This window comes from Lissotriton helveticus, chromosome 12 (assembly GCF_964261635.1).
Source record: "Lissotriton helveticus chromosome 12, aLisHel1.1, whole genome shotgun sequence".
NCBI classification, from domain to species: domain Eukaryota; kingdom Metazoa; phylum Chordata; class Amphibia; order Caudata; family Salamandridae; genus Lissotriton; species Lissotriton helveticus.
The window spans coordinates 880,384,228-880,528,406 of NC_136073.1; the positions used below are offsets into that span (position 1 = coordinate 880,384,228).

General features: G+C 44.7%; 1 protein-coding gene across 2 annotated transcripts; it reads left to right on the forward strand.

Annotated features, from left to right (window-relative positions):
- The first annotated feature begins 2,516 nt into the window (after nucleotides 1-2,516).
- Nucleotides 2,517-115,894, forward strand: LOC144797749 (phospholipid scramblase 1-like). 2 transcript variants are annotated; one of them, XM_078668498.1, is made up of 8 exons: nucleotides 2,517-2,613; nucleotides 49,835-49,919; nucleotides 52,410-52,600; nucleotides 64,083-64,110; nucleotides 74,740-74,924; nucleotides 75,319-75,480; nucleotides 88,580-88,708; nucleotides 112,808-115,894. In XM_078668498.1, exons 2-8 carry the CDS (start codon nucleotides 49,907-49,909, stop codon nucleotides 112,865-112,867), a joined length of 768 nt encoding a protein of 255 aa, XP_078524624.1. In that variant the 5' UTR covers nucleotides 2,517-2,613; nucleotides 49,835-49,906; the 3' UTR covers nucleotides 112,868-115,894. The 2 variants fall into 2 exon arrangements, with proteins under 2 accessions (XP_078524624.1, XP_078524625.1); XM_078668499.1 differs by lacking the exon at nucleotides 2,517-2,613 and adding an exon at nucleotides 22,651-22,784.
- The last annotated feature ends 28,285 nt before the right edge of the window (nucleotides 115,895-144,179 follow it).

Here is a 144,179-nt window from a genome sequence, read left to right on the forward strand (position 1 = left end):
AAGAAAGGGCACAACAACGAAAAGGAAGTATTGGTCCAATTGCTTTGGATAAGGAGAAACGGGGGAAACTGTGCATTCACAGGAGTTACTCCTACTATGAAAACGTTTATGTAGGACAAGTCAATTGCGAACATGCTTTTCAATTGGAGTACTACTCTAAGAACTTCATGAAAGGGATGCAAGCAATACCAAATGTATATTTTGTATGTGGAAGATATGCCTATGTGAAGTTACCAGATAATTGGTACGGATCATGCTATCTGGCTGTTGTCTTCCCTAAAATATACCATGTTGAGAATTTAGACACGCCTAAGAAAGAAATATCAACTAGATGGAAGCGAGGGCTGGGTGCAGCAGAAGTAGTTGGAGATGTAATAGGTGCTGCATTCCCTTTCTTAGGATTGATAATGAATGACATTAAGATCAGGAGGTTAGCTACAGTCGTAGATAGACTGTCTGCCAGTACTGCAAGATCCTTGATGCTGATAGAAGGGGAGATGCAATCGATTAGGGCAATGGTTCTTCAGAACCGACTTGCTTTAGATGTTCTGTTAGCAAAAGAGGGAGGAGTCTGTAGGGCCTTGAAGGTCCAGGAATGTTGTACTTACATTCCAGACAATTCAAAGCCTCTAGAGAAGTATATACAAAACATCACTGCCATACACTACGAAATTGAGGACCTGGCAAAGGTAAATGTGTGGGAAAAAGTAGGCCATGGAATGGGTAAAGTTGGAAGTTGGTTTGCCAACTTAGGAAAGGGTATCGTTTGGTACATATTGAAACCCATCATCATAGTAGTGATTTGTGTAATCACTTTGTGGGGATTGGTGCGTTTGTATCAATGGTATAGAGCAAATAGGTTACAGAGAGCTATGAAGAAACAGGAAGAAGAGTTGACAGCGATGCAGGACACTCAATATAAGAGTCTGAAAGCATTAGAGAGTATGAAAAGAAGTGGTACTGCCCTGTCTTCACTTTAAAGGTTCTACATTTTGGTGTCATGGTAATGATGACCCCTAAAGGTCATCAAAGGGGGGACTGAGAGAGCACAAGTTTGAAAAAAATGTATAAGTACGCCATATTTACAAGCACGTAGTTAGTTAACATGTACTTTGCACCAGAGTGTTTATATTTAGAAGTGAAATACACCGAGTGTCTTATATTCAGTGGTGAAATGCATAGAATGTTTAAGTAGAGTAACAATAATCATAACTGTGTGAGACTAATGTAGAAATGTTTGGGATGAATATGAAAACCTCACGTTCTCATGTTAAAGGAATAATGTAAGAGTTGAATGTAACTCTAAAACCCAGTATTTTGTGTAGGCCTCATGGCAATTCACAAGCAAATCTAAACGTGCTGCTAAAATAATGTGAGACAAGGTTGACATGGTTCTTTCAAAATGTACTATTGAACTTAGGGTTAAAAGTATATGCTTTATAGATGTGTTATTTTAGAAACGTATGCTAGTTAAGAATGTTTGCTGTTTAAATCAAGTTAACGTTTTAAGAGTGCAGGAACCTGCTGCATGTAAATCAAGTAGGCCAGAGCAGATAATGTCATGTAGTTTAAATCGTCATGTGCTCGTTAGAGGAGAGGTCGTGAGGTGTCCAGTATGGAGCTCTGAGAGTGTTTTATGGCCTAAGATATGGTGAAGTCTGGAATTTGAGGCCCACTGCAGGACGAGCTGTATGCAGGTGCGAGGGTCCTAATCAGCTCGAATGAAAGGGACTTTGTTCAGTGGCGCCTTGCGCAGGCCTGTAGGAGTTTCCAGGAATTTCAGGGGGTATCAGCGCACTGAAGAAGAAGCCTGGGAACCAAGGTCAACTTTAACGAGGGTCTTCAAGAGTACCATCATGGAGTTTGCCGCGGAAAGATGTACCACGTGAGGGGCGTCCCAAGGGGCGTTTCTATTGGAAATGTGATTTGGTATTAGGGAAAGTGACCCGGGAGGAGAGCAGAGCAGATGATTTTGGGAGCCTAAGGAAGCGGATGGGTAGGCAGATAGGCTGATCAGGAGAGACCCATTATCTGAGAAGAGACAAAGAGAAGTGCGTGATCTTCTTAGGAAATCACCACGGCTGACACCTAGAGGGTTAAGATCTTGCTAAGTAGGGATGTCATTTAGTGTAGTGTAGGGACAGACTAACCTTAATTTTCTTTTCTGTAATGACTTTGAGGTTGCAACTTGTATTCATTTTGGCAACGCTCATGTTATTAGAGCTTGTACTTATTATTTTGTTCTTCAGACTCAGACTATTCAAGAAGTTCATGTTCATAGTGATACCGATATACCTTTTGAATCTCATTTTGAGAAGTTTGTATCTTCAGTTATCTTTGACTTTATATTAAATCTTTAAAACTTAATTTTGGTCAGTGGTCATTTAGAGTGGTGTAAGTTCTTAAATTGATTTTTTATTGTGAGATTACCTTTTACTCAAGACAGGTACCAACGATTCAGTCGACAGGAAATGGGATTTGGTAAGATAATTAGTAACCAGTAATCCCGCGTTAGCAGGATAAAGGCACCGGCGCTGGCTCCGGTGAGAGCGCACCTGCTGTGGGCACCGAGCAGAACCGACCCGGGGGCCCGGTCGAGAACCCGACGAACAGGTACAGCGCGCGCCGCCTCACCTGAACTTCCAGGGTCCGAGAGGTTTGGAGGAGACGGGCGAGAGAACTCAAAGTCCTGATGCCAAGCGGCCCTTCTGGTTCCTGCCCGCCTCCACGGAGTTACCATTGCGGTGGGGGAAGGGGGTTGAAGGAGTGATGTGGCCGTGTGTGAGGGGAGTAGGAGGCGTAAAGTATCTGTGGGGAATAGGAGGCGTAAAGTGTGTGTGGGGAGTAGGAGGCGTAAAGTATCTGTGGGGAGTAGGAGGCGTACAGTGTGTGAGGGGAGTAGGAGGCGTAAAGTATCTGTGGGGAGTAGGAGGCGTAAAGTGTGTGTGGGGAATAGGAGGCGTACAGTGTGGGGGGTGGGAGGCGTAAGTGTGAGGGAGGCGCAGAAGGGATATTTAACCTCAGCCCAAACGGTTTTACGTACCGAGAATTAACGGGGCAGAGGCGTAGCTTGCGCAATGAATGTTGGGACCGAGGCTTTTCCTGAAATTCATAGGGCGCATTCACTTGAAACTAGCATTGGCAAAGCCAATTAGCCTCGCCTTTTTAGACCTTTTCGTTTGCCATTTGCCAATACTTATTTCCGCTATAGTGCCTCATCGGCGTAATGGTACCTGCGTAATTCCCTACGGACGGGAGACTCCGAGTTTTTTAAAGCAAAAAATGGTTTTATTTTAGCTATCTCCCTGCCTGTGCTTCAATATAGGTCAAAAAGGAAAATGCATTTATCTCACTTTTTTATTTTCTTAAAAATCTCCCACTTTTAAGGTTTAAACTGTTGGGGCCTCATTTATGAGAAATGACGCATCGCTGCGTGAAAGCAGCTTTCCGTCACTTCTCAGTGCGCACTCCTTGCGACATACTGGATGCGTCATATTTAATGTATGACGCATCATGTCGCAAGGAGTTACAAATACGTCAGTATTTCCGATGTATCTGGAAGCGCAAAAGTGACGCATTGCTGGAGTGTGTCACAAAAGTGACGCAACTCCAGCAATGTGTCCTGCGCCACTCTTACGCCTACTATGAGGCAGGCGCAAGATATTGACACAATGGCGTCCTAGAAGTGATCCAGTGAAATCTCATAGATTACACTGCGTCACTTCTACAAGGCTTTTGCGGGGGAACGCCCACCCTGCATACATTATACCTGACGCAGGTATAATGTAGCGTAGGGGTTTACCAAGTGACGCATCTGCTTACGTCACTTTGTGAATAATGTGCAACCGGAGGCATGTTTTACGCCGCCGATACGTCACAAAAAGGGACACATCGGAAGCGCAAAACAGACCCAAGGCCTCATAAATGAGCCCCTTGGTATGTATGTCCTAGGTGCGTGAGTACTTGATGACATATGCGTGTGCATATGTCACCAACCTTGCACACACCCTTTTTTTGTTTTTTTAACCAATCCTCTCTTACGGGCGCCACTTAATAAAATAAATGAAATGCGCTTGAGCCAAAGTGCTTCTAGGACAGCCCAATAGCAATAGCAGCTTCCTGAGGCCTCCCAAAAAAAACACAACAAAAGAAAATGATTGAAAGGGCTGTGAGTGGTGGGGAGCAATGTAGGAGCAGGAAGGGGGAAGCAATGGAAGAGGTGAGCGGCAAAGTACCAATGGGTGAGGGTGGGGAGCAATGTAGGAGCAGGGAGGGGAAGCAATGGAAGAGGTGAGCGGCAAGGGACCAATGGGTGAGGGTGGGGAGCAATGGAGGAGAAGGGAGGGGAAGCAATGGAAGAGGTGAGCGGCAAGGGACCAATGGGTGAGGGTGGGGAGCAATGGAGGAGCGGGGAGTGGGAAGCAATGGAAGAGGTGAGCGGCAAGGGACCAATGGGTGAGGGTGGGGAGCAATGTAGGAGAAGGGAGGGGAAGCAATGGAAGAGGTGAGCGGCAAGGGACCAATGGGTGAGGGTGGGGAGCAATGGAGGAGAAGGGAGGGGAAGCAATGGAAGAGGTGAGCGGCAAGGGACCAATGGGTGAGGGTGGGGAGCAATGGAGGAGCGGGGAGTGGGAAGCAATGGAAGAGGTGAGCGGCAAGGGACCAATGGGTGAGGGTGGGGAGCAATGGAGGAGCGGGGAGTGGGAAGCAATGGATGAGGTAAGTGGGAAGGGACCAATGGGTGAGGGTGGGGAGCAATGGAGGAGCGGGGAGTGGGAAGCAATGGATGAGGTAAGTGGGAAGGGACCAATGGGTGAGGGTGGGGAGCAATGGAGGAGCGGGGAGTGGGAAGCAATGGATGAGGTAAGTGGGAAGGGACCAATGGGTGAGGGTGGGGAGCAATGGAGGAGCGGGGAGTGGGAAGCAATGGATGAGGTAAGCAAGAAGGGCGGGTAATGTGAATATGTGAGAGATAAGTGATAAACTACGTGAATAAGGAAAGTGTAAAGTGGTGAGTTTAAAAATGTCTTTGTTGTATCAAAAATTGTTTTAATGGCTGATCAAAAAGACATATTAAAAATGTGTTGGAGAACTAGGCCAACTAAGTTGAATGGTCTGTTTCCAATACTCTTAAGTGATGGTCAACATGTTTCTGCCAATGTCAGTATAGTTAACCTGGCATTCGTCAGGACCTATGGTGAATTAAACCCAGGCGGTATGGACACGCTAAGGCCCACCCTACCATGGGACGTGAAAGTTAAAAGTCGTCTGAAAACATGCAAATAGAAAAGGGGGCCACACATATAAAAATTGTGTAATGGTAATATGTCTTTTTGATCAGCCATTAAAACAATTTTTGATACAACAAAGACATTTTTAAACTCACCACTTTACACTTTCCTTATTCACGTAGTTTATCACTTAGCTCTCACATCTTCACATTACCCGCTCCGCAGTAAATCTGGCGTTGAAGCACACTGGGGTGACATTCGGTCACTCCCAGTGGGGCCCAATGATGAAGCATGCCACCGACCAGGTCGGTGAGTGAGGGCTTTCTAGACACACCAAATAGGTGTTGTTCGTCTATGTGCTCGAATACCTCTGTGTTTTCAAAAAAAGACACTTTTCCCAAAAAAAGCACACTCTTTCATTGTTGTTCATATTGTCAAGTGGGTAATAAGAATGTTGCTCCCTCCCTACCTCTCTCTTTGTTTATATGTATGCAAGAAGGGACCAATGGGTGAGGGTGGGGAGAAATGGAGGAACAGGGTGGGTGAGCAATGCAAGAGGTGAGGGGCAAGATACCAACAGAGGTGCTTGAGGCTGGGCCTGGAGGGGGCGGGTTAAAATAAAATAAAAAATAAAAAAAAATATATATATATATATCCTGGACTTCTCTATTCCTACACCACAGGCATCGACACAACAGCAGCCTCCCCAAATCCATCTCCAACTTCAATAGTTGGATCACCGCCTGCGCGGATACCCTGGCTCCTCTCAAAGCCAACAACGCTTCAAGAACGAGACCGCAAACAAGCGGGTTCATAGAAGAGGTGAGGATCAGCAAACGCCACTGCAAGCATCGTGAACACAGATGGAGACAGTCAGAATGACAGCAACAAGCACACCTACAAATCTGCCATCAGACGGTGCCATCTGCAAATCGCAGCCACCAAACGCTTCATGCTCACTGACCGCATCGAAAGCAGTTCCAAGGAAATCTTTACCTAGTGAAAGACCACCTCTCTGGCAGCAAGGTCCACCAGTGGAGCTCCCACTCAGGACCTCCTCAGCCAGCTGTCCCTACTGCTCGGCAACAAGATCACCGGCATCTACAACAACTTTGAACCTCAAACGGACCCTTCCACTATCGCAGCCCTCTTGCCCATCTCTGCCAACACCCAGAGGAGCACCTTGACCACCCAGCCCACCGTCGGCACTCATGAAACTCCAACCACCATGCAGGCTATTCACTCTGGAGCACCTTCGGAACCTTATAGCCCAGTTCTTCATGGTCTTGGTCTGCCAGAGGTACAGGTGATCCCTCCCAGTAGCCGCAATGCCGCCGACACTGAAAGCGGCTAAACATATAGTGCCTCCCGGAAGGAGCACCAAGGGAGGAAATGGCCCAAAGGCAAAAAAAATAAACTACAACAATGTTAGTGTGGCTCCACAATAGCAAGGGGGTGATGAAGAGAATCCAGGAGACTGGAGAAGGCAATGAAGAACACTGCAGAAACCACAGGTCAAGGAACACGAGATTCCAGTAATGGATAGGAGCGAGGAAGCACACTAACTGAAGAGAAGAAGTTTTGTGACACAAGCAGGAAGAGGAATCTATATATACCTGAAAATAGGAAATTACGTCATCAACATGGTGTTGTTATAACAGTTTGGGAACATCTCCTAAGAAACAAATGGAAGAGCAGCCATATTGGATTGGGCTCAATTTATACCAATGAATCCTTCCCAGAGGATTTTGGTGCAGTTCTTCAAGGAAGAAGGAGACACTGATAGCAACCTGCAGCACGCCCCCAGGGAGAGGACCACAAGAGACCGCACCGGCAGGCCAGCCACCTTCCAGTGAGGCCGTATGAAGTGCGTAAACGCCTGCCAGCATGTCCGCTGCCCTGCTGACTGCTGTGTAGTGTACATAACTCTCCTGAGCTGGACGCAGCTGAAACTGCTGTCTTAGGCGCAGGCTGCAATGTGGCCTGTGGTACAACATGTGATAGGGTGGGGACAGTGAACAGTAAGGAGGAAAGGGGTAGAGGGTAGGGAAAGAAAAGGAAAACGAGAGAGGGATAAAGAGAAAACCCGGTGAGAGAGTAGGGGGTAGGCAAAGAAAAGCGAAATAAAGAGCGGAAAAGGGATATCTTGGTGAGTGAGACATGGTTGAGGAGTCACAAAGCTTCCATTCCTCTGGCGGAAAAGAGGGGGCAGGAGATAAAGAATGGGTTGGAGGGGGGCAGAGACACCAAAAGGGGTCATGAAAGGGAGAAGGACAAAAAGAGACCTCAGTGAAAGAAGAGATAGTGGGAGACATCTCAAGATGATGTCGTTGAAATGGCTGTCCATTTATCCATTCATTATTCAGAGGTAATTTATCGACCTACCAGCACAGTAGCCTCCCCCTCTCCCCCCTCCCTCCCCAGCTCTTACTGCACTCCTGGACAGACCATGGAGAGACGTCCAGGGAGAGCGACTTTTCAGATGGTTCTCCAAGCAGAGGAAGATACTTGGGCCTCCTCCAGACGCAGACTCACACCACATACGTGCTGTGTATGGTCAGTCAATGTTCAATTCCTTTATTTGAATATTAATAAATAATCAAAGAAGTACCTTAACAGGTACAAATATAAATGTCTATTAATAAATCTACTAGATGCAAAAATAGAAAAATGTTGAAATTAAAAAGTCACGACTTGCGGTAATGCACTTCAGACTTTAGAAAATATCCAACATAAAAAGCACATTGTAGGGGTGGTTAGTATTCTCATAAAGCAAACTGCAGGTTTACATTTATAAAAAAAATAATGAGATTTAAGAACCGAATTTAAAAAGCGACATGTAAAAGGTTTATAAAATTTGCAAAAGAATACGAAGTGCAAAAAAGTCTGCAAAGAGGATTCATCACATGAACAGGTCAGGGTGGTAGCAGCTTCGTACTGTCCCAGGAGAAAGCTGAGATTGTTGCAAACTTCATTTGTTAAATAGTTTTGGCCTATCCTATATGTACTAGAAGATCACAGATTCAGGCCCCCAAACCTTCAATGTGGCATTCTAATTACTGCGGACTGTGCTCTTGTAACCAATATGGATTCGCTAAGAGACTTTTTTGCTAGTAGACCATGGACCTTCATGCTCATCGACATGGACAGCGCAACTTATCGCCGTTCCATAGAACTTTCCTCTCTAAAGCGACACAAATCCTTTTGATCCATCCTAAGCTCCCCTTCGACCTCTATGCTCTAAGAGTCCTGATGATTAACCCATAATATACTACACGGTCGAAACGTCGTAGACTTAAAATTCAGACCCTACATTAAATTTTCCCATTGAAATCAAACGGGTTGTGTTATTGTTTGCTTGATGCACTCACTGACCACCTTATTCACACATGTGTATCGCACTAAAGAGAACACAAACCCCGTTTTTGTCACTGGCACCCGTCTTTCATTATCGTTTGTATTTTTTTTATTAAATAAGAAATTGACTACTATCTGTAATTTATGTATATAACCGGGACCACTGTTTTCAGAAATGTTCATGGTGGCTTTCAAAGCATATGTCATAGTGAATGACTATGGTTGCAAGCCCTCTCACACAAATATAGTTCTATCTACAGTGCAGTGCAAACCAATCTTCTTTGTTAAGGATTTCTCCCATGCTCGATACACAGTTGATTCTAGCCAACACGTTTCGTCTAGTTGCATAAGGTGTTGGCTTCTTCAGAGCTAGACGAGATCAACATAAGTAGCTATCACTCTGATTGACATAATGTAATTATGTGGCTCAGTGTGCACTAAATCATTCATTGTAAAGTATTCCACCATCAGCTAATGTCAGTGACACCCTTCAAGACTTCAAACAAATTGTATTGATGACGCCAAAATGTGTATAAAAGAGTGCCCAATGTTTAAGAAGAACACTTCCCCTACCTTAGATACGAAAGATGGTCACTGATCAGTCATTTGAAAGAAACCGGACCTACAAGGACCTTAAAACATTGGTCACCACCCGTGCCAATGCGAAGTAGACCCAATTAATAAAGCAAGGTGACTTATTCTTCAGTAATCCACAATGTTTAAAAAAAAAAAAAAAGGGTACATAAAATTCCTATGGCGATTTGTCTCCTAGATCTAATTGGGCTTGTAGAGAAAAGAAAAATGTAATTAATTCAGGGAATATTGCATTAAGCAGTCCCACCACTGAGCTACTAAAATGAACTGAAATATGTTAAACAGAAAGTATATTACTTCATGAGTCTGGGCACGCGTATGTGTATTAGCGTTATAATCAACGGTAACTCAAGAGCCTGGATAGTTGCAGTGTATCTGAGTATATGTGATTGTGAAGATTAAGGAGAGAACTCAGGTTAGCTAAGGAGACTCATCGTATTGATAGTATCCATTGATGTGGTGGTTTAGATTATCGCCCTATGTTGTAAGCGCTCTCTATCACCTGTACAGTTGGTAACACCGTCTCTTTAGTGGGTCTTGGTAAACATTGCAGTTAGTGATTGCTTACACGTGTGTCCACTTATCTATAAAGGAATATATTAGGAATAATGACCATAATATTGCATGAGGGGCTTCTCTATGTAGGACTTCATAACCCAGCACCCTCTCAACAGCCTGCCAAGGCAGAATCCCCCTCAAACATCTCTCCAACTCACCTTAGTGTCTAACAGGCGTGAAACAAATGACACTGTCCTTATTCTTACTGATCCACCATTGTGCTTCGGTCTGCTAGTACGCAATATCTAAAATCGATACATAACGAAGCCTGCTTTAGTACTCTGTGTCACTGGGAATACTTAATCAAGTTATTTATTAAGCAGGAAGCAAAAAACAGGTGCATATCATGGTGGCGTTCAAAGCATAGGTTTTATTAGCTCAAGTCATGTGATGTGTTGACAGTTGTCGAAGAACGACTTGTGAATTTTGCGCAAGCCTGCCTCTATTGCGACTTTGCAGCACTCTATCGGCTACATGCATCATTGTTGCCGTTTGCGATTTCTTAATTGCAAAAATTAAGAAATCGCAATTTTTTGTGTGATTCCTTAAGTTTCCTTAATTGCGATTCACAATTTGCGAATCGCAATTAAGGAATCCCTTCCCATTGATTCCTATGGGCCTAGAGACCCATAGGAATGAATGGGAAGTCATTCTCAACTTGCGATTAGCATTTTGCGAATCGCAAATTGAGAATGCAATTTCAAGGGTGCAGGGGGGGGTCCAAAGGACCCCAAGTGCATTTTTCACACACACATGCCCCAAGGGCATGTGTGTGTGTAAAATGAAACTTTCAAAAATGCACTTTTGTGCATTTTTGAAAGTTTTCGCAAATTACCATGAAGGTCAATTTCATGGTAATTTACCTCTCCCTAATTGCGAATTCGCAAATTTTAAATGTTCATGCATTGGATTTAAGAAATCTGAAATTGCGATTTCTTAAATGCAATCGCAATTTTAGAAATCGCAACATGATTGCGATTCCCAAAATTGCGAAAAACATGATGCATCCCATTTTTGTCAATTGCATTCGCAAACGGCCGAAAATTGCGATTCGCACAGTTTGCGAATGCAATAGACAATGATGCATGTGCCCATTAGCCTTTAGAATTGTTCCAACATATTGTACATTCAAACATAAAGTATTGCTGTCCCTTTCTCAGATATCTTCTTTCAACTAACCACTGCTCAATCTGAAAACCCGACTGTGTATGGAATGTATGTTGAATTGAGATAGATCATTGCAATGCTAACACAGGACACATTTCTCTTTTTGTGGATACGTGGGAAGGGGCACAGATGAGTGGTAGTTGACCAAGGTGCAGTTTTCAAGGGTTCCCTCACTTTACACAACTGGTGAACATATACAACCAATGTACTATCAGTAATTCGCATTTCCTTCGTCAGTGAAAAGCCAAGGCAGGAAAGAAGCCAGGTCTAGATGCTGCTTGGAGGATTATAGGGTCCAGGTCTAAAGTCTGAAGGAGTTAATCTAAGGGCAGAAATGCAGTCATTTATGGCCTTTCATCAACTTGGGATTTAGTGCCGCACCTCCTGAGGGCAGAGGCTGTACTACTGAAGCAGCTCTGAAACCAGAGCAGCAGATGTACACCTGCAGGGTACACATCAGATGGTACAGCCCAACACAGGGTGCTCCTTAAAGCCCACACAAACTCGCACACGGTAATGGAATTAGACTTCTCGTTCTTGGGCTTTCAGGCACAGATAGGGTTTATAGGGGTATTTTACTTTATGTTACGTGTATTTGTAAAGTGCACTATTGCCCGCGAGGGTATCCTGGTGCTGAGCAGGTGTGTGTACCTACCCCTACCTATGCTAGGTTGGTTAATCGAAAAGCCGGGTCATCAGCTTCTCACGGAATTCCAGAAGAAAGGGAGAGGCTCTGAAGTGGAGTGGGAGGCCGCTCCACGCTTTGGAGCGATGTGAGAGAGCGTCCGTCCTCCTGATCTGATTCTGTCTACTTGTGGGATGTGTGTGAGGAGGAGTCCTGCAGAGCGGCTGTGTGTGAGTGGCTGATGGAAGAAGATGTGACTCTCCAGGTAAGTGGGACCAAAGTCGTGCAGTGCCTTGAATATGTGCGCGTTTGAAATGAACAAGCTTGTGCTTTAGGAGCCGCTGGATCTCCCTGAGGTGTGTTGTGATGCGAGTTCTGTCCGTGAGACAGAGGATGGATCTGGCTGCCGGGTTCTGGGTGGTTTGTAGTCCTCTTGTGAGTTGCTTTGTAATCAGAGCGTAGAGGGTGCTCCCATAGTCCAACTTCATGGTGACTAGAGCGTGAGTGACAGTTTTTATAGTGTTGCTTGGGAGCCCTTTCGAGGTCTTGCTACGCATCTTCAGAGTGTGGAGACAGGATCCAGTGATTGTACGTGTTAGACCTGGCATCTTTGGCGTGGTTTCCCCTGTCTTTTTGGCCTCTACCTCCTGTATTTTTGATGCTGTGCTGGATTTCGTTTTTGCTGGTTTAGATGCTTTGGACCCTCTGCCACTGCTGATCAGTGCCAGAGTGTAAGTGCTCCCTGTGTAAAGTGTTATTCTGATTGGATATACCTGTTTGGCATATTTGTATCACCATGAAGTCCCTAGGAAAGTGCACTGGGTGTGCCAGGGCTGGTGATGACAAATGCTACTAGTGGGCCTGCAGCACTGATTGTGCCACCCACATGAGTAGCCCTAAAATGGTGTCTCAGGCCTGCCACCGCAGTGCCTGTGTGCAGTCTGTGAACTGCCATGTCCTCCTGGTCAGTGTCCCCACTGACCAGGCCTAACCCTTCCCTTTTTGTGCACATTGGTCACCCCTATGGAAGGCACAAGGTACCCCCATAGGCAGGGTGCAGTGTATGTGAAAGGTAGAGCATGTACTGGTGCATGTGACATGCTCTGGTACTGAATTACAGCCATTTTCGTTTTTCACTATTGTAAGGCTATCTTGCTCCATAGGTTAACATGGGGGATGCTGGCTACAGTGGCTACCAGCATTTCTTCCCATAGGAACAAGATAGGACATGAGTCTAGTATCCCTAAACTCAGAATTTAATAACACATCTTTTAGGAAAGGTTGTTTTTAAATCCTGTGTTTGAGAACAGTGCTTTTAGAAAGTTGCTGTTCTCTTGTCTGACCCTTCTGTTTGCCTTGGCCTGTTTGTGTATTGATTGCCTGGTTTGAGAGTGACAGGGGCTGGGGATTCCCCAGGAGGCTGGCTGAGTCAGCCCTAGGCTGAATGACTGCATTTGCTACTTGAGTGGTGGGAGGAGATTGCACCTGGGCCCGAATAGGGCTGTGCCTGCCTTCCACAATGCTGGCTCCACCTCCTGCTGGGCGGCTGACTACCCTGCCCCTCACTCTGAAAGGAAAGGAGAAGCCAGGAAAACAAAGTGCTCAAGAAACACCCAGAACTGGTTCAGACCGGGCTCAGGGCCCACTTGCACAAAGAGAACAAAGACTTTTAGGGGTATACATACAGGACCCCTGACAACAGAAAATTAGATCATCCTGGAATCAAGAAGGAACCTCTGCCAAGGAGAAAGCTGAAACTGAAGAAGGAAGATTGTCCAGCTGTTGCTCTGCTGGATTGCCCTGCTGTTGCTTTGCTGCCAAGGAGAGGGGAAGGACTTTGCTTTGTGCTGTGTCCCCTTGCTTGAAGGAATCTCCAAGAGCCTGAGAAGAGCTGGCTCCCTGTTCTGAAGTCCCAGGAACAAAAGGACTTCACCCCCAGCTTCCCCTGAGCTCTACTGGGAGAGTTCTGTCCTTCCTGGAGTGCGTGGCCCATGTGTGGTGCCTCTGGAAGTTGTACCTGTGCTGGGAAGCTGGAAACTAAGATTTGAGAGACTTTTCTACAGAAAAGTTATCGCATTGCTCGCTGCGGAGCGCATTCCCCAACAGTGCGAGGAAATTCCCGCCGCTACGAAGGCCGAGATCGTCGCAGCGCCTGTTGCCGCTGTCAGAGCCGTCGCACCCTTCGTTTGCGGGACTCACCCGATCGGTGTGGGAAGTCTAACATCGCTGCGAGTGTCGTTGCAGAGCCTTTCGTCGCTGGGTGAGATCGCCGCACCGCCTGCTTGCGGACCGCATTACGTCGCTGGGAGAGTCATCGCCGAAGCCATCGCATCGAGGAGCTGCGAGAGAGATCACCGCTGGTCCGCGCATCGTCTCCCCGGAGATCGTCGCAACTCCAAAGATCGTTGCATCGTGCCTTTGCAAGGACAAACTTCTTACGGAAACTACGCACCGGAATCCATACAAGTGGCCTTCCTCCCCATACAGACCGGATTAGTCGCAACACGCCCGCTGCTGCAGCGGGGCTGTCGCAAACGCCTCCCAGGGTCTCAGGAGCAACGCATCACTTGTTTTCCACCGCACCAGCTTCTGCTTTTGGAACTTTGTCACAACTAAAGGTACTGTGAGCTAACGTGAACCAACTGTGAACTTTTCACGCAACTGTGGATTATTTTATCGCAACCTAAAGAACTTTATCGCAACCTTAAGAACTCTTTTGAAACCATATTCTTGAACTGTGTATGTTGGATTTTTGTCGTTTTTGGTCTTGTGTAGTTTAGATTAAATACCTTTTATTTTTCTAAACTGTTGTGGAGTCAGTTTGTGGTGTTTTCACTGTTTTACTGTGAGTGTTGGTACAAATACTTTACACATTGCCTCCTGAATAGCCTTGACTGCTCGTGCCAAGCTACCTAGAGGGTGAGCAGGGGTTATCTCAGAGGGTTTCCTCCTTACCCTGACTAGAAGCAAGGGTCCCTATTTGGACAGTGGTACCTACCTCTGCCAACTAGAGACCCCCAGTTCTAACAGTACTGACCTGTGTGGTCACTCCCAGTTTGCAGTTGATGATTCCAATGTTCCTTGGTTTGGTGCTGGGTGTGGGTCCGGGTTCAGCTGGCCACCAGTTTCAGTCCCATGGTGAGTTGTTTTTTTCAGATCACTGCTTCAGTCTTTTCAATGTTGAGCTTGAGATTCTTTGTTTTCATCCAGTTAGCCTCTTTGGTCATGCAGGCAATGAGCGTGTTTCTTGTGTTGGGGGTCCTGTCCAAGAGGGAGAGTACGAATTACATCTCCTCGACATAGGAGAGGATGTTGATGTTGCGCGTGGATGACGTTGGCCAGAGGGATCATGTTTGCATTGCAGAGGATGCAGTGGAGCGATGAACCTAGACACACTCTGTTTATCAGTTATGGGGCTGCAGGGGAGTGCGGTGCCAGTCTTACAGCTTGTGTTCTATCCATTAAGGAGCAGATCCAGCGGAGATCAGGTCCTTGGATGCAATCTTGTGCTGGTGTATGAGGAGGATGGAGTGTGAGGCCATGTCAAATGTTGCAGAGAGGTCCAGACTCGAAGGAAGCAGCAGGAGCTTTGCACTTAATGTTCACTATCTGCTGGTGGTAGTGTCTTTGGTAGTAGGGTAATTTTTTTTTTTTTTACAAAAGGATTGCAGACTCTGTAACACCACTCTACTCCGATCAAAACTACAACATTTGCTGCAGCTCATATTATTTATGGTTTACATTTGATTTGTACCTGTACTATGAAAATTTACTAAACTGATCAAACAAAAAAATAGTAGTGGCATTGCAGGCAATGGGTACCAACCTATTCAAGAGCCCACTGTACAGGGTAACTTATGACGTGGCATTATTAGGCGCCTTCTAGGTCTATAAAACTACTAGCGCTGTTCAGATCTGCAGCTGATAAAGCCAGCGTACAATGTGAAGACATACAAATGCATGAGGTATTACGGTATTGATGTTTAGGAGGTATAAGACTTATCAAGAAACCAAAGGGTAAACACTCTGCATTGACTGCTTACTCGCAAGGGACTGGTGCCTGGGGCGCCTCTTGAGAGCCTACCTATCCATCACACTCCCAGGAGGCAAACGAAGAGGTTTTCAGTCTACAGACGTCATGCAGAAAGCCTTGCGTACAGACGGCTTACTGGTTGAGTGCTTTGGTACCCATTCATTTCGCATTGGGGCGGTCACAACAGCAGCCAGACATGGCCTCAGGGGAAGACATAAGGAATCTGGGCAGACGGGACGGATGGGTTTGCAGGAGTCGAGTGAGGCTACATTTGTGTTGAGCGGGTGATTGATCTTTCAACGGGTGGATCTGACAGCAGAAGGATAGCATGGCCGCTGGGGCATTCATACAATACCTGGGTGCAGCTGCGGGCCAATAGACAACAACAAGCATTTGCAATTAAATAGGTCTCGCATTAGGAAAGTTTGAGCTATTGGTCTTGTAAATGACAATTTTTTTATTTATGTGTTGTTTTTTGAAAATAGCTAAATTAATAGCTTTGTCATTTACAATGCCAATAGTTATAACTTTCGCAAATGTGACACCTAGAGCAGTTGTAATGCAACATGTTTTGTATTTACGTGACTTAGATGTATTGATAATACAAATAACAATGGCTTTTCATTTTTTTAAATAATTAATACTTAAATAAAAGTGATTGTAATTTGCAATAGCTTAAACTTTTGTAAATAACTTTTGTGAAGATTATGTTCAGTGTATTTTATTGTGACGAAAATCCAAGAACAGAAGTGAAATATTAACATCTTTTTGTGACATTTGTAATAAAGCTTGAAACATTGAGAGAACATATTTGAGCCAGTGATGCTGTGGTGGTGCTGAGTGATGCTGTGGCGGTGCTGAGTGATGCTGTGGTGGCGCTGAGTGATGCTGTGGTGGTGCTGAGTGATGCTGTGGTGGCGCTGAGTGATGTTGTGGTTGCGCTGAGTGATGCTGTGGTTGCGCTGAGTGATGCTGTGGTTGCGCTGAGTGATCCTGTGGTTGCGCTGAGTGATGCTGTGGTTGCGCTGAGTGATGCTGCGGTTGCGCTGAGTGATGCTGCGGTTGCGCTGAGTGATGCTGCGGTTGCGCTGAGTGATGCTGCGGTTGCGCTGAGTGACGCTGCGGTTGCGCTGAGTGATGCTGCGGTTGCGCTGAGTGATGCTGCGGTTGCGCCGAGTGATGCAGCGTTTGCGCCGAGTGACGCAGCGTTTGCGCCGAGTGACGCAGCGGTTGCGCCGAGTGACGCTGCGGTTGCGCCGAGTGACGCTGCGGTTGTGTCGAGTGATGCTGCGGTTGCGCGGAGTGATGCTGTGGTTGCGCGGAGTGATGCTGTGGTTGCGCGGAGGGATGCTGTGGTTGCGCGGAGTGATGCTGTGGTTGCGCGGAGTGATGCTGTGGTTGCGCGGAGTGATGCTGTGGTTGCGCGGAGTGATGCTGTGGTTGCGCGGAGTGATGCTGTGGTTGCGCTGAGTGATGCTGTGGTTGCGCTGAGTGATGCTGTGGTTGCGCTGAGTGATGCTGTGGTTGCGCTGAGTGATGCTGTGGTTTTGCTGAGTGATGCTGTGGTTTTGCTGAGTGATGCTGTGGTTGCGCTGAGTGATGCTGTGGTTGCGCTGAGTGATGCTGTGGTTGCGCTGAGTGATGCTGTGGTTGCGCTGAGTGATGCTGTGGTTGCGCTGAGTGATGCTGTGGTTGTGCTGAGTGGTGCTGTGGTGCTGCTGAATGATAATGTGGTGCTGCTGAATGATAATGTGGTGCTGCTGAATGATAATGTGGTGGTGCTGAGTGGTGCTGCTGAGGTGGTGCTGCTGAGGTGGTTCTGAGTGGTGGTGCTGTGGTGGTGCTGTGGTGGTGCTGTGGTGGTGCTGAGTGATAATGTGGTGGTGTTGAGTGATAATGTGGTGGTGCTGAGTGATAATGTGGTGGTGCTGAGTGAATGTGGTGGTGCTGAGTGGTGCTGTGGTGGTGGTGCTGAGTGGTGGTGCTGAGTGGTTCTGTGGTGGTGCTGAGTGGTGCTGCTGTGGTGGTGCGGAGTGGTGCTGTGGTGGTGCAGAGTGGTGCTGTGGTGGTGCAGAGTGATAATGTGGTGGTGCTGAGTGATAATGTGGTGGTGCTGAGTGATAATGTGGTGGTGCTGAGTGATAATGTGGTGGTGCTGAGTGATAATGTGGTGGTGCTGAGTGATAATGTGGTGGTGCTGAGTGATAATGTGGTGGTGCTGAGTGATAATGTGGTGGTGCTGAGTGATGCTGGGGTAGCGCTGAGTGATGATGTGGTGATGCAGAGGGCAGAAAGGCACAAAAAACGAGTCTAACAGAGGGCAGAAGGGCAGAAAAACATGGGAAACACGAGTCTAACAGAGGGCAGAAAGGCACAAACAAGCATTGGTGAAGCAAAGAGGTCTTGTCTTGCAGGCTGCTGCAGTAGATACATGTAAAAAAAATTCATTGAAAGCCTATGCAACAAAAATAAAAACCTAGCTGCTTATCCTTGCAATTAAATACATTTAAAAAATGAACCATCACATAGAATTTTAACTGAACAGTAGGAGTGCTTATTAGCAGGAACGTGTACAAAGAACAGGTATAAAAACTTTTTAATTTTAATGCACATAGCAGGAGAGTACGATTTACCACAACAAAGGTACTAATATGTTTGTATTTCTGTTAAGTGAAGACGTATCATAAGCACACAAAAAAAAACAAGCAGCGATCTCGAGAGGTGGTGGGGCAGGGTGAAGGGTTAAGGGGTAGGAAGAGACGGCACAGGCTGGGCAGGCTGCGATCTGGGTGGGGGTTGTGGGGACGGGGTGAAGGAAGAGACGGCACAGGGTGAGCAGGCTGCCTCAAGCACGAAACAGGACGCTTTGATGTGGTGTGCGATGCGGATGGGGGTGGGAGGCAGGGAAGCAAGCGATTGGGAGGGACCCAGCGACCGACTTCAGAACAGCTGCCTTTTCATCTTTAATTAACGCCAAGGAGCCAGAAGAACAGTGTGAGGCTGCGCTTAACCCCTTCGGCGCTGATGACGGAACCGCTCCGTCATCCGCGTCGGTTGAGCTGTGCTGATGACGGAGCGGTTCCGTCACGGCCCGCCCAGCTCGATAGAACGCTCATGCGCGGCGCGAATTCCGCGCCTGCGCTGAAGGTTCTATTGAGCGGAGCGGGCCGTGACGGAACCGCTCCGTCACGAGCACAGCTCAACCGACGCTCGTGACGGAGCGGGTCCGTCACGAGCATGCGGCCGCCGCGCGGCCGCCGAAAACCGTTAGCACTGCGGCGGAATAGCCGCCGCAATGAAGGTGTTAAGGACAGCTCGTCCTTCACAACGCAACCCAATATATTGCACACATTTAGCTAATCGTAAAGAAGCGAAGTTGCTTCCATTTGTTTGCAGATAGACAATCAATGTAGTCAACAGAAAGCCGTGTGCCGCACTTACCCATTTCAAAGTACGCCTGAGGAAGAGCACTTACGCATAGTCGATTGTACATTTAAACAAGGGAAAAACGAGTCTAACAGAGCAGAAAGGCACAACAAGGTGATAGGCAAAGTTGCACGAAGGGCGCTGGTGGTGGAAGCAGTGGATAGAGCACATGGACAAGTGTGAGAGAGGAATCAGGGTGAATGAAGCAGGTGGGTGACAGAATAACAGAGTGCTGGGGGAAAGACTTACACAAGAACAAGCATTTTTTTGTGTGGTTTTGTAGCCTTTGCGATGTGCCGCGCTTTAACTTTATATGTTAAAAGCTAGAGCGCGGGGTGCCGTCAATGCTATAAAAATGTATAAATTTAAAGTAAGGCAGGCGCCCGCCATGTTGAAATTTCACTAATGCCATACCTATTGCATTGCAAATACTTTTTTAATTTTGGTTACCGATCTGTGTTGGATCAGTGACTAAAAATACAAGCATTTGCAATGCAATAGGTGTCGCATTTGTGAAAGTTAAAGCTCTTGGTTTTGAAAATGATAAAAAGCCAATGCAGTATGTGCTGTGGGTAGTCTCTGCAGCAGGACGTATGTCAGGATTTAAAAGCGCAGGCAGTGGCCAATTGGAGGAGCAGGCCTTGAGGACAGCATGCATCTTAAATGGGCGGTGAGCTGCTGACAATAGACGCATGGATACCATAGTAAAAGTAGCACGGCAAGGTGCGCTGTTGAAAAAAACATACAAATGTTTTAAAAGTAGATTCAGTTGATCCGCCCAGCACAAAAGTAAGGCGCGCAGCTGGCATGTTAAATCTGAAGTACGTTGTGTCACATTGTAAATAAAAACACAATATTTAAAGTTAAAGTGCGACGTCCCGGTGAGTGCTTTTTGGTCAATATAAAGCAGCCACACAAGAGTTGCTGCTACCATAGTTTAAGTTAAAGTGAGATGTTGCAGCATGCCCTTTTTGTAAATATAAAGTGTTTAATATTGAGCAATGTCCAAAGCGGCTGTAGCCAAGGAGGGGAAGCGGGCGTGTGCGGTGAGCGCTTTTTTTGTAAATATGAAGCGACCAACAAAGCACAAGGTCCAAGCAGCAGTACCCAACGAGGAGGAGCAAGCTTAAAGCAAAAAAAAATGGAGAAAGTGAAATTCAAGCAAAGAGGGAAAAAAAACGAATGCGAAGAAAGGAAGGGTGCAGGAAAGGGGGGCTTAAAAAACAATGAGGAGAGGACAGGGAGAGAAGAGAGAGGAGCGAGAGAAAACGGGCAGGAAAGGGGGAGGGAGGAAGTACCTGAAGCGACAGAGAAGAGAGGAGCCGAGTTTGGCAGCAAACAGGGCGGTGGACACATGCTGGCAAATGGTGACCTGCAGAGCGCGTGAATGGGAAGAGCGGCCGTGGGAGGTGGGAGGGGAAGTAGGAGAGTGCAATGCGCGGGCGGGGAGCGGAGCCTTTGAAGAAGTAGGAGAGTGCGATATGCAGGCAGGGGCGGGGAGCGGAGCCTTTGAAGTGTGTGAGACACTGACAGACAAATGGTGGTTTGTGACGTAGCTGGCTTGTGCATGCGCACGGAGCACATGAACTGTGGCAAATCTGCCGTTGGTTTCAGAGCTTATTTGGCCCTCAATACTCTCATCTATTTATCACTTGCGTGATAAAATAGTCAAGACCTAAAAATTCGAATGACTGTGGTGACCCAACATAGCCTGGTCCAGCAAGCCTGAGATGAAACGGAAACAGCGAGTCTCAGCAGTGACACGGTTCCTAAAGAGACGGGCCGGACCTGACGTGTGGATGTATGACATTACAGCGCATGCTTTTACCACGCATGCTGTTGCAACGCAGTTTTTACAACGCATGCTGTTACAACGCATAGCGCTTTGGGGTTCTGGATAATGAATAGTTTAATTTACTATTCCAACTCCAGTCCCCGTGGATAGTAGGGAAGGTGTTGGATAGTAAATTAAATCTATTCCCTATCCTAGAGCGCCCCCCAGCGCAATGCGTTGTAATGGTTTTCGTTGTAAAACCTGCGTTGTAAAAGCACTGCGTTGTAAAAGTTTAGTTGTAAAGGATGTTTTCCCTGACTTGTTGGTGATTGTTCGCCTCTGGGGCAAAGACCTGATGACTTTAGGAAGAAGACAGCTATTGACTGACATGTGGAGGAAGCTAACCCTGTTCGCCAGATGAGTTCCACGGACATTCTGTGGTCGGAAATAAGTTTGGAATGGAGGGAAGCCGAGATCCACGGAGCAGTAGAAAGTCCATGAACAAGGTAAATGTTGCAACTGGCAAGGTTTGCAAGAACATGGGTTGGGACTTCTACCGGTACCGGCCGCTCAACCTGCGGGTCCCAGGCTATTACGTAGGGCGCTGCCCAATTGAGAGATGTGGAAAGACATGATTTTGCAAAACCTCACTTGGGCGTTACAGTTGGTCGTAGGCGGGCACCTGCAAGGGGTCTGTAAGCCCTCGGCAGCGCGATTGAGGGAGCAGCAGTAACTTTAACAAGATATCACCCACAGGTATGCTGAAAGACCAGTGCAGGGGTGACAGTTGTCGTACGTGGTGTACCTTGGGACGCCTAACGGCAGGGCCACTGTGGGTAAGAAAAACAGACCTGGGAAGACACAGAAGTAGACCCAGCCCTTGCAGCCTGGACATGGCTGAAGATGGCCCTAAGAGTGCTGAGAAATGGAAGCGAGGCAAGCCGATGCTCTATAAGGCTCACCCCCCACCCCGAAGGAAATCACCATATTTAATATGTAGAATGGCTGTCTCAGTAAGGCAGTGGGTTTCTTACCGTCTCTGAGCGGTGACAGTGATTTATGGTTTTTATCTCACGCAAACTACTCGTCGTGATATTTGGGAGCGGGGTCTGTTGGGGTGACTATGGGTAGGCCGAGTGACACGGCAGAGCAGGTCAAAACCTGCACTCCCAAGGAGAATAAAAGCAGGAAAAAAAGTAGTTCCCAGAATATAGGCAGTGGAAGAATAAAAGTCATCCAATGAGAAGTATGGTGAAGAAGCTGGGGGACAAACAGAAACAGACAATGGAATAAGAGGCCAGGCATTCCGCAGCAGCCAGCTGCAAGGTGTCTAGAGGTGAGATCTTAAAAGGACCTAAAATGCTGCAACTTGAGTTCACTGGGAGTCCTACGTGAGACCCCGAGTCTGCCTCGATGGGACTGAAACGTGTCTCTGGCAGGCTACATATTCATCATTGCAGTAAGCGCTCTCCCGACTGAGCTATCTAGTCAGATAAACCATGCAAATATACAATAGTAGAATATTTTATAATGGAAGCACCGCAAAAGACACATAGATGATGTCCCCTCTTCCCCTAAAATGTGACTCAAATACAGACTCCAGGATGTCACACCACTGCCAGATAGGAGTAGATCACACAGGCCTTATCACTCCCCCCCCCCCCCCCCCCCCCCCCCCCCCACACACACACACACACTTTGCATTCTGGTACTTAAAACAAACTCCACAATCAAAACACTGAAAAGATAAACACATAATGGCCTTCCTCCAGCGGCTCAGCCAGAGGCCCCACGCCCCCACCTGCCCCGAGGCGGATGGATCCGGGACCGGTGTAACCGGTCTGCCCGTGACTCGGGTCACGCCCCGCCCTCGCTTTGGAAACACGTGGGTTTGTTTTATTGCGCGCAGGCAGGGAGTGTGGTGCACACCTGGAGCTGCAGAGAGGGTAAAGGCACCGGGGGAGCTGCAGGTACCGACCCGGACCGACTCGGGGGCCCGGACGAGAAGCCGCCGAAGAGGTACTGCACGCAGCGCCCCCCACGCAGGCGTCCTGGCTCCGAGAGGTGGGTGGAGACCGGGCGGAGCGCAGAAAGTCCAGATGTAAGCGGCCCTTATGGTTCCTTAATCCGCCCCACGGGGGGGGGGCGGGCATAAGGCGTTAGAGGGGCGCAGCACGGCCTGTTCACCTGATCCCCCGCCCCAACACATTCACCGCACCCTCGCATTGTCATGGGAGCAGGGCAGAGGCGTATCTGGCACAGAGGTTTGCGACTGGGATTTCCGGATAATCCTAGTGTGTATCTAACAGAAACGAGCATTGCAAAGTCAACAGGTCTCGCCTTTGTGACCTATTGCCTTTCGCAGGGCTTTAAGTGGGCCGGGTCGTGCCGTTACTCAGCTCCGGCCGTTCTGTAAACAGGTGTTTGAGACCCGTCCTCCTCGGGCTCCCCGTTTTTTTGCTCTAACCATCGGGGACAATCAAATCTCAACTCTGCAGCCGTGCCACCCTTCTCTGCCTTTGATGAAACTTCAAAGAGGCTCCTTATAGTTCTTTCGGTCTTTCAATATTCTATACAACGAAGCCATAGTAGTGGCTTATTTATCTTATGTAACTAACAACCATTGGCAAAGCGAAGAGCCCAGACTAGAAGGTGTAATGTTACTTGTTGAATTATATATCTGTATGCAATGACAGAAGCAGCAAATAGCCAGTCCGGCGGCACACCATTTCTAAGCACATATTTTTAAGCCACGCCCCTAATTACATCGACCACGCCCCTTTGAGAGACCTCCTAGTTTTGTCATTCCACTTTAAAGTCCCGCTTTTTGCTGATATTGTGCACCACCATCAAAAACAAAAAATAGTTAAAAGGGCGTGATGACGAACCTGCTGCTGCAGAGCACTGCATTATTCCCTAGGCGCAAACATTTAAACATTTTTTATTCCTGTATTGACATTAATTGAATATCAGCAAAAGAAACAAATGATGGACCGAATGCTGGACAATGCAAACATTCACTCCGTGACAAAGATCTGGGTTTAATCCATCGTTTTTTTGCTCACCACGCCACCCAGGTTTGGACCCAGCCATATGCAAATCAGTCTTGACTCTGCTCCAATGGAAGCAGTCCACCCCGAACTGCTAAGCCAGGTCCTCCCTGGACTGGAAACAAGCATCCTGGGACCGGTTTCGCTGCATCACCCCTCCTCAGCCAGGCTAGCTTGAGTCCAGTGGCGCAGTGAGCACAGGACCCATGTCTGGGCATACCCTTCCCACTTATGGGGCAAAAGAAACAAATGATCGGCGGAATGCTGGACAATACAAACATTGACAGTTCGGGCTGGACTGTCCCCATTGGGCGCAGGGTAAAGAATGATTTGCACATGGCTGGGTCCAAACTGGAACAGCATGGGAAGAAAAGAAACAATGGATTTAGGCTCGGATCTCTGTACTGGGGTGAATGTCACCCTACCCAATGTACGTCCTCTGATACACTTCCCGAACCAGAATCCCCCAGACCGAGGAGCTGCGTGGTGCCTGTCAAGGAAGAGGCAGTCAGACCCAGGCGTCTTTGATGTATGCAACAGACCTGCGGGATTACCAGCCATTACTCAATTTACCCGTACATCTGAACCACAATGCGCCATTTAAATCCGCCATTCTTGCACTCCAAAGTGAATGTCAGCCGGGCTCCAGTCTGCGGCTTTGTGCGCCAAACAGCAATTTGCTCTTACAAGCCCCCTGTAAATGAAATTATGGCAGCGTCCTTAAGCCGTGGGCGTCAGACCAGCTGCCGCAAAGCGACTTTGTCAGGGCCACAAATGAGCCGGGGCAGATAAGGAAGGCAGTGCAATAACAAAGGCAAACAAAACACATCCCAGAAAGCGTGGGAAACAATGGCGTGTGTCTGGAGGACGCTGTGCTCACACACAGGCAGGCGGGAGACGGCTCCGGACTAGAGTGCATCTCGGCATGATAAGCTATCCACGGTGGCGTGGTAGTGGGTGTGGAAAGATGCTGGGAGGGAGGAGGGAATGAAATAGATACTAAAGAGGGTGGACAGAAACGTATGGAGGGAGGTAGGGAATGAAGAACCAACCGTAGCTAAGAAGGGATGAAATAGGGTGAGAATCCGTAGAAAAACTGTAATGGAGAAAGAAGTGAAGGCAAGAGGGAAGAAAGTAGCGAGGAGAAAGGAATTAAATATGGAGGGAATACAGCAGAGAGGACAGGAGGGAGTGGAAAGGTTGTAATAAGGAGGAACAGTAGGAAACAAGCATTGGGCGCTCAGCCGTGAAAGTGACGTGTCCGTGCGGCCCATTAAAGTGATCACGATCAAGCGTGGCAGAGGAAAGACACATGGCGGCTGCGCGCGTGCACACTCACGTAAGCCTTAGGCCAGAGGCAGCACTTTGAAAACCCGTACACTAAATGTCTCGGCCAGGCCAGCGCATGCGCTGGATCAGGCGAGACCTAAAAAAGAAATAGGATGTCATCTCAAAGTGACATAACGCACCCGGTCACGCTAGGAATTAGCCAATGTGTATATCACAGAATAAAAGTTAGCAGAACGGTAACTTTCTAAACCCTCTGGCTGGGCCTGACATTTGCAGCTATGTTGAAGTGCCGTAATGTGAGGAACAGGAGGATACCGTAAACATGGAGAATACAGGCTAATTTTAGTACCAAGGGGGAAAGGGAGTGGGGTGAACCCCTACGCAGTCTACCCCGGAGAGCGGAAAATCTCTCATTGATGTCCAGCGAGCAAGTGTGTGTAAGTGAATGGGTCGCACAGCAGTACAATATGGTCAGCCGCCTGGTCACTGTGGAAGGTACTGTAATATAGGGGGAGGGCAAATCCAACCTGTCGAACAGCTTATATATGTGCACCACACTGTAGCTCTCCTCCTTTCCCTCGCAACCTGCGATCAGGTATCATGGCTTCAGCTTCTACCACAGCCCATTTATGAGTCGCCCGAATTCAGCATTCGAGGGACCTTTCAAGCCATGGCAATTAATTTCTTACAAAGGACCATCAGCTCAACTAGCTCCAGGCAGCGTGTGGTGCGCCTAATTTTTTTGTGATCCCTAAAAAACTGCGGAGCGGGGCTAGAGGCAGCTAAACATCAATCACCGTTGACGCATGTTCTAGCACCTGGGTCCATGTGCGCATCAACGGCGGGCATTCCCAAACCATATGAATATATGTAATATCTATGTGACCACATCTCGGGCAGGCCGGGGCCACCACCGGAAATGGTTTGTGCAAACAGTGCAGTGTAAGGGAGGTTTAATGTAAGTTATTGAATTGCATGAATTTTAAACGGGATTGCGCAAGACTTGTTCGCCTGTTCTAAGGCCATGGTCCACTGCTTGGTGGCTAATTTCTTGCCCAAGAATTCATCCCATTTGGGCTTGCCCCAGGTATGAAATTCACTGTATCCTTCATAGTGTTGCCTATAATACCGAAACCGCAAGATGGCCTAGCCCATGTGTTAAGAAGAACTGCAAACCCAAGTGGAGCAGAGGCTCGGCCAATCCTGGTGCCCATAGATTCTCCGCTGTCTCCATAACTGCAGTCTGTGCAAGAAAAAGGCCTGCCCGAAGCTTGTACAGTTCCTGCAGCCTCTGGAAAGAGAGCAGAGCACTGTCACTGTATAGATCACCCATTTGGATGAGCCCAACGTCTCCCCATGGAGAAGAATCTTGAACCCGCAGCAGATCTTTCATGGCCGGCTCACTCCAGAGGGGCACCTGCGGTGCATAGGGGGTCTGTTCACGTATGGTTTGGACATATGGAGTCCAGATGAACATGGCTACTCGTCTGAGCCTGCCCAGACCCTGGTCAGACTACCCGGCGAGAGCAGCCACTCCAGTATGTTGAGGCCTCCCAGATCTGCTTGAACCAGGGTACCCTCTGCTGTTTTTTCTCCGGCCAACCGGCGCGTAGGCCACTGCAATTGGATCGCTGTAAAATACGGCTCCAGGTCTGGGGCCCCAAGTCCCTCCTCGAGCATGAGGCGTTGAAGTATGGGGATCGAAACCCGCTTCTGAGCAGGTCCCCAAGTGAGCTCAGAGTCTTGAAAAAGGATCTAGTTGGTATCACTGGCGAAGCAGCAAAGAAATATAGGAACCTATGAAGAACCAGCATCTTTGCCACCAATGCTTTTCCCATAGGCAAGAGAGGTAGCCGGGTCCAGAAGTGCATGGATTGGCGATTCGAGGTCAAGGCCTTACCATGATTACCATCGAGCAAGTCCCAGTCTGTGTGGTAAACACTTGTGCTGAGATAGCAAAAAGTCTCAAAAATCCAGGGGAGGCACCCTACTTCCTGCATTTCTTGACCCTCCGGCTCAATCCTGCTTAAAGGGAAGATTCAGTATTTACCCCAGTTTACCTTGAGACCAGCCATCTCCCTAGAGCGGCGAGCAGGTCCTAAATGGCCAGTATTGTGCATGCATGGTCCCGTAGATATACTAACACATCATCCGCGTATAAGGACACAGTGTGCCAGTCTAGTCCCACCCTGAGTCCCCAGACAGGGCCCTTTGTGCGCAACATGACAGCTAGGGACTCCATAGCAAGTGCTGAAATTACTAGAGGTAAAGAGCACCCTTGGCGGGTCCCTCTACTTCTGGAAAAAGAGTGCAAGATCTAATGACTGAAGCGGACCCTCGTTTGCGGGGCAGTATATAAAAGACTGACCCAACCTGGAAAATTAGAACCCATCCAAACACCTCCAGTACCTCTGGTAAGTAGGACCAACTCCACGTATCCAATGCTTTTTTTAAATCTGGGGAGAACGCCACCGGGAGGTCAGCTTCCCTGGATATCACATCCATAATGTGGCTCAGGCGCTAATTTTTTTAGTGCGTTACCATTCAAAGCTGAAACCCACATTGGTCCGAAAGAACAAGGGAGCGAACCACAGGAAGCAACCTATTCGCAAGGACCTTACTTAACATTTTGTAGTCAATTTTCAACTCTGTCAACGGGTGATAAGAGCTCACCGTAAAGGGGTCTCTACCCGATTTCAGCTGTACAAAAGGGGGTGGTGATGGACGGAGCATCTGAATCAATCAAACACTCACACCCAGTCAAAAGATCTGGGTTTAATCCATCACTTTTCTTTAGCCCACTCTGCCACCCCAGTTCTGACATGGCTATATGCAAATCAGTCTGACCCTGTGCCTCATGGGAACAGTCCAGCCCGAACTGCCAAGCCATGTCTTCCCTGGACCGGAAACAAGCTTCCGAGGACCGGTTTCTGGCATTACAGCCGTCTTCAGCCCGGCTTGCTTGCATCCAGTGGCAAAGTGAGCAAGGGACTCACGTCTGAGCATACCCTGCCACACTTATGGTGGCCAAAAGCGGTACAAAAGGGGGTGGTGATGGACGGAGCATCTGAATCAATCAAACACTCACACCCAGTCAAAAGATCTGGGTTTAATCCATCACTGTTCTTTAGCCCACTCTGCCACCCCAGTTCTGACATGGCTATATGCAAATCAGTCTGACCCTGTGCCTCATGGGAACAGTCCAGCCCGAACTGCCAAGCCATGTCTTCCCTGGACCGGAAACAAGCTTCCGAGGACCGGTTTCTGGCATTACAGCCGTCTTCAGCCCGGCTTGCTTGCATCCAGTGGCAAAGTGAGCAAGGGACTCCCGTCTGAGCATACCCTGCCACACTTATGGTGGCCAAAAGCGGTACAAAAGGGGGTGGTGATGGACGGAGCATCTGAATCAATCAAACACTCACACCCAGTCAAAAGATCTGGGTTTAATCCATCACTGTTCTTTAGCCCACTCTGCCACCCCAGTTCTGACATGGCTATATACAAATCAGTCTGACCCTGTGCCTCATGGGAACAGTCCAGCCCGAACTGCCAAGCCATGTCTTCCCTGGACCGGAAACAAGCTTCCGAGGACCGGTTTCTGGCATTACAGCCGTCTTCAGTCCGGCTTGCTTGCATCCAGTGGCAAAGTGAGCAAGGGACTCACGTCTGAGCATACCCTGCCACACTTATGGTGGCCAAAAGCGGTACAAAAGGGGGTGGTGATGGACGGAGCATCTGAATCAATCAAACACTCACACCCAGTCAAAAGATCTGGGTTTAATCCATCACTGTTCTTTATCCCACTCTGCCACCCCAGTTCAGACAGTTCTACCCGGTTTCAGAGCACCACTATGAGGGCCCTATGCATTGAGCTTGGTAAAACACCCCCCTGGTGCTCCTCTCTGTAGTTCCCTATCAGGCGAGGAGTAAGAGTGGCTCCGAAAGCTGAATAATGTTCCACGGGGAGCCCGTTTGTACCTGGGATCTTTCTGCGCGCCTTCTGGCGGATTGCTAGATTGACTTGGACCTGACTCTCCAGATAGAGGAGATCAAACACCTGCAGCGGGGTCAAGCGAGAAAGTGCTACCTGCTTGCAGGTAATTCCGCACCTACACCGAGGAGGGTTCCTGGGGGAAGAGTACAGCTGCTTGTAATACTGAGCGAATACTTCATTAATGTCTGCGTGAGTATTTCTGATGTGACCTATGCTATCACGTATGGCGCCCACTAGATTCCAAGGGGTCTCTGAGCACAGTAACCACGCCAACGTGCTCGGTGCACGCATTCATGATGTATGCGCATGCATGCATCACCTCGCATACACACGCTTTTTAAAATTTTTATTTACCAATCCAAGTTTGCGGATGCCACGTAGATTGGTAAATATTAATAAAAACAATAACTTCTAGGAATGTGGAGCAGCCCAGTAGCAAATAGCAGCCAAGGGGACTCCAAAAAAGTAAAAGCAAAAAGATTGACAGAAAGGACTGTGAAGGGTAGGGGAGAAATCCAGGAGCAGGGTAAAGCAAAGAGAAGAGGCTAGGGAGCAACCTAGGTGCTTGAAGCTGGGCTCGTTTGGTGCAGGGGTAAAAAACAAAAAAAAGTCAGAGGGGTGGGGAAAGCAATGGACAAGTCTTGGGTGTGAGGGGAGGGAGAAACAGAGAACATGCACAGGCGATGGTTGGTTGGAGGGGAAGCAACACACAACGGAGAGAGCAGAATACAGATGCACTCCTATGAAGCATTGAAAGAAATAGAAGGATGTAGTTCCCTGAATGTGTGCAGTGGCAGGACACAAATTATTCATTGAGAACAATGGTAAAGAGCCTATGCTAATAATCATTCCTAGCGGTGAGGGCTTTCAACTGGTGTGGACAGGATTATTGCTAGATCAATTTAAAGTTATTAATCCAATCAATCACGCTCAACCTTCTGTAGCCCATTGCTGCAGGACCACCTCCATTGAAAAATACCACATTATTGAATGCGGCGCTCCCTTCATTGTGGTACTTTTTAAAGAGGCTATGCTCCAGGGATGGGAAAAACACAAGAAGAGGAAGGAAAACCACTGAATAAGATGCAAGCAAATGAGTGATCAAGCTGCCAGTGGTAGGAAGTGGTCTACCTCCAAGCCCACTGTACATTTTTGGTTTGGTCCACAAGAGGTCCACATAAACAGGCAACAACTAAAAGCCGTCTGTAGGCAAGGCCTAAAAAACCCATAATGCAGTCAGAAGAAGTTTGGGAGCTGAAGGAGAATTTGGAGGTTTAAGGGTTAGAGTAGTGGTACACGTTGGACGAAAAACAACCTATAAAAAAAAGTAAGCAACATTTTTGAAGACCTTGAAATCTATCCAAGCGTTTACGTATCTAAGATGTACAAAAAAGCACAAAAGAAATTGATTCTGCCACTAAAAGCTTGATCCCGATTTTAACCTGTGCTTACCTTTTGTCTCTCGTTTTGCTCCTTGCCTAGTATCGCTCCATAATGTCTTTTAGAATTTAGCAACTAAGATTTGACTATAAGACCTATTGCCTAGGTAATGTTTTTTGCCATGTTGAACAGCATCACAGCTGTTGTGCTCCGGGGCTAAAAGAAACAAGCATTTACAATGCAATGGTCTCGGCATTATTAAAGGTAGAGCTATTGGCATGGCTCATGACGTTTTCTATTTTTTTTAATCATAAATAAATGGCATTGTCATTTACATTGCCAATAGCTTAATCGTTTGCATATGCGAGACCTATTGCATTAGCACCCACACACAGGGGGCAGGGGCAGGAGAGCAAGCACAACGAACGAGGGGGCAGGAGAGCAAGCACAAGCAACAAGGGGCAGGGGCAGGAGAGCAAGCACAAGAAACACGGGGTAGTAACACTTAGCACGTATGGGTATTTGAGAGAGAAACATCATATAAAAAGGGAACGTGCACTCTTGTCTAGTTCTTAAAGATAATAGAAATTCTCCGAAAGTGAGTAGTCGACAAGTTATTCAATCACAAAAAAATTAAAGAATGATAAAGAGCTCCAGGGAGGTACAAATACAAGACATGCAATCAAAGCCATCACATAAGAAAGATAACGAGAGTGACAAGAAAATTAACCAAAAGTAAGCAATGAGCTAACTCTAAACCCATTGAGTTTCTGGTATAGTCCACAAAAGTCATTTCGCCATCTGTAGGTGGGAATTAAAATAAACAGACATACAAATAGCAACATGTGAGCAAAGAACGCATGTATGAATGAGCCAGGCGCAGATACTGTATATACATACTGAATGTGCATACAAAACAAGCACCCTGTGAACACGACATGTTTCTGCAACAGCGAACCATGAACACTGTACGCACATGTGCGTGATCGACATAACAGCATGTACATACAAAACACAGAGCCATGAGCACGGAACAGCTCAGCAGGAGCATAAGATCCACCGATCAACAGAAAACGAGAACCTTGAGCACAGAAGGTACATACGAAATATCGACCGATGAGCAGAGAATGCTCAGAGAACATCCATTCATCCACGAGGACAGTCAGCACAATTAAAACAGAAACCCACGTGCTTGGAACGTAAATAAATGATACCAACCGGTGAACGGGAAACGTACGTACGTTATATGACAGGAGTGCCTGGTCTCATCTGCACACCTTTCAGATGAAGCGCAGCTGGCGTACCCACCGCCCAAGCCTCATTTCCCCACCTTAGTATTTAGAAGAGATAACCAGTTTCCCGATGCACTCCACCAGTCCAATGCACATGAATGTAAGGCTCGGAAGGACAGCATTATCATTGGGGACGTGCGGGCCCGCTCTGCACTGACAATCCGGGCTCCTTGTTCACTCACCTTGGTACCAGCTATGGTGGTTCCGGGGAGGGCCCCAGCCCGGAAGCAGAGCTCCGAGGTTTTCTTTTCCAGGGTGACGGGGAGTGTAAAGTCTGGGAGGCAGTCTCAGAGGTGGGGAAATCTCAGAGGGCAGGAGTCTGCGGGGATTAGGTGTGAACTGTGGGAGGGGCTTTGACGACGAGAGGGGGTGGGAGAATGTCTAAGATGGGAAGTCGGTAGTGGTCGGGAAAAGGGAAAGCGCCGCCATTTTCGCATTCGGGGGGGCGTGTTTTTTGTAGAGTAACGGATGATGTCACGGTGAGAGAACGCAAAAAACACGCCACCAAATCTTGAAAAGACGGGGCTTAAAGGGAGTGACGCCTCTCTCCTCCAATGGCTGGCCAGCATTTACAAGGCCAGCCAATGGAGAAGAGGGGGGGGTTCAAGCCCCCTAACTAAAAAACATTAAATCTTTGGACCGAACTGCGCAAGCGCAGCCTACGGTCCTCGACCTAAAAACGCGTAGGTAAAGAGTAAAAAAGGAAAGCAAAAAAACACACTAAAAACAAGTGTGGGCAGAAATAAGCAAGTGGCTTCTATAGGGACAGTAAACAAAAACTATTTTCGTAAAAAAATACTAAATGCTAGAATCCATTCTCTAATTTTGTTAAGGCAGGAGTTGTTTTCATGCTTTATTGTTTCCTGCACTCTGACAGATGCAGTCACCAATGAGTCTGTCTCGTCTGACACGGTTAGATAACGAAAGTGAAAACTGTCTGGAGATTGCAAAGGGAGCTCCTTTGTGTGTCATGTTGTCACTTGGCAGGGAGGCCGTGCTTTTTTGAGGTCACAAGGACACGCTGTTTGTGATAATATGAAAAGCATAGCAGGGAAGAGGTAGGGGGTTTAATTCTCGCAACACCCCCAATCCCCTCCTGTAAAAATAATGCCCTCCGTGAAGAGCTCAGCTCGTGAACAGCATAGCACAGCGAGGGAGGAGTTTATTCATATTATACTGGGAGCAGAGTGAATTTTATTATCATTTAATATTATTTGTTTTCACTACGCAGCCTGGGCCTGGCAACTCACAGAGCAAAGCTGCCCCCTCCCTCGGGGAGCCAAGCACACGCTGCTGACAAATGGCGACAACTGCAGGCCACGAGTGCGAAGCCGGCAGGGCCAGCACGACTGTTCATCCTTGCAGTGCAGGACCACCACATTACTCAGTTGTACGCCTTTTATGTAAAGCAATTCAAAGCGTAAAATCGACTAAGAAAGCACTATATACAGACTGCCGTGTATTTACCATATTAAAAGGCCGATTATGATGGCGGACGGACCTGAGTCCGTCCGCCACCATAGCGTAGGAGGGAACCTCTGCATTGCCTGCGGAGGTCCCTCCTGTGCAATTAGGATGTGACCGCCACCCTGGCGGTCACATCCTCAATCTTTAACATTGCGGCGGGTGCAGCTTCAAGCTGCACCCGCCGCAATGGTAAAAGTGCATGCACGTCATTTGCGTGCACAAAGCAGCAGGCACCGCGCGGTGCCTGCCGCTTTGTCCACGCAAATGCAGGGGGTACCATAGGTACCCCCCATGTGCACCCCCACCCCCCTTTACCCAGGGGGCCCGCAACGGGCCCCCAAAGTGAAGCTCCGTATGCTTTTCCACAGCGGAAAAGCCGCCGTGGAAAAGCATACTTTGTACTTCATCATAATATGGATGGCAGTGTCTGATAGACACCGCCAGCCATGTTAATGCGGCGGAAAAGCGGAGGACAGATTTTAAGACCCACCGGCCATCCGAATATGGTGGTGGGTCTTTCAAGGCTCCGTGGCGGATTTCCTGCATCCTCCGGGCCGGCGGTGGCTTCCGCCGGCCCGGTGGATGCGGGAAATCCGCCATCGTAATAGGCCCCTGAGTGATATTAATTGGGAAACAGTATGCAGCTTAAATCTGGGTCGAAGTCTGCTTAGAAGGATCTTGGCACGAGCAAGAATGTTCATAGTAGCAGGCCGGGGAAATGCAGTCTCTAGATGGGAACTCTAAATACGCGTTAGCCCCAGAGGCACACGGATGTTTCGGGCAGCAACCCAGCCTTCGCGTGTCAATGAATCTTTAGTAATCCAGGGGAGATGTGTGTATACAGTGGATATGTGTGTATACAGTGGACTCTGTGTGAACGGATGGGGTCAGGGAGGGCTCTTATGATTGGATGTGGCATGAAAGCTGTGCTGAGAGGGGGTTCGGTGTGCTGTGAACCGTCTGATAGAGGGGGTACGGCAGACGGTGGGGTGCGGGTCCCGAGGTGCCCTCGGTGTTATGAGAGGGTAGAGTCCATGGGGTGCTGGTTTTGGTGGGGGCGGTGTCTGCTGAAGCCACCTGCAAGAACAATATAGTGTGAGTGAGGGCAGTGTAGGGAATGTGGAGGGGCAATAGTTTCTATAGTATAGGGGCGGGGGTTTCTTCACCATACCTTCCAGGATCACGTTCTGCCAGAGGCTGTTCCCTGCTTTCCTCGCTTTATACGCGAGCGGTTCCTATGGAGTATGGTGCCACGCGGTGCCATGCCGAGGGTACCCTGCCTCTCTGACGAATCTAGTGGGGTAATAGGGGAGCTACAAGACATGCTGTACCAGGCTGGACGGCTGCACCACAGACCGGTCACTGGTCTGTAGCCCGTGGAGTAACCTTGTATCAGCCAATGGTTATTTCCAATGCCGGGGATCTGTCACAGGGCCGGTGCTTCCCTCCCACTTACTGCCGCTGGTATTATTCCGGGCACAGCGCCTGACACCGAGCAGTGTACGTGCTGGGGGCGGGAGAATGTCTAAGATGGGAAGTCGGTAGTGGTCGGGAAAAGGGAAAGCGCCGCCATTTCCGCATTCGGGCGTGTTTTTGTTGAGTGACTGATGACGTCACGGTGAGAAAGAATGCAAAAAACACGCCCCCGAATCCGAAAAAGACAGGACTTAAACAGAGTGACGCCCCTCTCCTCCAATGGCTGGCCAAACTTAAAATCATTGAATCTTCGGACCGAACTGCGCAAGCGCAGCCTACGGTCCTCGACCTAAAAAAGACCTGACGCGTGACCTCTGCGTCAATTTATAGGCACACGAATGTGTTCAACACCCATGCATACACCTACAAAGGGCATGGTTTTGAGTTTTTATCAACCAATACGAAATGGATTACTAAAATAAAAAAATACGTAGAGCAACTTGGAGTGTGGGGGCAGAAGCACATGGTGAAAGAGCACTGTGGCGTACAGGGACAGACGCACAAGGCTGAGAGCAACAAAAGTATGGGTGGTGGGAGAGAAGCATATGGGCATAGAGAGCAAGGGGAATGCAAGCACACAAGGGAGACAGCTGGACAACATATGCACTCTCATGGAGTTCTTAAACAGAAAGAAACAAGCATTGTTAAAGCAGTGTTAAAGCCAATAGGTCTAGCCTTTACAGGCATTCCTAAATATATCTGTGCACTCATGTTGCATCTGTTGGCTGGTGTGGCTGTGATTTGTGATGAACGGAGCGACAAACATGACAAACTGTAAAATGCATTAGGCTGTAAAATGAAAGCCCAAAGTCTAAAGGCCGGCAGTCGAACGATATAGAAAAGGTGGTCACCTTAATGTCACTCTAAGTGTGTCATTGGCACGTCAAATTATCTCAGTACGCACATGGATGTCCAGCCTGAGTGTCCCAGCCAGTGCTGGATTATTTTTCCATCACTAACAAGGAAAACAGAATCATAACAACCTTAATGCAGTAAAACAGAAACAGGCTACAGTGATTTCTCTAACATCTGCAGAGTCTCCAACTAGGCACAAGACATACAGATCACCCACTGCCACCTCTGGCAGCCAAAGTATCAATCATGCCATAACCAACAGGCCCATACCTATAAAAGAAAACCTGCCAGTTCTAGCAAGCCCTACAAAAGGGGATGATGGACAGAGCGTTTGAGCAAATCAAACACTCACCCCCAGTCAACTAATCTGGGTTTAATCCATCACCATTCTTTAGCTCACTCTGCCACCCCAGTTCAGACATGGCCATATACAAATCAGTCTGACCCTGTGCCTCATGGGAACAGTCCAACCCGAACTACCAAGACAGGTCTTCCCTGGACCGGACAGAAGCATCCTAGGACCGTTTTCGGGTTCATAACCCTCATCAGCCTGGATAGCTTGAATCCAGTGGCAAAGTGAGCAAAGTAGTTCCAGCAAGCCCAGCATCATCAGCTGAAAACAAGACTGGAATATGCTAGCAAACTGCAAACCGCTCTCAAAACTATTCAACAACCTCAAAGGGTACCACATGAGTGTACGTCACTACGGCGCAGTCTTGGATTTCCTTCCACACCACTGTGATCCAGTAGTTCAACTGGGATCAGCTAGGATTGCAAACCTTGTTAAATGAATGCTTAGGAGAGTAATATGGTGCCCCAAGCGACACAGTCATCTGGTAACTCAACCATCCTAGACCAAGTTTCACAACTGTATAGGGCGGCCAGGGTGCTATGGCTGTCAAGCTTTCAGCTCACAAGGCCCATCCAGGCATCCTTTCCCACTCATGAAGTCCCCCTCGTCCCAGTCAGTAACATGTGGGGCATTCCTGCCTGCCCAACAGCCCATCACATGAAAAAACATATTGTATATCTAGAATTTGGGTGAATGAGGGGGTTAAAATGCTTCTCAAGCAGCAACCACAGTTCTTGTCGGGTAGAAGCACAAGCAAACCACAAATCAACCTGTGCTTAACCCTCTGGTCGCTTGGCACAAAAGAAGTCCGGCGTAACCTAGAGTCAGTGTGTAAAGTATGTATGCTGTACTTCAAACAGTAATAACGTGAAAACACAACACAAGAAAAACCCCACACCAATTTAGAAAAATAGTGTGAAATGTAATAGTTGAGACCCAATGACAAACATCTAATCCGTAAAAACGGAGATGTGCAATTTGGAATATTTAAGTGAAAACAGTGCTACAGAGCACCATCTGTGGTTATCTGGTTGTGCCGGACAAGGACAACGTCACATATTCTGGCCAACTGCTTTGGAGCGGGGGACCTTTATTTCTGGTTTGCGGAGCATTGCAAGATCCCGTGCCAAGGATGCGTCGCACAGCTGCTGTTCAGCAGAAGCTGCGGGGCTGCAATGTGAAATCCTGTTTCCTCATTGACAATGCCATCGACAAGGGGCTTGCGATGCAAAGGCCTAGTTGCACAGCGGTGGTTCCGAATAAGCAGCAGACCCAGATGTGTCATTGAGGATGCCGTCTATTTGGGCTGGCAATGCCTGAGAATGTGTCATGCAGTGGTGGTTTCGGGGCAGCTACGACACGAGGCTCTGTGTCAGGGATCTGGCATTTCCGATGAGCCTGGGAGAAGTTGCATTGCGATGTGTCGGTTCTACTCACCTTACCACAGCTGGGTTGGCCGTGCACCTGCAGGCCCACTTCCAATGTACTAGGATGGGGGCAGCGCTACCTGGAGGGGTTGGGGAGGGCGGGGGGGTGGGGCAGATTAACAAAAGACAGAGTCAGGTATTTCGGTTAAAGGTGGGTGGAGACTTTTCTGTCCCTGAGGCTCTGATCAGGAGGTCAGCCAACTAGGCCTTGGAAACACTCTGGTGGCCTGAGTTCACAATGGATGTCCAGTTCTTTTCACTCAGGCAGCAGAGTAGTAGTCCATTCATAGCAGCACTGCAATCCTTTTGAGGCTTTCACATGTCCAGAGTTGTATTAAAGAGCTTGGTCTGAGGTTTCAATTTTTGTGCTTGGTGCCCACTTTGAAGTAAGAGAAGGTTCTGGAGGCTTCCAACCCTAGAGGTGACTGGAATTTCCTGCCTCCCTGCCCTGGCCCCAGCTTGCCTAAAGTCACAAAAGACTAGTATCAAACCCTTTGTGTGAGTGATTAGGCAGGGCCGTTGTGATGTGCAAGGGTGGCAGGTTCCAATTCCTCCCCCTCAAAGTCAGAAATGGCCCATCCTGCCACCAATTATTCCCTCTATGTTTCACTGACTGGGAGAAATACACATAGCCCAACTGCCAGCTACACCCAGTGATGTGACCTAGGATACAGGCTGCAGGCACCAAATGGCTAGGACTAGAAAATGCCAACTTTCTAAAAGTGGCATCTTCAGAAATGTGACTAAACATTAGGCCTGGGTTGTAATTCCGCTCGCGGAATTTGGGTAATTTCGCGATCCGCGGAGAACGCAAAATTGCCCAAAAATCTGCCTTCCGCGACTTTGCGAAATTTTTGGCTTGTTCGTGTTCTCAAAATGCGTGTTTGCGAGATATTTCCCCCCGAGCACGCAAACAACAATTGTGAACAGGAAAGAAGCATTGCGAATAAGCAATTCCGCGTGCTCGCCGAATTTCTGCGTGTTCGCGTACATTTTGTACAGTTTCGCAGAGATTTGCATAACCCGATTACGCTAATTCCTCCCACCCCTACTAAACATTTGACTTTATCATTAAAGAGGTTTTTAAATTACAATTCCATAGACGCCAAACTCTACATTCCTACAGGCTCCTGGTTAAAGTTTGTCACTTGTTTAATGTAAAAAGGGAACACAAAGTTATCCTATGTCAGAGGTAGGACATAGAGGGTAAACATCGTTTACAACAAAACTTTTTCCACGCAGTACCTTTACAACGCAAGTCGTTACAACGATTTGCGCTGGAGGGCGCTGTAGGATAGGGAATAGTTTAATTACTATCCAAAACCTTCCCTACTATCCACGGGGACTGGAGTTGGAATAGTAAATTTAACTATTCACTATCCAGCGCCCCCCCAACGCAAGTCGTTGTAACGACTTGCGTTGTAAAACCTGCGTTGTAAAGGCACGCGTGTAAAAAGCATGCGTTGTAACGACATACATCCGCCATAGAGTAGTGAAAACGAATTTAGGAAAAAAGTACCTGTCTAACGTTTCAGATACAAAGCACCCTGCCCTACGGACATGCTTAGGGCAGACCCTAGGGGCAACCTAAATGTATTAAAAAGGAAGTTTAGACCTGGAAAACATTCACTAGGGTGAAATACTGGTAGCATTTTTAATTTACAGGCTCTGGGTACAGGTAGTACCACTTTACTAGGGACTTGTAAGTAAATTAAATGTGTCAATTGGTGCAAGCAAATTTTACCATACTTAAAGGAGAGAGCACAAGCACTTCACCACTGGTTAGCAGTGGTAAAGTACGCAGAGTCCTAAAATCCATAAAAAATGGGGCAAGAAAACAGAAGGGTGTAGACACAAAGTTTGGGGATGACTTGCAGAAAGGGACAAGTGCAACAATATAGGGGGCGCTTTGTTGCAGGCTTAGGCATAGAGAACAGAACTCGCTGGTTATATTTTACAGTAAAAAGAGAATATAATATGGTTTCTATCGTGTTTTGGGCTGTCATGGAGGCAAGGATGTTGCATGTGTTATTTACTTGGATTAGGAGAATGCCTAATCGAGGTAATGAAGATTACGGTAAGTAAAAGGTTAATTTCCTAGCAAGATCGCCTGCTGCGGGAGCGAAAGAACATTTGACAATTAAAAACAAAAAAGAGATTTGTGGCTAACTTTGTAACTCTGGCATCTTACCTGATTGGGGAATCCCCCATTGCTAAAAGCATCCCCACACAGTGCTTAATTTGAGCAGGTAGTTTCCAGTGCTTGGCACCAGCACTTAATTGTCAACACCAGCGCTTGTGATAATCTGCCACAAGGTGGCGCTGCCTGGCTAATTTAGAGATGATTAAAACAGTCAACTATTAATTCTATATACATTAACAATGCATACTACCTGCTGCCCAAGCAATTCTGATAGTTCTGAGGGCCTGGAAAAGTCTGAATTGTCACACTTGTATGAGGTTGATGGTTAGTAGTTGTGTTGTTACTATAACTGAAAGCATGGCAGGGGCAAGATGTGGTGCAGGCTGCAGTGGTCTCCTGACGAGGGCCCTGGACTTATGTTTTTTTACAAATTAAGCACTGTCCCACATCACAGATAGACTCTTTATGGGTATCTGCTGGGAAGTGTTGCATTAAGCTTAATAAACCCTGCATTTCTCACAGAACTATGGACGCCTTGTAAACAACAGATGTACGCTTCGCCAAGGGGGAGCTTCAGATCAGAGCTCCCTTCTGGTTGGAGGACCTTGCCACAGTTGGTTCTCTTTTGTTTCATGGAATGAGAAGCTGTAGAGCTCTGCCAACCAATGAGACGACGGCTGACAAACCTAAAGGCGGCTGTGGAGAGGTTATGCACGGTCTGCCTAATAATTTATTTTTAATGTGCACACTGTTTAATTCCTGGTTTCAACATCCTACATCTTCAATAGGAAGCACCGTCTAATTAGAGAGGACACTCTCTTGGTATGTATATCCTGGAGCTAGTGAAACTGAATTGCATCATAAAGTGTACACTTCAAAGCACTGGAGGAGCGCACACTTCAATCAGCACACCAGGTGTACACCACAAAGCACTGGAGGAGTGCACGCTTCATTCCACACAGCAGGTGTACACCGCAAAGCACTGGAGGAGTGCAAGCTTCATTCCACACAACAGTTGTACACCGCAAAGCACAGGAGGTGTGCACGCTTCATTCCATAAACAGGTGTACACTGCAAAGCACAAGAGCAGTGCATGCTTAATTCCACACAGCAGGAGTACACTTCAAAGCACTGGAGGAGCGCACACTTCAATCAGCACACCAGGTGTACACCACAAAGCACTGGAGGAGTGCACGCTTCATTCCACACAGCAGGTGTACACCGCAAAGCACTGGAGGAGTGCACGCTTCATTCCACACAACAGTTGTACACCGCAAAGCACAGGAGGTGTGCACGCTTCATTCCATAAACAGGTGTACACTGCAAAGCACAAGAGCAGTGCATGCTTAATTCCACACAGCAGGAGTACACTGCAAAGCACAGGAGCAGTGCATGCTTCATTCCACACAGCAGGAGTACACTGCAAAGCACTGGAGGAGTGCACGCTTCATTCCACACAGCAGGTGTACACCGCAAAGCACAGGAGCAGTGCATGCTTCATTCCACACAGCAGGTGTACACTGCAGAGCACAGGAGCAGTGCACACTTCATTCTACACAACAGGTATACACTGCAAAGCACAAGAGCACACACAATACTGCCATGGTGCTTTTTCAAGACTGTACCTGTGAAGTAGCTGCTGAAACACAAGCTGTGTCCGCTGTCGGCATAAACAAACAAAGCTGCCAACTTATAACCCAACTGCCTTGCCAACGTGTGCAAAATCACAACAAGGCCTCAACATGTCCCAGTCTACCAGAACGTTTCAAAATGGCTGAGGACATGAGTCTTCTACCTGATGCTGAGATTCGCAAAGCTGATTTAACTGAATTTATCATATCGCTTATTCTGTGTGGACTGAAGAATGAAGAAAAGCCAGTTCCTCCGTGGGCTGGAATTCATGCTCTGATCCCTCCGAATACCGTCCCACTGAAGATGGTGTGGTTTTTACCAGTAATGCTATATCCAGTCCCAAACTACACAACAGTATACACCGCTCTAAGAAATGTCCAAAATGTGCATGCTCAGCTTGAAGACCAGCTTATTCTGCCAATTTTTTGTGATGAAGGTGTTTTCGGTATATTTGCTGACCTTTTTATGAGCAATCCAGTAGAATTTGATGATATTTATCCAATGATGGGCATTTACCACATGACAAAAGTTGTGTTGCGGTGTGCAGGAAGTTGCCTGAGTGGATGCGGCATAGACAATGCACTTATTGAGGCTGAAATCTTTCGAAGCAATACTGTCCAATCAAATCAAATCAAAATAAGCTTTATTCGAGTTAGCATATAAATCATTAGAGCACAGTTTTTTCACATATGATTATAAATAACAAATCACATTGGTATTAAACAGTTTAAAAATTATATAAAATCATGTATTAAAAGCCAGGTTCATGTTCCACATTGTTTTCCTAGATTTGAACACACATTTCAGATACGGTTGCTAAAGGGCTAGTAAACATTTCATATTGTAAGAGTTGTAGCGTTAAAAATGCTGGGCGACATTGTCTCAGGCCCAGGATCTTTAGAATGGGAACGAGCATCTTTTTCTGGGAACATAGTAAAATTTACAAAATTGAAGCGTATGCATTGTAGACTGTTGAGACGAATTGTCACGTGGATATGTGCCCAGAGTTTTAGGCCAGTCATTCATGACAGGAAAACTAGTAAGTCTATGAAAAATCCCCAGGCGAAAGCGAGTCTGCAAAATCCTGTCGTAACCCCCTGTTACATACAGAAGATATGGTTGAATGTCATAACACAACACTAACAGCTGATTTTCCAAAACCGTCGCCTTGGCAATTTCTTTTGAAAGTCTAATTGTCTGTAGATGCATTAGGCATTCAGCTTTCAGTGTTTTTCTTGGGATTAATATAATATTATCTGGTTTGGTGAAATATTCAGGGTGTCCAATATCTTCCGTAAATCTTTTGATATAATTTAGCCAAGGAACGCATGACCTCCTGTAAACCTTTAGACAGTCAGTTATTATATCCCGATTGAGACTGGTGTGTGTTGCCCATATTTTGTGCCATAATAAAAGCGGTTGAATCTTAATTAGGTCAGATCTATATGGGATCCCAAGCTCTGAGTGGCAAGTAGGTGGCCGTGCTCTTGGGGACTGCCAATAAATATCTGACAAAGGCATTCTCAACTAATTGCAGGGGCTGAGAGTCAACATAGCTACAGATGCGAGCGCCGTACATGGCAGTTGTGACACACTTAGCTTTAAAAATTTGGATTAAATCCACGACCGACTTTCTGCCCAATTTACTGGTGAAATGGGCTGGGGCGGTGGTGGCTTTAGAAAATAAACATTTTCTAGCTAAAACCGCATATGGCCATGTCCCTCTATAATCAAAGTGAATACCAAGGTATGGAAATTTGTTAGTGCATTCAACCTTGGTATTATTAATAAAACTGTTGTGGCATTTAACACTATTCGTTCCACATTTCATTATAAACATTTTTGAAGTGTTCACTTGCAAACCCAGATTTCACCTGTATGTGGCAAAGCTAGTCACTAATCTTTGTAACCCCAATTAGGTACGTGACATTAGGACATTGCCATCTGCGTACAATAACGCAGGGATCGGGCGTTTATCGATTAGTGGTATAGCTGCTTCATGGAGTTTATAAGTGGTATTTCTACTCCCATTTCCTCAAGGATAATCCAGAGTTTGTTGTGTCCTGTCAGTATTGAGCGGAACTCTGGTTGTTTGTTACAAGGTGTGCTCACCATTTCCGAGGCTATAGAAACATTGCGTTTGAATGGTTTCTGGAACAAGAATGACATACTAGGTTTTGCCTACCTTATCTCAAAAGAGAACAAGGCACAGTGTGCACTTCATTCAAAAGACATGAACACTGAATTTCCAATTATCGCAAGTGGAATGATTGTCAATGAGGAGTTGATGCCTACAGAGAGATATTCAAAAGGTATGGGCCATATTGTAAGAGCAAATTGGGGAAAGCTGACCTTCGTGTTGTGTGACATGTTGAGTGGGCTGTACGAAATAGTTCCAATCGAGTCATTGTACTGTCAAATGACACAGATGTTATGATTGTGCTACTTAGATTTGTTGCAATGTTCTTAAGTCAAGGATTGTCAGAGTTATGGATACGTTATGGAACAGGCGAGAAAAGACACTTAATCCTGCTTCATATTTAGTGCAAGAAACTTGACCCAGAGATGCCCAGTGTTCTTATCGAGGCTCATATTCTTACGGGCGATGGCACTATGAACAAAATTGGAACTAAACTTGTAGCTTTAACTGCTGAACAATGAAATTTCTAAAAGGATTTGCTGGGACAGAAAAAGAATGTGACTTGAAAGATGTAGAAAAATGCCTTGTGCCTTTGTGGAAAACAAGTTCCGACTATTACACATTTGACTAACTTTGGTACAGTGAGTTCAAGAGATCATTCCTGCTAAGTGACCTTCCATTGACATCATAGTCTGTGCATGGACACATTAAAAGAACGTTCTACTTGATCAGAAGATGTGTAAATGTTTTGGAGCATGCATATGTAAAGAAAGATCCGTATGATTGTGGTTCGGAAGATGTTGATGATGTGCCAAAACCTATGAAATTTCAAAAGCCTCTACCCACAGAAAGTACACATACATGTATTTACAAAACCTGTGCTACAAAAAAGTGTTTGTGTTGATATGGTCTTCTCAAATGCTCAATATTCTGCAAATGTACCAAGACTGTAACTTTTTTTAAACTTATCATTTACAAGTCACTAATTGTTGTTGTGTTTTATCTAATAGCACTCACCTAGCATTCTGCCGACCGCTGGTTACTCCGCGCTGCGGATTCCACCACAGCTGCGGCCCCCCAGCAAAACCTCTCAGCTGCCGCCATCACAGGCGTGCACACAGGCCATGCCCCCATCGAGGCCACGCCCCCTTGCCCTATAACTGGCGCAGAAACACGAGCGTCCAGTTGAACCTTCACTCCTGAGGCGGAAAGCCGGGAGTTTTTTAAAGCTGTAACTTTTTTAAAACTTATCATTTACAAGTCACTAATTGTTGTTGTGTTGATCTAATAGCACTCACCTAGCATTCTGCCGACCGCTGGTTACTCCGCGCTGTGGATTCCATCACAGCTGCGCCCCCCCGGCAAAACCTCTCAGCTGCCGCCATCACAGGCGTGCACACAGGCCACGCCCCCATCGAGGCCACGCCCCCTTGCCCTATAACTGGCGCTGAAACACGAGCGTCCAGTTGAACCTTCACTCCTGAGGCGGAAAGCCGGGAGTTTTTTAAAGCTGTAACTTTTTTAAAACTTATCATTTACAAGTCACTAATTGTTGTTGTGTTGATCTAATAGCACTCACCTAGCATTCTGCCGACCGCTGGTTACTCCGCGCTGCGGATTCCATCACAGCTGCGGCCCCCCGGCAAAACCTCTCAGCTGCCGCCATCACAGGCGTGCACACAGGCCACGCCCCCATCGAGGCCACGCCCCCTTGCCCTATAACTGGCGCTGAAACACGAGCGTCCAGTTGAACCTTCACTCCTGAGGCGGAAAGCCGGGAGTTTTTTAAAGTTGTAACTTTTTTTAAAACTTATCATTTACAAGTCACTAATTGTTATTGTGTTGATCTAATAGCACTCACCTAGCATTCTGCCGACCGCTGGTTACTCCGCGCTGCGGATTCCATCACAGCTGCGGCCCCCCGGCAAAACCTCTCAGCTGCCGCCATCTCAGGCGTGCACACAGGCCATGCCCCCATCGAGGCCACGCCCCCCTTCACATCACTCCCTCTAATAAAACATGTGCATGTGGAGGAAGCGCAGCAGACGAGCGCAGCGGGCGCGGCGATTGCGCGCCAAAGGCGCGCTTAAGGCAAGCTCGTCTGCGCTCGTCCGCGCCGAGACCGGGCCAGAGGCCAGCCCCCTTGATGCTGGTGAGCTGCACTCGCTTCCTATATCTTCTATCCTCACTTATACTTCCGAACAACTTCGTAATCTGAACTTCTTAACAGATGTGATGCACCCCTTACCGCACCTACGTCACACCGATCTCAATATAGGTCCCTAAAAATGTCCTTTTTGCACCTCCCCCACGTACTCCTCCTCCCCTCCCCCCAAGGTCTCAGCAGCACTTATCAATATTCGTTCAGTCCCCAAACATAAAGCTGAAATTCTAGACTTCATCGAGTCACACAACATAGACCTCTTATTTACCACCGAAACATGGGGCGATGACTCTTCAGGCCCAGACTTCAAAGCAGCCATTCCCGAGAATTACTGCGTTTGCAGACTTGACAGAAAAAAACGTTAGGGGGGGAGGAATAGCCATTATTTACAAAAACCACTTCAAAGTCAAGCTTACTGACTTTAACCACAGCGACTGTGAGGCTTCTTCTTTTTCAATCAGCATCTCCGACACTCAATCATTCACAGGCATCCTACTCTACCGCCCTCCAGGGACCAGATCGAATTTCTTAATAATCTCAACAACTTAATTGAGCTCTCCGCAGGCGCACCACATTTCACCATACTGGGCGATTTTAACTTTCATCTTGAGGCCTTATCCGACCCTGACACCATGGTGCTATCTAATGATCTAGCAGCTGCCGGCCTACAGCAAATTGTCACTCAGCCCACCCATAAAGCCAGTCATACTCTTGACGGACTATTCACAAGCAACCCACACATCACGGTGTCAAATGTGACCCCCCTCATATGGACGGACCATTCAGCAGTCTATTTTTCCCTAAAACTGTCAACCTTGCCTTCCCACCTTCCATCCTACTCCCCCCATCACCATCAGAAACTGGAAAAATATTGACCTTCCTCATCTTTCTGCCTTGTTGCTTGACAGTATCACTACCACTGAACACGATCCCTCTCTAGCTTCTGTCAACTACCTTCACAGCCTAAACAAGGCCTGTCATACCCTAGCTCCCCCTAAAACCTTTTTTCGCACCAGACTTTCCCCTTCAGCCCCCTGGTTTACAGAATCCCTCCAACTGCAGCGTCAACAGTGTAGAAACCTCGAAAGACGTTGGCGCCGCCACTACAATGAATCGGAAAAAATTACCTACAAAAGTGCCCTCTCGATATACAAAGATCTTATTATTACAGAAAAATCATCCTACTACACCACTCACATCACCCAGGCAAAAAACTCAGCAAAAGAACTGTTTCAGGTGGTCACTCACCTTTCCAACCCACCTTCCCCCTGCTTCAATGGAACCCAACTCCTTTGCGACTCTCTCGCAAACTTCTTCAAAGAGAAAGCCACTGATATTTTCTCAGCCTTTACCCTTGTCCCCTCCGTTACCTCATCCAATCTTCCTTCTAACAAGGATACACCCAGCCTCTCGTTTTTCGAAGCTGTTACGGAAGAACAAGTCCATCGATTCATTCTGGGTACCAAATCAGGATCACCTCTAGATCCTTGTCCTCCCGCTATTCTTAACAGAATCCCTGAAGCCATTTCTCCTGCCTTGACGTCCATCTGCAATGCCATGTTTACTACGGGCATTTACCCTTCAGTCTGGAAGGAGGCTATCATTAGGCCGCTCCTAAAGAAACCCACTCTTGACCCCCTTCTCCCTGCCAGTTACCGACCCATCGCCTGTCTCCCCTTTCCAGCAAAGATTTTTGAAAAAGCGATGAACTTGCAACTATCCAACTTCATAGACAAAAATAACTTATTAGACGAGACCCAATTTGGCTTCAGACGGGGTCATGGAACTGAGACTGCGCTACTAAAAGCAGCAGACGAAATCAGAATGACCCTGGACAATGGAGGAGCTGCGGTATTGATACTATTGGATCTTTCTGCGGCTTTCGACACGGTCGATCATGCCATCTTGATCGACCGTGTCTCAGCTATAGGAGTCAAAAACAAAGTGAAAGACCTTCTCGCATCCTTCCTAGCTGATCGTACCCAAACAGTCAAAATGGCCCACTTCACTTCCCAGACTTTCACTCTCCCTTGTGGCGTCCCACAGGGCTCCTCCCTAAGTCCGACACTATTCAACATTTATGTTTCGGACTTAGCGAGAGTAATAAAATCCTATGGAATTGCCCTGACAACCTACGCTGATGATACCCAACTTGTGCTCTCTGTACATAATAACGGTACATCAGTGGCAGCAAATTTCCAAATGGGAATGAGGGCTATCAGCTCCTGGATGTCATCTAATTGTCTCAAACTAAACTCTGACAAAACAGAGGTGATGACATTCGGGAGGCTGGACCCCATCTGGTCCCAGTGCTGGTGGCCATCAGAGTTAGGAGACCCCCCTCAACCTGTCACCAAGGTCCGCAACCTTGGAGTCATCTTTGATGACAAACTGACATTTCAGCATCATGTCAATTCAGTGGTCTCTTCATCTTTTTACATCCTAAAAAGAATTAAAAAACTGCTCCCTTACCTTCCACCATCAGCCGGTAGAACCTCGATTAGTACATTGGTTTTTTCCAAAACTGATTACTGTAATGCCCTTTTCTTGAACGCTCAGAAAAAAGTCATCAACCAACTCCAACTAGTCCAGAACGCCTCGGCCAGAGTCCTCTTAAACGTCCCCAAATTCACATCCATTTCCTCTTACATCCGCCAACTACACTGGCTCCCTGTCAGGAGCCGGACAATATTTAAGGCCCTGTGTATCACCTACAAGGCTGTCAACAACGTGGGTCCACAGTTCCTCAGAGCAGCTTTCCGCCCGCTCGAGTACCCAAGAACACTCCGCTCCTCCTCTGCATATTTGTTGAAAGTCCCTCGAACAAAAAAGGTCAATTGGGGTTACAGGTGTTTCACTATCTCATCTTCCAAACTTTGGAACACACTGCCCCTCCACATCAAAACCGCCCGACCCTCCTCAGCTTCAGGAAAAAACTAAAAACATGGCTTTTCCCAGTATAACTTACCACCTCAGGGATGGTTCTGTACTCTAGCGCCGAGACACCCCCGGGTATTTGCGCGCTCTAAAAATGTCACAAACATAAACATAAGAGTGATTGCAGAAACAAATAAAGTGAACTATGAAAACGTGTCTAAAACAGGAGTGATAAACATTATTTGTTTTTCATATTTAGATCATAAACAATACCTAAAAGGATTAAACAAAAATTATTTTTCCATTTCTATATAGGTCTCTTATTCCTCTATTATTGCTGCCATTTTGGAAAATGGCAGGAGGATTGCTATGAAGAGTTATGTTCTGTCTGTATAACACTACTTGACCTCAAACCTATGTTTTGACACCAAAATGAAGTATAAAGTTCTCATGGTTCCTTAAATATTAATCATCACTGCAACACATCTGCCATTTTTAGAAATGTAGGGACAGATGTAGGTGGCCAAATAGCGAGCGCTAACGCTTTAATTCGCAGAATTTCAGCGTTTGCGATCACTAATTGGCAGCAAGCAATGTAGGTAAGTTGAAACCTACTATCAAAATGAGGAATCACAAAATTGTGATTCCTTATTTTGCTCTTGCGTTTAAGGAATCGCAAACTGCGATTCCTTAAATGCAATGTAAGTAGCACCAAAGAAAGTACACTTTAGCCTTAAGGAATCGCTAATTACCACCAACTTCAAGTTGGTGGTAATTAGCATTTCCTTTAAAAAAGCACTTTTTTGCTTTTTTTTTAAGTGCCATGTGGCACACATTCATGCCCTTAGGGCATGTATGTGTGCCACATGTGCGCACACGCACATTTCAGGGTTGCAACAGGGTGTCCTTTTGCACCCCTGGCACCCTTGAAATTGCGCCTGCAATTTGTGAGTGCCTCTTGGTGACTCGCAAATTGCGGGAGTAATTCCTATTCATTCCTATGGGCCTCTTGGCCCATAGGAATTAATGGGAAGGTATTCGTTAATTTTGAATCGCAATTTGCGATTCACAATTAGGGAATATTAAGGAATCGCAAAAAATATTGTGATTCCTACCTACATGGCATATTGCGCTTCCTCAATAGCGATTCCCTAAAAATCACTATTAAGGAACCGCAAACATGCATTTACCTACATCTGGCCCGTAGTGGTCTACCCAAGCTAAATTACTTCTCTAATGATCCAAAAATGAAAATCTCTGGACAACAATTTTTTTACAGAGGTATATCGGGGACCGGGATTATATGGGTTGTGGGCATCTAACTGCGCCAAGGATATTCAGAGCATTTTAATATTCATTACAATCTCTTGACTTTTATTTTGGTGATTACACGTCTTGTTGATTGGTGCCCTGGTTCTCACAACTTTTATATAAATAAATGGATAAACGTATACATGATTGGATCCTTCTTATTTCCAGACGTCTGATGATTACTTAATGCTCACATCTTTTTTTATTTCTCCTTTTTAGGCCTGAGAGCTAGGTGGTGCCCAGACTTGTTAAAACTAGAGTGCAGAGAAGTGACTGGCGACACACTTTGAAATGTCGGCTCCAGGTAAGCACAAGAGCCCAATACCCCTCTGTGTCTCTGTAGGGACAGCTCCTTTTCTTGTAGTTAAATATACATCTCTACTCTCTTGCCATAAAAATGCCTGCCTCGCTGATGCAAAAAAAATTATCACTTTTTAGATCATACCTACAGACACCTTTAGCTATTTGATAAGAGCCCATGTCTTCGTACACCCAAACAACACACAGATAAATACATATACACATACACACTGTGGCTTTTGGACAGCTCCTTTCAGCCATTGGCTACTGTGGATCATCTAGCTTGTCACTGGCTAACGAGGCTGTCCTTCAGAGCTAGTATCAGCAGATGTGAACACCTCAAAAGTAGCCCGCATGTGCATTACCATTTTATTTTCTTTATTTTTATATAATCTTTAGGGCCTCCACCCTTCCTCTCTGTAGGTGTGCCCACCACCTTCTATGACCCTTCCACTCCATGTTTTTTGTTTTATTGTGTATATAGATATATATATTTTTGGATTATTCCTGAGTCCAGCATCTGCAAAGTGCTACCAAGCCACTGGGTTCATTTTATGCATTTGAGCACACTTTGTTTTAGTTTACCATTCATGCATATTGGATTGGTAAATAAACAAATAAATATTGCTGTTGTGTATCACGAGCATGCAGCACAGGCACATGCATTTATTGCAACACTTATGCATCCCTGCATCAGACGTGGTGGCCATCTTGGAATGGTCATGCTTCCAGGATGGCCTCCATGTTCAACAGACATGCACATGCATGCGTGGTTGTATCGTGGTGGCCATTTTGGCAAATGTGTGACTTATGGGCTTTTCCACTGCATTTTTCTCATACTCTTATTTTGAATGTTTCTAGACAATTGGCTGTCCAGAAAATAATTAATACTGCAGTTCTGTGAGAAAAAACTAGACTTCTTGTATGTGCTTGATAGATTTTGAGATGTGGGATTGGTGATGGTAAATGGGTCGGGATTGGGACTGGGAATGGAAGTCCTCCACAGCCATGTGTGCTTCTCTCACTGGCCTGTCTTGTTACTTCCAAAATAGCAAGTCTACCAATGCGACCTCAATATTTCTAAGTTTCAAAAAGAAACCTAAGACTTGCTGGAGATCAGGAAAGCTGGCCGGTGTCGCTCAACTCTCCTACTGAGTTCAGCTTTGGTAGCAGGAATGTGTGAAGTGGTACAAACAGAGCACCCCATAAGCTGAAATCAGTATGCACTCACAAAATTAGCATTTTGCAATATATGATTATACATCATACACTATTAGTCTACCAACCGTGTGTGTTAGAATGAATGTGAATAGTGTAACCAGCTCAGCAATAATTATGCACATTTGAACAAGGGTCAGAGAAGCCCCCAACCTTATTTCTTCGCATATCCTTAACCTCTATGGGTAGAACAGGCATAAGCTATAACTAGCCGTCTAGCAGTATAGCTGCATTAGATTATAAAAATACACCAGGTCATGAAAAGCCTCCCTGCATAGCTTACTGTGCCATCAGATGAGGCCTTGAGGCAGATAGATGCAACTGGGTTCAAGGGCACAGACTTGACAGTGACTTTAGAACCTGTGAATCCAGTCTAGCTATATATTACATAGTTTGACTTGCACAAGCTGAAAATCTCCCGGAAGTCACCAGAATGATTCCCATTTTGTTGAAAGTGCAGGATGAGTGTTGTGCTTCTACTCTCTTTCCACCCAAGCCCCCTTTACCACTGTTAGCATCTTGCATTCATAAGCTGTGCTGAAGGGGTCAGGGGATATGAGCGAAGGAATGTTAGAGCTTTGTAATTGCTTGTGTGAGCTAAGGGCCTCATTACAAGCGTGGCGGTCCACGTACCACCAGACTCGCAGGGCGAAGCAGTGGCGATCTTCTGACAGCCGTATTATGACCAAGGCAGTCTAGCCACCCTGGGACCACCACAACTGCCAGAGATCCCTGGCCGTGACAGGGGTCTTGAGGCCACAATATGCTTGGCGGGGCAGCTATGGCCTGCCAATCATGTTACGAGTTTTCTCACTGCCACACTTTTCATGGTGGTGCGACCGCCATGAAAAGTGTGGCTGTGAGGAAACGAAGGGGGCCATGCAGGGCCCCCTGGCGCCTGTGCACCATGGGGTGCATGGAGGGGGGGCACATGTTGTGCCCCCCTATGTGTATGCACCTCAATAACTGCACGGCATGGATGCAGCAGTTGATGCTGTGCAGGTACTGCATTTGATGTTCCCATCACGGCGCTTTGGGAACACCAAAGAACCACCCGCCAGACAGGAGAAAACTCCTTACCTGGCGGGCGGTTCATCAACGGGTTTGACGGTGCGGGAACAGGGCACTCACACACCTTCAAACTCGTAATGAGGCACTTAGAGCCTAAAGTCACATGGTGGCTATCAACTCAGGTTTCTCTGGTGGCAACCATGAGCTCCGTGATCGCTAAGAGCTTACGTAGAGGTCTGCACTTATGACGTTGTTTATTCTGCAGCTTACAACAGCGCCCCATTTAAGGGCATGGATGACCATCCACCAAGCTACAATGCCATACAGCCTCCAGGGCCAGGACCTATGAATTTCCCTCTTCAACCTCAAGGGCTCCCACTAGCGCAACAGACGGCCATCATGCCCTACGTAGCACAGATTCCTGGCGTGCCCCCGGGGCTGGAATACCTGACACAGGTGAGGCTTACATCTACCAACCATTCATTAGATTCTGATTTCTGGAAGATGATCCTTCTTCCCTTGTACCTCTGTACACCATCTCCGCTCATATATTTCTTCTGTTGTACCTCTGTTATAGCTCTATAGTATCTCTAGCTTCTATTGCCTTTTTCATATTTATATAATATTTATCGCATTCATTCTATCTCTCATCTCCATGGTATCTCTCTGCCATGTGTATTTGTTATAGCTCTACAGTATCTATTTTTTCTTGTGTCTTTTTTTATTTCTACATAGTTCCTAACTCATTTATTCTGTTTCTGTTAAATCACTGTGGTATATCTCTACCCTGCACTTCAGTTACAGCTCCACAATATCTATTGTTTCTGCTGTGTCTTTGTTATATTTTTATAGTATCTCTGTCATTCTCTCTCTGATATATCGCTATGGCATATCTCTGCCATTTACATCTGCTACAGCTCCACAGTATTTATTGCTTCTGCTGTGTCTTTGTTATATTTTTACACCACCAATCTCATTCATTCAATCTCTTATATATGTTATATCTCCATAGTCCCTGTCAGAAATGAGGCAAAGATACTCTCATGTCTACTGAAGTCTGCCCAAGTTTATTCAGCAGACCAGTGTTGCCCACTACTGTGGAAAGTTACAGCATTTGCTCCTCCATTGCAGGAAACATCTAAGGCTGAGCTTTCCCCAGTTTGCATGACGTTTTATAGGTTTCTTCTGACCTTTGCTTCAATTCAGAGTACACATGTCCAGACCTGAAACTCCGATTATCAGGTGCCTGGCTTTCTCATGAGAAGAACAAAAAGGACCCTGAGAAAGATAGAAGAAATGCTATCTCACAAATCCTGAGCCAGTCATTTATCAATCCTCGCCTTGCAGACCTATCACTGGAGCGAGGCTAAAATGTCAGGGATGAGAGAACTGAACAGACTATGTATAACAAGGGCAGAATGCAAGAAACTGCATGGCAGTAGATGAACCAACATAGGGTCAGATATTAAATACCTAGTTAAGCAATTTTCTTGCAATGCCAGTTTCGAGCTCTTAAATTGTATCCGTAAACTGTATTTTTTGTAATATCTCTAATGTTTGTACATCTTTGATTTGAATATTGCAACTTTTTTAAAGTTTATTTTTTATAGAGTTTTGTATAGCGCGAACTAAACCCGAGACATCGGGTATCGGAGCGCTTTACATGAGCAACAGTTTTGTTACAGATGGATAGACACATTCAGTTTTGTTAGGCACGGCATCTCATATCTCTACTATTAAGTATCGACTCTTGTATTTCTGTATTGAATGTTGCATCTCTGTCATATCTCTACTGTTAAGTATTTTTTTTTAAGTTTGAAAAGGAATTTTATTGAAAATAGAATTGCAATAGAGAAAATCACAATTTAATATGATGATGAAAACAATGCAATATTAAATAAAAGTAATACAATGCAATGAGGAGGAGAAAAGAAAAGGAAAGAAAGAGTAGGAAAAGGAAAAGAAGGGGGGAATCAGTATTGAATTACAGTACAATCTCTATAGATAAAATGTAGTAAGTAAAACATGCAAAGTCTCCAAAGAACAATTCATATAATAATTAAAGATATATAGTTACATAAGATAATAAATAACATCCTGGAAAACTATTTCAAGGGGGCTTGGGAACTTTTTCAAGACATGGAGTATGTATTGGGGAAGCTTGGGCTGAGATATCTAGAAAGATAGTGATGGATAACCACAATAAATCTCATTTGATAGCAAGTGAAACAGGATGGACATATGCTCTGTCCAATCTATGATTAAAACAAACACCATACCACCAGGCTTGAAATGAAATATCTGACGTATTTTTTCCAAGATTTAGTAATTTGTTGAAATGCTACTGCCAAAAGAAGATCAATAATGGAGGTGTTATGATCAATGGGGGACCATATGTCTGCAAGACTACCTAGAAAAATGTGCATGGGGAAAATGGGAATTGAGTAGAGAAAATTTTATTGATTTGCTGCCATACTCTAACCCAAAAAGCATGAATTAAAGGACATGTAAAAAGCATGTGATGGAGATCTGCTTGTGTGGATGAGCAAGACCAACAGGTCGAGGGGATAGAGGAGTCTATTTTATGCAATTTGAGGGGAGTCATCAAAAGTCTGTTGTAGATAAAAACAGTGTTTGAGTGGTATTCGCTGCCCTAGAAGATTTCCTTATTTTGTTCCATATTTGATGCCATAAAGGGATAGTGAACGAGGCTCCTAAGTCTACTTCCCAGTCTTGTTCAATTTTTGATTTGTCAGTTGTAGAGGGAATTTCCTGTAATCATTTATAAATTTGTGAAGGGGAAGATAATAGAAAGGGCATAGTGAGGGTAGAGGAGGTGTTTCGAGAAGAGGAAGTTGGAAGGGAGTCAAAATCAATTTGAATAGCATCTCGTAATAAAATGAATTTGGGAAGGAAAGATTGAGGGAGAGAGAAATGTGATTGAAGAGAGAAGTAAACACAAGAACCATTGTTAAAAAATTGATGTATCCAAGTAAGACCCAATTCTTGCCATTTTTTCCAGAAGAGAGTTCTAGTTTTGATTGTAATAAGAGGTTTCTACCAAATAGGGGATTGTAAAAATCGAGCGTGATCATCAAGGCCAACGAAAAGTAAAGGAAGAAAACATTTTCTGGAGTTTTTAAGAATAGGGAGGGACATCTTTTGAGGAGTACGTGGAAGAGAAATAAATTCTTCAAAAGAAAAGGGATGAAAAAAGGAGGATTCAACTTCAACCCACAATGAGGGGGAGATTGCATCAGATAATAAAGAAACTGAATTAGAGAGAAAGAATGCTGTGTGGTATGAAGAGATGTCTGGCAAGTTGACACCACCTAATTGTTTAGGTTTTTTAAGTTTAGAAAAGGACATTCTAGCTTTTTTGTTTTGCCTCAAAAATTTGGATAAGATTGAGTAAATGGTTTTGTAGCAGGATTTTGGGATATTAATCGGTAGATTAGAGAGGAAAAATAAAATTATTGGGACTAACATCATTTTGATAGAATCTAATCTGCCCCACCAAGATAAAAATAAATGATTTCATCTGGACGTGGAATCTGTTAAGGTGGTATGTAAATGTTCGATATTAAGAGCTACTGTATCTTTAATTGAGGACGTAAACCAGAGACCTAAATATTTTATTTTAGAGGAGCTCCAATGAAAAGAAGAAATTAAAAATTCAGCACGAAAACAAAATTCATTAAGTGGAAGAGTTTCACATTCATCTACATTAAGTTTATAACCTGATACCTTTGCATAATTTGAGGCATCAGATAAAAAGGCTGGGATAGAAGTTTGAGGGTTAGAAATAAATAAAAGAATGTAATCCGCATATGCAGAGAGCTTGAGATGTTTCTTACCATAAGGGAAACCAGTAATATCTTTATTTAGTCGAATTTTTGTCAAGAAGGGTTCTAATGCAAGAATGAAAAGGAGGGGAGACAGAGGACATCCTTGGCGAACCCCTCCAAAAAGAGGAAAAGAAGATGATATCAATCCATTAGCAAAAAAAAGGATCTAGGAAAAGAATATAATAACGAGATGTAAAAAGAAATTTTGGACCAAAAACGAACCAAGTAAGGGTGGAAAAAATAAAAGTCCAATTAACTCTATCAAAAGCTTTTTCAGCGTCCAACGCAATAGCAGCTAATGATTGATTAAAAGTCTGGGATTTACTAAGAACAGTAAGGAAAAGACGAGTGTTATCAGAAAGATGACGTCCCTTAATAAAACCACATTGTTCTTTGCCAATTAGTTGGTGTAAAATGTTGTCTAACCGTAAAGCTAAGATTTTTGCAAACATTTTATAATCGAGATTAATCAACGAGATTGGCCTGTAATTCTTACATAGGGTATGATCTTTATTCTCTTTAGGAAGGAAGCAAATCAGAGATTCCTGAAAGGAGCCTTCAGATTTTTGATTGGATATAAAGAAAGAAAATAACTGATGAAGTTTGGGAACAAGAAAGTCGGAAAAGTGGGAGTAAAATTCAATTGAAAATCCATCTGGACCAGGAGCTTTACCTTTTTTTAGAATGTGAATGGCTTCCAAAATATCTTTAGGACCAATGTCTTTGTCTAATGATGCAAAATCAACAGCAGGTAGCACCGGGGAGGGAATGGAAGATAAATAGTGGTCAATATCGGTGGACAAGGGAGGGGATTCCGGAGTGTAAAGATTCTGATAAAAGTTAGTAAATTCCACAAAAATGTCTTCATCTTGGAAGAGGAAATTATCAAATTAATTTTCATTCTTTCTTTCTTCACTTTTAGGTAATTAGCAAGAACATTTCTAGCCTTATTTTGGGTAGAGTAAAATTTGGCGCTAGAATTAAGCAACAATAAATTGGCAGAATTAGTAGATAGTTTATTAAAAAATAGTTTCGCGGATATGAGTTGAGAGAGATCAGATTGAGATTTTGGTCGAAAAATAAGATTGTTCTAGCCTTTTAATTTGGGAGGTTAATGCAGTTAGGGATTGATTAGAATGACGTTGTTTCTTGGCAACATAGGAGATAATGAAGTCTCTAGAGGCAGCTTTGAAAGTGTCCCAAACTAGTTGAGGTGAAGAGAGGGGAGACTCATTATCAGTAAAAAAAGTTGTGTGCCAAGTCAGGAAAAGCTGTTGTGAAAGCTTTGTCTAATAGGAGGGAGTTCTTGAATCTCCATCTCCTAGTACCTTTAACAGGGGGAAGTAAATCAAGATGTAGGGATACTGGAGCATGATCAGAAATTAAAATGGAACCTATGTCTGAATAAGTGATGTGCTGCGTTAAAGCTTTGGAAATAAAAATGTAATCAAGCCTAGATTGGGAAGAATGAACAGGGGGAAAAATATGTGTATTTTTGAAATGTAGGATTACAAAGTCTCCATGAATCAACTAGAGATCTTTGGGAAATGGTGGAGGTGAATTGAGTATGCATTTGGGAGGGGGAGAAACGGGAAGAAGATTTCCTATCTAGAAAAGGGTCCACAATCATATTACAGTCCCCACCCAAAATAAAATAATCACCTGTATATTGCATCATTCTAGATAGAATTTGAGGCCAAAACAATTTATCATGTACAGTGGGAGCATATATATTAAAAATGGTTAAGGGAATTTTCTTGACTAACATTGATACAATAACCCATTGACCTTCAGCGTCAGAATCTTGTTTGATAAGTTGAACGTTCAAACGTTTATGACAAAGAATTGCAACACCATTACGTTTCCCCGAACCAGGAGAAGCAAAAACATGGCCCACCCAGTTACGACGTAATTTAGAGATCTCAACATTTAATATGAATTTCTTGTAATAATACTATGTCCCCCTTCAAATGAGCTAAATGGGAAAGAACCCGTTGTCTTTGAATGGGAGACCACAAGGGGACGATTCACAGAACTAACTTAAGACTAAATCCTAAACTTACTACTTTTGGTATTCACAGAAGTTAGGAGTTTGTCTTAAGACAAATTTAAGACATACTTAAGACGAACTTAAGACAAAATCCTAACTTAAGTCTGTCTTAAGTCAGTCTTAAGACAAACTTAAGACAAAATCCTAACTTCTGTGAATACCAAAAGTAGTAAGTTTAGGATTTTGTCTTAAGTTAGTTCTGTGAATCGGGCCCCAAGCCTTTAACGTTCCAAGAAATTATGTTAACTGACATTTAAAACTGTAGGAGAAATTTAGAAAAATAAACCGTATACATCATAACCAGAGCAACTAGCAAAAGTGTAATGGAAACAAAATCAAGCAATATATCTAGATAGTAAAGAAATAGAAAAGAAGAGTAAGGGAGATAAATGGAGAGAGATAGGAGAGCATAGAAGATGAAAGAAGAGATGTTTGGAAGTTCATAGAGAACAAGGAAGCTGAGTAAAGGGAAAAGAAAAACTAGAAGAGGAAAGGGAAAAAGGACAGTAGAACATAAGATATAAAACAAGATAGAAATTGGATAAATATTGTAACCAAAGACATACCACATGGAGACAGACGAAAGGGGATGGTGGAGCCACATAAGGGAGATGGTACGCAGAGCGGGATACCCCAAACGAGACGGCAGGGAAGGAACGACGTCCAGGAAGATTGACGACAGAAGTGATGAGGGAACATAAAACCAGCGATCTGAAGATTGGGAGGAAAAGAAGGATTAATCAACAGGCATGAACAGAAAACCTGGCGGAGAACAGACATTCAATATTAGAAAACAGAAAGGAGGGTGAAGCATACAAAAACTAATACTATAAAACATGGGGATAAAAACTACAAACAAGGAGAGAGAAGGAGCCAATGAAAACAGAACAAGGAACACACATGAATGAAATTTGATATAAAGTCCTTTAGAGTCTAGGACCTTCCATGGGATCCACACTACAGCTATTCAAAAATTGTTGCAGAAGTGCAGGGTCTTCATAGTTGGTCGTTTTGTTGTTATATGTCACTTTTAAAAGGCGGGGATGGAATAAGCCGTATCTAGCGTTGATGCTGCGCAAGGCTGGCCTCATCTCCAAGATTTTTTTCCGACGATCCGCAGTTACCTTAGCATAATCTTGCGCAAAAAAAGAGGGTAGAACCTTTCCAGATGATCTTACCACGTTGTTTAGCCGCAAGGAGTACTTGAAGCAAGACAGTATATTCGAGGAAATATAGGATGACTCCTCTAGGTTTTGTAGAGGTTGATGAGGAGCGGGAGGGAGTGCCAAGTTGGTGTGCATGTTAAATATTTAGTGGAGGATTATCAAGAAGACCCAAAAGAGTTAGTAAAAAGGTCTGAAAAAATGAAATTGGATGTGGGCCCTCAAGACCTTCCGCCAAGCCATAAATGCGTAAATTATTATGCCTGTTGCGATTTTCCAACTGCTCAATCTGTTGCTTAAGATGAATGATCTCTTTGGACATAAGAGGGATTTGGTTTGTAAGACCCTGAAAAAAGTCAACACGGTTTTCCAAAACTCCAACTCTCTGATCAGTAAGGGACCAGTTGGTTTCCAAATTGTGGAGACGATTATTAGTTTCCTCCATATGGGGTTTAAAAGCACGGATTTCATCAAGAATGAGTTCCATGGAGATTAGAGATGAAGAATTTGTAGGAGAAGGTGGGTTTACCTTCGCTCCCTTACCAGTTGTGGAAGTCGATGCAGAAGATAGTTTATTATTTTGCTTTGCTCCCAGACGAGAAGCAGTATTGGTAGACCCTTTAGGATTCACAACAGTCTCGCTAATATTTTCCAGTGAAGGGTCTTGTAAAACATTGAAGGGGTTAAAGTCCTCTACACCCGCTTCTTTAGGTGGTAATGACCCATTGCGGTTGTTACGAGATGTAGCCATTGAGAACAACAAAAGAACGGCAAAGACAGGACCCCTTTGCGTTGTGTGAAGGAAAAAATATATAATCCTTGCTCAAATGTTAGGAAAACGAAAGTGGCAGTTTAGTAGATCATTAATAAGATCAGAAGGTAGAAAAAACAGGTGCCACCGCCAAAAACCAGTGAATTCTGTGAGGAAACAACATCTCACGCACTACTGGCGGGAAAAAACGGGACTGCCGAAAAACAAAATGGCGGCCGCAACATTACAGCGCGTCGCGGCAGTAAAACGGTGAAAAAAGGGGCAGAAACCTCATAAAACAGAAGCCCCAGCGCTATAAAAGGGGCAGCAGGAGTTCCGACATCGGTTATGCCGAAATTTAAGTGCCCAAACACAGGAATGCTTCCTGGAGCCGATCCGACACCTCACGACCCGGCGGAGCTCTCCCGGACCGCGGCCATCTTCGAAGGCTCCAAAGCCACGCCCCATCTACTGTTAAGTATTAACTGTTACTTCCCAACTGAATATTGTAACTCTGTTGTGTGTACAGTATAAAGCTCTGTAGAAGCACAGATAGTAGGCTGCTACATTGTGAACCCTGCTCCTCTGATCTTTCCGAATTCTTTTTCAAGTTTCTAAATTTGGCCAGATCCGGCAGTCCTTTTCCTCACCCTTGTGGCCACGACTCCTGAGGAAAAGATAAGGGTTTAAATGCGGTCCACTATCTTTGCTTAGAGGACTAAATCATGTTTTTATTTCCCCCATTCTAGGAATTTGTCTGTCTCTACCTTTTGCTTTATTCACGGTGCATCTCTTAATTTCTGTTTAACCACATCAGCCTGGGATACACTCATGCATGGGGAGTTCAAAAATATGAAACATGGCTGTACGGTGGCCCAGGGAGAAGGGAGGTGGCTTGATATGAAAAAGGCACATTGTGATCCTTTTCCAAATAGACCACATGTTTTTAATGGTCATTTACTTGTCCCCAGATTATGGAAAGCATGGGAAACCCCAGACTTATAAACAACCCCCACTGTCTTATAGTCCACTGCCTTGCATTCCTCCACCCCCTCCAAAGCATGTAAAGAACCCCAGCCGAACCATTTTGCACAGAGCCCCATCAGGTAAAGCTCAGTTGCCATGTATTCATCCCCCACCCCAGCATGTAGGCATCATTGCCATACCAGTTTGTGCACAGTGGGAAACCACCATTACATTGCATGTGTTACAACAACTGCATTGTTACATCGCAGTACATTACAACGCAAGTTGCTACATAGACTTGCTCTAGGGGGTGCGCTAACATAAGGAATAGTATAATAACCATTCCAACACCTTCCCTACTGTTGCGCACACTAGAGTTGGAATAGTAAATTCTACTATTCCTAAGGATGCTGAAGCCAAAACTTTCTATTTGGGTTTTGAATTATTAAATCCGTGGGTCATCAAAAGATTTTTGAGAGGTCATCTCGCCCTCAACTTATGGAGGCATGCTTCATCATTTGACGACCTCTCACACCGAGGTAGGAGCATCAAATCTACCTTCAGGTGTACTCGATGATATTCTTTATATAGCGAGTACCTCTGGTATGATTTAAAAACACTAAAAGTTGGTCTTAGGATGAGGTACAATGAGCCATTTGGCCTGAAAGAATCCTATAGTTATAAAAAATCTTATAATTGCCAACTTGTTTCGACCACTAAACCTCACTAGGTCTCTGGTCTTCACGGTAAAAGAATTCCAAGCTATGGTATCCAGTCAAACCACACAAATAAGATAAATAATAAAACACTACCAGTCCCTCTACTGGATCAGCAAACCCTAGTCATACTAAACTACAGGCTTCATGCTAAAGTGTGGGGGGGACACGGCCTCCATAGTCACATATTGGTCAGAAGGATGGCACCACATTCACACCTGGCGGGACGCCATCCACTGCCCACACTTTGCCATGAAGCCCATAGTTTGGAATTACCAGGGTTTGCTGATCCAATAGATGGACTGATAGAGTTGTATTATTAGTAACCAATACCCTAAAAAAACAGTGAATGCTAAAACCCAACCACTGCCCCTATACACTTCAATCACTGAACCCTAAATACCCCTAATTCCCACTGTACCCTGCCAATCCCTTACCCCAGTGCACTACCCATTACTGATACCTAAAAACACCCCATTACCCCTAGTCACCACCCATCCCTGAGCCTTAAAACCCCTTACTACTCCTATGCCCCACCAACCAGCCATCTTAGACCCATTGTAAATGTAATGCGCTGTATCTTAACTCACTGTAACTTACCTCATTACAGTGGTAAATGCATTGTTGTAACTTTGCTGTAGTGGTAATTCTTTGTGGTGAATGTGTTGCGGTGGTATAACCTAGGTACTGCTCCATCACGTTGCTTCTAGTGGTCGTACTAACCTCGCCCTCTTCCATTTCATTCACATGTTCCTCCATCACGGCTCATATTATTTCACCTACTTTATGCTGTGAAGCTTAGCATGAAAGGGGGGAGAGCAGGGCCTGCTGGGAGATTTTTAATACTAAATGAGATAGGCTGCAGCACCCTCTTCTTCCTAAAATTCCACACTTAGTATTCTTTAACCAAGTGGCGCAGTTTTATAAATTATTCACTTAGACTATATTTACTTTCGGATTAAAATTGATAGTCTGCTGGGCTACAAAGACTTGACTTGGAACAACCTCACTGTGCAGACCATTAATTTTTCAAAAGAGCTGGTGTTTCATAAAGTGAGGAGGGGGATAGAATCTCACAAGCGGGCCATGTGGGACACGTGTGTGGGGGATGAGCATGTGATGTCTTTCCCTCGTCTCCATTGGTCTTGTTGAACCATTTAAAATGTTTATATTTTTTAGATATTTTATTTAGAGATGTAAAAAACTTCCAAAAACAAGGTGGAACAATGATTTCCACAAGCTGCATTAACTCCTCATGCGACAATCAAATACGTTATGTGTTTTGCTTCTGGTTTTGCACATGTATGTATATTGTGAATCCCCTCCCTTGGCAGTGAGGAGAGCTCACACTTGGGTTCTAATTCATAGTAGGTGTTTTCAATGGGATTCAATCCCTGGGGTATCGGTGAGACCGAGGTATCACATGTTGATCACCATGACTGATCTGTCGTGGTTCATAGCATTGTGGCAGACAGCCATGGCACAACTGTGTCCTTGACATAATCGAGGGTATCATTTTGCATAATGTGATGGTAATTCCTGGACATGTGAAGGAGAATCTGTTAGTGTGATGCATTTGTAGTAGGAAAATCACAAGCTGACATGTGGAGACCATGCTTGAAAACCAATTTGTTTGGTAAAAACTGAGTTCTTCCAAAAGGACAAACAATGTTGTGATTGTGTTAAACCAATATGAAATGTACATATTTGATAGAAAAACATGTGTTAGACATGCTGATGTTTGAAAATAAAAATGATGAACACTCCAAAGCATAATTGAAGTTGTTCTTTTAATGATAATTCAAACGGAGTTAAGGAGATTTATAGCTGTATTTCCTTTGTGCCAGTGGGCTCTTTCTGAATTGGCTGTTGTTTTCGTTAGTTGTGTGGAGGCATTTTATGCGGATGAAGTTTTCGTGCCATTGTTATTAGTAACCCAAATGTATGCTCTGAGGTGGTTGGTGTTCTACAACAATATCCAGCTTTAAATATTGTTCTGCCAAAATATTGTATTCTGAATAGTGACTACCACAGTATCCTGTAGATAATTATTTATAGCCAAGTGCTTTACTCTATATCTATTTGTATTGAAGTTGTATGTATCTTCAAAGTCTATAGATGTTGATTTAAGCATAGTAAATCTATCTTTAAGTATGCAAACCTACTTTCCTGATTTGTATTAGTCATGTTTCTAGTTATGATATTTGGTCATGACTATATGTTGTCACTCAGTATTGTGACATACATCTGAGTGGTCATTACTATTTTTCCTGCAAGGGATGGTCACTATTGTTATTGTATTTGATGTCATCACTCATGTGCTGTTTTTGGCGTACCATGTTCTTACATTGTTCTCTGTTATACCTGTGGAATGGTCATCGCCAATATTTGAAATTGTTCATTGGTAGATGAACTAATAGTCTTTTTTCTGTTTTTACTTTCAGATCGACCAAGTTGTGATCCAAGAAAAATGTAAGGCTTGATTTATGGTTTCCTTTAGTTCTTACCAATGATCATTAAGAGCATGTCTCACAAGGAATAGATAAAGGAGGAGTCAATACAGTGTAGGACAGTCCCCTCATGATTAATAATTATAGAATGACTACTTGCAGACCACAGATGTAAAACAAATCTTTCACTCAGCCCTCCAATATTAGTTGTTTATTGGCGTGAATAGTTTTGCTTTTACTCTGATTGATGAAGGTGACCATTAAGAGATGTACATATATTTTTTTTATAAACATTTTTATTTGCATTTTATTCATTCACAACATTACAATCATGTCATTCTTAGTGATCAAGTGAGTCCCATCCACCCCCGCCCACCAAACATCTTCACTAAAAAGAAAACATTCCCCTTTATCTCAACCCATCCCTCCATGATTAGTTCAGGACCCTGTCCATCCCCTCGAAGGTACCCTACTCCTACACCCTTGAGGTCCCTCGAATGCACCTCTCCTTCGTCCGGGGTCCGAGACCGCCATCCAGGCCATGGTATCGTCTCCACTTGCCCCATACCCTGCCAAATTTCTTAGGACATCCCCTCGCCTTATAGGTGACTCTTTCGGCTGCCAAGTAGAAGTCCAACCCTCTCCTCCATTCCTCTAATTTCGGCAACTCCGCCACCCCCCATTTCTGTGCCACATCTCTCTTGGCTACCACTAGGGCCAGGGCCAGGACAAGGAAGATCAGCATTGGGCGTGCAAGATCCACATCATTGGTCATTCCCAGCAATACCAGCTAGGGTCTGGCAGCAGGGCAATCTCCAACACCACACTCAGCTCTTACAAGACGTCTCCGCTCTGGTTGCTGGTGACGATGACTAAGATATGGTTCTTATTGTCTAAGCCCTGTTTGAGGCTTGACAAGATGAATATGACATATATTGTTCTGTTGCTCTAATGTCTGATTAATATGAATAAGATTTGTTTATTTTTGTCACTGTCCTGATTAATGAGGACTATTGATAAGTCTTTGATATTGTTGTGCTAGTCCTAGTTGAGGGCAATAATGAGTAAGACTTGAGTATTTTTGTAGTACGATTTGAATACGGTAGTCTCTGCCTTTGATGATGATGAAGAATAAGACTGATTCTGAGTGATCACGACAATGACTTCGACCTGAATATTGCCGTTTATGCCCTGGTACCTGATGAAAAAGACCTAGATATGATTGTCTATCTTGTGATTTATGATGACTATTAATGCAAGTGGGTTATGTTTGTAGTTTCACTACTTGAACAGGACAATGAACACAATGTATATAAAGATATTCCTTGCTCTGATGAAGTTGGCGACCAATAAGACTTGATGAAAGCAAGGAGGTGCACCAAGAAAGCATATCCAGTCCAGTATCATTCTTGAAGAACTAATTTATTCCAAATTCATGCACAATAAATGAACAACCAGCCAACGTGTTTCATTCCCAAGATGCATTCATGGAACTTCACATCAGGGCTGTAATGAATCACATAGAAAACAGAAATGACAAACAGCAATAAATAATAACATAAACTGATACAACATTATCACAATAACATACCGATGACTATGAACTGAAATAATTAAGAGTCGCATATGACACACAGTAAACACAACAGAGGATAACACATTAAAAATGGCTTAATAGAACCACAGGTTTTGGACATTGGTAAGAATCCATGTCTGCAAAAAGAAACAGATGCCTAATTTTAATTCCAAAGAAAAAGTTAATTGCAAAAATTCACACTTAAACCAATGTGACTGTATCATTATTTTCACCCAAGTTGCTTAGGATTTCACCTCGGAGTCCATAAGATTTGACACTTTGCCATTAACAATAGGATATAAATGACTTGTGCAATAACAAAAAGTTAAAGCTATTAAATTATAGCTCCAATAGATCACAGCAGAACGGAATAATGAAAGCAAGAGCGAACAGGGACAAGGTAGGGTACAGGAGAATCTGCAGGAGCCGCGTGTTAGAAATGTATAGCTAAATAATGTGATATCTAAGTAACTAAAAAGATGTGATTATAGTTATTTAGATGTTAATCTTAATTCTCACCTCTCTATTAGAGAGAAGGCTAATAACGTCATAAATGACCACCACGATTCAGTAGCAACCTTCAGTAACACATATATCTATACTACTATAATAAAGGAGAAAGTTTCAGGCTTTGAGGCGGGTAAACTCCGGAACCACTGCGCCAATCTACACACCCGATACACCGTAGAAATCGTCAGGTTATGCAGATGGTTATAGGCTATATAAAGTTTAAAAATAAACCATATTTAAAAAATTAATATTTAAAAAAAAAGTAGCCCCCCCCCCAAAGTAGCACCGGCCGCGACGTGCGTGCTCACGTCGAGGAGCGGCGTCAGAGGAGCTCCGGCCATGGTGCGGGGGAGGAGCGGTCACGTGAAGAGCAGCACGGAGAGGCGGACATGGCGCGGGGGAGGAGCGGCGGCGGACAAGCGGTGAGGAGCTGTGAACTCAGGAGCGGCGGAAAACGTAAGCAGGCGGGTGTCGGGCCAGGCGGGGAACGGCTAAAAGGCAATGTCGGGGCAGGCGGGGGTCGGGGATTGACTCAGGCCATGCGAGGGTCGGGCCAGGCGGCAGGCGGGTGACGGGGCGGGCGGGGACACGGGCTGCAGGCGGGGAACGGCCAAAAGGCAATGTCGGGGCAGGCGGGGGTCGGGGAAGGCGGGGGACGGGGATTGACTCAGGCCACGCGAGGGTTGGGCCAGATGGCAGGCGGGGGACGGGGCGGGCGGGGGCACGGGCTGCTGGGCAATGTCGGGGCAGGCGGGGGTAGGGGGAAGCCTGAAAGCTCCCGGACAAGGTCGGGACGGGCTGCTAATATATATATATATATATATATATATATATATATATATATATATATCTAGATTGTCACCAAGGAGACAAATGTCTCTCCGTTCACTTAATTTTAAATTGATAAGTGACGGAAATCCACTTATGGGTTTAGCTGTTACTGGTAAATAACATGAACGTCACTGAGTTGGCGATTTATCTCATCCATATAATCTGCTTTATTGATTATAACCACAATACTGCCTTTATCAGCTTTTCTGATTACAATGCTGCCATCACTATGAAGCCTGCCTAAGGTCCGCCTCTCAATAGGTGACGGTTGGAACAAGGTTGACTGACAAATCTAGTTGGGGACTCAAGTTTATATAAATCCTCTGTTACCTTTTTGTGGAAAATGCCAATATTCTGATGGTAAGAGTTCATGGGAATAAATTTAGATTTGGGCCGTAGCCCACTGTCAACGTTGAGATTCTCCACAATATTTGAGTCTTGCAAAATTCTTTACAATATTAATTCCTAGGTAGAGACCCCATATTTACCCCAGTAGGGATAGTCATGTATGTTAAGTTTTCTTTGATCTTTTCATCATGCCCTCCCTGTCTACTTGACCACTTTTTGCATTGCCTTTTGTACCTCCTCCCACTATCCTGGTTTTGGATGTTGCTTTTTTCGTTGTCTGTTGCTGATTCTCAACTTTGCCAATTCCTTATGGAATGAGGATGAGACACAGAATCAGCAAATTATGGCAAGCAAGGGTGAGATGGAGAAAAATTATCCTTTTCGGATAATTACGGGCTACTGTAATCAACACAGGGAGATTCGCAAAATAATTGACAAAAATTGGCCAATAGTATGTAAAGACCCAATCATCGGCCAAGACCTCCCTAAGAAAGCATCCATCACTTTTAGTAAAGCTCCCAATATGAGAGAGAGAGAGTGGTTGTCACATGCCCAGAAATACTGGATACTACATCATGGTTTAAAAATAACAGAGGGTTTTTCAGGTGTAAAACCTGCAAAGCCTGCACCCATGGTATAAATAAACGGTCATACAAGGATGGATTTAGTGATCGTGAACATCAAATCACTAAAGTATTAACCTGTAAAACGGAATATGCCATATACATCCTGGAATGCCCATGTAGGCTTAGATATGTGGGGAGCACCAAGCTCCCCGTCCACAAGAGAATACTTCAGCATCTCAGGGCAATAACATCACAGGATAATACCTACCCGGTGGCACACCATTTCAAATCACATCATCAGATTAATAACAAGGAGCTTACATATTATGTGGTGGATGCTATCCTCGCCAGCAGAAGGGGAGGGAATAGGGAGACCAAGTTGCGTAAACTAGAAACCAATTACATTCTGAAATTAAACAGCAAGCAGCCTGGGGGGTTGAACCTCACAGAGGAATTATACTCGTGCTTACATTAGGAAGTATAGGATCATCAATTGTTACCCACAGGCACTCGGTTAATAGGAGAATATATATACAGATACAAATCAATGAAATACTTATTTTCTCTTGTTTAATAGCAATTTTAGAGATTTTAGTATTTATTGTTTTAAATTTATAATATCAAATGACACTCCTAGATTTAGGCTAGCAAAAATGGGATGTCGATCCTTTGCCTATCTGGGTCCAAAACTGTGGAATACTCTCCCTGTGGCCCTGAAAACCGAAATCAGCCTCTTCCGTTTCCGCAAGGGACTGAAAACCTGGCTCTTTCAACAGCAAATAGAAGCTCTCCATCAGTAAGATCAGCATGCAAACTCCTTCTTCTTTTCTGTCCCTTAGCGCCGGGAAACCCACTGCGGGTAGCTGCGCGCTTAATAAGTTTAAATAAATAAATAAATAAATAAATGTATCAATATGTATTCAACTGACGGGCAACCATACTGAATACTAGTGACTGTATTATCATTCGAACCTCACCCCTCAACTGGAGCCACCTATTTTGGGTGTGATGAGGGTAATTGGATTTTTATTCAGAACCACTTAGTTGTTATAAAACACAGTAAACTTATGGGTTTAGCTGTTACTGGTAAATAACATGAACGTCACTAAGTTGGCGATTTATCTCATCCATTTAATCTGCTTTATTGATTATAACCACAATACTGCCTTTATCAGCTTTTCTGATTACAATGCTGCCGTCACTATGAAGCCTGCCTAAGGCACGCCTCTCAATAGGTGACCGGTTGGAACAAGGTTGACTGACAAATCTAGTTGGCCACTCAAGTTTATATAAATCCTCTGTTACTTTTTTGTGGAAAATGCCAATATTCTGAAGGTAAGAGTTCATGGGAATAAATTTAGATGTGGGCCGTAGCCCACTGTCAACGTTGAGATTCTCCACAATATTTGAGTCTTGCAAAATTCTTTACAATATTCATTCCTAGGTAGAGACCCCATATTTACCCCAGTAGGGATAGTCATGTATGTTAAGTTTTCTTTGATCTTGTCATCATGCCCTCCCTGTCTACTTGACCACTTTTTGCATTGCCTTTTGTACCTCCTCCCACTATCCTGGTTTTGGATGTTACTTTTTTCGTTGTCTGTTGCTGATTCTCAACTTTGCCAATTCCTTATGGAATGAGGATGAGACACAGAATCAGCAAATTATGGCAAGCAAGGGTGAGATGGAGAAAAATTATCCTTTTCGGATAATTACGGGCTACTGTAATCAACACAGGGAGATTCGCAAAATAATTGACAAAAATTGGCCAATAGTATGTAAAGACCCAATCATCGGCCAAGACCTCCCTAAGAAAGCATCCATCACTTTTAGTAAAGCTCCCAATATGAGAGAGAGAGAGTGGTTGTCACATGCCCAGAAATACTGGATACTACATCATGGTTTAAAAATAACAGAGGGTTTTTCAGGTGTAAAACCTGCAAAGCCTGCACCCATGGTATAAATAAACGGTCATACAAGGATGGATTTAGTGATCGTGAACATCAAATCACTAAAGTATTAACCTGTAAAACGGAATATGCCATATACATCCTGGAATGCCCATGTAGGCTTAGATATGTGGGGAGCACCAAGCTCCCCGTCCACAAGAGAATACTTCAGCATCTCAGGGCAATAACATCACAGGATAATACCTACCCGGTGGCACACCATTTCAAATCACATCATCAGATTAATAACAAGGAGCTTACATATTATGTGGTGGATGCTATCCTCGCCAGCAGAAGGGGAGGGAATAGGGAGACCAAGTTGCGTAAACTAGAAACCAATTACATTCTGAAATTAAACAGCAAGCAGCCTGGGGGGTTGAACCTCACAGAGGAATTATACACGTGCCTACATTAGGAAGTATAGGATCATCAATTGTTACCCGCAGGCACTCGGTTAATAGGAGAATATATATACAGATACAAATCAATGAAATACTTATTTTCTCTTGTTTAATAGCAATTTTAGAGATTTTAGTATTTATTGTTTTAAATTTATAATATCAAATGACACTCCTAGATTTAGGCTAGCAAAAATGGGATGTCGATCCTTTGCCTATCTGGGTCCAAAACTGTGGAATACTCTCCCTGTGGCCCTGAAAACCGAAATCAGCCTCTTCCGTTTCCGCAAGGGACTGAAAACCTGGCTCTTTCAACAGCAAATAGAAGCTCTCCATCAGTAAGATCAGCATGCAAACTCCTTCTTCTTTTCTGTCCCTTAGCGCCGGGAAACCCACTGCGGGTAGCTGCGCGCTTAATAAGTTTAAATAAATAAATAAATAAATGTATCAATATGTATTCAACTGACGGGCAACCAAACTGAATACTAGTGACTGTATTATCATTCGAACCTCACCCCTCAACTGGAGCCACCTATTTTGGGTGTGATGAGGGTAATTGGATTTTTATTCAGAACCACTTAGTTGTTATAAAACACAGTAAACTTATGGGTTTAGCTGTTACTGGTAAATAACATGAACGTCACTAAGTTGGCGATTTATCTCATCCATATAATCTGCTTTATTGATTATAACCACAATACTGCCTTTATCAGCTTTTCTGATTACAATGCTGCCGTCACTATGAAGCCTGCCTAAGGTCCGCCTCTCAATAGGTGACCGGTTGGAACAAGGTTGACTGACAAATCTAGTTGGGGACTCAAGTTTATATAAATTCTCTGTTACCTTTTTGTGGAAAATGCCAATATTCTGATGGTAAGAGTTCATGGGAATAAATTTAGATGTGGGCCGTAGCCCACTGTCAACGTTGAGGTTCTCCACAATATTTGAGTCTTGCAAAATTCTTTACAATATTCATTCCTAGGTAGAGACCCCATATTTACCCCAGTAGGGATAGTCATGTATGTTAAGTTTTCTTTGATCTTGTCATCATGCCCTCCCTGTCTACTTGACCACTTTTTACATTGCCTTTTGTACCTCCTCCCACTATCCTGGTTTTGGATGTTGCTTTTTTCATTGTCTGTTGCTGATTCTCAACTTTGCCAATTCCTTATGGAATGAGGATGTTTCCTCCACTAAAGGGATCTCAGTCACATTGCTGCTTGAAGCAACACTACTCTGTGAAGAGGTAGACCTGCTGCTTGCCGAGCGAGTATCATCTGTCTCATCCCTCCCTCTCTTTCTGTCTTCTGGGATCTGAACTATCATATTTTCTGGCAAATGTGTACATGTGGCCTTTTCCACATCTCTATCATCACACAATATTTTCCTCATCTTTAAGGTATTGCTGGTGGCTCTCAATTATCCTATTTTTTAAAAATATCCTTGTTTTCTACCACCTCAATCTCTGACAACAGCTTTGCCCCTTTATCAATTGCATGCCTGAGTATTTGCATCATAACAAGTGAGGCACCTTCGAGATTGGCCTCCCACTCTTACAGTAAGTCTTCACTCAGATCCTCCAAGGTTGGAAAACTTTCAATACGTAAACCTCTGGGAGTTTTCTTGTTATCAATATACTGCTGTAGAGGGATCCCTTCCCACCACCGTGCTAGCTCTTGTTTCTTTAATCGTTCCAACTTCAAAAAGAGGGTACGTAACCCCAAATTTCCCTGTGCACCTTGTACCACAGGTTTTTGCCCTTATTTCTTGCATACCTAGCGGAGTACATTGATCCGCACTCCATTCGAGTGTTTCTATGTTTTAAAACTAGGTGTCAGACATCAGGCCTGGGATTTCCCAATTATTATAATGTTGCTACTGAATCGTGATGTCATTCATGGCGTATTAGCCTACTCTAATATAGAGGTGAGAATTAAGATTATCATCTAAACTATTATCACATATTTTTATTAATTTAGATATCACATTATTTAGCTATACATTTCTAACGTGCGACTCCTGCTGATTCCCCTCTACCCCCCTTTGACCCTGTTCACTCTTGCTTTCACTATTCTATTCTGCTGTGATCAATTGCAGCTATATTTTAATAGCTTTAACTTTTCGTTATTGGACAAGTCATTTCTATCCTATTTATGGCAAAGTGTCAAATCTTACTGGCTCTGAGGTGAAATCCTCAGCAACTTGGGTGAAAATGATGATACAGTCACATTGGTTTAAGTGTTAATGTTTGCAATTAACTTTTTCTTGGATATTAAAATTAGGCATCTATTTTTTTTGTGAAAACTTGGGTTCTGACCAATGTCCAAAATCTGTGGTTCTATTAAATCATTTTTAATGTGTTATCCTCTGTTGTGTTTACTGTGTGCCTTATGTGCCTTTTAATTATTTCAGTTCATAGTCATTGTTACGTTATTGCGATAATGTTGTATTCGTTTATATTATTATTATTTATGACTGTTTATCATTTGTTTTCTATGTGATTTCATTAAAACCCTGACGAAGTTCCATGAATGTATCTTGGGAACGAAACACGTTGGCTGGTTGTTCATTTATTGTGCATGAATTTGGAATTTCTTCAAGAATTATACTGGACTGGATATGCTTTCTTGGTGCACCTCCTTGCTTTCATCAAGTTTGGATTCACTGGCACTTGAGGGCGACCAGTGCCAGATGATTAGAGCACAGGTCTAAAACATATCTCGGAAGCTGAATGAAGTGCAACCTGGCTAGTCCGTCGCCTCTTTCAGTCTTGGTTTTCAACCAATAAGACTTAGTAGTTTTTACCTCTACTTTTGGTTGATGAGGAGAATGGACAAGATTTGAATATCTTTGTCTCTGCATTGGTAGTTGGTGGTGAATAAGATAAACTGTTCTCCTATTCTGGTCCATAATACTTTTGAATTGTTGCCTTTTGTCCTGGTTGATGACTATGATGACTAAGCCTTGGGTATTTTTGTTGTACGTCTAATTGATGACAATAAATACAACTTGGATAGCGTTGTTTCTGCCATGGTTTATGATGATGATGATAAGTCCTAGATTCTGGGCAATGATGACCATTACAAAGACTTGGACATTGTTGTTATGCCCGGCTACAAATTGATTATGAAAGACTTTGAAATGAATGTCCATCTTGTGATTAATGATGATGAATATAGCAGGGCCGTCTTTGTCTTTGCTCCAATTAAAGAGGTCTATAAACAAGATTTGTATAAAGTTATCTTTGCCCTGGTTGATAATGATGGTGATGAATAAGACCTGGTTTCTGGGTGTTGATGACAATGACTTGGATATTGTTTCCCCTGTCCTGGTACATGAGGAGTATGAACAAGACATGAATAGGGTAGCCTCTTCTGAAGTTACTGATGGTGATAAATACAACTGGGCTGGCTTGGTCTTTGCTCCACTTAAAGATGTCTACAAACCAGATTTGCATAAAGGTGTCTTTGTCTTGGTTGAGGATGACCATGAATAAGACTTGGTTATTTTTGCTCTCCTTGGCATGATAATGATTAAGACTTAAATATTTGTTTCTACCTGGGTGGGTGTAGAGGAATAAGATCCATTTATTGTGATCTTGCCCTGATACATGATGACTATGAATATGTTATTTATTGTTCTTCTTGCTCGGCTAATGCCCCCTATAAATAAGTATTTTAAATTTATTGATGACAATGATTAATGATACTGCTATAATGGCCATGATTGAGGATTACAAATACGACTTGGATACTGCTGTCTCTGTCTTTGCACATGACTATCCCAATTTGACTGACATACTGGTGTTTCTGCCTTTGCTGGGGAAAACCATTAAAAAGAGTTGGTTCTTTTTGTTTGTATTTTGTCTTTACTCCAGTTGATGATGATTACAAACAAGACATACTCAGTTTACTCTATCAGGATTGCTGTGGCAATTAATACAATGTTCCTAATGTGGTCTTTGGTATGGTTGATGACCCCATACAACTAGACCATTGTTTTCTCATCACTGGTTGAAGACCAAGATGAGTCGGATTTAGATTTGTTTTGTCTCTGCCCTACCTAATGGCTAGTATTGATAAGACTTTGATATTCTTGTCTTTCTCCTGGCCAATGACAACAATAAATCCTGGAATTTGATGTCTCTGCCCTAGATGATGACAAATATTTTGATGTTGTTGCCTCCGTCCTAGCTGAACATGACTTTCTATATGAATTAGATACGGTCACCTTTTTCCTGGCCGATGACAAAGATCCGACTTGAACATCATTGTCTCTGTCCTTGATAAGGATGACCAGGAACTAGACCCATTACTGGGGACAAAGACCACACTGGTTCATCAAGTGTATGTGTTTGATAAAAAACATTTAGCTGGTAGGGTTTCTGTGTGTGATGATGACTTTTAAACATACAGGAATGGTATTAGAGATGATGTTGTTGTTAGGATGTGATCATATAATATTCATTTTAAGTTTCCAGTGCACAAAGATGGGGACGGAGTTATGAAATTCTAAACACCTTGAACCAGAGGATTTTTTTTGCCAAGCAGGAAGTCAAATGCTGCTGTCCGCTCTACAACCTCCATGTCCTAGACAACAATAACAAAGAAGTGATTCAATTCTTGCTGAACTGCCAGTGCGCATGCTGCTCAAGCGAGGTAAGGTCCCTGCAATTCCAGAGCTGACAATATTTGGATCTGTTTTTTTCTACTGCTGAGGCCACTCACCCAAAGTAGTAAAATAGATGGATTCAAGTGAATTAAGACAGCAACTTCTACTATTATCATGTCATCTTTTCATTTTTCAAACAGAGGTATTCACAGGTGTGAAAAAGTGATGCTTCTGAACCTGTATCCTCATTGTATACTCTGCTACCTGATAGGAGTACTCTACCAAGTGCCATTCCAAGCCTGGGCCTTGATCCCCTATTGTTTGAGGTCTCAACACTCTGAAATGTGATTTTCTGATGACACTCCCTGCCATCTTAGGGCCATATAACTAGAAATTGTTTTGAGTGCACACTCTTGGTTACTGACACATTCTATATTGCAGCTGGAGATCCATTGCCCACCTGGCAACATCATTGGATACAGCGTTTGGAAGTACAGCAACTTTGTAACCAGCCTCTACATCCAAAATGAGGCCAAACAGACCGCCCTAGTGACAGTGGGCCCTGACTTCCAAACCAGCATCTTCGGCGACGTGGTCTTTGAGGTAAAGAAGTAGAAGGGGGAAGTTTCAGATTAAGGAGAATGGATGAAAATAAGAAAAATGGGAGTAAGGAAGCGAGGACATAAAGAATTTGGGAGGCAAGGACAGCTTAAAGCAGAGAAAATGGAAAAAAGGGTGGAATGAGCGAGAGAGGTATGATATAGAAAATATAAAGGAAGCATGGAAAGATCAATATGAAGAGATTGGAATAAGGTGGAGAAATATATGAGCATGAAAGTCAACAGCAATGATTGAAATGAGGAAAGGAGAACCAATAGCTTAAAGAAGGGAGAAAAAAAGGGAAGAATGATTGAAAAGTGATGAAAGTTGAGAGGGACATATAAAGTTTCCAAAGAAGGGAATAACAGATGAAATATGGACATAGGTTGACCCGAGAAGCAGGGAATGAGAAGTATGAAAAAATAGAGGGAAAAGGAGAGGAAGGAAGTAATGTAGCCGGTAGAACCCAGTAACTAATATGTAGCACTATACTTACCCTTTAAAAAACACACAAATTTACTGTGATGCTGCTGCAGTAACAGGAGCTTAGGTCTTACTCTCTTGATGTCTCAGGACCAAGAAATGCTCTAAATATTAATGTGGTAACCAATGAATAGACATTACTACCTTCCATTGACAGTTTGTTTTTCTCATAATACTAGAGTGCCTCTGCTCTGTCTTTTAAGTCCTTCTTAGTACCACCTAGTTATAAGAGTAGCTCTATTGAATTGGGTAAGTATTTCAGGAGCCTGGAATCATTCCAGTGCTGTTCATGAAAGAGGCCCCAGGTACATTTTTAAATCAATATATGTCTTCCTTATTACATGAAAGAAGCTTTTTCCAGCAGCCTAAGGACATTCTTCATTTACATACTCCAAACAAATCCCAAGTGCCTCACACTTCTTAGCAAGCCCTGGCACACTTGTATACGGTGTAACAACTTATATTGAGGAAACAAACATATCATAAATGAGTAATTTTAATGATTTCTTTGATGAAAGCTCCAGCCAACACGTGTTTCGTCGATCGGGACAAGAGACCAGCGACTTCTTAATGCCTTTGTGGTAATGACAAATTCTTTTGAGCCTTCTGGCTGGTTATATTTCCGTCCCAGCCTGAGTACGGTTGGGAAAGTACCACATGAGATAGTAACTTCAATATGAGAATTGTGCGTGTGCACAAGTCTGAGTAAAGTCCGTGCAGGATTCTCCGTCTGTGTATCTAGTCAGTACCTGGTACGCTGTGTGTGGCATAGATAAACACCTCCAATTGCCAGTCCCGCAGGTCACAGTCTGACAGGACACCAACTTTTTAATTGCCTCTCTTTGAGAATTCTATGGAAGAGGCTAAGCGGAGGAAAGGGAAAGGGATGGAAGAAAATCAACACATCTCCCTCCCTTTAAGGAAAACAGAGGGAATGAAGAGGCTGGGAAAGGAAGAAGAAATAGGCGGAGAGAGAGAGAAAGAGACAGAGAGAGAGAGAGAAACACAAGGGAACAGAAAGCACAAAACAAATATAAGCAAAGGCTAGCAATCCAGAAACAATTGCAACTTAGTCATTACAAAATCTTTCTGCCACCTGGGAGGACACACAGTTCTACAGACCCTTTTCTCAAGACCTGTACCACACTTAGTTCCCACCAGTTCCTCCTCCCCCTTCACAGAGGTAATCCGATTTCGGGGGCATTCAGTAATTCTATCCATGCTCCACATTTTACCATTTTCCAGAACCACTGCATTGTTTTTGACATGCTTTATCTTCACTGGTTCATGGAATTTGTCACCCTTGCTGCTTGCCATCTAGGGCTTCCTTTTTATTTAACTTTGTTTTTATTGATTTTACAACAATTTGAAGTTCACAGTATATTAAGATCTTTGGGGCTTCCTTATAAGAACCCACTGCCCTGTTCTCCAGGCTTTGCTTCTGGTGCCCCACTTCCTGTCGTAAGTGTCTTTGTATACCATTTGTTGTCTCACCACCCTTTCTCCTACTTCCTCTGGGTCAAAGGTGATCATCTTGTTCTTGAACAACCAACTGGGAGAAAGCTTGGATCCTGCCTTTCTCCCCCTCAACATTTCAAATGGAGACATTCCAGTGGTGACATTGGGGGTAGGGTGGTAAGAGCATAACATGTCTCTCACAGTGCTCTCTATGGGTTCCCCTGAGTTCAGAGGTAACTGAATAGACTTTTTCAGCATTCTATTAGCCCTTTCAACTTTGTCATTGGCCTTGGGGCAATACAAAGCCGTGCGCACATCAGTTGGAAAGATCTTTTAGAAAGTCTATCATTTCTTCAGACACAAATTGGACCCCATTGTCCATGATGAGAGTATCAGGGATACCCTCCCTGGAGAATACCTCCGCTAAGAAATCAGTGAGGGTCTTAATATTGACAATGTTGACAAATTTGGGTGATGTCCACTGTGAGAAATAGTCAATAAGGTACTTGCCCTGGGGACCCATGGCCTGTAGAGGTCCCGGAATGTCCAGTCCCAATTTGTTCCACAGAACATAGCTACTTCTATGGAGATGAGGGGGCAACGCCTGATACATTTAGTTTTGTCACCAAGACTACATGCCAGACAGTCTCTGACCTTTTCTTCCATGCGGTGATCCATGAGGGGGAACCAGTAATCAGATCGGAGTTTAGCCTTACAGAGACTCCTCCCCAGATACCCCTCATGAGCCAAATCCAATATCTGGTCCCTCAGGCCTTCAGGTGGGACAATTTTACCTGACTTCAACACAAAATCCCCTTTAATGGATTATTCATCCCTTACATTCCAGAAGCACTGTAGTTCCTCTGGTAGATCCCTGCATCTGTGGGGCCATCCATTGGCCATAAACACCTTAACAGCCTTGAGAATCTTGTTCTGTACTTGACTCCCACTGACTCTGTTTCACTGCTGGTACTCTAACCTCCAAAATGGCATCCGCCACGACCTCACAACCCTCCTCCTCCTTGGCCACGGGGTCCTAAACAAGTAATCTGCAGCACTGTTCTTGCAGCTCGGCACATATGTTATGTTATTCCGAAATTGAAGGTTTGGAGCCCCAGGACCCACTTGGCTATGCCGGGCGTGGTGTTGTCCGTTGCTTTTTCTTTTTTTACAAACAGACAGTAAGGGTTTATTATCAGTCCTTAGCTCAAACGGTAAACCCCACAAGTAACATTTAAAGTGGGTGATGGCCCAGTAACATGCCAGTGCCTCCTTCTCTACAGTTGAGTAATTGGCTTCAGCACCAGTAAGTGTCCTGGAGGCAAATTCTACAATTCTCTCTTGGTTTGCAACATGGTTGCTCCCATACCCTTGTTGCTGGCATCTGTGGTAAGAAATGTTTCCCTTTCTACACTGAAACTACCAATGTGGGGCGCATTAGCAATAGAACTCTTTATCCCCTCAAACGCAGCATCATGCTCCCTCTCCCAATCAAACAATGACCCTCTCCTAAGTAAGTTCATGAGTGGTTAGGTGAGGACAGAGAAATTATTTATGTACTTGGGCCATATATTCAGCCAGTCCCAAGAAGGACTTTATCTCGTCTTTGGAGGTGGGTTTGGGGGCTTAGCGTACCGCTTCAACCAAATCTGCTCTGGATTTTATTCCCTCTTCTGAAATGGTGTGACCTAAATAGTCCACTGAAGTTACCCCCAGATTTCACTTGCTTTCCTTGGTGGTAAAACCTGTTTCCTTTAATTTGCTCAAAAGATTTCTAAGATTGTAATTGTGCTCACTTTCACTGGACCCATATATCAGTATATCATCTTGAAAGCACAAGGTCTTAACACACTCTCTCAATATGTGCTGCATTATTCTTTGGAATGCAGAGGCAGCTGATGCAAGTCCAAATGGCATTCTCAAAATTGTTAAGTTGCCAAACGGAGTGGTGAATGCAGTCAACATTTGGGAGCCTGGATGTTAAGTGATCCGGTGGTACCCCGATGATAAGTCCAAGACACTTAAGTACTTGGCGCCTTGTATGGTACTCGGCATCTCATGTGTCCTCGGTAAGGGATGCCTGTCCACCCAGATATTGGCGTTGAGGTCCCTTAAGTCTACACATAAACGCTTTTCTTTCTATTGTCCTTGGTGGTAAGAACAATGGGTGCCAACCACTCTGAGCTCTCAATTTCTTTTATCATCCCTTGTTGTAACAGTTTGTGCAACTCAGCCTTTAAAGGTTCTCTCATAAGGAGGGAACGGATCTGATTTTGTGAACCGCAGGGACAGCTCCCTCTTTGAGGGTGATCTGGTGAACATATTTGTTTAATCTTCCCAACTGCTCAGTAAATACCTCCGGGAATTCCTTGTTGGTGATGCTGTCTACCTCTGGTGGTTCAACTAGTAGCACTTGATCAATGTTGTTGGGATCGAGAGTGATGCCAGGTTCCTTTTGGTGTTTCCACCCCAATAAACTAAAACCTGTCTTTGTGATGTATACCTTTCCTACCGTATGTCTTCCCTTGAAGCATATCCTCATTCTTACCATGTCCACTAAAGGAATAGGTTCCCTGTTGTACCCACCAGGATGGATGTCTGCAGCCTCCACTACAAGATTGTGTGCCAACCATTTTTTCAAACTGTTTTTCTTCTACAAGTGTATACCCGGTGAGCACGAGGCAGCAAACACCTGGATACTGACCCCTTCAAGAGTTATATCGCAAGTGGGGTATTGTACAGGTTCTTCCACTTCCCCTTTAGGGTCAGGACCATTTATCAAGTGTACTTTTTCACTTGCTGTTTTGTGCACCTTGGCGAAATGGCCCTTTTTATTACATTTCCTGAACACCACATTTCTCGCTGGGCACCTCAAATTATTTGCCAAATGATTATTGTTACCACACCTGTAGCAGCAAGCATTTTCCTGCTTACTGCAATGAACTTTCTTTTTACTTTCACTGATCTTTCACACTGCATCTTCACGAACAAGGATTTTAACCTCCTCTCTCTTTGTCCAACACTGACAACTCTCCCTGATGCATAATGTTGTATGTTCTATACCTTAGGCAATACTGATGGCTTCAGTTAAATCAGGGTTTCTGGTAAGCAGTTCCTCCTGTATGTTTTGATCATTAGTGCATCTGACAATCTGGTTCCTTATAAGTTAACCCTGGGTGGAGCTGGCGGAGTGGGACTTCGCGGAGGTCCACGGAGTTGGGGACCAACTCTGGAACTCCGCTCCGCCACCCGCCTCCATCACCCTATTAAAAATTAATTAAAACGACATTAAAAGTAAAAGAATAAAGACTTACCTTGACTGTAGCATCCCCGGGCTGCCGTCCTCTTCATCGCCGTCTCACGGTGTCATGCGCATGCGCGCACGCCAGAGTATGCACATTCCTTGAGAGAAATTACCTTGAGACGGCGATTTAAGAGGAGGACGGCAGCTAAAAATTTATTATTTTACTTTTAATGTAGTTTTAATTAATTATTAATAGGGGGGGTGGAGGCGGGGGCTGGTCCACTCCTCTCCGGGGTGTGCAGATATTTGCTTTCTCCGCGGAGCGCAGAGTAGGCAAATCTCTGCACACTCCGTGGGTGGAGCGGAGCTCTCCGCCCGCAGTTACTTATAAGGGAATCCGTAAGGGTGCCAAATTTACAGGTAGCTGACATTCCCCTTAAAACAGCTACATACGATGATACTCTCTCATCTTTCCCTTGGGCCCTTTTCAAAAACGTATGCCTCGCTAAAACGACATTTATTGTTTTTCCCTATAGTGTGTCTCCAATTTTCTTAATGTTTAATCATATGCATCTACCCCTGCTTTCCCCCTTTAACTCTTTGTCAACATCTCTTCCTGTTATGTCCTCATACACCTTCCTTCCTTGAAACCCAAATTTTGCAGAATGATGTGCTGCTTCCTCACTGATGTGAAATTCACTCCCCCTATGGCTATGAGATAAGACTTAAAAATGCCTAGCCACCTATGCCACGTATGTCTGGCTCACCTGAGTCGTTAAGAAAAGGCGGGGTTGGCTCATGCTTGCTGTTGCCATAATGAGTAGAAACAACAGAGACGAGGAGGAGCAAAAAAATATATATCAGGAAACACAAATTCTGCACTGTTGAAATGTTTGCCCAAAAAACCCTGAACCTGTGGAAAAAACAGGGTTAAAAAGAACCTGCACTTCAATACAATAATAAGGCTGCAAAAGACAAAGTTAATAAGAACCTGCTGACAAATACAATGTACAATGTTGTAAAGCTTCAAAATGTGCAGTGAAATAAAACAAAGTCCTCTTTCCATCACCACTATCTTGAGTCAGTCACTCCCCTGAGAGAATTTCCTGTCCGGGACATCGAGAGGCACCACCCAGTAGAGCTGAGGCGACTTGAAATCCTTGAGCGAAGCGCCCTTGCAATGCAGAGCACCTCAGGGATCCTGAAGAGGAGAACCGGCATGTTAGCCGATAACGCAGAGGAGCAGGCGAAGTCAGGCTGAAGATGTTGTCGCTCTGTGTGAAGAAGCCGCAAAGCCGGCGGACACGCGTCGAGCGGATTTCCAGCTTTTCCTCCGAAGCACAGATGGAGAGGAAACAGCCGACAGAGGCAAAGGGAGGCTAAGACAGCAAAGCCCGCAATGTAGACACCCTACTAGCAGGCTGACGCAGCAGTGTCCCTCAGAATTCCCTCGAAGTAGACTAAGAACAGGCTTGAGGCAGATTGCAGGCTGTCAAACGTGAGTGCTGGAAGGGCACACACACACCACTGAACAGTCTGGAGGCCGATAACCCTCATCCCGAAACAGGATGGTAAAGGTGAGGACTGCACTCGGAGAGAGGCACACTATGAGGGTCTCTCAAAGCAGTAGCCCACGCAAATAGGCTCAGCTGGAGCGATGATAGAGCCTGAGCCCAACCTGACAGGGGAAAAGCGCCAGGGAGTCCACAACTGATAATGCCCCCACACCTGGGAAACACCACGACCGGCTGCCATGCAGTGCAATGAAGGGAGTGAGCATGCAAATAGTTCAGCAGGAAGAACTCCAAAGACTGGAAAGATGTACTTCAACAGGGTGGAGGCATCACACTATCCCTGTCACAGCATCCCTTGATCGTCGCCAAAATTAAGCTTTGGAAGAGGGCGGAAGGTAAGTAAAACTTCTTTATTGAGACTCGTAGATAAACACCTCCAATTGCCAATCCCGCATGTCACAATTTGACAGGACACCAACATTCTAAATTACCTCTCTCTGAGAATTCCATGAAAGAGGCTAAGTGGAGGAAAGGAATGGAAGAAAATGGGAGAGACCATTTGAACATTCAACAATAACGTAAAGGTTTATTCCAGGATGCAAACCTCCTGCCACAATTCTCTGCAGTCAGCAGTAACAGGCATTTTCAGAACACTCACTACAAGACTCTGTCATAAAAGAACCTTATTCCTATGACCTTGCACATCAATGGAGCCTCTGTGGTACATATATCCTTTCTTTTACAAATACCACTCTTCAAAGTCTGCAAAATAAATAAATATTGCGACATTAAAGAAAGATGAGGAATGCCGATCCACACCATAAACAAGAAATGGAACAGACACTAAAATTGCATCACTACAATGACTTGATAACATAGTCACGATGGTAATTCAACTTAGATACCTACTTGTGTCGTTCTGTAAGAACTCTTCTTTTTTACAATTCCTTTTTGATGACTCTTCAGATCCTCTGAGAACTCTCCTGCTCCTGCAGCTTTACTCCTATATCTTGGAACTTTACATCTTTTGACTATTTAAGCCCCAAGTGCAGCCAGACCATGTGTTCATTGCATTATTAAAAAGCGTAATTAGTTTAAGCTGCTTTGAGAATATAGACTACTGTTTCCTACTCTCTGGTGTTTTCACATTTGCCATGTTGCCATGTCTTCCATCATAATTTTGATTGTGTTCATCGCTTTTTTCATATCAAACCTTTTTTTCTCTTTCTTGCAAAATCACTTTTTTATTCCTCTGGTCATTTCTGAAACTAATACTTATTAATTGTTAGTTTAATTTCATTCCTCTGGTCTTTTCTGAAACTAATACTTATTAACTGTTAGTTTAATTTCATTCCCTCTGGGCAAACACTTGTATTAGGTTTCATTCCCTTGGACAATTCCTTGTTGTGGAATGTGGAGTATATATACCAATAATCTTTCTTGTAATTCTTCCCTACACTTCTTAATACAACCCTGGGCCATATGAATACATTCCATGATCATCCTGTTAAAAATTTCAACAAGTCCATTGGTTTCTGGGCCACATAATGCACATGTCGTCTGAATAACTTCTCTTTTGAACAATAATGTCTTCATTTTATTGCATTTTAATTACTAACGTTGGTCCAAATGGAAGCAGGGAAGCTCCCATCTCTAAACAAATTCATTAAGAAATCAGAGTATACTTTTGGTGTTCATGCCATTCACAAGACCCACAATGTCAAATGCAACTTCCTTTCTTGATGCACAATGCAATTAAATAAAAATTATGGTTGGAGTTCTTACTTTTCACATACTACTACTCTTACGCCACTTTGAACAATCACATACTGATCATTACACATCCAAGCTTAAACCAGGCCACCAAAGATCGCACTTCAGTCTTCCATTTATCCTATTGACGCCCCAATGCCCTATATGTACCAATCCTAACAGTTTTCTTTTTACTCCTTTGTGACCCGCTGTACGACAACATTGCCTTTCCTACATTCTTTTACATCTCCTATTCACCCATTCCATCTTCAGTATCCTCTCCAACATTAACCAAAGGTGTCAAACAATCTTCAGCTTTGTATGCTCCTGTGATGTTACGACTCATTTGCATTGGCAACCAGAAAACCGAGTCAGAACCCTTTTTAGTTAAATATTCTTTCAACAGCTTGTGGTCTGGCTTAATAGTGTATCTGGTGCTCCACACACAACTTGAACTTTAGTATTACTCAAACAGTTGCTAATCTCCTTTTAGATTACTGAGTATTTTTTTCTTAGTCATTTTCAAAGTCCTTGGGGCAAATATAGTTATTTTACCCTCTTCCAAGATTTATTTTTGCATTGGCACTGCCTCTAAAGCTTTATTGTACCCATCAGTTGTAATCATAGATACATTTATAGAATTAAAGAGCTACACGCTGTGTGCATTACTCTAATACATTTGAATCTCCACAAATTCTTGGTCTTGCTGTTCGCATCAGCTAAACCTTGTGTTTAGTGTTTTCCTTTACAATATTTCCTAAATACATAGGGCCTGATTATGAGTTGCTTGTTATTTTCAGGCTGGTGCGTAAAACCCTGTTTACGCATGGGTCAGAATTACGAGTTAAAAGGTATTTAACGCATTTTATAATTATCTGGTGCCGTTAATACCATGCGCATTTTTGCTGCATTAAACACAAAAACTCACGTTAATCCCCAATAACTCATAATAGTTGCTATTTATCGCACTCAATAAATAACGTACCTCATGGTATTATTTATCAGGTACGCTAAATAGCACCTATAGTTGTAATCTGGCCTTGAGTCTTACTCACAACATTCAGCACATGTTTTGTGTAAATTTCTGCTGTTCCCAAAAATGTGAAAAAAAAATTAGGGGTGGGTGAATAATTCCACCCCGCAGGCGGAGTTTGTGGAGTTTTCCCCTTTCTGCATTTTGCTTGCAACACAGAGTTCCTGCAAAACTCCGCCAACCCCCTTGTGGCGGAGTTTTATCTTGCGTGCAGCTCACCAATGTTAGTTTGGTGAGCGCAGGTGAGAATTTGCATCACCTCGCGCAATTCCTCAACGTGGGTGGGCACGGCAGCTCGCAACCATTCGCATTGAGAAAGCTGAAGCTTGAGTATAAAATAAGTTGATTCTTCATCCATTTGAGATGGTGGTATGCAGAGGCTAAATCTAAGGTTTTAAATATTTTGGCATCATGTACAAGCATCACCATCTCTTCCATACTGGGTAAAGAATATTTATCTTAATCATGAATTTGTTACTATCCCTCAAGTGTAGGCGTAGCCTAATGTCTCTCCAGGTGTTTTTGCAATGACCAGTGGGGCTAACCATTCTGTTGCTTCACCTGGTTCTGTCATCTGGATCTTGCATAACTCATCCAGTTCCTCAGAAATAGCCCCTTTTACACGTATTGCCATTTTCTTCAATTGAATTAAACTCCAAATTTTCTTTGTTGACCTCCCCCTCTACACAGTTGGATTGACACTGGGCTCAAGCTTCATGCCTATTGTTTTTTGATGAGGCTAAATGAATATAGTACCGTTACTAGATATGTGAACTTTGCCCACTGCAAATATTCCTTTAAACTCTATGCATGCATCAATATTTCCTCTTGTTTTGGAATGCTCTCCTGCATATCCACTGTGTTAATATGAGATTTCCTCAATATCCTTTCATTTTTTAAAGTGTTTTACAAAGATATAATTAGAAGGTACAGCCTGATTTACCTCTAGAATCAACACATTTTTCTGCAACATCACATTCAACCATTATTCTATCCAGCAGGCTGCCTTTATCTCCAACATTTGTCTGTAATATAGTATCTTTATAATCCTTCAACACTTCCTTTATATCTTTATTATCTCTCAGACAACCTTTTCAATGTGTCAGAATATCTCGTTTTTCCCACAACTCTTACAAGCAACTTTACTGCTTAGCGTTCCCTATTTGCCCTCTGCCCTTATATTCCTTAACTGAAATGCTGTCCCTTGATCTTTAAAAAAAATCCTTGACTACCTAGAAATCCTGACATTTTTAGGCACCACTTGCACACTATCATTTTATTTCCATTGCTGATCGCGTCCACACATATCGCAGTATGTTCCAACTCTTTAGAGTTTCCTTGAACGCGTGTGAAATGTCATACCTCCGTATATCTGGTAAGACATTGAGTCCAGGCTGGTAGAAATGACAATAATGACCCTCAACAGCTGCCGCTGGAAAGGTTTCCACAACCCCTTGATACATTTGGAATACATTACTTTATGAAACAGTACTATAACTTTTTTACTTAATTTCTCTATCAAATATATTCATTATTGATGTTCAATGTACCTCGGATCAGCAATGCCAAAACCACAATTTAAGCTTCTTTTTATGAGGTCCTTGACATATTCAGGTACAACCACCAGGAGCACACATAGAATGTGTACATTTTATAAAAACATGACCGCATAGAAAAAGCCCTTCCACCCAAAAAAGGGTTTTTATGCATGGTTTTATAATGTTTCTTCTCTGGTAGTGCATGCTAAGATTCAAATGCTATTCCGTACACAAGTTTCACATGCTATCACTAACAAGTGTTTTAATAAATTGTAGAAATATAAAACTTTATCCAACAATATTCATTTAAAATGTATAACCTTTAAACAAAAGATCACTTCTTCTGACTGAGAAGGATAATAAATAAAGGTTAGTCCGAGAGTTTATTTTTAAACTGTGACTTGTCCGAGGTCTGGTCGTAAATATAGAACAGTTGTCCGGTTCACAATAATAAGAACATTGAGTCAGTCTATCAGACCCTTTACCCCTTAAAGTTAAGGGGGGACCTGGGAAGGGGATTCATTACCTAAGGTTCTTCAGGAGACATGATTGAGCACAACTCTTTGCCAGTCTTCAGCCAAACCCAAAATGCCCCTTTCACCCCTTTAATCAGTCTGAATCACCCCATCATTCAGTAATGACGTCACTAGTACCCTTGCCTCTGACTGACCATAGAATGTTTCGTGACGAAAGCATCTATACTGTCCACTCTTACGTAAATCACAGAGTCAATCAATCATAGTCCACTGAAGACCTAACAATCAGGAATGTGGTTCAAAGCATGCACAGAACAATGTAAAGCCAGGACACAGGCCAGGTACAGTCTAATCCTTCCTGGTACAGAACCCCTGTCTGCACATCACACAGGGGCTCCAACAAGAACTGTACAAAGCCAGAACAAGAATAGAGCGTTGGTTTGAGGGAGAGAGGGAGAGAGACACACCCCTGTCTGCACACCACACAGAGGCTACAACAATACCTGTACAAACTAGAAGAAGAATAGAGGATTGGGAGGAGGGAGGGAGGGAGAGGGAGAGAGACAGACCCTGTCTGCACACCACACAGAGGCTACAACAAGAACTGTGCAAACTAGAAGATGAATAGAGGATTCGGAGGAGGGAGGGAGGGAGAGGGAGAGACACACCCCTGTCTACACACCACACAGAGGCTACAACAAGAACTGTGCAAACAAGAAGAAGAATAGAGGATTGGGAGGAGGGAAGGAGAGAGAGGGAGAGACCCACCCCTGTCTACAGAGGCTACAACAATAACTGTGCAAACTAGAACAAGAATAGAGCATTTGTATGAGGGAGGGAGAGGGAGAGATACAGACCCCTGTCTGCACACCACCCAGGGGCTTCAACAAACTGTGCAAAACTAGAATAGGAGTGGAGGAAGGGAGTGAGAGAGAGATGAGGCAGCTGAGTTTGAGGGGTAACGCAAGAGGTGGAAGTCATGGCAGTCATAATAAAAAGAAATGTCTCCTTGGCTGAGGCATACAGCTCCTGACTAAGACTTTCAAATGCTGTGAGTTGCAATAAAACATAGAAAACTTCCTTTCTACTAAATGCAAAAACCAGGGGACTAATTTACAATTCATTGGTAATGGAAAATCCTCCAATTTCCATGCTCAAAAACACTGTACACATTTTGAATAAAGGATGTCCACTGATTAGCTTCTCTTGCTCCTTGCAAGATAGAAGCACAATAACACAATCTCATGGGTGTCTTACTCTAAAAGTCACTTTGTAAGTCAAGAGCAGACGTCTTCCCAGATGTTCAATAAACAGGTCTCTGATTGCTGAACCTCTTGACAACCGTGGCTGTTAAAGCAGCACTTACAAAGCCTGTTTCTCTAAATAATGTTTTTCTCTTCTGCTACTTTCTAGATTTATTAAAATAGAAATGTTGGTGGATCTCAGTTGGAACTGGTCGGTGTGGAACATGTTATTCATGCTTTGAATAGAGAGGCATAGATTTCAGTATAGAATGAGACATGATGGAAATGAATAGGGTGACTCATGGGTGAATGATGCAAAGATTTCTTTCAGTACCTTGTGTCTAACATGTGTCTCAACAGGTGAAGTCCAACGATGAAACGCAGACCGTGGGTTTGATTCGTCGCAACGGTGGGCTCTTTTCTGTCCAGTTTCCACTTGACCTGGACGTGAAGTTAAAGGCTGTTCTCATTGGATCCTGTTTCTTTTTGGTGAGTATTTTCGAATGTGAAAAAATAAGGATGGTGTGGCACACCTTTAAGTATAATGAAAGTTCAACTGGGTAATCCTCAACTGAAAATTAAACACGTTTCTGGGCGCCTCAGGAATAGTCTCTTCTGGCTGGTGAAGGACTCTTGTATAGAACAGATACCAAGAAGGTGTGGGAAATTCCCACACTGGGTCCTGTAGGTGCTCCTGTGGAGGCAGGTCAGGCCTCTGGGTTTTATCGTAATTACTCAAGTTAAAAAATCCAAGTAGTTCATCAAAAGTTTATTCGAGAAGGTCATATATTATAATCATAATGACTCAAGTGATGAGGTTCAATGTTTTATCCATCATAAACCTTTCAAGGTGCAGAAATCCCAATGCATTTCGGGACAAATGTCCCTTCATCAGGGGACTCAAATAGATCTGTAGAGGAAACAAACACTGTTTCAGGGAGTGGGCTTTACCCTCAAAAGAATTAAAATATAACTGAAAGGTAGAACCAACGAACCATAGGAAAAAGCGGGATCCAGGCAGGGTGGAGCCGGTTAATGTGTGACCGTAAGCAACAAATGTTATAGAGTGATATAAACGAGAAACCAAATAGAAAGTGGTGAAAAGGAAAGGATTTTGAGAAGGTCGTGCCTACATACATGCAGGAAAACGAGTGATGCAGAAATGTCTAAAATACAAGTCAGAATGACCCGATAGAGCACCCAACTGTGCGCATTAACTAAGTTGTGGAACGCGGTCTAAAACTGAGATGAAGGTTAACAATTCTTACCCAGGTATTCAGGTTGCCGCATTCAGTAGTGGATACCGACGTAAGTCGTTGTGCGCGAAGGAGAGGGTGTTTTATGAAAACGTATGGTGCAACATAGAAAAAGGACAATGAAGTGTGGAAAACGTACGATAGGGTGTAACATGGAGAAAGAACTGTGAAATGTACAACGCGAAGGCGTGTGAAAAGTTCAAAACTAAGGAACGCAACGGGACACTGTAGGCGGTAGCCAATATAACAAACTAATTTACGAGCTCAAAATAATTACATATAAGACCGTCACTAAACAAAACGTTCCTTAGTTTTGAACTTTTCACACGCCTTCGCGTTGTACATTTCACAGTCCTTTCTCCATGTTGCACCCTATCGTACGTTTTCCACACTTCATTGTCCTTTTTCTATGTCGCACCATACGTTTTCATAACACACCCTCTCCTTCGCGCACAACGACTTCCGTCGGTATCCACTACTGAATGCGGCAACCTGAATACCTGGGTAAGAATTGTTAACCTTCATCTCAGTTTTAGACCGCGTTCCACAACTTAGTTAATGCGCACAGTTGGGTGCTCTATCAGGTCATTCTGACTTGTATTTTAGACATTTCTGCATCACTCGTTTTCCTGCATGTACGTAGGCACGACCTTGGCAAAATCCTTTCCTTTTCACCACTTTCTATTTGGTTTCTCGTTTACATCACTCTATACCATTTGTTGCTTACGGTCACACATTAACCGGCTCCACCCTGTCTGGATCCCGCTTTTTCCTATGGTTCGTTGGTTCTACCTTTCAGTTATATTTTAATTCTTTTGAGGGTAAAGTCCACTCCCTGAAACAGTGTTTGTTTCCTCTACAGATCTATTTGAGTCCCCTGATGAAGGGACATTTGTCCCGAAATGCACAGGGATTTCTGCACCTTGAAAGGTTTATGATGGATAAAACATTGAACCTCATCACTTGAGTCATTATGATTATAATATATGACTTTCTCGAATAAAATTTTGATGAACTACTTGGATTTTTTAACTTGAGTAATTACGATAAAACCCAGAGGCCTGACCTGCCTCCACAGGAGCACCTACAGGACCCAGTGTGGGAATTTCCCACACCTTCTTGGTATCTATTTTCGAATGTGAACATATTTTCTTTTAACATAAAACTCTCAAAAGGTGATGGGAGGAAGGCTTACAATTCATCTAACCACTGCTGATTGATCAGGGTAGCATCCCAACCCATCGTTCTTTTGCTCATCAAGCATCCTCAGTTTGGACCCAGCTGTATGCAAATTAGCCTTGACCCAGCCATATGCAAATTAGCCTTGACCCAGCCATATGCAAATTAGCTTTGCCCCAGCCATATGCAAATTAGCCTTGACCCAGCCATATGCAAATCAGGCTTGACCCTGCTCCTCATGAGAAAAGTCCAGCCTGAACTACCAAGCCAGGTCCTCACCAAACTGGAACACAACCTAGGACTGGTTTTGCCCTGATAAGAACTCATCAACCAGATATAGCTTGGTTCCAGTGTCATTTATCGGGGTGAAACCGATCCCAGGATGCTTGTGGTCTGGTTCAGTGAGTACCTGGCTTGGTACCTCAGGCTGCACTGATTCCACAAGGAACAGGGTCATGGCTGATTTGAAATTTGGCTGGGTTTAAATTGAGGTGACATAGTGAGCAAAATAATGATGGGTTGGGATGCTACCTCGAGCAGTTACCAATGTGAGACTAGTTGCAAGCACTCCTCATCACCATTTTTGGGTTTGAGGAGATTTTCTTTTGCCAGTAAAAATCTATCAATTATCTTTCACTAAAAACCTATCCCTCCATCGAGTGAGTAATCCACCCGTAAAGAGTACAGGGCCCTCCCCATCTACTACCCTCCTATATTGACAACACATAACCGGAGCAGCACATGCTCAGTCTTCGGTTCCCAATCTTTGTGTCATGGATCTGCCCATATGTTGGAAATGTACCCATCTTTTGCATCTCAGTTGAGTTCGCCGAGCATGTAGACAGATGTTCTCAATTCTTTCGCCATTCAGCACAAGGTTTCCGAAGTGTGCTCCGCCATGCTTGTTGTCATATAGTATTACAGTTTTGTTGCTTCCAGTGTACTTTCATTCTTCATGAAGAGCCAAAATGCCGTACATGGCAGAAGGATGGTCTTTAGCATGGACCACATATTTGTAGATACCCCAAAGTAAATACCCATCCGTACATTGAGTCTGTAGTATTAATCACTCATGTGTATTACAACTGCCACCCCCTGTGCCCCCCCCCCGCCAGGCCTAGTTTGGTTTCAGAAACCCCCTATTGTGTTGGGGATGCCCTCAAAATAACAAGGTGATCGCTGTACAGAGTTATGAATGTAGGTAGACATGGTCATCGAATTACATTGGCTCTAGTATGCCCGGTGACACCCAGGGAGAAGAGTCCAGTGCCACAAAATGACACTTAAATGGTGGGATGCCGGATCACTTTGCTGATGTCAAGACTATCTTTGTGAATTGTCCTGGCCCAAGGTTACCATAGAGAGCGACTGCCTTTAGGAAGTACCTCTGCAGTGATCAAGATGTCCCAAGTATAAAGGTAAGGGAGCAGTTCCATCACAGCCACCAGTTTCTAGCCCACAGGAAGAGGTACGCATACTTGCCTTTCACCTTTAGGATCTATGTCCTCAACACTCACTCTTCTAATCCCCCTTGCAGTTTCAGAACACCAGCTTTCACAGCCTGAAGGTGGCAAATCTGAATAAGATAGTGTCCCATTGGGTGTAGTGTTTTGTACAATAATTCCTTTGGTTGTACAGCACCCACTGTCGCTGTGTCGTGACCACGAAGCCCATTCTGATGCTCACCTTCTATGATAAGAACATCCTGGTAGAAGGAGCACACTTGTCAGGGTTCCATCGTCTGCTGCCTTTGAGCAGAGTTTTGTCTTCCGGGCTGCATTGATAAGGCCCTGAAAGAGCGGGTACAAGTAACTGAGGTTGCATATGCGGAGTTAACCTGTCCAGAGAACAGCTTCCTGGTGAATCAAAAAATGACCGCCTCTAAATGTAAGGTAGAGGGTCATGAGGTGCAGTGCATTCCTTAGGCTCCACAGCACTGTCTTTTCTTGACCCAGGGGCTGGCTCTACCCTTTCAGAAAGGAATCTGTGAACCCACAAGTGGGGCTGGGAGCTCCACTTCTCTCGTTCTCTCTCTCGTTCTCTCTGTCTCTGTCTCTGTCTCTGTCTCTCTCTCTCTCTCTCTCTCCTGATTATTAGGGAGCTTCTACTGGTCACATACTTACACAACCCCCCCCCATACACCTAACTCCACACACACCCCTCACAAACACCCTCTCCCGCAAACATGCAGACACACACACACACCCCCCTCACACACAGACACCTTATAAACATGGATGTCATTTTAAGGGCGCCTGCGGTTGCAGCTGTGACCCCTGGCCACGCCCCTTGCGACCCCTGTCCTCAGAAGTGGAAAAAGCTCTCTCTTCCAAGAACAGATGGGGGCTCCACATTCCTTATTGTCTGCATATTTTTCACTATACTAATGGTGAATAACATTCTGTTATTCACTATTAGTATAATAAAAATGGAGCACACCTAGGATCTGTAGCGGCAGCTGCAGTAAGTAAAAATGGTTTTAAATGTATACTCTGTGTGCTTGCATGTGAGAGCATGTTTAAGTGAGCAAGAGAGCGTGCATATGTGTGAGAATTTTTCTGTGAAATTGAATGAGTCAAGTGACTGGTAGTGAGTGAGACTGTGTGAGATTGAGGCCCAAATTTACTCTTCTTTGACACAAGGCAATGTTGCACCAAAGTTACTGAGCTGCCTCTAATAAGATATGCCGTACCTACTTCCAATTCTCACATGGGCATATTCCCCTCTACGTTGCCTGATAGGCCAAATCTAATTATTGATACTGTGGGATCCCGGGCCTTACATCAAGCAACAAGGCTTCCTGTTGTTCTTCCTGGCTCTGCCCATGACTCTACCAAAATGTTGAGACCCAATGTAGATAAAAATAATGCTATAACACAGGTACAGATACAGGTGCAAGATAACCATCAGAATATTGGTCGCTCAACTCTTTATGATGAGTCACAAACACCTGTGAGCTCGATAGTCGATCGCCCACATATAATTCCATCTGTACATACAACCTGCCCAGAGGGAGGCCCGCAGTCGTTGTGCTTGGGAATTAGAGCATGAAGGGCAAGATGAAAGTGGGAACCCCAAGTCAAGATTGGATCTCCCTCCAGCTGCCTACCCTTATGTTATAGTCCTGGCTAATACTCCAGAGCTGAAACCAAACATGATAGAAAGTACGGAGAAGCTTATAACTAAATCTAAGCATTGGCTATCTAAGTGTTTAGCTGAAAATATCAATGCCTTCCATAATGTTATTATGGCGAGGAGAGTTTCTTGGGTGGGAAGAGCTCCCAAAAGTATTAAAGGAGATTGTACCATAGTGAATTTTGATAGCCATAATATAGTGGGTGAACTATTATCTGTTCTACCAAATATGCCATCATTTTACTCTGAAATCTTTGCTCTACCATTGGGGTTTTTCTATAAAGTGTATTCTACACCACAGTCACGTATTGTTAGTTCAAATGCTCCTTGGAGACCATCCCGTTTCCCATTTAACCAACTTCTTCCCCTATAGTCTCCCCGTTTTCTTTAAGGAATAGATTTGCTGCCTTAGAAGGCCTGTCCACTTGTGACTTACTGGATTATCCGGCTATATTACCTAGTGGGGATGATGTATTAGAGTTACAAAAACTGTCACCCTTGTGCACTTCTCATATAATTGCTAGTGTGATGTCCGCAAGCCACCAAGATAGCTTAATTTTGTCAAATACTTCAAAAGCCCGAGAGAATCTCTCTGGATCTATAGCTGTTATATCTTGGAATATTGCAGGTTATAATCAAAAGAGGTCTAATACCGATTAGCTGACCTTGTTGACACCCAACGACATAGTATGTCTTCAAGAGACTTGGGCGATAGATCCAATATTCATGAATGGGTACTGTACCTTTCATACTCCTGCTGTACCGTCACCTGCTGGTCGGGCTAAGGGTGGTTTGTTGACGCTACTTTCCAATGCTTTTCCTTTTAAAGTAAAGTCTTTTTTTAATATGTCACCCTATTACCATATTATTGTAATTGAATACTCTGTGGACAATTGTTGGTTTCTTATTAACTTTTATAACAATAAATTTGGAAGTAAACAAGCAGAGGTGCTGGCCCCGTTGGAAAAAGCTATTAATGATTTGGAAGATAAATGTACCAAAGCCTGTAATATAATTTGGTTTGGGGATTTCAACATTCATCCATGTGATAAGATAAATGTTTTAGCTTGTGGAATACAGGATGATCATGAGGAAAGTGGCTCTCATTTTTGTCATTCCGATTATGGCAACAGCTTAAATAGATTATTATAATTTAATATTATTAAATACTTCTGAAAATGTAACTGATCAGTTAGAACCTACCTTTTTAAATCATTATTCTTACTCAATTCATGACTGTGTTGGTCTCTGACCCTATGAGAGACTTTTTTTTCACTTTAAGACTGTATTTTACTCATTCAGTGACCATGCTACAATAACCTTTTCTAAAGAAAGTTGATTGTGCCTTTAAACTTCCTATGAATCCAGTAATTTCAAGAGGTAATTGGATTGTTCTAAAGTGGGAAAAGGTAGACACAGAGATTTTTGACCAACTTAGTGTCCAACTGTTTTGGAGAGATAATGCTTTGTCTGGATCCAGTTTTACACAACAGCGTGATCTCGGATTTTGAGCTAATTTTAAATGACGTTAAAAGTAATTTAACCCGTGCTATCCTTAATGGCCGGCTCAAAAAATTCAGTTGGTTAGATGCTGACTGTGATAAAACATTAAAAAGTTTACATAAAGCATTGAAGTCTAAGCCCCGAAATACAATATTAGTTGAAGACTTGCGGCAAGCTTATAAGACAGCAAGAACCACCAGGCTTAGGATCTTAAAGGAAGAATGGTGGGAAAATATGCAGAAGGCTGCAACATTAAAAAGCTCGCAAGCATTTTGGTCTTTGATCAACGATCCATTTCTAAATGGTGAGGAGGCTATGACCATAGACAACAATGTTGACCAGGAAGATTGGGTAACACATTTTGAAGGTCTTTTCGGAGCAGAAGAAAAGATAACTTTACAAACTATCTCCCAAAATTTAGAAAGAGCTGAGGTTGCTACTACTTTTACTCTTGTGGAAACCAAACATGCTTTAAAACAATGTAAACGAGCAAAGGCACCGGGACCGGATGGAGTCCCTATTGACTTATTCTTATATAACCAAGATCTGTGGGCTCCACTTTTAACCAATGTTTTTCATACAATTGCCCAAACAGCTGCACCACCATCGTGGACAACCACTGTAATCGTTCCAATATATAATAAAAAGGGGGATAGATCGATTGCAAACAACTACAGACCAATCTCTTTGATAGATTCTACTGCAAAGCTAATCGGCTTATTAATTTTAAATAGACTAGAGGATTGGGCCTTGGAAAAAAATATCATCATCCCATGGCAGTTTGGTTTTAGAAAAGGGAAAGACACTGTGGATCAGTGTCTGAACCTGTGTCTAATCATAGCAAAATACACGGCTGCAAAAAAAGTCATCACCATTTTGCCTTAATGGAACGGTCTGCAGCCTTTGACTGTGTGGCACAGACTAGGCTGTGGCAGATCATGGAGGCTATGGGAATTGACTTGAATATTATTAATATCATCCGTGACCTGTACTCAGGTGCCTCAGCTTGTGTTCTCTATGCAAGGGGTGGTGAGTGCACTAGATCTTTTAAAATTGCAAGAGGCGTGAGGCAGGGATGTGTGCTTGCCCCTTTTTTTATTTGCACTCTATACCAACGGCGTGGAATCTGCACTGTTAGATTCCACTACGGATGTCCCTTATATAAATTCTGAACTGGGGTGGCAGAGTGGGCTAAAGAACGGTGATGGATCAAACCCAGATCTTTTGACTGGGTGTGAGGGTTTGATTGGTTCTGTTGCGCCGTCCATCACCACCCCCTTTTGTACCCCTTATATAAATTCAGCACAGGTCCCAATTTTATCATATGTGGACGATGCTGTGCTTTTAGCCCGTACTAATAATGCAGTACGTCGCCTAGTCCTGGAATATACGAAATTTATAATAATAACCTTGATATGAAAGTTAATCATTCAAAGTCTTTTATTCTAGTAGCAGGTACTAAGCAGCAAAATCATCCGCAAATTATTACTAAAGGGGGAAGACTGGGAGCTGTTGACTGTTTCAATTACTTTGGGATACTGTTTGACCCCCAAGCTAATTGGCAAAAGATGATTACTAATAGAGGGCCACAGATGGAAAAGAATATTGGGGCATTAACCACATTTTAAAAAAAAAACTGGCTTAAAACCTATAGATGTAATAAAAACAGTGTATCAAGCTAAGACCATCTCTGCTGCCACTTATGGAGCAGCTGTCTGGGAAATGAGAGATTGCTCAAAACTACAGATTCTTGAGGATAACTTCTTAAAAAGGGTCCTCTCTTTACCAAAGTCATGTGCCAACTATAAGTGCCACATGGAATTGGGAGCACCCTATATTACAGATAAAATTGCAGTGGCCTCGATCCTCATGTGGCACTCAGTATGGCGAAAGGAGACCCTTGCTTTAACAAGAGAGATTATAAAAGATGTTTTGAAACTAGATATGGTAGGTATTATCACTTGGTTAAATTATGTTGAAACCACATTGAGAGCAGTTGGGCTACATCGTCTTTTTTTGGATCCTACTACTTGTTGTTCCATCTCTAAAAATTATCTAAAAGCGCAATTACTTTCTAGCAGGCAGATAAGAGAAATTTTTTAAAACAATTTGTCGACAGTAAGAACATACTTGGCAAATGGACAAAAATATAATGTATCTTTCCTTTGTCACTAATCTACAGCACAGGTACATTCTGGTGAGATTTCGATTAAATTATTTTCCGCTTATGTTGGGCTCCCCCGCCCCCTAAGTTTATATAGTCTCTGATCTCCCATTTTGTCCCTGTGATCGACAACCTGTTTTTAAATAATTTAAATTTTTTGTTTTTCTGTAAATTTTATTCCGAAGAATGGAAGCGATTTATTAATACCATTATGCAAAAAATGAACTTTAAACAGTGTTGTGTAGCCCTTTATTACCTGCAACTATTACCCAACCCTTTTATCTGTTTCTCTTTGGTGTCCTTTTTGTTATCTGCCTTAAAAAAGAAACGTTCAATCTGCTAAAATTATATTCTGAATAATGAATCAATTTATTCTATGGTGTAAATAACTTTGAACTTAGCTTTTAATGTAATCATTTTTATATGTTTTCATACTTTATTGTAATGTTGTGAAATGCTATGAAATGTCTTTTTTATTTTTTTTTAACTGTAGTATACTTTTTAATGCCTTCATTGTGTTGGCGAAATAAAGTTGTTCTGACTGATATGGCGCATTTGTTTCTTCCCAGTGCACTGGCACACTTTTGGCAGCCATGTCCCAACGCACATAATGTTGTGCCAGAGTGCAGGGTGTGCGCCTTCTCTGAAGCATAGGATTTGTCCCGGAAGGAGTCCCTTCCAGTGCAAAAACTATGCTTTAAGGCGTTTCCCAATTTTCATGTGTGCTGTACAAAGTACAGAAGTGTGGCTCAATGGTTAGAGCGGCACACCCTGATGCAGAAGTCTAGCCCGGGACCAGGGTTCAATTTCCCGCCTCGGCGGGTCTTGGGCTCAAAATTCCACGGACCTGATAATTCTCGCCTCGGTGCCTATTTCAGTCATGAAGTCCCACTCTGCAACTCTGGGCAATAGATTGCTTAATCTCCACAACGGCCCCCACAACGCTACGGATGCCTGGCTTCACCTTGGGGGTGCCCAGGAGTGGACACCTCACAGGGAAAGCCAGGATGGGTTCCTCAGCGGTATTCGTACAAGCGCCTTGAGACCCTTGCGGGTGAGTAGTGCGCTATACAAGTATCAATTTACATTTAATACAGCACCTATGCAAACTTGGAAAAACAGGAAGAAATTAAACAAATTCTCCTCACTATGCCTTCCTTGAGGAAGCATAGGATTTTAATTTTAATTCCCGTCCACCACTGTTTGTATCACTCAATCAATCAATCAGGGGTTTATAAAGCGTGCTACTCACCCATGAGGGTCTCAAGGCGCTGTGGGGGTGGGGGCCTGGGGGGGGGGAGAGGATAGGGATTTGCATCAAAACCCATGGGTTGTTGCATGGGGATTCCCATGCACCATCCATGGGACTTTGTGATACAATTGAACGCAAATCCTCAATTGCAATGATGTTAGATCCTATAATTTCACTTCCTAGGATGTCATTGACGTCCAAGGGTATCTGATGTCATTTCTGCTACCCCTTGCATTTTGGTGAATTGGCGCCCATGACCTTAAATGACTACTGATGACACTTTGTGCGGATACTCACCTTCCTTATTTACTTCAAAGAGCTAAAACAAGAAACCGAAGACTACAGGATTAAACATTGATGCTGGAATATGTCACATGTATGATGTGTACAGGCCTCAGCAAGGCCTGTGAGTGCGAAGGGTTCGCCCTTCTGTACGCAAAGTCCTCAGACTACACAAAGAAATTGGCACGGAAACTGAAAATACAAAAGCATAGTTTAATAAACCTTTAAAGGTGGTACTACAGCCCACACAACACTCTACAGCATTGTACAAGGTAGCACAAAGAACACGAGTGCATAGTCCCCTTTTATACACAAGAGAAGGGGCTCATGAGTGGGAGGGTTCAACTCAGGTCATGATTTATGACCATATAAGGACATTTCTGAACATGATCGATACATAGGCGGAGTTAACGGTTCTTGGAGCCCACGGAAATGCACATACCTATCTGAGCCGATCAAACACAGATGTGGCTTTCACTGAGCATGCGCTAGATGCACAAAGGACTATTTATAACCTGTTGCTGGGCAAACTCCAAGAGTGACTGGCACAGAGGTAGGACTCGCCTCATGGCGGGCACAGGGCAATATGTAGCAAACAAAATGGAGGACAGAATACAAGATGGAGTCTGGCCATAGAGAGATTTTAGCGGGTAAACGCCACAAGTAAAGCTCGATTTCATGTCTTTAGCTAATGCTTAACACTTATCGCTGTTTTATTTACAACAGACGACCCTTTCAGCATTAGCTGAAGACATTCGGTTTTCTAGGGTAATCTAAATACTCATCGTTGATATCGATGCTCATCATCTCTGCTACCTCTTTGGCTATACTTTTCTGACGGACAGCCTCGACTTGTTTATTAGGGATACAAAAAGAAATGTAAAGGGAACATATCATTGGACTACATTGAATACATACACAACATGTAAAAATATTTACAATAATTATACATAAACCCGTAAGTATTTTCCAACCCCATGTGGAGATTAGAGTCCAGAACCAGGATGAGAAGGTCCAAGTTCCGTTCTCAACATGTGTATCAGCTGCGATCTTATGTAGTTTATTTATTGCTTTGTACACAGAAGGAGTATGATCAGGGATGAACACACAACAACTACTTACGATAATTCTACAAGCACCACCTCTATCTGCTAACATAACGTCCAGAACCATACGGTTCTGCAACGCAACAATTCTAGTAATTTGCAGCTCGTCAGTAAGGTTGCCAAGGGCTGCAGCAGTTTGATTCGTCACAGCTTCTACTACTCTCGTTAACCGTCGTATCTTTCTACTATTGAGAGCAGCACCAACAAAGAAAAACAATCCCAAATTAAAATCTATATACTGTTGCAGACTAGTATCTGTCTGGTCCACTTCATCAATGGACAAAGTCCGCTTGTATCTATTTACAGTCACATTATTCAGTAGTTTCAAATCTTTATGATATGAAGCAGGTGCCAAAAATACAGGTGTTAACAGAAATGCTACATAACACACCCCAGACCATCCAGCTGGTAAACGATAATAACCCCTATTACCACATACAAAGTAAGTATTATGAGAGGCAAGGAATGTACTATTATTCAAACCATCAATATTCAGTATAACAATACAATCACTAACTCCTACAGGAATATAGCCTACACTTTGTACACATAAGTCTGCTTGTGCTTGGGCCACTGAAATCACAAATTTCTCATTGCCAACAATGTCTCTAGTGTTCGTAAAGATGTAGGGCGTTGATTCATTGTCCGGTCGATATTCTTCCCATTCATATATAGTTCCATTGGCTTGTGGATAGCCTTCCTTATCCTGGTGGCATTCTTTATTCAGTCTAAAAAGCAATCTTCCCACTGTAAGTTTTCTCGTAGCAAAAAGCAAAGTGTACCAGGCTCTACAAGAGCCATTATGAGAGAAAGGGAGAGGTATAAACGGTGTTCCCCCCTTCTTCTGATGTGCCGGCATCATCCCACATATCCAACAGTTCGTGGCTTTAGTAGCTACGTGGGTATGATGCAGCATCTGGATGAAAGTGTTATTCAAATATGACTGTCGATGCTTCAGCTCTTGATATGGAAGTGTATAAAAGAAATGCTCTTCTGGGACAGGAGTGGAAACAACATAGAACTCACAGGCAGGAATTTATTCCTCGACCAACCACGTGATTGTAGCAACAACTGCTACAGCAGCAATGAACCCTACAGCACAGAAAATCTACTTCTTATCCATTCGAGGAAATGCACACAGTATCTTCCTGAAACTAAAGTGTTGTCAGAACTCTTACCCCTAGGTAGCCGTTGTTTTCTTCACCAGCGGGCCAAGACGGGTGTTGCTACACTAATGCAGGGCTGATCCCCCCCCCTTACCACATCGGCTCTCCGTTTCACTAACCTAGAGACCGTTCTGACAACTTCACACAACCGCAGGCTCTTTCCTTGGTCGCAAATTATATCTTCTCGTTCCAGAAACTGTCGGGTCCGGGAAGAACTCCTCAATGTCGTCAGGTTCCACAGCACGGCCTTTCTCTGCAGTCAGGATTTCTCGATGGTCCGTCAACACAGCAGGCTCCACGAGTCCGGGTTGCACCTTTCGGCAGTGAATGGAATGTATCCTTTTTTTGCGATTGGTGACTCGGACAGCTGTTCTTGTAGCAAGAAGAACCTGCTCAGGACCACACCACCTTGGCTCTAGACTGCTCGACCTCTCAAATGAATTTACGAGGACGATATCCCGGGCCGGAGATTATGGCCTTCACCTGTGGACCGATCAGGGAGCGCTTCTCGAACCTGTTGATGAATAGAAACCAAGCTGTCAGTTAATTGTGCCAAATAGTCATTCATTAAAACACAAGGTACATCATACACTGAGCTTGGTTTGGGCACTCCCCATATGTTCATGGGGCGCCCGAAAACTATCTCGTATGGGGTTAGGCCCGTCCGAGAATGCGGTACTGATCTGATAGACAATAATGCCAAAGGCAAAGCATCTGGCCAAGTCAAAGCAGTGGAAGCCTGTATCTTCGCGAGTTTCAGCTTCAAAGTCCCATTGTACTTTTCCACCAATCCTGCTGACTGCGGGTGGAACACTGCATGAAACTTTTTTTTAATTCCCAATAGTTTCAGGACATACTTGACAACGTCCGCTATAAAATGAGGCCCGTTATCACTCCACAACAACCTGCAAACACCATATCGAGGAAAGAATTCCTTCAATAACACCTTCGCCGTAGTAAGTGCAGTATTATCCTTCGTAGGGTATGCTTCAATCCATTTACTGAATGCACAAACCACAACTAGGACATATTTCAAGTTATTACAGCGTTCCAGCTGAATATAATCCATCTGCAATACTTCAAAAGGTGCAGTAGGTGTTGCAAATCCTCCTGTTGAAGTTTGTGTCCCTTTTCCTGGATTGTACCTCAAACAAATCATACAGGTCTGTACCACTCTCTTAGCTGTGCTAGCAATCTCTGGATGCTCCCAAACTTGTGTAAGCAATTTCACAATTGCTGAAGCTCCAACATGTGCTAGCCCATGTGCCATCTGAACCATAGGTTGTACAAAAGCTGTGGGTAACTTCCACTTATCCATCTGTTTACTCCTCCAACATCCTTCATCATCCAACTCTCCATCCTTGGACCATTGCTCCCGCTCTTTATCAGAAGCGGTCCTCTGTATCTCTAGCACCTCTTTCCTAGCATCATGCCACCGTTCAGCTTGTGACTTCACAACATACATCAAAGTGGCATCAGGCTGCATCGCCGTTTCACGTGCCACTCGATCTGCAAAAGCATTCCCTTCTCCCACTTTGTCTGTCACTTTCATGTGTGCACTACATTTCACTATATCTATCTTCTTTGGATAGGTCAATGCAGTTAAAAGGCTATGTTCTAACTCTCCATGCATTATCTGTGCTCCATGCGATGTCAAAAAGCCCCTTTCCTTCCAGAGTAGGCCAAAATCGTGCCCTACTCCAAAGGCATAGCGGCTGTCTGTATAAACATTCACGCATAATCCTGCACTAAGCTCACATGCTCGTATCAATGCTATTAGTTCTGCTGCTTGAGCTGATTTCTGCGGTATGCGTGCTGTCTCCACTATTGTGCTTAATGTAGTAATTGCATATGCTGCGGAAGTAGTCCCATCTGGTAACTTCAGGCAAGACCCATCCACCTACAGCTCTCCATCTACATCTGTAAAGGGCGTATCTTGCAAATCAATACGACCCTTTGTCTGTTCCTCAGTCAAAAAGACACAGTCATGTGTCTCATGCGCCTCAGGGTGAGTCGCCGGAAATGGCAACAATGTGGCTGGGTTTAGTGTTGCACATCTCTTCAGTGTAATATGAGGAGCCAACAGCGTCAGCTCATATCCCGTTAGACGAGCACTGGTTAAGTGCTGCGTCTTTGTCTGATTCAAAAGGGCATCAACGGCATGGGGGACCAACACCAATAGCTTATGAGATAACACAATCCCCTCACTCTGGCGTATTGACACAGCTGTCGCTGCAACTGAGTGAAAACATCCAGGCAGCGCTCGCGCAACAGGGTCGAGCACTGCCGAGAAGTATGCGCGAGGTCGTTGTTTATCACCGTGCACCTGTACTGACACTGATAATGCGCATCCGTCTCTCTCATGCACGTACAATGTGAAAAGTTTCATGTAATCAGGGGTGCCTAACACTGGTGCTGAACAAAGGGCCTGTCGTAACTGCTGGAAAGCATTCTCACATTCATTTGTCCAGGGAAGAGGGACTGGAGTATCCTTTGTTAAAAGCGCTAACAATGGTTTAACTATGTGTGAAAAACCCAGGATCCACTGTCTGCAAAAGGAAGTGAGACCCAAAAATGCTCGAACATCTTTCTGTGTAGAGGGTACTGAAGTGTCTAGAATTGCTTGAATACGATCTGGCGTGAGTGCACGTCCCTCCTTAGACAAAAGGTGTCCTAAGTAGGTCACCTTTGGTCTACAATATTGCAATTTCTTTTTCGATACTTTATGATTCTGTGATGCCAAGAAGGCAAGTAGAGACAACGTACTCGTCTCACACTGCTCAGGAGTGTCGGCCGCCAACAAGATGTCATCGACATATTGTATCAGCGCCACACCTTCAGGTAAAGAAAAAGAATCTAATTGTCGTTTTAGCGCTTGGCTATAAATGCTAGGACTCTCAGTATAGCCTTGAGGAACTCTACAAAATCTATACAATCGATTATTCAAAGTGAAGCCAAAAAGATATCGCCTATCAGGATGAATAGGAATCGGAAAGAAAGCATTCTTCTAGTCTATAACAGAGAACATAGTTGCAGTTGGTGGAACCAAGGTAAGAAGTGTCGTAATATCAGAAACCACCGGATATTGAGGGATCACGATTTTGTTAACCTCCCGGAGGTCAATGATAAAACGATAGATCCGAGTATCAGTCTCTTTTTTCAATATCGGTAAGATAGGACTGTTACACACATTGTATGGAACTTCTTCCACCACCCCCACTTTAATGAGATCCTGCACAATCCGGATAAGCGCCTCCTCCCCCTCCTGTGAAATACGATATTGAGGGAGGCGTGGCAACACGGCTCCCTCCTTTACACTGATATGCACTGGGGGAATGACCATCTGTCCTACATCTGTATCTGCAGTAGCCCATAGAGTAGGAGGCAGGGAGGCCAGCGCAGTATCCTCCTTAACCGTAACCACTCTCTCCATTGTTGGATAATTATCGTTCAGAATAACACGCACTCCTTCAGGGGAGCAATGTATTGTAGCTCTAAAGTGCTTGAGCATATCCAGACCCACAATGTTATCAGGCGTGTTTGGGGTAAGTAAGAATGGACATGGTGCAACAAACTTATCTACATGTAGTGCAAGAGGTTGTGATAATGGGCTAAGAGAAGGCGTTCCATCGAACCCTATGGATGTAATTGTTAAGCCAGACAGGGGAGCCCTTGGAACCAATTGTTTAGACAGAGCGCTACGAGTAGCTCCTGTATCAACCAGAAACCGATCAGCAGAACCCAAAACATGTGCTGTAACATAAGGACCCCTCTGATCTACTGGCACTTCAACTGATTCCTTACCCCATCCTACGCAATCCTATGCATACTGCGAATCGTGATATTCAGAGCGTTCAGGATCAGATATTTGGCATTGATTCCGTCGATCAAAAACATTAGACCCATCTCGTAGTCGTACATTAGATTCAAACCTAGCACGATCGTTCGTATTGCCCCGGGGACCTGAAAAACCCCCTCGATTTCTTGTTGGGCCCTGACCACGCCCTTGCCGCTGCGCACGTACCAACGGGCAATCTCTAGCCCAATGGCCAAACTGTTTACAATACGCACATTGGTCCTTAGCCACATCCAAACGCACAAAGGAAGACCCATAAGATCCTCGACCACCCCTATCAGAACCCCTAAGGGGTGGACCATATACTTGCTCTAGCATAACCTTCGTTTTCAAATCTTTCGTTTTCTTCTCTTCATTACCTTTCGCTTCTAATTCCTGACGCTCGTAATACTGAGCCATCGTCAGGAGGGATGCCGGAATCGAAGTCGTCCAAGAGCTTTCACTCGCTTTTAAACGAGCTGCCACTCCTGGCAATAAATTAGAAGCATATTTATCAACAAAAAGGTGTCGGCCCGTGTCGTCCGTAAGCGACTGGCCACTAAAATCATGAAAAGTTTCCTCAAATCGTGTAAAGAAATCTGAGACTGATTCATCTACTTTCTGTTTACACGATGCTAACAAAGTCCAATCAATCTTTTTAGGGGGAATAATTGTTTGTAATTTAGTCAAAATAGCAGCCAGAAGGTCTAGAATCAGTTGAGGCGGTTTCTGTGCAGGTTTCCTTTCTCTATCCACATCTTCAATATCCGACCATTTAACCTTAAAAGTAACAAGATCATCTACCCTTCGTACTGACCGCCACATATCAGGGGGTAATATAAGGCCAAAGAATAAATCAATATCAGCTAGCGTCATGGTACAAGAGTTCAGAGCCCCCTCAACTTCCTCATAAAAGGCAGCATGATTCTTACGGGGATCAGGTAAAGCATCTTTTAATGCCATAACATCCGCTCTATTCCAAGGAGTATAAACCCAATTATAAATAAAATACCCTTGAGCATCAGGGGAAGTTCTGCCTGAACTGGTACCCGCTCCTTTAGGAGGAACATATAAAGGCGCTGCCTCTCGCATTGGTTTAACATGCTCTATCTCGCTCTTATCTGAATGAAGAGTAGACGCCTGTTTCCCGCCAGAATTCGAGTTAGCTTTCTCCTCCTCCGCCATCTTTCTCCGCGCTGTTTCCCGTAATTGAAACGCATCTTCCAGAAATGCAAACAATCGTCGGACGGCATCTGGCACCTGAGAAGGAAGGAGAAGACCTTTACGCAATTCTTTAGAATCATGTATCACATCATTAGGTTCAAGAACATCAGAATATTTCCGAAAAAAGGAAATCATGTCGCTAGAAAGAGTCTCAGTGAAATATAATTTCTCCCTATCCTGCCATTCTTCAAGAGACCGCATCATTTCAGAAAGAGAAACAGTAGCTTTAAGAATTCGATAAACGAGCTTTCGAAGGTCAGCCATACGATCGGATGATAACATGGACCACGTGTCCACCTTGCCAGGGGGCAATCCAGAATCCTCCCCTCCCCTCGGGGCGGACGGTCCAGCGTACGGAGGTGGAGAGCGATCTAATAATGAAAAATCATCATCAGGTTTATTAAGGACAGGATAGAGAGGCTGCCGAATAGCATACTGGCCAGATATTTGTAATCTACGATCCTTTTCCTGTTTCTCTTCTAATTCCTTAGTTTCACGTCTTTTCAATTCTTGTGCTTTATCATGATCGCTCTTTTGTTGCTCTTTCTCAATCAGCGCTTTCTCACGTTTCTCGTGCTCACGCACTTCTTTCACCCACATGCGAATACACTCAAACATATCTTGTCTCACACGACGTTTACACATACACTGTTCCATATACTCAATTTTCCGCAAGTCAAACGATCCATACAATGGCCAACGCAACTCAGGATCCTTTTTGGTATATTTTCTCCACAATGTGCTGTACATTATAGGAGAAAGACCAAATTTCACATACATATCCCTATTCGGCGTCCCCTCTGGGGGAGCCGGCTGTGATTCCTCAAGTCTTAACCAGTCACTTCCAAAACAGCAGCACCACTTACGGAGTGCGCTAAAAACAGGCATGTCGATAATAATTTAAACAAAGAAGGCACAGAAAACGTTGCCGCTCAAATTCAAAATTCAAGAGAAATCTCTCCACATTGCCTGCCTATATGTGTTGCAACGCATATATCTCATATTCATATTCAAAAGACTAGTCCCACATAATCAAATAGTCACAGCAAGCGTATCCTAAAACAGCCTTGCCAACCCAGACTTCAAAAGCTCGCAGCAAGTACCGTATAACGGCTCTTACCAATCAAGAGCATCCAGATTCCAACTTCCAAATTCGCCCAAACGGCCACTGTGCGGCAAACCGACAGAAGAGATCTCAGTCGGAGACCGGCGCCACCCAGATGGTCAGATCGGAAGGGAAGGAAGAAAACCTCGGGATGCCAGGACTAAAACGCCGCTGGCAGTGATCACGTCCCCGGCAAAGTTCCAATCCTTCGTCACGACCAATCCTTCGGGCATCCGAGTCGTCGATGAGCCCCATGTGTCGGGCGCCAATTGATGTGTACAGGCCTCAGCAAGGCCTGTGAGTGCGAAGGGTTCACCCTTCTGTACGCAAAGTCCTCAGACTACACAAAGAAATTGGCACGGAAACTGAAAATACAAAAGCATAGTTTAATAAACCTTTAAAGGTGGTACTACAGCCCACACAACACTCTACAGCATTGTACAAGGTAGCACAAAGAACACGAGTACATAGTCCCCTTTTATACACAAGAGAAGGGGCTCATGAGTGGGAGGGTTCAACTCAGATCATGATTTACGACCATATAAAGACATTTCTGAACATGATCGATACATAGGCGGAGTTAACGGTTCTTGGAGCCCACGGAAATACACATTCCTATCTGAGCCGATCAAACACAGATGTGGCTTTCACTGAGCATGCGCTAGATGCACAAAGGACTATTTATAACCTGTTGCTGGGCAAACTCCAAGAGTGACTGGCACAGAGGTAGGACTCGCCTCATGGCGGGCACATGGCAATATGTAGCAAACAAGATGGAGGACAGAATACAAGATAGAGTCTGGCCATGGAGAGATTTTAGCGGGTAAACGCCACAAGTAACTCTCGATTTCATGTCTTTAGCTAATGCTTAACACTTATCGCTGTTTTATTTACAACATGTACACCTAACTGCTTACTAACAAACACAGGTGTGTATAGGGCGACCGCCTCATTCCATGTCATCGCAGACACTGTTTCCAGTCCTGAACTTTTTACCAACTAATCATTGCTATAAGGTTTGTTTGTCCAGTTCAATGGAAGTATACCAAGATTACAAAACAATGAATGCATTTGGCTCGTGCACAAAAACCCAGGACTGGAAACTTTAAGCCTGATCTAGAGTTTGGTGGATGAAAATACTCTATCACAAATATGATGGCTACCCCGGCCTCCGTATTACAAGTGCATTGTATGCTATGGCACTTGTAATTCAGCGGGTGGGATATCCGTCACTGTTAGTTTCCTCGTTAAACAATGCATTTGGGTAAATTACTCTTGTTGGAATTAAAATATATATTTTTTTTACATCTTCAGTATCTGAAACTTCAGCAAAAATTCTTTCAGCAAAATTCCCATCCAGTAAACTATAAATCAGGCCTTTTGTCCGTAAGGACGGGTAGTGAGGTGGTCACTCTCAGAGTTGTGTAAAAAAGATACTCTTCAGTGAATGTGGCTGCATTGCAGGTTCAAGGCCCCAGGCACTCTGAATGGCATTCACAATATTCAAGCAAGAGAGAAGACCAGCTTTCCAAGTTAAACTCAGACGCTCCCCGGGACCCATGTGTACTATCAAATTTGGTGTTTAGTTGATCCAACAAGCAGAAATGTAAGTACGGTGGATCTCTGAGGATCCATTCTCCCCAAGATCTTCAATCTCAAAAGAAGCTCAAGGGGTCCCATTCATATGTTTGAGATCCTTAAGACGACCACCGCACTTGAACGTAACAAAACACCCGAACCAATGGCTACAAAGCTCTCCTTTCTAAAATACTCTGATAGTAATTGAATCCTCTAGCTCAATTCTGCTCATTCTTTTGAACTTTGGACTCCATCTCTCCACTCATAAAATGGGCAGTAAAACCCCTCATCCTGAAGCCAAGAAGATCTGAGACACTACGAGCATCATATAACCATGAGGATTCGAGATGCTGCCTAAAGCCCAAAATTCCTCATTGCCCGGTGGCCGGAATTGCCAGTCCCTCCTTGCAGCTGACGCAATGGAATGACTCTGCCAAAGGATTTACTTTTGTAGAGCCCTTGCTCGACACACAAATGTGTTTCAGAGGGGGTGAGCTGGGTGATGATATGAAATCTGGGATGACATTTGGATTGCCTCCACAATGTAAGATCTCTAGTTTTGCAAATTGTTCATATGCTTGCTAAAGTGTTGGCTAAGAGGATTATTTTAGGCTACAGTGCCCAATGGCATATCTCAGTTTGCTTGTCAAAGCAGGTCGAGAAAACAGAGAATGCAAGTGAAGATGGGGCCACTTTACCTTTATTGCTGACTACGCACGGTGATGCAGGCATAACCTGAAGTTTCACTTCATCCCTACAAGAAGCAAATGGGAATCAGTGATTTTCCATATTTAAAGTCAGTCTAAATACATCACTGATCCTTAATATCACTAAAAAGCATATAAAAATTCAGTTTCCTATCCAATGTTTTATAAAACTCACATTGATCCCTTGGGGTGTACTGCAAAAACGCTTTTTCAAGGCAGTGTCAGCAAAACAATTATTTAAAATCAACCATGTATAATTCAACCAGTGAGACTAATCATGGCTTTTTAATGTCACTTCCTTAAAAGCCTTAAAATAATATTTTCTAACAGTGTAAGCAATTTACATGTATCCATTTTCAAATTGCTTCATTTTGTAAAATGGTATGATTACTAATTATTGAAATTACATTTATGAAAATAATTAGTTTGACCAATGTCATTCAGTATTGTGAAAAAGCACATTTATTATTTGTTTTTTCTTCTCCACCCTCCCTCTGATCATGTGTAGTAGGAGTGCTGTGTCTTGAGTGTCAACCAGAATCTACAATTAGAGGAAGTAACTATAATGTTGGTTCTGTGTGAACACTTTAACTGTATAGCAGACATATTTATTAATACGTTTCACTAAATGTGATACCTTGCTAAACTGCAAAAGAGAATCAAAACATTTATCTGAATGATCCAATGTGCAAATCAGCAAGTCCTCGAATATGTTGGTTTCAATATTGGACCATTTTGACCAACTAAAACATCTGGCAAGCCCCTTCAATTAAAATCTCAAAACTACAACCCAGAATCCCCGAGGAGTGACCTGATATAAGTCCATCTTCTCCTTCCAGAAACTCCTAGACTCTTGCCATGCCTTGACCAATCCTGTACCAAAGGCTTTTCTATCTGTAATGTACAAAACAGCAGCTGCTTCTGTTCTTTGAGACTGGGCACCATCCTGGGACACGTGTATCTCAAATGAAGGAACACACCACAGAGAGAAGAAGGCTGCCAAGCTTTTCTTCCAGCGCTTACAAATGATTTAAAAGACTAGCACAACTGTCCGATCATATGCTTGATATAACTGTATATACTGTTAAAAAATTAAGACCTTGAATCCCCCTTCTTAAAACGTATTTAAACTTCTACAAGCCGAAAACATCATCCTACGGGCTATGCTCATGTTATTGCAGAATTGTGGGTAATATTGTGTGCAGATTTGAATATTGGTGTAATCCATTTAATATGAACATAAAATTAGATTTTCTGAGGTGGACTGTAAGAATAACTTCTTAAAATACCATGGATTCTTTATACCATCAATTAAACAGAAATTAGCTTGATCCTGCGACTCCCCGATCTGCCTGTATGATTGTTATTCAGATTTCAGAAAAGCAACAAACAAAAAGCAACAAATGGCAGATCTCAATTTAAGTCAAACTCGCCCGACCTAGTTTGTTCCTATAGTTTGTAAACTGCAATACTTACAGTATACACCAGCCCATCAAAACTGTTTAGTATATCAGTAAATTATTGAAATTGCTTGAAATCCCACAGTTGAATGGATCTTGCAATGCTGGCTTTTTCTCAAATTGCTGTGCCTTTCCCTGTCAATTCCTCTGGAATATAGGTCTTTTTCCCGCAGTCTTTTTTCCCGCTTGAAATCACAACGCGGTTATTACAACGACCGCATTGTGATTCCGCATACCATTACCCCGCAAGTCAGAACAATGACTTGCGGAGGGGGGCGCTGGATGTTGGAATAGTATAAATTACTATTCCTACTCCAGTCTGTCCGGACACTAGGAAAGGTGTTGGATTTTAAATCCAACCACCCCCGCCTCCGCAAGTCGTTGTTTCGGCTTACGGAGCAATGGTATGCGGAAAAAAGTTTTGTCATAAACGTTGTTTACCCGTCCTCTATTATGTATATCTTATGCTAGATAGGAGTTCACTCCGAGGCCAGCAGGACCTTTAGTTTCCTCCTTAAACAATACAATTGGGTGTATTATTCTTGCAGTATTTAAAAGCTTTTTAGTTTGACATCTTCAGTATCTGAAACTTTAGCAAAAATTCTTTCAGCAAATTGTGGATAGTCAACTTTTTTTATTTGATTACCGGGTGCAGTTTTGGGTTAATTCACCAGTTTGTTGGGAGGCTAAGCAAGGTCAAGGGAATATTACAATGTATGCTAGGTCACACCTCATCAGTTCGGATCAGGCAGACCTTCTAACCCAACAGGTTATGCTCTTCAAACAAAATATGTAACAGCAGAATTCAATTCTGACAAAAAGACTTTAAATGGCCTTAATTAAGTTTCTTATTGAAGCTTATTTGAGACTATCAAAGTCTCCAAAGTTGTCCATTAGGCAAATACCAAGGGGTGGTTGTGAGGTGTAGGTGTAATGTGCTCAGATGGGTCAACTAATCAAGACCACCATTTTCAATGAAATATTAAGAACAGGAAGATGGCGGTGAATGCAGCTCTACATGCGCTAGGATAGTTTGTCGTTATAAACCAATTTTTCCTAGACTTCAATAATGAAAGGTTAATGGCCTTATTTAGGTTTTAGCTGGTGGCTCTTGTCCTGCCAGGGAGATGGAGGTCATGACCTCCAACCCCCCCAGCTGAAGATCGCCCGCCATATTTGGAGATCGCCACCTACCTGGTGGGAACCTCTCTGCCGTGGTGGCGGCTTCCTTCACAATAATGTTTGCTGAGGGGGTGCCATGCTTAAGGCACTCACTCTACAAAATGTTTTGTTCAGAACAAAGTGGGATTTTGTTTTTTTCTTAACAAAAGGTAAATATCCCGAGACGCTGTGAGTTTTTCCCCTGCATGTCGGGGCCATTCAACATTTCCTCTGCCTATGGTGAACTTGAGCATGGAATATGAGTGACTGTCAACGCGCCCTCAATAGAGTGAGGACACCACATTTTCGGTGAGGCAGGAGGACCACCAGGATACAGTTTTCCTCCCAGTCCACCAAACCCTAAATTGAAGCCCTGAACCTCTTGTAGTTAGCAAGAAAATTTTCCTATTTAAACTGCTTAAGTGAAAGTCGACAATAAAAAGTAAAATTTCACTGTTTTCTTTCTCTCTTATAGGATCATATGATTTATACACGAAGACAACAGGTTCTGCAAGCCCAAAGCAGCAGCGATTAGTAAACTCTCCCTCATGCCCAGAGGAAGGGAGAAAGGACAGAGGACACTGGGCCTGGTGACTTCTACCCCACCATGGCCAACTTCTTCCAACACTTCGCCTATCTGACCCCAGCCATCTGACTGCCAACCATTGCTGGCACTCGGGCACGCGTGTAGAAGAATGGGGTCTGTCTCATGAGTGTGGGGCATGAAGGACATAAGCCGTAAGGAGGAGGGAGTAAGAGATATCCACTCTGAACATGGATGGATGGGCTCACTTTGTCTGCAACTTCTGGGGGTGATGCACTGGCACCGACTGGACATACCACTGTGACATACTTCTATCCCCAGGTGTTTATGGAGAAAATAACTCATTTCTTGTGAAATACTTCCAACCTAAAAGTCTTTATGGAGAAAAGATGTCATTTCCTGTGAGATACTTCCATCCCCAAGTGATTATGGAGAAAAGATCTCATTCCTGTGAAATACTTCCACCCTAAAAGTCTTTATGGAGAAAAAATGTAATTTCCTGTGAGATACTTCCATCCCCAAGTGTTTATGGAGAAGAGATCTCATTCCCTGTGTGATCTTCTAATAGGACAGAGGAAAAGACCTCTGACTGCCATTGGATGTCTTTTCTTGGTGCCTGAGTGACATGTAAGAGATGTGACTTAAAAGCTTCTTTATACATATAGTCTTCAGAACAATAAAGTGCCTGTCTGCCTATGCACAAGTAAAACCACACAGCTGAAGTAACATAGTCTTGAAATACAGAGGAGAGAAAGGCTTTCCTTTTTATATACAACCCTCACTCACTCCAGTAGTGAAATGCTTCACCATCGGGTTCATACAGGCTGCTAAATGCCAGCATGAGCTTGACTGTATTCAAGGGAGCTCTTTGTATATATATTCTTTTCTTGAGACTAGGATTAATATTATTATTAACCCCTTTTCCGCGGCCATGATTTTGCGGCAGTGCGGCACTTCCGCAAAATGGGAGTGGCCGCGTCGGCCGTTGGACGTTCGCAGCACCAGCGAGGTAGTGCTCGCGATGGCCAACGGCAGCAGGGAAGGGGTTAAAAATGACTCTTCCACACGCATGTATCCCTTTATTCATGTGGTGGATGGACACTATAAAAAAGTAGTACAATGGTCCTATGAACTTCTGCTTACCAACATGATTCTGCACTATTCGAACGGCCAAGATTGGTCCCAGGCATTCGTCAGGCCAAAAGGAATGTCAGAGCCCCAGTGCAAGTGTACTGTTCATTAAACACAAGAATGGCATGCACATATAAATTCATGCGACATTGAAGGCTACTTGCCCTGTCCAGGGACTGGTACAAAAGTACCAGAAACACCGAACCAGTGAACAAAAACTAACCCTTTAGCGCGTAATCACAACATGATAGATATATATGAAGCATGCAATATGCAGGATACTATTCACATCTGGTCTGCTTAAAATAAACTGGCTCATATAGATCTTTTGTGTCGTGACTGCATACTAAAGTGTTTGTTTTTGTTCACAGATTCAGACTTTCTGGTACTTTTTTACCAGTCCCCGGACAGGCAGGTAGCCTTCCCTGTCTCATACATTTACATTTGCATGCCTGTGTCGTGAATGCTTGATATTTTATTTCGGGGTTGCACCGTTGGAAGATCTAGACAAGGACTGGCCATTGTAATTTCGATCAGTACTTTGCTATATGCAACACGTCTTCCGTTGCTTATGGTGCTCTTTCGAACATGCACTGGATGTGCATCTTGGTCTGCAACAAGTGTACTTTCTGTGGACATAAACCTAATGGTGTTCTCGATGAGGGTTCATTGCAAGAGTTGTCCAATGAGATGCGGTTGCTGCGTGACACCCCCATAAGCCTGACTCCAGGGATGAAGACTCTTAGCTCCTGATGCCTCGACAACATCTGGCCCGTCATAGAACGCTGCCCCCTCAGCCATGGCTGATCATGTGTGCTCCTTTTCATCTTCCAATAAGGACATGGTGGTTTTATCGTCTGCTGAAGTGAGGTATATCCTGGATTCCATCTCTACCTCTAAGCTTGATGACCCCTTGCAAGATTCTTATGTTTTTTTAATCGGCATCTTTTACAAATTGGCCTTTTTTAATTTGGCCTTAAACTTTTGGCCTGGTCTACTTGCCAACTTAGACATTTTTATCTCTTTAATGTATGTATTTTATATTACATGTGCTTTTAAGTAGTATATTCTTAATATTGTACTCTACACTCCTGTACCAAGAAGGGGAGCGTGTTGTGGGCTCTCCTTAGTGCCTGGGTTGGACACCCTTATTTTTGCATTAGGCCTGTTGTTTTTGCCTTGAACATGTAGACATGGCTTCATTCATTTTCATATTTTTTAGCACAGACATCTTTCAGCTTGTTGTTTTTATACATTTAATAAGTTGCTTCTTTTTGAGAAGAGCTAGTTGTTTGTGCCACACATTATATCAGCAAGTTGCATGCATTTCACTCTGTGCCATGTTCCAGGCTGTCATGTTTAGTACATTATATTCTAACTCTTATTGTTGCTCCAGGAGTTCAGGAGCCAGTTCCTAGTTATCACTTCAGGCCTGTTCTTAGAACACTGCAAGAAGTGTTATATAAACATCACATGCCTAAGGGGGTTCGGAGGGCTTTCCAGTCATGACTGTCCTGTGACCTACACCATTCCATTGACAGGTCTGCTGATTCTGATGCTGACTCTTCAGCCAACTTAGAAGATTGCCATTCAGATGACAGGCAGACCCTTGCCGGCTTTGCATGGAGATGAGGGGTCTTTCTCTTAGACCGGAATAGGCAAAAGGGTTACCACCGCTATGGTCTCAGGTTGTTACACATAGAGTGTAGGTAGGAATCTCTAGGTTTTCACAATCCTATAAAATGGTGGAAATGTTTATCTTTTTCACACTGATAGTAACTATGATCATTGTATTATGTTTCATCTGCCTAATTATCACGGCTCATGCTTTTTACCATAGAATGGAATTGCTTCAATAATTGTATTGAAATCCATTTTGCATCTTTATTCTGCATTTGTATGTGTGAGTCATTGAGTAACTTAGCGTAAGGGGTATGATATGCTTATCACAACTTCCCTGAGGAGCCTGAGTGTCCGGTTCTAGGTTGCCACAAATCACCTTCTGTTTTCTAAGGTGGGTGAGGACCTTGAGCTAGTCCAGAGTTAGGTCCACAGTTTCCAGGCAGTGTGGGACTGACTCAGTCACTTACGCTGTGGTGATTCCGCCCTAAAAAACATGCAGTCTTATTATAATAGGACCTGCACAACACACTGAGTAGTCTGAAGTGTCCGGTTATGTTGCCACAAATCTCTAATATTCTGATTAGGGTGGCTGAGGCACTGTGAGCTAGCCAGGGGTTAGGCTCACAGCTACCAGACTGTGTGGGGCTGACTCAGTCTCCCAAATGCCATGGGGCTGCCACCCTAAACACGCAGTCTTATTTACAGAATAAGAGGCACAAGACATTGTGAACAATGTTAAGTCAGGTACTTATTTAACAGATTTTTTGAGTAACTTTCTCACACATGCCAAAAGTACCCATAGCACCTTTTTATACAGAGACGTCCATAGTGTTGTGAAACAATCCTCCGCAGCTTTATAGGTAGTTCCTATTTCAGTATGTAGGTTTTTTATTTTATTTATTTATTTTATATTCTTATATAGCGCCTGAATAAACCCCCAAAGGGGTATCTCCGCGCTTTGCCAGTCAGAATATAGCTCCAGATGGTCTTATTCAAGGGATAGTACATCATACAGGGAAGAAATTAGTTACTGGTAAATAAGTATGTTTTTAGGGTCTTCCGGAAAGTCAGGTGGCTAGTGAGTGATCTCAGCTCAAGAGGTAGAGAGTTCCAGAGCACTGGTCCCACATGAGCCAGCGCTCGGCCTCCTTGTCTGGACTTTTCAAGCTTTAACTTTAACAGATACCCCATTTGGTGTTTCTATCTCTGAATATTGTCTTATAGAGATGTCACAACCAGTACCAGTATTAATGGCTGTAAACTGTAGACAAGCTGTCGCACAGTATTTTCTTTCAAATGGACTTCCTAATGGGGGATGAAATGTTCGGTTTGTGGTAGATGCACATGATGCGTACAGAACAGGGACTTTCTATCCAGTGGTCCATTTTCCTGCACTAGATGCAAATACTAACACTTTTCATACATACACTGTAGCTAATCCACTTGCACAGTACAGAGCTTATCAATATTTAGAATTAGCACTAACATATCGGGAACATCAAAATTGTTTTTAAAGTGCCCTACCACATGGAATTGATCACGTTAGACTGGGACCCGTTAGTAATAATGGGACCTCATTGCCAGTTCTGGTTGCCTACACACCAATTCAAATCAACAAAATGTATAAGGGTGGATAGAGAACTCCGCTCCACCAGCGGAGTGTGCGGAGTTTTGCCTACTCCGCAGACACCGCAGAGTTGCAGGCAAAACTCCTGATAGTGGAGCGGAGTTAGCCAGCCACTGACAAAACAGGCTCCCCGCCGCCACAGTCTCTAATAAAAAATATTAAAACACAAATTTAAAAAGAAAAAGGCACTAACTGTACTGTGGCGTCTCCCGGCTGCCCTTCTCCTCGCCATGGTCTCTCCCGCAAACCCCTAAGTCCAACGTACATCTTGCGAGAACTGCGCAACTGGGTGTTAGGGTGCATTATTCTAGTCCCTACCATCCAGAGCGAAATTCGGTAGTGGAAAGAAAGAAATTTGACATAACGCAATCCTCAACAGCTAAAGTACTAGGCTCAGGTTGTAGTTGGAGCCATTACCTGTATGGAGTCCAGAGAGCATTAAATAATCTTCCTAGAAGATCTTTGAGAGACCGTACCCCCAATCTAGTCCTGTTCAGCATTCCTATGTTCGTCCAAGATCTTGATGGTCCTGTCGTGTTGGCAGAAACGCATTTTGGCATAAATGAACTTGTCGCTGTCTTGAAGGAATTACAACAGGACTGTGATGAATACTCAGCAGCACATGCCACCACCTTGGGAATGAAGGATTCAGCAACTTCCGCAGGGTGCATTCCAAAATGTGGGGATCTGGTTCGAGAAAAAGTTACTGGGAAGAAGGAATCTGGCACATACTTCCAGCTGCCAGTGCTGGTTCTTGGAATACAAGGTAGAAGAACTGTTATTCTACCACCACTGCCTGGCTCCAAAGACCACAGCTTTGTCTCTAATGAACACACAAAATTGCTGGTTGTGGTCGGTCCTACATAGTAGGCTGTGAGGTTTCCTGGGTAGTTCCCTCCCCCCTGCACTATCATATAGGAAATACCTGTTCAAGCATTAAACAACTTGGACATGGTTTCCCCAATGTTCGGGAGGGTGGAAAATTAACTTTGGAGGATTTCAGTAACCACTTCATCTGGAAGAAATGTCCAGAATCTTAATTTGCATTTTGCAAATTCAAAGGAAACTGATGGGATTATCTATTACAAACCTCCCTTGGATGGCTGTATGTCAGTAGAATGCATTCCATTGCAACTCCTGTCTTTACCACGCATGCGTTACAACACAAATGGCATTACCACGCATAAACTTTACAATGAATATGTCTTTACTACTCATACCTTTACAATGATTTTCACTGTAAAAGCATGCATGTTAAGGACATATTCCTGGTAAAGGTTTTCCCTGACTCCTGCCCAAAGTCCTAAAACAGGGTCTATTGTGCCCCCACCCACTCTCGGCCCTTTTAAAAAAAAAAAAAAAATCCCTCCACGTCTCCGTGACCCCCTCCTGGCCCCAAACTCTTCTAACAAATACCCCTCCCCTGAACCCTAGTAACTTACCCCTACATGACATCCCCCTCCTAGCCCTTGGTAAAACTACCCCTCACCTGAGCCCTCGAAGTAGACCCCTCTTCTCCTGCCCCCAGCAATTTGAAAAACTGCCCCGGCCGTGCCCTAAAATAAACTTTCAAAACATAAATATATTTATTAAAATAAATATTAATCAATTAATTAAAAATCCCCCTTACCGCTCCACAACGTCACCATTCCAGCTCTTCTGAGGTACATACAGAGGAAGCGAAAGGGTCTATTTCCTCTAAAGATGCTGATTGCCTCCATCACCCTTACCACACATATACCTTTAACCACACGTCTTTACCGTGCATGCCTTTACAACAAATTACATTGTAAAGGCTATGTGTGCGAGCGGTGCACACCCTTCCCACACACAGACCTTAGCCGCATATACCTTTACAGCATAATTTGTTGAAAAGGCATTATTGGTATAGGTTATGCATGGTAACTGTGCATGCGTTGTTAAGGGTGTACGAGGAAACAGCCTCATCGTAATGGCTGTTTCCCCCATTAGATGCATCTACCAGTTCTCTTTTTCTAGCACTGGCTCCAGTTTGAGCACAGACTGCTTCTGGTCATTTTGCAGAATAATGATTTTTCTTCAAATTCTTTAGTACCTACTACTGCCTCAGCACATGGTATATGTAAGCTTTTTAACAGACTAAAACATAACTCTCTGATTTTTCCATGGTACTACCTCTGTATTATATTGACATGATATATACAGTATGGTGATAGACCATACTCCTGAGGCGGAAGCAGGGAGATATAACTTATTTTACCTGCTTGTGATTATTATTTGTATTTTATTGTTACTTTGAAAAATCGCAGTATTTTAATTACTTACGCCACTCTTTCTGAGATTTTAGAAACCTTCCCCTGAATTTCACTTACCAAGGGATCGCTCCCCTCCTGGGACTCCTGACCTCCTCCCTGGGCCAATTCATGGGCCCAGCAGGTCTCAGACTCCCCTCCTCCCCAGGCGCAGACAGCGGCCGCCATCTTGGGTGAGGGAGAGGACAGCGGGCTAGTGCTCAGGCTGATTTGGGGCCAGAACACGATAAAATGGATCTCACTTCTCGTCCGCGCAGCGGGCGCGCCGACGGCGTGCCAGAGGCAAGCCCGTCTGGGCCCGTCCGGGCTCCGCAGGGCTTAGGGCTAGAACCTATGCCCGATCACAGTGATAGCTCAATTTTTTACTCCAGAAGTGAGCTCCTTGCCTCGAGACCACGCAAGAACAGACATTGTCACTATATGTATAAATATGAGCACACATACACGCACTGCGAGCTGTGCTGTAAAGACCCATCTGGACCGACGCATCACCTCCTAGCCACTACAGACCTTCGCATGGCGTTACTTAATTGTAGGTCCCTCCCGAAACACTCTCTTGAGCTTAACCATCTGCTACAGGATCATGACCTGGACATCCTGTTTCTCACAGAAACATGGCTATCCACTAACTCTGAGGCTGACATAGTTTGCGCCCTGCCCATGGGATACCTTATCCACTCGCAAATCAGACCCTCGGGTAAAGGAGGTGGATTGGCCATTCTGTATAAAAACCACTTAACTTGCAGGATGAAGGACGGCGGAATTTTGGACTCTGAAAACGGTTACTTCCACTTCCAGCTTTCTGCCACCACCTCCTTTACAGGCCTTCTTGTATATCGCCCCCCAGAGAACCCTAGGCACTTCACCAGCTGTCTCTTAGAAACAGTTACCGTCCTAGCCTCCTCTGCACCTAACTTCACAATTTTAGGGGATTTGAATCTCCATTTCAACGATCCCTCAGACAAAGTAGCCACTGACTTGCTCCTTGATCTCGCGTCTTATGAGATTTTCCTCATGAACACAGGAGCCACGCACTACAAAGGTCTTCTTTTAGACCCGATACTATCCAATATCAGGTCACTTCTAACCAGCCCCCGGTCCCCTCTCCCCTGGACAGACCACTTTCTCCTGACCTTCACTTGGCAGGTCGAGCTCAAAACTGTACACACGCTCAGCACTCCCACTCAGGACCGAATGTGGTCTAAACTCTCAGTGGAGAAATGGACTAACATCCTAGAACGCTCCCCCCCCACCCCCTGCTTCGGATCCTGTTGTTGCTGACACCAATTTCAAAAACTGGCTTTCCAAGTCTTTGAACTGTGTCTTACCCAAAAAAACTCTGAGGAAAAAGCAGGTTAGAACTGGCTCTGCACCCTGGTTCACTCCTGAGCTCAGAACCCAAAGGCAAGGCTGCAAGAGGCTTGAGCGTATCTGGAGAAAAAACTGGGACACGGTCAACAAAGATACTTACCGCGAATCTATCAGAGCGTACAAAGTAGCCCTCAGAAATGCCAAAATCAACATTCTATGATCACAGAATTAAAAACGCCTCCAATTCAATGAGAGAAACCTTCAAGATTGTGAAAGAACTTCTGAGGATCCCTGAGCCCCCGCTACCCCAAGACCCTTCAGGTTCTAAATGCAACGAAATAGCCACCTACTTCGACCAGAAAATAAAAAATATCATTTCCACCCTTCCCCAAACGAAGAGCCCCTCTCGTCATGAGACTCTGCCCCTAGACTCAATCCCTCAGCTGAACGCCTTCAATTTAATCTCTGAGGCGGAGTTCCTTAAAACTCTATCCAGCGGCTCCCCCAGCGACCCTGTTCCGATGCCCTACCTGAAACAGATAGCTGCCTCTATTTCCAACCCGGCAACTGAGCTCATCAACCTTTCCCTTTCCCAGGGCATTAGGCCTCCCAGCTGGAAAGGGGCCATTGTGAAGGCCCTTCTAAAGAAACCCCATCTCGACCCTCTTGAGCTGGCTAACTTCAGACCTATCTCCCTCCTCCCCGGACTCGGTAAGATCGCAGAAAAAGTGGTGAACCACCAACTCTCCCACTTCTTGGAGTCCAATGATCGGTTGCGTGTTTCCCAAACTGGTTTCCGCCCAGGCCAGGGCACCGACACTGCCCTCCTCACCGTCATCGAGGATGCTAGGCGCATTATGGATTCAGGAGGATTAGTGGCAGAGATCCTCCTTGACCTGAGTGCGGCCTTTGATACAGTGAACCACCGTATCCTCATCCAGCGCCTGGCCGAAGCGGGAATACGAGGGTTCGCTTTGACGTGGCTCTCATTCTACCTCTCTAACCGCACCTTTCAAGTCTGGGAAGGCAATTCTCAATCTGCCATAATCCCCCTCCAGTGTAGGGTGCCACAGGGCTCATCCCTCAGCCCCACATTGTTCAATGTGTACATGGCCCCCCTGGAAGAGGTGGTTATCCCTTTTGGGATCAAAATAGTGAGCTTTGCCGACGATACCCAACTGGTCGTCTCATTGTCTCAACTTAGCCAATGTCCTGACAATTTCCACCAATGCCTGACAAAGATCCATACTTGGATGGGTGATTCCTCACTCAAGCTCAATGGATCAAAAACAGAGATTATGATTATAGGCCACAAGTCGACCTTTCTGCCCTCTTCCATCTGGCCGGCCTGTCTAGGGGACCCACCCATCCCAAAAAAGGAAATCAAAAGCCTGGGGGTTTGGCTTGAGCAGGACCTTTCGCTCAAGACTCAAGCGAAAAAGACTGCAGGCACTTGCTTCGGCCTTCTCCGTTCCGCTCGCAAAATCCTCCCTCTCCTCCCGCAGCATTCGAGAAAGCTATTGATTCAGGGTCTAGTTCTTTCTAGACTAGACTTCAGCAATGCAATCTTCTTGGGTGCTCCGGAAGCCACAATCAATAAGCTTCAACAAACCCAAAATGCTGCTGCTAGACTCTTAATGGGTGTCCCCCTCAGGTCATCAGCCAAACCTGCTCTCAGAGCGCTTCACTGGCTCCCTGTGCGAGAGAGGATCATTTTCAAATCACTATGCATTACCCACAAAATCATGCAAGGTAAAGGACCCCCGATTATGAGAAGCCTAGTCACCCTTTACAAACCCAATAGACCCTTGCGGTCTGATAACAGGTGTCTGGCCACGGTGCCTAGATTCAAGAAATCTCGCACCGGAGGTCGCCACTTCTCTGTGAAAGGGGCCTCTCACTGGAACTCGCTGCCACTGCAACTACGTGCGGAATCCGTCCATCTCCGCTTTCGAAAATCATTAAAAACCTTCCTCTTCCCCAGATAACTGTCCTTCACCCCCTCCCCGCCCCTCCACAGAGTCTTGCTCTATCTCAGCGCTGGGATGCCTCATGGTAACCACGCGCTCTACAAAAACGATATACAATACAATACAATACAATACAATACAATACATGGCTTGCTTTCCTTCTATGGATTGGATTTGTATAGTTTTTTTTCTGCTCATACATAGCCATTATTTGCCTGAATGCTCTGCTGTTGAACTGGTGGATGAGGTTTTAAAGCCTCATTTGTCTTCCCGCAAAGAGACTTGTCCCTTGTTAAAATTTCTGCTGTTCCAGTTCCTTGAGGTATTGTTTGGGTTAAAGTACTTTTTTATATATACCTAGATTACCTGAAATTATACAAATACCATATGTGTTCAAAACTTCTATGAATTACATTATTACTCGTGGGTTTGTTTCTGATGACTGGGATGTTAAAATAGTTGATTCAATACTTTCTGAGCTTGAATATTATACTGTTTAAATGTTCTTGAACCATCATTATGGACTTTATTATTTACGTAGAACTAGTCCTCCCAGAAATGTTTTTAATTTTGCCCAATGGGAACATTGTCCGACTCTACCAGTACGGAGTTCCAAAACATATGATGACATAGGAAGACATTATTCTCCGAACAGCTCTGGGAAAAACCATAGATGTTGCAGCTTACAACATGAGAATAAAACAGGATCATGGAATCCCTGATAATGTAGACGAGGGGTGTTGCCCAGAAGGATTCATGTAATATTAAGTAGTGCTCCCACAGGTTGTGAGAGGCAGATTCCCCTTTGGACTTTGTGATGTACAGACGTCTAGTTTTCAGCCTTATTCTGTCCCTTTTTGTTGATTGTGGCCAAGGCTAACACTTATTTTCTGATTCTAAGAAGACTCTTTACCGAGCTGCTGAAATGCTGACACCTTCTAAATATGCATGAGCCTATTTTTCTTTTTCTAGGATTTTCCTGACTTTTATTTTCTAGACTCAGAAATTCTGATTAATTTAGGTCTAGAGGTAGATGACCTCGGAAACTACTCCTGTTTAAGGAGAATCGAAGACTGTTTTCATAAATCAAATGTTATTGCTATTTTTCTGTATTGCTGTAGCTGAGCTTTTTTTATGCCTTATGCTGATGGTCCTAATTTTCTTTAGACAATTTAGTTATCCTTTTATTATCCTGTTATGATCCTGTATCTTTACAGCATGGTTTTGAGACTGATTTACATTAACCTGACTGTTAACTTGTAATAAACTTCTTAACTTTATTCCTGATTCCTACTCCTCGTTGTGTAGCCAAGTGTGTTCCCATTGTTAATTGGAAATTGTTGTGAATAATGCTGACTCCCAACATCTTTTGAGTCACCTTCAAAAGGTCCATCTCAGGACAGATATTAGGTGACTTCAACTTGCACTGGAACGACACAGAATACCCCACAATCTGCAACCTAAATAACTAACCGGAAATCAATGATCTCAAGCAACTCTGCAATGAACCTACCCACAATAAAGATTCCACTCTGGATGAGATAATTACTAGAAATAGGCCGTTTTCCTTCATTCCATCTTGCCTATCGAATGGTCGGAACCCCATCAAATTCTATTCAATCTCAAACTACACCACACATCCTTCCCAGCACCAGCCAGCAAACTCACAGGCTGGATTAGGAGCATCAAGCATATCCCACTAACAGAGCTAGAATCCAGGATGAAAGCCAAATTCCATTTGCAACCTCTCCCTTAAACCGTTGATGAACTCTATGTCCACTATAGATCATCGATGACTGATGTTCCTAACCAGGTTATGCTACTTAAACTAAAGAAATTGAGAAAAATCCAATTCAGATCCAGGTTCAACTTAGACTTTAACAACAAAAGAAGACAACTTAGACTAAAAGATTGTGGAGACAGAATCCCTCACTGGCAAATCTCTCACTCCTAACATCTGATCGGCTCGCCTACAAGAAACACATTTTCAGGGGAAAATCTACTTTCTTTCATAACCAACTCGACCGTGCAAAGGACGACCTAGAGCCTGGCTAGCTCTGGTGACAGGAGAAACTAAACACTAAGACCGAGTGGCATTCTTCCATATGCAGAACTCTGTTGATATTTACAGAGTTTTTAGATAACTTGATGGAATTCCATAGAGTAGAACTCCACCCACCCCTAGTATTTGGCTTGAGCAATGGCATAAGATCATGGAGAAAGAGGGTGCATTGATATTTCCAAGCTATGGTACACGTAATTTGAGAATCTTTGAACATTTGAGGATAGTGTTGTATGACATGGAACTGCCTCCTAGACCTGTTCTTTACGAAGCACTTAATGCTTAGAAACACATAGCCCATATAAAAGACAAGGAGAAATATCACAGAAGGATCAAGAAAGCAATACACACTAGTGTGGATGCTAGGTGGGATGCAGAACAAAAGACATGGAGAACTGATGTGATGAAATTAGACTATATCCTGCATTGACGAAATAAACGAAAAACAAAGAAGAGGTAGATGAGACAGAGAATAGAAGAGAAAACAGTGATAGTGACTCGGATGAGGATTTCATAAATGAGTTATTGTTAAATTGTGCACCCCATAAAATGTAACTCAAGTGGCAGGAGTAATGCAAACATCAATGGGAGTGCTGTTGTGCCCACAGCACTAGGAGATGTAAGCACTAATTTGATGGGAGAGGTTTCAAGAATGACCGTTCCTGAAAGTGGGCATTACAAGTGACTGTGCAAGTATGTTTGCAGACATGCCAAGTCCCCATCAACCAGCGGGGTTTCTAGATCAGCATCCCAGGCCGTGCATGCTTGCAGCAGTTGATCTACTGCATTAGCTCATATGTATCACTGTAATCAAATGCCTTCCCATGCCACAGGACAGTAGGATACCCAGGGGTGTGGGTAGGTTTGGGCGTGCCATGGTAAGTGGGCCAGTTGAACTTGGCTATCTTGGCTATGCCAACCTGAAGTAGGTAGTGCCCCGGTCCAAGAGTAAATTCTTCGCAGGTCTCCTCGAAGGTTATTAAAGGGGTATAAATCCGCAAGTACGGCACACCCGCCCTCCCTCTGTTCTTGAAAGGATAGAACGTCCATTATTTGTCTAATCGGTATCAAGGTCCAAACTGGGAGTTCTCTGTGGAATGGGGCCTGTCTCAGTGCTGCCTCAACGAAGCGTTGCCATATTCTTGCTAACTGTTGAATTACGTGAGGGATTTTTTTCGATATCCCTGCACCCTCCATTAATAATTTTGGTAGTCAGCCTGACTCCATTATCCCAGCTACAAATGCTTTTTGCAGCTGCCTCCTGTATCTTGCATATTGTGGGTGTGCAGCATAGTAATATAGGTACATCCAACCCATCCTCTTCGTACAATATGGTCAGTGTGGCCAGGGCCACCCTGCTACGCCTGCCTGCCCACAGCAGGGAGATGAGAATTGAGTCCAGTTGTCTGAACACCCTCGTCAGAAGGGGGCACAGCAAGTTCTGCAGTATTTACAGACATTGTGGTAGTAGCAACATGTCGGAGATAGCCAGCATACCCATCACAAAGAGGGACGGTGTGTTCCAGAAGGTCACAGATGTCTGTCTTTAACATGTACATCACCCTATATTGAGATGTCTTTGTTGTGTTATGGTGTGCGCAGCCTTGATACCCAAGTATCTAAATTGCATCAGCTCCCAGCATAAGACTATGTCCAGGAGGCCTTCTGACCAGGGATGTGATGGGAAACAGTAGTGATTTGGTGCGGTTGAGCCTGAGACCCGCGAGGTCTCAAAACACATCCATTAGATTCAGCAGTGTTGCCAATATGTATAGCAATATGATGTGACGACCATCTCCTAGACGTATGCCCTGTCCCGTAGCTCCTGGCCTGCCCATACAGCCAGGGACTCCATTGCAAGCTCCAACAGGACCGGCTCAAGTGGGCGCCCCAAAACCCACTTTTCTGAGCGGCTTCGCCCCACACACACTGGCATTAGGCTCTGTATACCACAGCCGGACCCACCCATGAAACGGAGGGCTAATACCCATGAATCTCAGCACTTCGAGTAAGCAATACCAATTCACTGTGCTGAAAGCTTTTTCTAGGTCAATAGAGACCAGCCCCATTTCCCCATCGCAATGCTCAACTTCATGGGCTAAATGCCTGAGCTTCATTCCGGTATTCCGGCCTGGGATTAACCCATACTGGTCTTCGTGTACCAGTTGTGTCATGGGGGCTGTCAGTCGGTTAACAAGGAATTTAGAAAGGACCTTCACGTCTGAGGTAAATTTATGTGAGTGGCCTCTATGCTACGGGGTCGGCCCGATAACCTCCCAGTTTGAGGAATAATACATATCTCTCTCTCCCTCATGGTCGGTGGCAGTTTCCCATTTTTGACAGGATTCTGTTCAGGAACAGACCTCTGCTTACGATCATAGAACCGCAGCTTGTTGGGACTGAGTCATCATACTACCTCTGTATCAATGAGCCTGAGTCCGACTAGCTATAGTGCCTCACTTGCTCTCCTAACATTCCCAGAGAAACAAGTGAATTGGCACCCAAGAACACAATAGACTCAAGCCACTCGGGGATCGCGGAACAGGACACAACCTTTCGCTCTCTCACTTGTACTTGTACACACTAAGATAAACAAGAGACACAACAGAAGTTTACAATATTTATTTAAAATATCATGCTCTAAAATGCAGTAATTGTGCCGCAATTAGAAAACAAATGTATACCAAAAATATTGTTAGCATGATTAATAAACCATATACCATAAAAAGCCCTTTCATTCTATAAGACCGGTTAGCCTAAACCCCCAACCTTTCCTCCTGAAACTAAATGATTATATATCAAAGATCTCTGGGATTAGTGGTGGACCCCATACCTTGGCATGCATAAATGGATGCTCTACATCTCGCCTGACACAGCAATCTGGCCTCAGAACCTTCACGCTCAGTGATTGCTTTTAGAACTCCTGTACAAAGTTTTATTGTAAGACATGTTTGCTAACAAACTGCAGCTGCATTCTAGTGTTATGCCTAGGTGCAAGTGCCTGACCATAGGGAATAACAAGGGGCTAACACCTAGATTCATCAATGTCCCGTTTTGCGAGTCCTTAATAGCGTTTATTTAGGAATCGCTATTAAAGACTCGCAAAACGGGATTCATGTAGAAATCGCAAAAATAATTGCGATTTCTACATGTTCCTTATTTGCGATTAGCAAATTGCTAATCGCAAATAAGGAATAACTCCCCATTCATTCCTATGGGCTAAAGGCCCATAGGAATGAATGGGGAGTTATTCCTTATTTGCGATTATCAATTTGCTAATCGCAAATAAGGATGCGATTTCAAGGGTGCCAGGGGCGTCCAAAGGACACCCTGTAGCACCCCTGAAATGTAAATTTAGCCTGATGTTGCGCACACACATGTCCAAAGGACATGTGTGTGTGTAACATACAACTTAGAAAAATGCAATAAAGTGCATTTTTCTAAGTTTTCGCTATTTACCACGAAGTCAGACTTCGCGGTAAATAGCGGCCAGAAATAGCGAATTCGCAAATAATAAATGGTTAATGAAATGCATTTAAGGAATCTCAAATAGAGATTCCTTTAATGCAATTCCTCGCAAATATGCGATTTCGCAATTAGCGATTTTTGCATTTGGGATGATGAATCCCAAATGCAAAAATTGCGCTTGCAAAGGGCCAGATTCTCAGAATCTGGCCCTTTGCGAGCCCATTTTTCAATGATGAATCTGGCTGATTGTTGTTTGACCTTGTCTACGGTATTCAGATTAAATCCCAGGAAAAGAACAGAATACGAAAACTTGCAGTTTCTGTGTGAAAATATAACGTGGCACAAAAGCGGGCATTTTTATATAGTAACGGGTGCAAAGAGAAATGTGACCTATAATGTGTGCAATTAGGGTAACATGGGGAAAACAACAATGGGCCTGGCAGTAAACACACGTCACTTAGCTCAACGAAGATCTCCAGGAGTCCATGGGTGATCAGCACCGAACACGCCTGATAGAATTCAGGTGGGAAGGCGTCCTTGCCCGATGCCTGAGCCCATGGGAGCATGGACACTGCTGACCAGAGCTCCTCAAGTTCTATGGGGGCATCCAGATTCTCAGCACCCAACAATCCAAGTCTGGGGACGTCTAGGCACTCCGAGTATGGAGTGTAAAGGTTTGGGTCTGCGGTGTACACTTGCTGTAGGTGCTCCCGAAATGTATCCACTATGTTCACTCTGGAGGTGACCCTGGTGCCTTAAGGCATAATCGGATGTGTTGTAAGTGGTGGTGTATGCTCCGGACCCAGGCTAATAGGCTACCTGATTTAGAGCACCAGTTAGCCTCCATGCAGTTTGGCTGTGACTGTGAAAGTGCCTCCTTCCCAATCGGATCCGCTATCATGTCTACTGGCATCCGCCAGGACCGGTCACCTCACGCTAGACCTCCCCAGTATAACGGGCAACTGGTGAGTGATCTGATTGGGAGCGCGCTAGGTGCTAGGTGTGTTACCTCAATGTCTTCTGTCTGCGGGAATCCAGTCACCAGTATCCAATTTAACCTGCTGAAGGGGTTATGCATCGTGGAATTGAACATGCATGCCCTTTGGGTGGGGTGGTTCATCTGGTAGACCATCTCTAAGCCCATGTTGTGCATTCACCGTTGAGTGCTGTGGTCATACGCAGTTTAGCGTCCTGTCTAAATTGGGGTTTAGAACGCAGTTGAAGTCACCTATCCATATCGGGGGCAACCTTACATCCTGCATTATCAGTTCACTAGACCTACTCCCCTCCTACATCGGCCTCCATGTATGTTAGAGAAAAAGGCACTCCGGGGGGTCACCCAGATTAGAGTGCCCCAGGCATATGTAGAATAGGAGGAGTAAAAAGACTTGTCCTGGACATTTTTTAGCCAGTTGTGTGGCAGCTGTCCTCCAAGTGTGTTTCTTGCAAGCATGCAATATTGATTTTATGCTGTTTCTAAAAGTGAGTACCCTGTACCTCTTAATGTATGTTCCTAATCCACTGAAGTTCCCGGTCAGTGTTTTAGAGTCACCCCCCCCCCCCCCCCATTATCCTCTCAGATTCTGGGTGTGAGCCTCCTCTACCCCCACCAGGCCATTGATGCTCCTAACTGCCAACACAAATCAACAATACAAACCAAATCCCCCTCACCCACCCACAAACAACCATAGTGCAACTATTTGACCATCTACCTCCACCCATTGCTTGTGCAAGGATATGTTCAGCATCACAGCCTATCCAACGGGGACCTGCTAACACACTCCACCAGCCAGCAACTGGCCAGCCACTCACATCTGCATATACTATACCTGCTTCACTCGAGCCACAATCGATCTGGCCTAGCGAGTCTGTGTGCTCCATGTGTACGTCCCAGAGGCATGCGATCATGACCTATCAATTCTGTGTTATCTGGCAGTCCAGTATACCACCATGTGGACCTGCAGTTGCGATAGTCCTATTAGCTGCCAGCAGCATTCAGAAATCCCCCTCCCCCCAGGCATGCATCATACCATCTCATAACTTACTACTTCGCAGATTCAAACGGCAGGCATCTCTGGCCAGTCATCTCCAAACCCCACCTCTGGGGTGACCATGGTATCTGGTAGGGCTCGGGCCCGGTCCCTGCTTCATCAACAAGCAGTTGTGTGCCATTCTCCAGTTCCATGTCTTGTGTTTGAGGTGCATTGCTGCATGGTCACATCCTCACTGACCGTCACCTTCCGGCAAGCCAGGAGGAGGGTGATCGATTCCTCCCGCACCCATCAGTGACAGCTGAGGGCCCCCAATTGTTGGCTGCCTTGGGGTATGGCTGTCTTGTCCCAGAGTTCAAGCTATTCCTACACCTCCTCCGGATGATCAAAGAAATATGCTTTTCCTTGCAAAATGATTTTCAGTCTTGCTTAGGGTGACCAGGCGTCCTGGACTTGCCAGGACGGTCCCCGTTTTTCACCAGCTGTCCGGGCAGATTTCGAGGAATTTAGCTCATGTCCCGGTTTTTGGAGAGGGTCGACTAAAAACGTGGGAGTTGTTTTTTTATGTTTTACAAAGCAGGGATAGTTAGCAGTTGTTCCAAGAAAGCAATTTAATTCACAGGCTAGCTACTGGGTTTAAACATTGCATCTTATGTATGTTCTTACTGCCTGTTTTGTAATTCTTTGCCAAGGAGCGCTGTCATTCTGTGCGCTCGCTTGACATAAAGTTATGGTCCTTCTTCTATTTTTGTGAAATGTCCCGTTTTTTTAATTTAAAATTCTGGTCACCGTAGTCTTTCTGGACACAGGAGGATGTATTGCAACTGTAGCGCTCTTAGTTTTTGCTTGATGCTGAGAAAAGACGTGCGCTGCTCCTGTACCCACTTTGTATAGTCCGGGTAGATGGCTATTTTGCTGTTGCTGAAGCGGGGGCTGGGCCTGCTCACAGACGGCTTGGAGGATTCTGGCTATGCTGGCCATGGCGGGGGCCCTGTGTGGTGGAGGGGCCACCAGGGCTCTATGAGCTCTTTCCACTACAAAAAATTCTGAAAGGCCCCGTGGTTTGAGCTTGGTCCTCAAACCGTCCTGTAGGAACTTATCTGTAGAAACCCTTGAGCCCTTTGGGGTTTTACCACAGCGGGAGCGACCCTCTGTATGTTCAGCGGGAGGTTCCAGCCCCCCTGTAACTGTGGTCATCTGACGCTTGAGGGCTGAAACTTCACCCTGCAGCTCAGGGATGTTACTTCCAGCAGTCATTACTTTGTTCGTGACCTTTCCCCGGCCTACTCGTAGCAGAGTAGATACGGTCTCTATTTTGTGTTCGAGCCCTGGATAGCTGCTAACAGTTCAGCCCTGGAAGGCTCGGCGACTCCTTCTGGCAGATCCCATGTGCTTTCCTCTCCTCCCAGTTGCATTATTCTCTGGGTGGCCGGGTGCGGGGTGCTATATTGAGGGATGGTGCCCAGTCTCCGGGATGATGTATCCGTTCGATAAGCTGTAACCCCTGCACAAGCCAACTCCGTCGAGTAATTTTTCGTAGTCTGCTGGGATCTAGAAGCTGCCAGTCATTGACCTTGCCGTAGGCTCTAGAGGGGACATGCAGAAAGTGAATATATGCATTGTTAGATTTACGGTAGGAGTGTCGTGTGTATTAGAGTTAAGGTTAGCCATGTGACATCATCTGTCTAACAATGTATCTGGCCTTTCTGCGTAATTGTACATAATGTTAATAAATAATGTTTTTTAATTTTCTAATAAAAACGGCCGGGGGGTTACACCCCCTAATCTAAAAATTGATGTGGTTTCAATTCTTGCCTTGAAGGAGGGAGGGAAACCCCATCCGGACAAGGGCTGTGGTTACCAATGCTAAAAAAGGGGACTTGAGGGAGTACCAGACCATATCGCTGTGTGAGAGCGCACTGGTCTGTCTTTAACCATGGTGCACTCAGAGACATTTTAAGGCATGGGCAAAGTGGGCCCTAGCCAGGGACTAAGCCTTTCATGGGGCCCCCTGAAACAGCGAGCTCTGTTAAGCAGAGAGTCTTGCCCCGATGACCTTGAATAATTCTTAAACAGAATTGTTTTAAATTCTGTTTTTCTTTAATTTATTTTCAATGTGAATGGAATGCAAGAGTCAAATACAGACATTTTGCAAAGAAATGTGTTTTTGTTTCACGCAACATCCATTAAAAAAGTTTCTTTTAGATCAAAACCCGACCTCATATATGAGAAATGGGAGGATGCCACAGAGATTATTTGCAGTAATACTAGTGAGCTGCTACTGTGCTGTAATATTGAAAGCACAAGTCACTATCCCTCATTATTAGATGTAAACACATTTAGAATTTAGACAACTGTGCCTGTACACTGTCGTTTACCTAGCCAAAGAGGGCATTAAAGAGCTGAAACTGGATCATAAATTCAAAGCTGGTCCAAACAGGAGCCCCCAAAATACGTTTGGCCCCGGGCCCCCCAAATCCTTAAGGTGTCCTGGGTCCACTCCAGGGAGCAGTAGTTCACCCTCCCCAGCTGTCAATGTCCTGTGTTGCCCCGATTGCCAGGGTCTCCGTACACGGCGGGCAGGTGCTGTTGCTGCCCCATGGTTCTGTTTCACTCTACCAAGGAGAACGTTCGGTGCAGAGGGTTGATGGGCTCTGGTGGCGCTCTTCTTCTTTTCCTCCTGCCTGATGCTATCAGCTTTTCAGTCCTTTTCAGGCTCTCCCTCCCTTCTCCGGACGCCCAATGCATCTTTGGTCTCTAGTGCCACCTGGGGCAGGACACATACTTGTTGGGACCGCCTCTACTCCTGCAGTTTACCGGCTATTATCGTGCTGGTCCTGAGCAGCCGCTGGTGGTGCTACAGGCTGGTGCCGATACTCTTCTCCTCCTGCCTGACAATATCTGCTTGTATGACGTGCCATGGGTTCCCATACCAGCATCAAATTTGCTCGAATAGCTATGCCTTGTTGGACTTGGACCTTCTGGCAGGTTCACCCCTAAACTTTTTGCTTTTAATGGTGACCTGGTGATGGTGATTTTTGGGTTCTGCGCACTTTCACTGTGTCTCAGTGGAAAGTGCGTGCGCACTCTGAGTGCATGTGGTGAGATAGGCCTGCCCTCCCATAGGAATGCATTGGGAATGTATGTGTCCCTGGTAGTTCCTGATGCGTGGGGTGTACAGGCTCGAGTCTGGTATGTGCGGACTCGTGTGATTGAATGCTGCGAGATGATGTATGCGGCATGTATGTGTCTAGTGTGGAAGTGCCACTTCTAGACATGAGTGTGCGTGTGCAGTAAGTATGCTGGTGCGTGATTGGCTGAAGCTGGCTGGGGAGCCTGGCTCCAAGAGTCTGTGTGGGTCTGCCCCGGTGGTGAATGGAGATATTAGCATGCTGATGTGTGGGGGGGGGCTGCACCTGGGTCCTGAATAGGGCTGGGCTTTCCCCAGACAATGCTGGCTCCGCCCCCTGCGGTGCGTCTAATGACCCTACCTTCCCTAGTGAATAGAAAGGGTGGTTGAGCACATCAATGGTGCTCCAAAACCAGCTGCGACTGGTTTCTCTCCCACCCTGCACCTACAGACAAAGGGATTTCAAGTATAAGAAGGGGCTGTGTCCCCGTACAATTTGTTCTTTCCGGATCCTACTGAGGGGGGCTGCTGCTGCTGCTGGCGCCAGGAGGAACCGCCACTTGGGACTGCCTTCCTGCCTGGAGGGCCCAGTGAGCTGGCCCCTGGCCCAGCCTTGCCCCCCCATGCCTGGCTGCATCTCTACAAAGACTTTTGGCTGGACTTGCTGTCCGCAAGCGCCTGTAAGCGTTGGGAACGCTTTGTTTTCCCCTCTAGCGCTGGGAGCGCTGTATTTGCCGTTTTAGCGCTTGGGAGCGCTTTGTTTGGCCACTGGCGCTAGGGAGCGCTTGGTGCTCCAAGCCAGTGCCCACCCAGTATTTGCCCCAAACTGCCGCGGATTTCCATTGGTAGCGAGTGCCACCTCGCTTTATATTTAAATTCTAGAGGGAGCCTACCCCTCGTGTGTCTCCCCACATCGCCGCCGGCCCGCGACCAGGAAGTCAGGCAGGCCGGGGCGGGACAACTGGAAGTAGGAGGGCGGGAGCCTACACCGCCTCCCACGGAAGAGTTGCGGCTGTTTTGAGCACCGGAGCAGGCAGGAGCCTACTCTGCGCCCCGGTGCACTCGCCCAGAAGAGGGAGAAGAAGCAGAGCCGCCGCCAGAACGAGACCCGGTGAGTGCGTGACAGGAGGGGGCGTTGGGGCACATTGACGGTGCCCGTCCCGCCCCTCCAGTGCCGGGGCATTGCGTGAGCTGAGAGCCCAGAGAGGCTCTAAGGGGCATTGCGGTGGTTTTGGAGCCCTGAGGCTCTTGGGGGCAGTTGGATATTTCGAGTCCCCAGAAGGGGAACTCCAACAGCGGGCAGCATTGGTTCAAGAGCCCTGAGAGGGCTCCGGGGGCATTTTTGGTTATCTCGAGCCAAAGAGGCTCAGTGGCATTTCTTAGAGCCCCCGAGAAGGCTCAGGGGGGCAATCATTGCACGAACCCTGAGAGGCTCTAGGTGCCCCAAGTTTACTTTGAGTCCCCAAGAGGGGGACTCCAAAGGTGGCGGCCATTTTGTATTGAGTCCAACGAGGCTCCCAGGGGGCAAGTTGTGCTCAGAGCCTGCGAGGCTCCAACCTGTTGGCCCCATCCTTGTTGATTACAGCTGCCCAGCACTTCGTGGGCAGCTGCCACGTTTAGGCCCCTATTTACAACAAGGGGTGGTGATGGACAGAGTCTCTGAATTAAGCAGAGTACTCTCACCCAGTCAAGAGATCAGGGCTAGATCCAACACCGTTTTTTAGCTCATTGCACCATCCCAGTTTCAGAACCTGGCTGTATGCAAATTAGTCTGTCCCTGGCCCAGTGCATCATGGGAACAGGGCAGACCAGACTACAAAAGCCAATTCTTACACTGGGAAGGAAACAAACTTCCGGGGACCGGTTTCTGCCATTTCAGGCGTCTTCGGCCCGGCTTGCTTGAATCCTGATGGTGCAATGAGCAAGGGACTCACATCTGAGTATACCCTTCCACGCTTAGGGTGGACAAAATTATTTACAACAAGGGGTGGTGATGGACAGAGTCTCTGAATTAAGCAGAGTACTCTCACCCAGTCAAGAGATCAGGGCTAGATCCAACACCGTTTTTTAGCTCATTGCACCATCCCAGTTTCAGAACCTGGCTGTATGCAAATTAGTCTGTCCCTGGCCCAGTGCATCATGGGAACAGGGCAGACCAGACTACAAAAGCCAATTCTTACACTGGGAAGGAAACAAACTTCCGGGGACCGGTTTCTGCCATTTCAGGCGTCTTCGGCCCGGCTTGCTTGAATCCTGATGGTGCAATGAGCAAGGGACTCACATCTGAGTATACCCTTCCACGCTTAGGGTGGACAAAATTATTTACAACAAGGGGTGGTGATGGACAGAGTCTCTGAATTAAGCAGAGTACTCTCACCCAGTCAAGAGATCAGGGCTAGATCCAACACCGTTTTTTAGCTCATTGCACCATCCCAGTTTCAGAACCTGGCTGTATGCAAATTAGTCTGTCCCTGGCCCAGTGCATCATGGGAACAGGGCAGACCAGACTACAAAAGCCAATTCTTACACTGGGAAGGAAACAAACTTCCGGGGACCGGTTTCTGCCATTTCAGGCGTCTTCGGCCCGGCTTGCTTGAATCCTGATGGTGCAATGAGCAAGGGCCCCTGACATTGGGACACAGGGCATCCTAGCCCTAGAGAGGCCAGTTGGCCTATGGACAGTCACAGGTGGTGGCTTAGGTGAGTTTGGTGCAATTGTTCTTTGTTCTTTGGCTGCACCTCTGAATGTGTTTTTATGCGTCACGTGCCTTGTTCTTACACCACTGAATGTGTTGTTGATGCATCATGTGTTTTCCTTCCCTACACCTCTGAATGTATGTTATGCATCATGTGTTATGTGCTTATACCCCTACAGGTATTGTGATACTTAGGTGGTTGTTTTCTCCTAGTACAGGTGTTGCTAGTGAGGTCCTAGTTCCCTACGTGACCTTTTCCTAAGGTGGTTAGGGTTGCGTAGGTGGTACTTACCTGTTACCAGTGGTTACTGGTTGTGTGCTTTATGTCCTATTTAGTGTTACAGTGATTTATATTCTATGTTCTAAGTGCTAATTCTACCTAGTGCTAAGTTCTAAAAGTGCTGATTCCTGACAGTGGTCCATGTGGCCCTGTCTTGTACATATCCCCTGTAAATTCTGCCCGTGCCTGTTGGCACATTGTAAAGTGTGTGTTTTTATCTAATGTGTTGTGGTGTAATACAAAGGCTATATTTATATAACCTTGTGTGGAGTTTCCTTTGTGATGGGCCTTGGGTGTAGTTGCTGGGGGTGCGTGCGCAAACACTTAACCTACATAGCCTCCAAGTTTAGCCTTGCTGCTCGCGCCACGTTACCTAGAGGGTGAGCAGGTGTTATCTTGGCGTGTAACTCCCTTGCCCTGACTTAGGAGTGGTGGTCTCTGACTGACTTTGGCACAAGCCCTGGCCAGCCAGGGATCCCATTTCTAACATGCCTCCATCTGGTTTCCTTAAATAGGCTACAAATTGATTTCACCTGCCCCGAAGCCGGCGATGCGTCCCACTTTTCTCTTAGTGCCTTTATAGGCAACACTCCCTAATCAATGCCTAATAGCATGCATATTGGAATAAACAAATACACAACACAATTTTTTGTTTGAGAAAATATTGCTGCAGGTATATTCCATACAAAAGTATGCAACTTGGTGGGATATCTTACGGGCGATGCAACTTGGTGGGATATCTTAGGGGCGATCCAAGGGCAGGCAGCGGTGACCAACCTATGCTGCCCTGCCCGCCTGATGAGCCAAATTGCACTGTGGCCAACCCAATAGTTGCTACCAATTATGGTGTGATCCCCCTCCCTAGGATCAGGTGGACCACTGGACCACCTTCTTGCTCACGCCCCTTTCCGGGCGAAGCGTTGCAACACAAGACCCCGGTTGTTCAGGCTTACAACTGCCCTAAGGACTAGCAGGGCGCAGACTTTTTTCTTCCAGGGACCTGCCGTGAGGACTCCCGGGATTTGGCACTGGCACCCCTATTGTGCTCCTGAGGAGGTACCCTTCTTTAACCTTCCACATCCGGATCGCTCTGTAACTCCGTCTGCAACACAAAAAAGAACATTACAAGGTCCTACCTAACCCTCCTCCCCAGCCACACACCGGGTAAGCGGTAGGGCGGGAGACTGCGTGTCCGGCAGCAAAGACGGTGCCAGCAAGGCAGAGGAAGGTGTACGTACCTTCCCCCAACCCTCTGTGCACCGGAAATGACACGACCAGTGTGCCGGGCTGAGGGACTCCTCCCCCGAGTTCCCAGACTAGAGGAGTGATGGTGTACCTAAGTGGCACTAAGGGTTCTGCCCTTTTAGGTGGCCCACTGCGTGAGCCGCGGGTAGCCGCATAGGGCCTATATAGGCAACACTCCCCACTCAATGCCAAATAGCATGCATGATGGAATAAATAAATACACAACACAATTTTTTGTTTGGGAAAATATTGCTGCAGGTTTTTTCCATACAAAAGTATGCAACATAATGGGTTATCTTGTGTGCGATCCAAGGGCAGGCAGCGGTGATTAACCTACACTGCCATGCCCACCTGATGAGCCAAATTGCACTGTGGCCAACCCAGTCAGTGCTACCAATTATGGTGTGATCCCCCTCCCTAGGATCACGGGGACCACCGTCTTACTCACGCCCCTTTCCGGGTGAAGCATTGCAAGGCCAGCCCCCAGTTGTACAGGCTTACAACTTCCCTAAGGACTAGCAGGGCACTGACGATTTTTTTCCAGGGACCTGCCATGACGACTCCGGGGATTTGACAGTGCTGGATCGCCCTGTAACTCTGCCAACGCTCTGGATGTGGCCACATCATATCCGGGGCCTCCCCACACCATGGCCTCCTAAACTACCTGCAGCCTGCAGTTAACCCTTCTAGGTAGATCATTTCCTTATCTACTTCTGATAGGTGTGCCCCGTCTCTATCATTACCACAAGTTGTTCCACGAAGAGACCACGCCCAATTAACCAGCCATTCTTATTTTAACTTGAATTTGATTTGAACCATGCCCTCCTGCTTGGTGGCCTTGACCCTGGCTTTGCTTTCCTTTCCGTAGGAATGTGATGGCCTCCCAGGTGGGAGCTCTACTCTTAACCAAAGCTATATTACCCTTCAAGCTAATGTAGACTCCAACCTCCTGCAACCTGTAGTTGCAATACTTCTAGCACTTTATGTGCCTTAACACCTGTTTCCCCAATTTATGAGACAGCAGCACACTTGTTAGATGACCGCTTCCACATCCAGCCTATTTTACTATGGCTCTCAGGGCGGGGAATTTTATGTTTAACTGAAGCAACTTGTAACCTGCCCTCAGAGCAGAGTGCACAGACTTTATTGAAGTTGACCAGACATTTGAACAGACCTTTTTGATTGCTAAACCATGACGAACATTCCTGTTCTTATTGCGCACACTATTGCAGTCACAGCACCCTTTTTGGAGTGACAACTTACGCCACCTACTAGGCTTGCTTAACTAAAGCTCGATCACCAATACACACATACCTGCTAACCAGCTGTGACCCTTGGTGCTTAATCCAGCTATAGACCTAGTTCACTTTATCCCTGGAATTGTTTGGCCTCCACAAAATGAAAGCCGAATTAGGCTTACCTTCTAGTCACCTGGTAATTCAGGCTGGAACATTCATACCCCGCATAACCAGAGAGTCATGCGTATTGTTAAACAATGATTGTTTAGTTGTTTTTAAAAATTGAAACTTGATTTACTTTTAAATTTTACCCTTCCTACCTTGCCTCTTGTTCTTCTGGGCACTTTATCCCATTCTGAGACCCCCGCGCAGCCGAGGTTAACGCTGCCGCGGGCAAGGGAAATATTCACTCGGCGCCATCATCGCGCCTGACCTCAGGCCACGCCCACTTACACTAGGCCACACACCCCGTCTTTAAAAACCGGGCTGCTTACGAGCTCGTGTTCAAGACCGTGACACTCCTGAGGCACAGCTGGGAGCTTTGTTTGTTTAGTTGTTTTTAAAAATTGAAACTTGATTTACTTTTAAATTTTACCCTTCCTACCTTGCCTCTTGTTCTTCTGGGCACTTTATCCCACTCTGAGACCCCCGCGCAGCCGAGGTTAACGCTGCCGCGGGCAAGGGAAATATTCACTCGGCGCCATCATCGAGCCTGACCTCAGGCCACGCCCACTTACACTAGGCCACGCCCCTAACACCCCCTTTAAAAAAATGTGCTTTCCTCGGACGCGCAGCGGAAGGGCGCAGCGGGCGCGCCGAAGGCGCGCCTAAGGCAAGCCCGTCTGTGCCCGTCCAGGCCCGGCCGGCCCCAGGCCCAGTCGCTATGCCCAATTTCTCCAAGAGTCCTCTTACCTACACCCAAGGTAAGCTCCTCTCACTTAACCCTCTGAAAAACAGAAATTGTAACTATACCTATACAGGAGAAAAACCTTTTGTTAATTGCGACCTCTGCAACCCTGCCCTCACCGACGCAGAATGCCACGGCCTACAGCTCGGCCTCCTTAATTGTAGGTCCCTTCCTAAACACTCCCTCCAGATAAACCTTCTTATACAGGATCGCGCCATTGACATCCTGTTTCTTACGGAAACTTGGCTCACCCCCAACTCCGATTCCGATATCGTTAATGCTCTACCTCCGGGCTACCAAATCCACTCTCAGATCAGAACCCTCGGCAGAGGAGGTGGCTTGGCAATAATATACAGAGAGCATTTCGCCTGTAGAACAAATAACAGCAACATCGATGAATGTGAAAGCTGTCACTTCGCTTTACAGATCTCACCTGCAATCTCCCTCTCTGGTTTACTCATATATCGCCCACCAGGAGCCCCAGCCAAGTTTGCTAGCGCTCTCGTCGATACTGTTACACTGATGGCTACGACATCTTCTAATTTTTTAATCTTGGGAGACCTTAATCTCCATCTACTAGACCCCAAGGACCTAACTGCCTCCGACCTCCTTCTTGATCTTACCTCTTACGACCTTCGACTAGCGAACTCAGAGGCCACTCATGACAAAGGGCACCTTCTGGACCCCATTTTTACTAATATCCACGACCTAAAAACCAGCACTCCTCTCCCACTACCGTGGGCAGACCATTTTTTGATTCCTATCAATTGGCATCTCTATGTCCCGCCACCCCAACCTGCCAAAACCCGGGTCACTGAGAGACGTTGGAACAAACTCTCGCCTGAAGTATGGGCCTCTAGGCTCATGGAATCCCCCCCACCCCCAGCTCAAGACCCAGTTACCGCCAATGTGTAATTCAACTCCTGGCTCACTCAATCACTGGATTGCCTCCTTCCCAAATCAAGCACCATGAAACGAGCCAAAAGAGTGAACCCGGCCCCTTGGTACACCCCTGAGCTTAACTTACTACGAAAGGAGTGTAAAAGGACAGAGCGCACCTGGAGGAAGGATAAATCCATAGCCAAAAAAGACGCCTTCCATGCCTCTATAAGAACTTATAAACTCGGGATACGCAATACTAAAAGCCAATTTTTTGAGGAAAGAATAAAAAACTCTTCCTGCTCTGCCAGAGAAACTTTTACCATCTTGAAAGAATTACTCAAAGTACCGGAACCTCTCCCCGTTCCTAACACCTCCGAGGATAAATGCCATAAATTGCAAAATACTTTGACGAGAAAATTCACAAGATTCTCGCCACCCTACCCCAAGTCGACCTTAGAACAAACGATGAGGGTCGTCTCAAACCTGACCTAACCTCTAGCCCTCACCCGGATACCCCCGTTATCCTCCTAGATACCTTTGACCCGGTAACTATTGAAGAGGTCCTGACAACGCTCGCCACAATCAAAAGTGGTTCCCCCAGCGACCCGGTGCCTATGCGCATCCTAAAAAAAGTGCCCACCACTATTGCCCCCCCTCTAGCTGACCTCATCAATTCCTCACTACATCAGGGAAAGGTCCCCCTCAGCTGGAAGGCGGCTGTTGTCAAGGCCCTTCTTAAAAAAACCCTATTAGACCCGTTGGACCTGGCCAACTATAGGCCAATCTCCCTCCTCCCCGGAATTAGTAAAATCACTGAAAAAATAGTGAATAAAAAACTCGCCCATTTTCTGGAGTCTAACAACCTGCTCAGGAGCTCTCAGACGGGATTCCGCCCTGGTCAGGGCACGGACACCGCCCTCTTGGTGGCAGTGGAGGAGACCAGATGCATTCTGGACGCAGGAGGATCAGTGGCAGTGATCCTTCTGGACCTCAGTGCGGCCTTTGACACTGTCAACCACCAGTTTTAATCCAACGACTCAGAGACATCGGGGTGGAGGGCACCGCCCTGGCATGGTTCTCGTCATTCATTTGCCACCGCTCCTTCCAGGTCTGGGAGAATGACACCCGCTCCCTAGCAGTCCCCCTCCAGTGCGGAGTGCCGCAGGGCTCTTCACTTAGCCCGACATTGTTTAATGTCTACATGTCCCCACTGGAGGAGGTAGTCATCCCGTTCGGAGTGAAAATCATTAGCTACGCTGACGACACCCAACTCGTGGTGTCCCTATCCCATCACAACCATGAACCATCCAATCTCCACAACTGCCTCTCCAAAATCCATGGGTGGATGAATAAATCAGCGTTGAAACTCAATGGGTCCAAGACAGAAATCATGCTTCTTGATCAAAAAGGGCTCACCCTTCCCCCTAACATCCGGCCCCCATGCCTGGGAGAACCCCCGGCCCCCAAAACTGAGATCAAGAGTTTGGGAATCTGGATAGAGAAAGACCTGTCCTTCAAAACCCAGGCCAAAAAAACCGCTGGGATCTGTTTTGGGCTTCTTAGATCAGTCAGGAAAATCCTGCCCCTGCTCCCATTTATCTACCGGAAACTGCTTATCAAAGGCCTTATTCTATCTAGGCTGGATTACAGCAATGCCATCTACCTGGGAGCCCCCGAAGCCACCTTCAATAAATTACAAAGAATTCAGAACGCCGCTGCCCGGCTTCTCACCAACACACCGGCCAGATCCTCGGCCAAACCAGCTTTGAAGCATCTTCACTGGCTCCCAATAAGAGAAAGAGTTAAATTCAAGGCTCTCTGTCTGGCTCACAAACTCTTACAGGAGAAAGGCCCCCCCATTCTCAAAAACTTTATCACGCCCTATAAGGCCACAAGATCCCTCCGGTCGGATCATGAACGCCTTATTACAGTCCACAGAGTGAGAATGGCACGTACAGGAGGACGGCGATTCTCAGTGAACACGGCCAGGCTGTGGACACCCTCCCTCTTCAACTAAGGATGGAATCAGATCACCTCCGCTTTAGGAAACTACTGAAAACGCACCTCTTCCCCTGATCCCCCCTTCCCCCTTCTCCTGGGCACTCCACTCCCTCTATTGTCACGGTTTCAGCGCTGGGATGCTTCAGGGTTACTATGCGCTCTACAAAACCCAATTAATAATAATAATAATAATACTGGTGGAATCTAAGATTCCCTGTTTAATGCTTTGCCGCAGGCCCCTTTTGTGGGTCTGCTGGAACCACACTGTCTCACTGCAAGTAACCTTGCTACCTCGTGCAGCTCACTAAATGTACTTGCCTGTCACTGAAAGGCACCTGGCAACACTTGACGCACTGCTGCTTGGTAAGGATTGTTTTTGAGCCAGATGTACCCCCATTCCATGTTTCCAGCATTTGTCCCTTTATAGAGGCTCCAGTCCAATTGAAGGTGTGTTAATGTCCTAGCAAGATGAACCCAATCACCTGTTCCACTTGGTGACGATCCCATTATGTGTAAAGGCTCAACTATTTGATGAACTAGGAATATGTGACAATCAGAAAGTGTGTCCTCATGTACTTGCCATGTATCTCTTCTTTCTTACAGGAATTTCGCCTGTTCAGTTCCATCTGGGGTGTAACCCCCCAGACTTTCCATTTTGTTTAACTGCTAGCAAAGTGTGCAGTTGCGCCATTAATGGGGAAAATCCCAGTTTGCGCCCACATTAATGTGCCACGCTGTAAGCAAGTAGTTACCCAACATGTCTCTTCCCTGTGAAAAGATAAAACAAGCCGGCCAAAGACACAAGGCACAGGTAGTTGCCAAATGAGAAAGCACAGTTCTGTGTGATACAAACCCTAACCACCATGTGCCAGTTTGTGCATTTCCTTCCAGGGTTGACTAAGCCCTTGTTTGCCTCCTTACTTGGAGGGCCCAAGTACAAGGGTTCAGACTGATGACCAAGTGCTGCGGCAACCAGTGAACATGTAGACATGGAGCAAATTGAAGCTGTCTCGTGTCCTTACAAGGATGCCTGGTGAGTGTCCTCACCTAAACCAAGACAAGGGTGGATCACCACAGGGGGAAAGGTCTGAGGTCCCCTAATGGTACTCCTAATCTTCTGCTACATTTCATGTCCTTATTGCCTGCAAATCAATCCCCATCCGCCTGACTGCAATCATGGATGCTGTGTCGCCATGCTGGTGTCCCCCACCCCAGCATATGTGACCCATAAACAGCTTATGCTAAAGGTATACCAGAGTGCCAATAAGGTTAACCAATTATTTTGGATATGAGGACCAGGAGTAAAACATGAGTAAATGTACCTGCACCTTCTGAAGTAAGAATGCCAAATGTACTGGTAATTGTCGGCATTTGTGCTCCAACCACATTTTTCCACACTGATGAAGGATAGCACACTTTGTATAAAAGCTACTGGGATGGAGAGAAAATA

What these genes read in the sequence shown, in the direction of transcription:
- LOC144797749 (XM_078668498.1), top strand. An exon ending in GGCTGGAATACCTGACACAG is followed by an intron (nt 52,601 to 64,082) that starts GTGAGGCTTACA and finishes TTTTACTTTCAG; the next exon opens with ATCGACCAAGTTGTGATCCA. An exon ending in TCGGCGACGTGGTCTTTGAG is followed by an intron (nt 75,481 to 88,579) that starts GTAAAGAAGTAG and finishes GTGTCTCAACAG; the next exon opens with GTGAAGTCCAACGATGAAAC.